This window comes from Ochotona curzoniae, unplaced genomic scaffold (genome assembly GCF_017591425.1).
Source record: "Ochotona curzoniae isolate NIBS_2020 unplaced genomic scaffold, NIBS_Ocur_1.0 scaffold_3835, whole genome shotgun sequence".
Taxonomy (NCBI): domain Eukaryota; kingdom Metazoa; phylum Chordata; class Mammalia; order Lagomorpha; family Ochotonidae; genus Ochotona; species Ochotona curzoniae.
Genome location: NW_024467114.1, coordinates 9,455,875 through 9,573,657, shown reverse-complemented (window position 1 = coordinate 9,573,657; position 117,783 = coordinate 9,455,875). Strand labels below are relative to the sequence as shown.

Below are 117,783 nucleotides of genomic sequence, written 5' to 3'. Positions count from 1 at the left end.
CTACAAGTTGAACCATATTCATTTATGTTAAAAATAGTTTCGCATTAAAATCCAACATTCTCATTTCCCACATTTCTTTAGTTCCCAGCATAAAATCTGTGAAAATCCCCAAAGAACCCAGTATCATTACTAGCATCTGAAATTAATTTGTGAATTTAATAATTATCAGTTTCTCATTATTTAATTTGGATGCTAAATAAGTTGAGATGCTCCACATCTCAAGTCTTGTCTAGCTCATTGATGCCACCGCTATTCAGAAGTGATGCCATTTTGGAAAAACAATGATTTGTTCTGATTACATATTTAGTGCACCCAGAGAAAATTATATTTCTCCAGTGAAAATGTATTTTGGATACTAAAGTAGTTTAAGCCTCCTTTACCGACTGTGAGGGAGGAAGTGGAGAGAAGGTATTTTTCCAATCACAGTGTTACATAGTAATGTTACTATTTTTGTTTACAAACATGAAAAACAGTATTTCAGGCAGCTCTAGTACAAATGTGATAATATATTGCTAATATATTTTAGATGTTATTGTGCTGATAGGGGCTGAAGAAAACAAGAGCTTTTAATAGAATGCACATAGTGCCAAAATGATGTGAAATGCTTAATGCTATATATTATGTATTACATATAAATTAATAGAGTATGTTAAAAGAGTGATGTACATTTGTGTTATTTTTCTAAAGAAATATATTATTCATCTCTTCATCCATGCATCTGTCTCCTTACCATGCCATGCTCGCCTCTGCACTTCCCCCGTGGCCCTGACATGCCATCCTCTCTGCAGTGCTAGAAAATGAGAAATCACATGGAGAATATCATGGTCATGGTCTTTATACCATGGCCCCCCTCAGTCTTCAGGCCATCAACCCAGCAGCCTAGTTCTCATACCCTTCCTAGCACAGAAATCACAACTGCCAATGTATATTTCTTAGGCTATGGAGAGAAGAGGGAAGAAATTCAGCATAAAAAGTACTATATCCTTTTTGCTTTTCATCATTTGGGGACTTGACTTGTTCTGCCCAACATCCCATCAGATCTTACAAACTAATGAGCAGAACACTTCTAACATAGTTTTTGGAGAAGGACTAAACCTGGATAAAAAGGCAACTCATTAAATTTCACTAGAACGTGTAATAGCCACCGTTGGAAAGATTTTCCAAGTTTGGAAAATGTGAAATGCTGAAGGCCAGGATGCGATGAGTGCTGTGAGGAAGCTCTGAAGGGGAACCACAACAACCAGTGCACTCCCCTCATCATGAGGAGAGCATCTCATGGTGCCTCAGGAGGCAAGGGGGTGCTGTCTTAGAAGAGCTCCTCGTCTCCCTGTGTGCTCCACAGAGCACTCCCAGTAAACAGATTACTCCTGGTGGTGCTGAAAAGTAATTTCTTGATATACCATGAAATCTTATCCAAATGGGTAACTCATTTAGAATTGCTAATCCTGACTACAAAGTGACTCAGAAGAGGTCTGTGGGTGTAAAATCAGCATTTTAGTTCCCCATAGGGGTGGGAAGAGGAGGTTGGGAAGGGACATGATCAGAATGCTTATAGAGCCACAACCCTTTTCATGCATTCTTCACTCATCCCTCTTTCATGGATACAACACCATCCACTGCCTATGAAGCAAGTGCTAATCAAGGCCAAGTTTCTTTACACTAATGATTGCTTCTTTCCTGTGTCAGTGGTGTAAGTGCTAAGTGAATCATTCACCTAAAATCCTACCTAGTGGTCATTTGGATTTACTGCTCCACTAGCTGAGTTACCACAGAAGGATATAAAATAACATCAATTATGAAAAGGGGATACCAAAGGCCACGGCTAGGGAAGCAAGCACAGCACAACATGCCATGGACCGTTTTTAAAGAGAGCGTTTACACTTGTTTAAAACTGATTGGACTGAATAGTGTGCAGCAGTGGAGGACTGGACACAAGAGGCAAGTACAGGGACGTGCACATGTGGATGCAGGCAGAGAACTCACACTGGAAAATCAGAGATGGTATTTCTGAAGGTTTCTGTTTTGTGGACATGGAATTAATACCTGCGTAATATCCCAGAATAACAAGCAGTAAGAGAATAAAAAAAAAAACACAACCACCAAAACTAGTTTCCCATAAAAATCACAATCTTTCAGTACATCTTCCTCATGGACTTTTCATTATCTGAAGAAGTGGCTATCAAGTCTCTTGAGTCAGTAATTCATGTCCATTTTCTATTGGCTGAAGTTCAATGCCTTTCACCCAGCCTTCCTAGAACCCCTTCCACTGAGATGCTGACGGCACACCCCCCCCACACACACCTCATTAACCAGAGGCACCCCCTTACAGTGTAGTCTACTTTGTAGAGGAAACCTATTCTTTTAATCCAGAAAAATTGCCTCTGAATAAAATCCTAGCATATTACTGGTTAAGTTTCAAAATTTCAATATATCCAGTTGAGATGCCATTAATGAAAAAGTAAGCCAGGACCTCCACATCTCCATTCAATCCTGCCGGACTAGCTGGTCAAAGCTAACATATGGTCTCTTACACAGGGTCTGTGCACTTGAACATAGACCCAGCCACAAACTCCCCGCATCTCTGCACTGCACACTGGACAGTCAGTCTTTGGACAGCAAGTATTTCTCTGCATGCAGTCTTCTGCGCCGTGGCCATGCTATATGCCATCATCAGGATAAAGAAGTCATGCACTGAATGTAATGGAGAAATCCCTTCCGTAGAAATAAACCAGAAAGGAGAGCTACACACCCAGCACCGAAACACTGCACTCTTGATAACTCCTATTTATCCTCGTTTCAATGATGAGAAAGCTCAGTGGCAGAGAAGCTGAGCCGCTTCCCCACGATGACACAGAAGGAGACTGCGACAGACTTGGGATGCAGACTCCGCACACCTCTGTCCTGGAATTGCCACTTCCACTTGGCCCTAACTCACTGTCCTGCCCGCTTTAGCCCTAGAGGAGACTGGCTGGCTGGTGGCTGAGGGGAGAGGCAGACTGTTCATAACCTGCACCTTTATGGGTCACAACTAATTCACAGCTCAGAGACTTCTTCCCATAGCAGAGCTGCCTGGCTGAGATTTGGATTATCTAGTTTGAAAGGCTGTTAATATCGACATGGTCTATCTTTAGCCAGGTTTTCCACATACACTGGTTTGCGGCTTCTCTGCCTTAGATGTGACATTTGGGGGACAAAACATACTTAAAGAAACATTCCAATGGTCATGTAGCAGATTATTCCTCTATCTGTGGCACTGGCAATGCATGTAGGCACAAGTTCTAGTCCCAGCTGCTCCACTTCCAGTCTGGTTCCATGCTAATGACCTGGGAAAGCTCGAGAGGATGGCCCACTGCTTTGGGTCCCAGCACCCACATGGAAAACTTGGAAGAAACTCCTGGATCCCAGCTTCAGCCCAGCCCAGCTCTAGGCTTCAAAGCCATTTGGATAGTGAACCAGTGGAATTCAATCTCTCTCTCCCTCTCTCTGTCTTTCCCCCTCTATAACTCTCACTTTCAAGAAACATACAAACAAAAACAAAAACAACAAACCTTTTACCAGAAAAAAAAAAAAACCAGCTTTGCAAAAGGGCTGGCATTGTGCATAACACATTAAGCCTCTGCTTGTAATGCCAGCATCCCAAATGGGCACTGAGTCCAAGTCCTGGCTGCTCCATTTCTGATCCAACTCCTAGGTAATGTGCCTGGGAAAGCAACAGAAAATGATCCAAGGGCTTGGGCCCTCACCCACATGGGAGACCCAGCAGAAGCTCCGGCTCCTCATCATTGCAGCCAACTGGGGAATGAACTAACACTTGGAAGATTCTTTCTCTCCTCCTTTCTAACTCTGCAATTTAAACAGATATAAATAAATAAATAAATAAATAAGAGAGAGAGAGGCAGGCAAGGTAAGCAAAGCAAGCAAGCAAGATGAACAAGACAGAATTTTCCATGATTAGTTCTGTCTAATCCAAGCTCTGCCTTCAAGCTAGTGTAAGTAGGCCTGGCCACACTTAGCACTGTGTACACACTGTCTGATTTCAAGTGGTACTGGGACCTTATTAGTTAGGAAGGGAATGATAATGAATATTCATTCACGAGTCAGCTATGTACCTGCTGATGCTGCGAGCTGGAGAGTCCAGAACAAATAGCCTTTAGGACCAAGAGGGCCAGCTCAAATGTCCGGTTCCCTCTCCAGATGAAAGCCTGGGAGAAAGCTACAAAACCAGGGGGACATGTGCATTTCAAGAGTTGGTAATTAATGAAACAAATGGGGAAAACACACAAAGCAGAAAGCCCCAAGTTTCAGGAACACCAGGGTGCATTTGAGGTGGGGAGGAGGTATCTGCCCAACAGGCCAAGGCCACAGACGGTGGACACAGGATGTATCCTGAGCGCTGTCTCCATTACTCTGGCATGTGGTCTGCTGCAGCACCATGCTCTCAGAGCCGGGCTGAAGCTCTACAGGAACAAGAGGTTTATGGAAACTAGCAAGTGTGTGCGAAGCAGCCACCTCACTATTCATTCTTCATTCTCCTTCCACTTCAACCCCAAAGTCCAGGGGATTCCTCAGTACAGTGACTTCGCCTTGCAAGTTTTGTAAGTGTTCAGGATTAGGTTCACCTGGTCCGTTAGCAGTCATGCCAAAAAATCACATGGGACCACTGCTTACGAAAATGCAATAGCTGGTTTAACACAACACATAATATTGGAAATAAGTAACAAGAATATGGACACAGGGCACATGTTGTGGTATAGTGCGACAAACTACTACAGGGGACCCACATTTCATATCAAGATCTTGGCGCCGCTGGTTACCCTTCTCCACTTCAGCTCCCTGTTAATGCCGCCAGAGAGGTAGGACAGCTCACATAACAGACTCCTGCCACCCACAGGGGTGACCCTGTGGAGTTCCTCTCTCCTGGAACATCCTCTCGCCCTGCTTTTGCAGCCATCGGGCTGGTAAAACAGATGAATGGAACATCTATGTCTTGCCCTGTCACTGTTTTCCAAATAAATCAATCTTTTTTTTTTATGAAATAACAGAAGTTAGACAATCCATCTGGAAAAGTCTCCAAGAGAAGTAGGAGAGATTCAAAAGATTAAAAGCAGAAAAGAAAAACCAAGATACAAAGCTACAAGGGTCAATATCTGGAACCCCACCCCCCACACAAGCACAAATAAACTAAGGTGGAGGTCAGATACTTTCAGAAATGTTACCGTCCCGTAGTCTTAGATGTAGGGCATCAAGTAGATTTTACTTGAAACAGTAATAAAGGGAGAAGGAGAGATAGAGAGAGGGTGGTCTTCCATCCTAGTTCACTTCCCAATGGTCACAACAGCTGGACTCAGGCCAGTCCGAAGCTGAGAGCCAGGAGCTTCCAATGGGTCTCCCATGTAGGTGCAGGGGCCCAAGGATTTGAGTCATCCTCCACTGCTTTCCAAAGCCACAAGCAGAGAGCTGCTTATGCAATTAGATTGCAAGTGGAGCAGCTGAGTTAAGACATGGTGCCCGTACGGGATAGAGGCCCCGCAGGTGGAGGATTGGGTGCTATGCCAGTGCATCGGCCCCAATAGTCCTTATAGAATCAACTCGTTCTACTCCCTCAGGAAAAAAAATAACTAGAGAATCTCAACTTGATGGGTTGTACACATGTCCAGAAAAGACCTGCTTGACCCTTGAAATCTGACCAAACAAAACTGTTACAACTACTTCTAGATAATTTTTAAATGTGCTATTTCTCTCCCTCCCCTTCTCTCTCCCCTGCTCTTCCTCCGTGTGTGTGTGTGTGTGTGTGTGTGTGTGTTACAAACCACAAACGACAAAATTCAGGGAATTTAAGGAACTCTGGTTATCCACTGACCACTGAGCTGAGGATATTTCATTGGTTTCAGACAGTCAAGACAACAAAAATTAAACACATCAGTCCAGCAAAGTTGTTTATCAATAACAGAGGCACCAAGTTCTAGGGGGTAGCTCTGAATTATTTAGGCAACATTATCTAAAATGCCAAATTCACCATAAAAAATGCAAGTAAACGAAAATGTGGCTGACAAAGGGGGAATAAAAGCAATCAACGGATGTCCCATCTGAGGTGGCCTTCCTGCTGGCTTTACTAGGCAAACTCTTTAAACACGTTTCTTAAATACATAAAAGGGCACACTGAAAATAAATCTTTAAAAAGGGGGGCACACTAAAAATAAGTCTAAAGGAATGAGGGAGCAGGACCCCAAGACGGCCTCTTACACAACAGATTTGTAGACTTTGCAGAAAGAAAGCTGGAAGAGAGTTGGAGGAAGCACATTCCCAGGGAAAAGTTCAAGAAACTTCTGCAGGGAAACCACTGGATAGAAAAGAAACACCATGGATACATGAACACAGCACTCACCCAGTGCCCAGCGGAAACATCACCTGTGGCTTCAGTGACCAAGTCCGGGGCTGAAGGAGACTGCACCTTGTTGAGCCGGGTGGGGGCAATTGTCACAGTTGGAGTCATGGGTGATATTTTCTGGCCTAGAATCTAGTTGACAGCACAAACTTTGGGCATGGACTGTTGCTAGAGTGGGGTGAGTGTGGTGTCCCCAGACATCTGTGGGGAGGATCACATCTCCTCCCCCTTCCCCAGGGCCCTGACCTGAGAATCCCGGACCAGTAAGGGGTCAATGCCATTCCGAGGTCAGAGCAGGGTGGCAGGGTGTGACAGCTTTTCTGAGCCCATGCCCTGGGCAGCAGTGCCTAACACAGAATCTTTAGGTTCATGGTGACTTTAGATTCAGATTTGAACCAGGGCAGGGCACAGGGAGTCAACAAAACATCATGGGGATGATGTTCCCTCCCCTGACCACTACCAATTGCATGGAGCACTGGACCAGTCAGGATATAACACCAACTAAAGGTCAGAGAAGGTAGACTGCAGCTGTAGAACTCACCAGCATCTACACGTGTGCAAAAGGAAATTTCAAAAGGATAAATCAGTGTACTCCCCAAGAACTTTGAGTCTGTGTTGGTAGCATGGCAGGGTGTACAGGTGTACTCACACCTTCACACTGTTATGGGCTCAGGGACAAATCACTCCTAGGTACCTGGTGCTGGGAACACAGCTGCCCTCCATCGGAGGTTGGACAGCAGTGTTCATGCTCAGGGACCCTCAGCTCTTGGTGGCCGTGGGAGTGCTAAGTGACAAGACCTCAGGAATCTGTGACCGCACGATAGGGCGTCAAGTGTAGCTAGGCCTCTGGACATTTAATGTGTCTGCTATCAAATACTAAGAGATCCCGCTTCCTCGGGGTGTATCATAGCAGGATTTTGTGCTGACATCACAGAGATCCTTGGTGTAGTTTATGTGCTGAAATGGGTGAGGGGTGGAGCCATGGTGGGTTAACCCCAGGTATTGATCACTGTCAAATACAGCAGGTAAGGCGGGGGTTGACCTATCAGAAGGATCACCTCCAGCCCCCAATGACAAACTGGAAGATCTACTAGGCCCAACTTGGATGTCACCCTGGACTCTCACTGCCCATACGTGAGCACTGGCCAGGGTACCCCGGCCTCCACTTGAAGACTCCTGGGGACTTGCACTAAAGGAGAGGTTACTCCACCAAACCACAGAGGTGTCATTTACAAGTAAAAACTATCAGAAGAAAACCAGTGTTTTCATAGATACCTAACAGTAAATGCAGAAAAACAAATACAACAAAACATTATGACTCCTTCAAAGGAACAACTATCCAGTATTAGAATGTAAAGATGAGAGGATCGAGAAAATGCCTAAAAATGAATGGGTGAATGAGAAAAAAAATGATCATAGGGTTACTCAGGACACAGAAACAAGTTGAGAGAAAGAAATCCGTACACGATGCAGATGACAGGTTCTGCAATGAGGTTAAATTCTGAGGCAAAATCAGAAAAATGAAGAATGCAATATATGAAATATAACAGAGTGTAAAACCTCAACAGGCTCGGGGAAGCAGATGAAAAATATCTGAGACAGAAAACCCTGAAATTATCTCAGACTGACAGAAAAAAAAGAGAGAAAATTAGGAATATTAAAAACAGTGTTCAAGAGATTGGGACATTATCAAGTGACCAAACATACATATCTTAGGAATTCCTGAAGATGTGGAAAAACAGAATGTATTAGAAGGCCTGTTCAGTGAAACAGTAGCAGCAAGCTTTCCTGATGTAGAGAAAGAGAACATCCCAATACAGGATGCACATGGAAATCACATCAGAAATGACCACCACAATACATTATAGTCAAGCTTTCAACAGTAACACGCGAATTCTAAAATGCGCATGAGAAATACGGTCAGAGAATCCTGAAGTGGACTAACAGCTCATTTCTCATCAGAAATCCAACAGTCTAGTTGAGAAATGGACAGACATAATCTGAGTCCTGAACAAAATAAACTTACAACCCAGATTATTGTATCCAGCATAGCTCTAACGGAAGATAAAGACCCACCAAAACAAATCCCAAGAACTTATCGCCACCTGCCCACTCCTACAAGTGATGCTTAAGGATGTGCCACATACAGAAACAAAGGAGAGTCAGCATAAGTTTAAAGAAAGAGAAGTGAGTGAGTGTAGAAAAGCTTCCGGGGCAACAATGGCAATGTTCATGGAAAATGACAGGACCAAATCCAATGATAACCCCTAATGCAAAGAGCCCTCTAGTCAAAAGATACGGACTGGCTGAACTGACTAAAAAACAAGACCCATTTACTTGCTACCTACAGGAAACACGTCTCACCAACAAAGACACATAAAGACTGAAAGTGAAAGGATGGAAAAAGATATCCTCTGCCAACAGAAAGGGAAAACAAGCAGGTACAGCCATTCTACCATCAGAGAAAACACATCTTAGCACAAAAAAACTGTTAAGGGAAATGAACAAGGATATTACATAGTGATCAAGGGATCAATTCAGCAAGAAGAAATGGCAATAGTAAGTAAATATCTATGTGCCCATTTGCACAACATCTGACTATTTAAAACAACTGTTAGTGGATCTAAGGGAGGCATCCCTATGAATGAAAATTACAAAATATGAAATAGAAGATGATACCAAAGCATGTCAAAACCTTCCATGTTCCTGGATTGGCAGAATTAATCTTACCAAAATGCCACACACTGCTGAAAGCAATTTACACATTCAATGTGAACTCAGTAAAAATACATACGATGTTCCCAGACCTAGAAAAAACTATGAAAAAATTTGTGTGGAAACACAAAAGATTCCACATGGCTAAAACGATCTACACAACTAACACAAATCATGAGGCACAATACCACACTTTAAGACATTCTATGGGGCAACTGTAACAATGAGGTTGGTACTGGCTCAAAAACAGACCTGAAAAATCTGTAGGACAGAATGAAATCCCAGAAATGAACCCACATATCTGAAGCCAACTAACTTTGACAAGTGAACTGAAATTAATCTAGGGGGAAAGGACAGAATCTTCAACAACTGGTCCTAGGAAAATTGGACATACATGTCTAGAAGTATGAAAAAGACCCATAGCTTACGCAAAAATCAACCCTGAATGGATCAAGGATCTAGATCTATGACCTAATACCATAAATTACTAGAGGAAAATATTGCAGTAGGACACAGCTGTAATCAAAGGCTTCTTGGAAAGGACTCCAGAAGCAAAGGCGACCAAGGCCAAAACAAATGGGATGACAGCAGGCTCCAAAGCTTCTACACTGCAAAGGAAACTGTCAATCAAATAAAGAGGCAGCCAAAAGAATGAGACTAAATACTTGCAAATTCTGCAACTGATAAAGGATTCATATCCTTGATCTATAAATAACAGTTGAGCTGAGAAATGGGCAAAGAATATGAACAGACATTGCTCAAAGGTAAAATTCAAATGACAGACATATAAATGCTCAGGTTCACCAGCACCCAGGGTCATGCAAATAAAAACCACAATGAGGTTTCAGTTCATTCCAGTTAGTGAATCCCAGAACAGTGAGTGCTGGCAAGGTTATAAAGAACAAAGATACCCCGATACACAGTATGGAGATTTCTCAAGTATCTGAAAATACAACTACCACATGGCCCAGCCATCCCACTCTGGGAATTTATTCAAATGAAATGAGATCAGCATGAGGCACCTCTGTAACCCCATATTTCTAGCAGCTCAGTTCACAACAATTAAGATGTGGGATTAACCCAAACACCATCAACAAATGACTCAATAATGAAACACCATGAAATACTACTCAGCCAGAAAAAAAAAAAAAGAATGACATCTTGTCTTTTGCAACTCAATGGATTCCACTGGAAAGCATTATGCTTACTGAAATACATCAGTCCCCCTCAAAGAAAATCGCATGTTTTTCCTGATCTGCAATCATACACACAAAGTATAAAAATGTAATTATCAGGTGTGAAAGCGACATTCGGATACTTGATCATTGTGCACCACCTTTGTTTATAAATTTGAAGAACAGTTTTTTTGTTTTGTTTTTCATTTTTTGTCCCTTGCCACTATTATTTTCTCGTTACCAGGTGTTGTATCTTTACATCAGGGAAAGAAAAGAGGAGGACAGGTGGAAAATGCAGGCAGACGAGTGGGTATCAGGAAGTACCATCACTGGTGGTGTGATACAAGTGAAATGTGTGCACTTTATATAAAAAAGAGGCATAAATTAAGAAGTCCTTTCCCAAACAGAAGGTATGAAAGAATAGTAATAAAAAAACCTAAATACAAATTCTGAAATTGAAAGATACAATAACTAATGGAAAAATCATATCTTAAAAAGAGTCTAAATTGTACAAAAATATAATCAATAGCCCTCAACACGTATCAAGTGAGCCTATTCAGGGTGAAGAATAGAAAGGATGAATAATAAATATCTTCAACAGTTTTCAGAGAAGCTTGCAAGACCAAAGTCCTACATTAAAAATCAAAATTCTAAAACAATCTAACCTCAAACATACATGAAAGAACAGACTTAGGCAGAAGAAATAACACAAATAAAACAGAGAATCAAAACATAAACTCTTAATAAAATTAACGCACTGGTATGGTGGTGCATCAGACTATTTCAAATAGTCATAAGTGGATCTAAAAGAAAATACAGACTCAAACAATGGGGGATTTCAACACTCCACTTTCATCACCAAAGAGACAACAAAGCCAATCTATACAATGGGTCAAGTGCATCTGATTAATACCCACAGCACATGCCCTCCCACAGATACAGAAGACACACTCTTCTCATTAGGTCACGGAACCACTCGCTGATAGATGACATGCAGGCTATTAAGCAGGCCGCAGCAAACTCAACATATAGAAACCATACCATTCATGATTTCTGACCACAAGAGAATGAAGCTTGAACAGAAACGAATGAAGACAACACACCCATATATCAAAACATAAGCAACAGAGCAAAAGCAGGGCTAAAAGGCAAATTCCCAGCAAGAGTGCCTATATCAGGAAATCAGAAAGGCATCGAAGGATCAAGGGCCAAGAATAACAAAAGCCTATCAAACCCACATTTAGGAGAAATGAAAATTACAGAAGCAAAACAAAATTCAAACATAAAATAGTAAGATCAATGAATTGAAGAGCTGCTTTTTTGAAAAGGTAAGAAAATAATCCACCATCGACTCAACGAACCCAAAAAAGGAGCAGGGGAAGAAGACCCACATCAATAAAAATCAGAGATGAAAAGGGAATTATAAGACACCTCACACACACAAAGAATCATGAAGAATTACTGCAAACAGCTACAGGCCAATAAACTAGAGAATCTAGAAGAAATGGATACATTTCTGGACACAGAATCGACTGTGACCGAGTCATGAGGACACTGAAAATGTAAACAGACCAATAACTTGGATAGTTTAAAAGTAATAGACTTTACCAACAAAAAAAAGTCTAGGGCCAGACAGCTTCACTGCTGAATCGTACCAATCCTTTAAAGAACTCATTCCAATTCTTCACCATCTATTCAAAACAACGGATAGGAAAATATTCCTCTCAACTCTTTCTATGAGGTCAATACCACGTTAATTCCCACACCAGAAAAAGAGAAAAACAGCTACAAACCAGTTTCCCTAATGAACAGAGATGCAAAAATCATCCTCCACAAAATATTCACTAATGAATCCAACAGCACATAAGACAAATCATTCACCCAGATTCAGTGAAATTTATCCCTGGTGTGCAAGCATGGTTCAACATACCCAAATCTATAATTCAATAGACCACATTAACAAGATGAAGACTAAAAACCATATGATTATCTCAACAGATGCAGAGAAAGCATTTGATAAAATGCAATCCTTCATGATTAAAAAAAAACTTATTTAAACTGGCTATAGGAGGATCATTTCTCAAAACAATCAAGCTAATATATGAAAAACCCATTGCCAGCCTCATATTGATTGGGGGAGAGCTGGAGGCATTTCCACTAAGATCCAAAGCAGGCAAGGATATCCACTCTCACCATTACTTTCAATATAGCCTGGAAGTTAGAGCGAAAGCTGTTAGGCAAAAGAAAAAACTTAAGGAATACAAATTAGGAAGGAGAAACTCAAGCTGTCCCTGTTTGCAGGATGCACAATTCTCTACACAGGAGAATCAAAAGACTCTACTAAGAGACTTGACACTCCTAAGAGTTTGGCATGCTTGCAGAATATAAAATCAACTCAAAAATCAATGACTTTTGCATAGACAAACAATTCCTTGGCAGACAAAGAACTTGTAAGATCAGCTCCATTCACAAAAGTGGCAAAATTAAAAATAAGATCGTAAATACCTTGTAATAATTTGACAAAGGATATGAAGGCTCTCCATGGTAATAATCAGAAAACACTGTAGAAAGCAACATAAGGCCACACCAAAACAGGAAAAGGTGCTCCATGTTCATGGATTGGGACAATATCGAAATGTCCACACTGCCAAGAGTAATCTGCACACCTAATGAAATGTCAGTCGAAATATCTGCAACATTCTTTTCAGAGCTGGAAAAATGATGCGCTCTATCAATCTGCCTTTCGAATAAAAGGAATCTTCAAAAAAATAGTGAGGGAAGTGATTTCCTACAATTACACCTTTTAAAAACAGTGATTGGTAGAAATTTATCGAAGCATTTCTAATGTAAAAATATATTACTCTATCTCAAATATTTTAATCCAATATGTTGAATAATACTGAACTGCTTATATAATTCAAAAGGACTCAACAGAAACCTATCTCTATTTCCATTTCAGCTTCAGCACATTTCCATTCAGTCCACAATTTCCCACCTCAAATCTCTCTACACCTCTGTCAAACAACGCGAAAGTTATTCCAACTTAAGGACAAGAGCGTTCAGTCATTATCACCGAAATCAGTGGGAATTGTTTCACAGTGAAAATTTCTTCCTAGAGGAAGGATTAGAATCCACATTTTGAAATTTTTGAGACATGACCATCTACATGGCCCAAGAATCAGAGGGTGTGGGCCCGGCGGCTTGGCCTAGCAGCTAAAGTCTTCGCCTTGAATGCCCTGGGATCCCATATGGGAGCCAGTTCTAACACCAGCAGCTCCACTTCCCATCCAGCTCCCTGCTTGTGGCCTGGGAAAGCAGTCGAGGATGGCCAAAAGCTTTGGGACTCTGCACCCATGTGGGAGACCTGGAAGAAGTTCCTGGCCCCTGGTTTCGGTTGTTGCGCTCACTTGGGGAGTGAATCATCGGATGGAAGATCTTCCTCTCTGTCTCTCCTCCTCTCTGTATATCTGACTTTCCAATAAACAAATAAATCTTAAAAAAAAAAAAAAAGAATCAGAGGGTGCTCTTTCTGCTGGGACAAAATTCAGTTCTTCGAAATATAAGCCTATTTTTCATTGGAATCCCCCATATCAAAAAAGACTTAACACTCATCAATAAATATCACATATCTCTTTTATTGTATCAGCATTACCGATTACTTTACAAGATTGTCCTAGTAAATGGCTACTATGTCCAAATGGCAGAAGCTTCTCTAGCAGGAACCAGCTTACACATGGCACACCCAAGGCTTTCCAAGAGATAATCCATCCTTACCATCATCTACGGTTGTCCCGTGTGACCCTCCAACTGAAGGAAGCATTTTCTGAGACTCTTACTGGGTTTTCATTTCTGGACAGGACAGCAATCCTGGATTAAATACTTCCAATTCTTTTTCCGCCATGACACATGGATTTTCTGAAGCCACACACCAGAAGAGGGGAGACTGCATGCAAAACAGTGCATGCCACCTTTTTGTTCAAGAGAGCAGAAAGACAGCATGCCTTGTTCATGGTTCGCTTTGCTGCAGCAACTCTGGCAGTCACAGTGTGTGACATGTGCACTTCTGACAACCTGGCCTCTAGCAGCTGATCCCCAACCCAGCTCGCATCATCCAGGGAAACCATGGAAAAAAGCAAAGCTTTGCTATCCTAAACGCAAACTGTAGAGAACACATTATCACCACAGTGGAACCTAGTCTTCCTAAACTCCTTAGTTTTGGGGGGGTCTTTTTGTTTTTGTTTTTGTTTTTTTAGCAACTTATATTAGAGCGGAGTAGCAAGAAGCTTGTGTCAGACAGTCTCAATTCAGTCTTTAATTATGATTTGGTGGAGTCAACTCCATCCACCTGAACACTGCATTCCGAATCTGTAACATGAGTATCTAGAAATACATACAACTCAAACAATTTGGGGTGGCATGTTTGACACATATAACATGCCAGGCACAGCATCAGACAGTGGACAGTGAACACAGTATTGCTTCCACTCTCTAATTTCACAACAGAAAATCTGAGTTGGAGACATCACTTACAACCTGAGGGATATGAGTAAGACCCAGCAGCAAGCCGACAACTTGGATGATAACAGAGCCAAGAGGTGAATGAATGAATTCACTTCTGGAGAATCACATGCTCTTTCACTTCTTATCCTTTCCTCCAAATTCATTTGCAAACTAGCTCTTGTTCATTGCTGGTAGATGTTTTGCAAAGGTAAATTCGATTTATGGGAACAGCCTGTTAATCTTGGAGAGGCAGACACCAAGATACATGCAGACAGCTCCCATCTTGGGGGTCACATGCCCACAACAGTGGAGGCTGGGCTATTGTGAAGCACAGTTAGGAATTCAGCCAGCTTTGCCCACCTGGATGGCACGAACCCAAGCCATCACTGCTGCCTCCCACTGTCTGCAGCAACAGCAAGCCAGAATCAGGAGCCAGAAGCAGAACTGAAATCCAGGCAATTCCCAAGCATCTCAGTCAGCAACTTAACCACTATGCCCCCAACATGAGTAACCTCATTTGTGGAACCAAAGTATTTGAGATGGTGCCGTTATCACTTCAGTCCAGACTGGTTCCACTTAGTATGTCACAAGCATTCAGCAGATATGACATATTGGGAAAGACACCTGCCTTCACCCTTTACAAAAATCAGCTCTAAATGGATCAAAGATCTAAACTTATGTCCAGAGACCATCAAACTACTCGAGAAAAACGTAAGGAACACCCCACAAGGAACAGAGTAGGCAAAGACTTCTTAGCAAAGACACCAAATGCACAGGCAGTAAAATTTGAAATAAACAAATGGGACTACATCAAACCAAGAAGCTTCTGTACAGTAAGAGAAATGATGAACAAAGTGAGGTGGCAGTAAACAGAATGGGAACAAATCTTTGCACACATTATAAGAGATAGAGGACTAATATCCAGGCTCTATGAAGAGCTCCACAAACTCAAAGATAGCTAAATAAACAGCCCTGCTAAGAAACAGGAAAAGGACATGAACAGATATTTCTCAACAAATGTAATTCAAAATACCAACAGCCACATGAAATAATGCTCAGGTTTCCTAGTTACTACGAAAATGCAAATCAACACCACACTGAGGTTCCACCTAACTCCAGTGAAAAGGTCTACATACAGAAATCAACAAGTATCACATGCTGGCATAGATTGGGGGAAAATTATCTTGATTCACTGTTGGTGGGAATGTAAAGTAGTACAACCACTCAGTGTAGAAAGTGCTCAGACGGGGCCCAACGAGGTAGCTTAGCATACAGGCGCCGGTTCATGTCCCAGTGTCCCCACTTCCCATCCAGTTCCCCACTTGTGGCCTGGGAAGGCAGTTAAGGACAGCCCAAAGCCTTGGGATCCTGCACCTGCATGGGAAACCCAGAGGAGGCTCGAGGCTCCTGGCTCCAGATCAGCTCAACTCCGGCTGTTGCAGGCACTTGAGGGAGTGAAGCACGGGACAGAAGATTTTCCTCTCTGTCTCTCCTTCTCTGTGTGAATCTGACTTTCCAATAAATAAATAAATCTAAAAAAAAAAAAAAAAAGAAAGTGCTCAGACAACTGAAAACTGATCTACCATATGACCCAACCATCCTATCTATTCCTGGGAATGTATCCAAAGGAAATGAACTCTGCATATGAGAAAGCGACCTGCAACCCTACATTTACAGCAGCACAACAGCCAAGACAGCGCGTCAACCCAGATGGCCATCAACAGAGGACTAGACAAGGGAATTGTGATTTATTTGAGCACCTAATAGTTGCTCAGGTTCAGTTAACACTGGAACACAAACAGTAATATGCCAACATCCCATGTAAAACACTGAATAACATGTACCTGGGTCTTCAGAAAGTTCATGGAAAGCATGTGTTCAATGCCGTTTCTTTCTGAACTACCTTCCTATGAATTTCACAAGCTTTTTTTTTTTTTTTTTTTGAGACTGGTTTGTAACATAAAATAACAGCTACAAACACAGAACATCATCTGGCTCAAACTTATCTCTACCATTTAGTAACTGTGAGCCACATTCTCCAATAAGTGTGGATAATTGAGGTCTAATTATGAAATTAGATAATGTCTGATTTCATAGCATTTTGAAAATTAAGTTAGGTAACGTATAAATACCATGACTGATGGGTGGGCAAAAGACAATCAGCTTTTCACTTGCCAAGTTTGTCAGCTGGAAACTGTGGTTGCTAATTTCCCAGCGGGATTAACTCAAAGACCTGCCTCTACTCTCCTTTCAAGGCAATTTTTCTTTACATGAAAAAGCTTGAGATTTCGGTAGCTGCTGAAGATAAACATTATCTCCGCTGGTTATTCCAGGTTGGCAAAACTTTAGCCAAGTGGTGAGAGACACATTATGAAGCTTACTCAAATACCCTCCTGGTGGCCTGGCCATCAGGAGCCCGTTTACATGAGAATTTCCAGTGGTTAGCAATTACCCAAAAATTTCAAAATCAAGATACAATTCACAGCTTTGGGAATGAGCGCTGAAAACTGCATTTAGAGAAACCAGCAGGCAGAAAGCACAACTGTATTACCAACTTTCAAACACCCTCCCTAAAATGCGCCAGGTTTTGTGCCCCCGGCTTTTAAATGCTTTGCCTTTCATCCAACAAGCTAGCCCAGACAATGCCCCGTGTACCAGTGTTTAGTAAATTCAACTTGGCAAACTGTGAGGGGCTTCTAGGGACCAACAAGCTTATATTTCGGCTTACCTTTAGCAGGGTCGTAGTTCCGGATCCAGAGGCTGCAAATGGCGGCGCGGAACAGGAGAGAAACAACAGCAGGCCGAGAAAGCCAAGGAGGGCTGACCCAGCCCACCAGCGCCAGCTAACTTCCGGGGACACGCCCCCAATGGCCTAAGCACTTCCTCCCAGGCCCACTTTCAAATGCTGTAATTAGTAAATCTCCACTCTTGGCCCATCAGCCCTTCGCCTGAGAATTTGGAGTTAAATACATGCATGACTTTGAGGGAGTCATGCAGGAGTGTCACAACGTGAGTCTCACAAACTCACTTACTACTCTGCAAGTATCCTTGGGTTTACAGAGCCCATAGAGGATGGAGACTGGCACTCGCTTCCTCCTTACCAAAGGATGAGTGGCTAGATGGGAGTCACCTGAGAGCCTCGAGGTAGCCCTCAGCCCTTCTTCCTCCCAGCCCAGCACACGCTCTGCAGGCCTGAGTGGAACGAAGCTTCCTAAAGTGAAATCCAGAAGATAAATTGTTCAGGAGAAAACTTACAACCACAAACAGAATCAGACTGTTAGCACGCTCTCCATCTTTGCACCTCCCTCCGGTGCCATTAGTCCAACAGTATTTTGAATAACGCATTCATTTTCATTAGTGTTTCAAAGCATTTCACTTGGCTTTCTTAGAAATAGCAAGCTCCTCACACGTGTTTAGCTTCGGGTGGTATTTAGTTAAATTGTCTAATTACAAAAGCCGGAATAGCTGGCCTCACTTTGCAGCTCTCTTTGCCAAGGGGCCTCTGGAAGGGTTTCTGGATCACCTGGGGAATGTTAAAATCCCAGTTCCTATTCAGCAGGTCGGGGGCGGGGCCTGCTCTCACCAGAAAATCCTCCAAGGACCAACCTGTGTGTCACTTTCCCTAGAGGACAGCTCATCATACAAGAGAACAACAACAACAAAACCATGACAAAGTAGGACCATGCTCCAAGACAGTAGAGCTGTGATGTCTTAAGATGTAACTCTTTTTTCAATCATTCTGCCTTTTAAATAAACAAAATTTTTAAAAATTGAATCCCTCAAGGGAACCAGGAAAACTCAACTTTAATACAATTTTTAAAGAGTATAATTCACAAATCATGTTTTCTTTTTTCTTTTTCTTCCTTTTTTGTTTGTTTTATGAAGAGCAAAGGATTTTCAGCAAAAGAAACAATGACAGGCAAACCTGAGTGGATGGAGGCTGCGGACATGACCCCCGATCTGGAATTTAAACGCCAACCTTCTCCTCTTACTATAGACGCGTAGTTGCTCTTGGTTTCCACATCTGGAATGAGTCACTTTCTGCCTTCACATCTGTCAGAGCACATGAGAAAGCTCACAACAGGTGATCAAACTTTCAAAATGTAAAGTAGATTGCTTTCGTTTTACAGTATTCTATACTGAAATGATAGTTACCCAGTTAACAGAGGTTGATGCACTGATGGATTGAATTCTTCAGGGATTTTTATTTTTCTTCCTTATTTTCTAAATGTATTTTGCAGTGAGCACATATTACTCCTATTTTCTTAAAACATCACTGAAAATTTTAAAAATAACTATGAACCACAGTTTATGAACATTTTCCTCTCCATCCAATGCTAGCAATAAAGTATACATATTATTAACAATATCTTGCCTTGATGGAGACATAGTGCGTTTTTAATGTTTCTTTCCATGAGAACACATGCACTTTCTTCCCATATACTTGACTAAGAATCCTAGCACTGGGCCCAGCACAATGCCATAGTGGCCAAAGTCCTCACCTTGAATATGCCAGGATCCCATATGGGCACCGGTTCTAATCCCAGCAGCCCCGCTTCTCATCCTGCTCCCTGCTTGTGGCCTGGGAAAGCAATAGAGAATGGCTCAAAGCCTTGGAGCCTGCACTCACATGGGATACCCAGAGGAAGCTTCTGACTCCTGGCTTTGGGTTGGCTCAGCTCCAGCCATTGCGGCTGCTTGGGGAGTGAACCATCAGACGGGAGATCTTCCTCTCTGTCTCTCCTCCTCTCTGCATATCTGCCCTTTCAATAAAAACAAATAAATCTTTAGAAAAAAAAAAAAAAGAATCCCAGCACTCTTGCTTCTTAGTTGTGACAACAGTAATGATTTGTTAATGTGAGTTACTGGCTGCTGACTGGAAGGTTCCTAAACACTTCCTAGTCAGGTGTAAATGACAATGCCTGTTCTAGTTGCCAGCATCTGTCCACATTCTTCATCTGTCCACTGCTGTTCTCAGTGCCAGCTCTCTCCAGTGGTCTGAGCCCCTGCCTATGTGGACCCCTGGGCTATCAGCATCAGCTGCCATGCACATGTCCCACTACTTCTCACCAAGACCTAAACAGCATGAGATGGGTCTGAGTACCAACCCGAACTCTGGGTTCTACTAACTTAACATCAGTTCCCTTACCCAGATGCCTGCTGGTTTGCAAATATAGCCAAGGAACTCCCTCCCTCACCTGTCCTTAGGGTGTTTTTGTTACAAGCTCTCAGCCGACTGCATGCCAGCTTGCATGAGTATTCCAAATGGTGCATTTGACTTATTTATTTTAAAACATATATATATTTATATACTTTTGTTATTCATATGCAATTATTTTAAGGTTTATACACACACATAACTTTTTGACAGCATTAGAGGTCTTTCCTTTGTTCACTCTCTAAATACCTACAACAACTGAGACTAGCCCAAGCTAAAGCCAGGAAGTGAGAGCTCCCTGAGTCCCCCCTGTGGAGACAGGAACATCAGTGCTTCAGCCATCGCCTCCCCAAGGCCTCATTCAGGAAGCTGGGATAGGAGACAGAATGTGGACTTGAATCCACAAACCGGCATATGGAGCACAGGTGTTCCAAGCAGTGTGTAAGCACTGAGCCAAATGCCCATGCCCCCCAATACTGAGCACTTTAAAGTCTACCACAGCGAGGGTAGTGTTTACATATATATATAAATATTAGTGAGTGAGTGGTCAATACAGCTGAATACATCTGCACCCCTGCCGGAGTGTTCCAGGGTGCATCCTTAGTAACGGAAATTCCACAAATAAGTTCCTACTTAATCAGCAAACTTACTTCTCAAATCAATAAAATACTACTCCTTCCTCAAACCACTAACTTTTGGCTCCTTATGCCTTCATCCCATTCCCTCCCCCCACCCTTGGGGAGGAGACAAAGAAAGTATAGCAAGGAAAATTACGTTGTTCTCTGCTTTAACATTCCCTAGAAAGTTCTTCAAAGATTTTGCAATGAGTAGAAACTCATAAGACAGCGACAGAAATTCTGTTTTTGCACATGCGTTCAGCTGTTAGTTGTGATATGATATTGTCACCAAAGTGATAGTTAACAGACAGATGCAATTTTTCCTCGCTAGGAGAGCATTGCCATATGTTTCCAGCATTTCCTGACAGATTCAATAAGAAATAAGTCAAAGGAGCTCCACCAAGCCCAGAAGTCTGTTCTCACTTGGTCCAAACTTTCGATACATTTATTAAATTGTTTCCTGAAACCTAAAATCTGAGGGGCAGGAGGAAGACAAGTGGGTCTCTAGTGTCTTTGGCTCCCACATTTTTCTGGACTTTCGCTTCCTGACGCTTTTCTCCTTGCTGATTATTCTCAACCAGAGCAGGAGAAAGAATGAAAGCAGACTTGGGCCATCTGTGCCTGCAGGCCTAAGCATCGCATCACAATGCCCACCTCTTCCTGGAGTTATTTTTCATGTTTGCAAATAATCAGTTCATCAGATAGGTAAAATAAATCCAAGAGGTAGATTTTACAACACAGGTCTGTAGTTCATAACAGTGTCTTTTACTCCTGCAAATGACTGGAAGAGAAACCTCACAAACACTACACAGGGTACACATTTTTAATTAGCTTGGTTTAACCATTCAACAATATGTACATACTTTAAAACATCACGTAGAATGCCTACAGAGATCGCTTCTCGGCCTGTAGAATGCCCACGGATGTACGGTTCTAATTTTTCAACTACAGTAACAAACAACTTTGCTGCTTCTAAGGTAGGGGAAGCCTTCCGATTTCCTACTACTTTTAGAGGAAAAAGAAAGTAAGTCTTAGATTTTTAGATGACTAAATAATCAGCCAAGGCAAATGTGGTTAGGAGGTAGGTGGTCCTAGCCCGCCCTCAGCAAAGGTCAAACACTCAGCAGCATGTGACAGCTACTCGCTCCTTCTAATGGACTTTCCTGCAAGTTAGAGAACAAGACGGAGAACTGGATCCTGACGGTGGATTATGCGCTTAGCAGCAACAGAGCACCAACTGTACCGGAAGTTCTTGAAGTAGTGAGGGTTCTCTCTTCAGAGGACAGAACCCTAACCCTCCAGAGTGACCCCCACTGTGCCTTCTTGGAGTTTTGTAAAACCCCTTTTGTTGGGCACATTTGAGGTTTACAACATGATAAACAGAAGATTTAAATACCCTTTGCAGTCTGCTAATAACTTCAGCTGCATTTCTGCATCCTAGATTTCTCCTAGCTTGAAACTTGGGAAGGCATTCCTCCCTATGTCTTAGCTTCAGTTTTTAAAGTATCATATTACTTATATGTTTTGATATTTTTCAAATTTATTTACTGACTTTATTTGTTTGAGAGACACGTTCTGTTCATTGGTTCACTGCCCAAATGCCCTTAACAGCCGGGGCAGGGTGAAGCCAGGAACCAAAATCTCCATGAAGGCCTAGCATGTGAATGGAAGGGATTCAACTACTTGACCCATCACCTTCTACCTCTTAAAAATGTGCATCGGCAAAAAGCTGCGTCTGAAGTGGAGGCACGAGTTGATCCCAGGCAGCCTGGTATGAGACCCAAGTACCGCGAGCAGGGCTTTAAACCACTGTGCCACAACACATCATCCCTAGTTTAATACTTTGAATACTTTCAAAACAAATACTTCGCTCTTTAAAATTAAAACACATTTTAAGTAGAACAATATTCAAATTCTGCACAAATGCAAATCAAAAACTACTTTTTAAGGAGCAAAATCTTTCAAAATACCCTGTTAGAAACCATCCTGCTCTGGAAGTCCCCCAAGTAAATCAATTTACGTAACACATTCCTGCTTCTTAAAACCAGGACAAAGGGCATTATAATTGGCCTTTCACTTGGATGGAGCAGCAAAACAAAATGTTTTGCAAATTACACGATCTTCCATTTCTTTGTCAGGGGCAAAGTACTCTCAAGAGTACCATATCTAAGACTATTTATTCTAGCCCTAACAGTGTGAATTACAGAAACATAGGTAATTTTACAATCTTTAAGAGATGGTGAAGGAAGTAACACTGTTTTCCAAGAACTCTATGAATTCGAAGAGCGCTATCGTCTTAATAACTTAGGAATAAGAAATCATGTAGGATGGCACATCCCTAAAGAAACAAATCACTGCTTCTGTCAAACACAAAAACAACATAAAGAACGAAGCCCTGCATAGCCAGTTTGCAGAGGAAGACAGGGCAAGGTCACTCCACTTGACATCAAATATCTTACTGAAAGTGAGGAAATGTGCAAGGCTTCATAGCAAGGTTATTCAAACACGAAGCTGTGATGTAATTAGTCCCCTGAAAACATTTGGAGATCATAATGCTGGGGATGCCAAGCATGGTGTTTATCAACACTGAAACAGAACAAAACCATTTTTTTTTTATTTTTTTTTTTATTATTTTTTATTGGAAAGGCGGATATACAGAGAGGAGAGACAGAGAGGAAGATCTTCCATCCGATGATTCACTCCCCAAGTGAGCCGCAACGGGCCGATACTATGCCGATCCGAAGCCAGGAGCCTCTTCCGGGTCTCCCACGCGGGTGCAGGGTCCCAAAGCTTTGGGCCGTCCTCAACTGCTTTCCCAGGCCACAGGCAGGGAGCTGGAAGGGAAGCGGGGCTGCCGGGATTAGAACCGGCGCCCATATGGGATCCCGGGCGTGCAAGGCGAGGACTTAACCACTTGCGCCACCGCGCCGGGCCCGACCATTTTTCATCATGAGAGAAAACATCAAACCAATGTGTGCCTGAAGATATCTGGCAAGAAGGCTTTTCCTGTCTTTCAAAATCTATACAAGTCACAGTCAGGGCCTGGCAAAGAGCAATGCCAACTCCTTTCACTGAAACACTGGCAAACTTACACCCCCAAATAGCAGAATAGTCTATGTCCATTACCAAATGGTACACCAAGTACCATAAAAACAGATGAACTAATTTCCATTACCTTCTCAGGAAAGATACAAGTGGAAAGAAATGTAATTTTTGTGCTTTCCATGCAAGAGTCATGTGTGACAATTAGTTTCACCCTCAACACCCACTGGATAGTGTAAACAGTCCAACTTGACTTCAAGTAAACTGGCACTCCTTCCATGGAAGTTTCAAAGTATTTCTGGGGAAAAGATTAATTAAAAATATCTCATGTTGACATATGTAAATCTTACTTTGTGCCTTTAGGTGATTTGTCTTGATTTGAGATTTCACTAGAATGTTTCTAAATTGATTTACAAGGGAAGATGTGTTGTGGCTTCGCACTTTGTTAATCGAGCACTCTGTTAATGTATGTCTGACATCAGGCATATTATTACCTAGGGATCTTAGATGCAAGTGACAGAAATAGAAATCAGTTTCAGGCAAAGAAAAGAGAGAGGGGGTGGGAGGGGGATGCATTTGGCTCATATAGCTGGAAAGCCCAAAACTGAAATGGTTTACATGTAGTGAGATCTAGAAGTTCAAGGTGTCATCTGGGTTTGGTCTAACTTTCTCCTCCCCCAAGTTTTGTTGTCCTATGTGTTAAACTTTGCTCAAAGATGGACCCTCTGCCATGCATACAGTGCAAAGATACCTTAAGTAACAGAATGATGGACTTAAGAGTGTTAGTGAAAGACTATACTACTGTAATAATATGGGGGAAATCAATGGGATGTAGGAGGTGTGGGGAGGGGTATGGGGAAACCCCAGAGCCCATAGAACTGCATTATAATACTAATACTAATACTAATACAGATGGACACTCTGCCTTTTAATAACCTCAGTCACTCCCACTTCTGTTCCCCATAGTTTCAATTAAAACTCTAAGTCTCATTGACTATGCCTGGATCATGTTTTTTCATCCTTGCCACCAGATGGGCATGTGACAGAAGGGTCTGTGCAGCCCAGTGTATACGGCCCAAGAACGGGAAGGGTCGTTCCCAAAGGTACAGGCGAAAGCTGTGTTGCCAACAGAGGAAAGGACCCCAGGCAAGCAACAGCTAAGAGCATGTCCAACGCAGACAGGACTTTGGACTATACGCAACAACTCCAACTTGCCCAATGAAAGGAGACTATGGGTTTATCAAATCCAAATCACTAGAAGAGTAAGAGAACAGCTGCATTTCAGGAACTCCAACATTGTAGGGACCACCTCTTTCCATGTTGTTGACTGTGTCCCAGCCTCATCATCTCAGGCTGGACTACATGATGACCCACAACCCCTAATGAGGCTTCTCAGTGCCAATCAGGAAAGTGTTCTAAGTGCCCTCTCTGACCTGGATGCAGCCATAGTTACAGCCATAGTTACTGTATCCTAGTGAAGAAACCCGTGCGAATTTCTCTAGGGACTCTCCACAGTGTCCTGATCGTACCAGGAGCTCTCTTCCAACCCAAGGTGTCTTATTTAAGCACAAGTTTTGTAAGTGGATTCAGGCTTTCTCTCTGTAACAAGTCCTAGTTGCTGTTTTTCTTTAGCTGCCAGGGAAACAAGACAAGTTTGTCTGTATTATTTCATTAATATTCTTGTAAATGATGGCTGCTATAGTTCTTTTTCATCATATCTTATTGCTATATGTGTGCATATTTACTAGATTTCTTTATATGTTTCAGAACAATGTTTTAGAATATAACATCAAGAAAGTTTAGATATTTGCAGTTACCTTTAAAATCTTGTTTCCTTGCATCTTTCATCTGACGTTATATAGTTCTTGCTTCCAAATCACTCAAGATAACCATTAACCACACTCCACTTGAGACCACTATAGAATGTGGAAAACAGGGTTGAGTATTACTCCCCCCCTCCCCCTACCCCCACCACACACATTTGCCCGTTTCAGGATGTGTCCACTAGACCTGGTTGATGAGTTAATCCAGGAACTTCACATTTCACATTGGTATTTTTCGCCTATAAACCGATTACAGAAACAGCTGCTCATAGCCAAGAGCAGAAATGAATGACGTGGTCAGTTGAAATTGACTCACCCATTGTTCCCTCTGGCACTAGAAAAATGCGCTGTTTTTCCATGCCTCTCATCCACAATTTTGGTTTTACCCCCAATGGAAACATTTTCCTGTGGCCAACCTAGGGAGAGAAGCTCCTGTCAAAGCAAGGGCCTCTGAAGTCACCAATCTTTTCCACAGATAGCAGATTTCTCTGAAAGGTCAAATGATGGGAAAGTTAATGTACTAGTACCCTCCGCAGGAACCAACCCAAGAACGTTGTGGCGCACAGGGGTATGAGGAAGGGTAGGAGGGAGGGAGAGTGAGAGAGTAGCTGTCTCTAGTGGGCAGGTGGGCAAGTTGGAGACTCCAGGGAGCTGATGATGCCTTGTCAATCTGGGGACAACAGGCTCATGATTCATGGTCAATGTTCCAGTTCAAGTCTGAAGTCAGGAAGAGCAATAACCAGGAGAAGACCTGCTCTTTGTCCTATTTAAGACATTAGGGAGGACAATTTGTTCTACTCAGACTGATTTATGAATTTCATCCAAAAACATCTCATAGAAACATCCTGAATAGTGTCTGACCAAATGTTTGGGCTCCCCATGGCTCAATCCAGTTGACAAGTAAAACCACCCATATACTTTCAAATACTTACATGATATCTTGATTAATTGATGAAGATTACAACACTGAAAACTTTTTGCTTTCTCAACCAAAAACTAATGCTCCATTTAGAAGTTGCATGTTACCAATTTTCCTGTTGTTGTGGTTTGTTTTGTACAATCTGGTACTACCTCATGCAATTTTGGGCAAATGATATTTATTGGGGATATTAGAAGCTGTAGATTCTCTTTAAAATGTGCCCAATATGAAAGAAATGTGGAAATAGTCACTATGACACAATGTATTGAGCTGCCATTTGGTTCAATTCATCCCCTATTGGAAGGTCACCTTCTGACCCTTGTAAATTGTACCCTGGCAAGTAGCACTTGATGGTCCCTGTCATCCATGTGGGAAATCCAAATGGAGTTTCTGGCTCCTGTTTTGGCCTTGCTCAGCCCTGGCTGATGTGTTCAAGAAATGAACTAGTGGATAGGAACATATGAGTTGGTCTTTCATTTATAATGATCCACAACTGAGTTCATCTTAAGTCTCAAACTCTGTACTTGGACTTTAGAGCAACCCTAGAATTAAGAGTTGGAGCTCACTGGGAATAGAATGGAAGTATTTGGCATTGCAAAGTAGACATCAACTGTGGGAATAATGGTGGGATGTTGTGATTTGGATGGGTCCCACAGGCTCACGTCTGGAAGGGCAAGTTCCCAGCTGGCAGTGTTGGGAGATGGTGTTGAGTGTGGGCCTTTGGGATATGGGTGTTAGTGGGAGCTCTTTAGGCCAATTGCCCTCCATTTAGATGAAGCTATTTCTTATGGAAGCTTTCATAATCTTTGTGAGAGAACTCTGTGAAAGCTGGATCTACCTTACATTAAGGTGTCATCTCGTTTTCACGTACTCCTACCAATGCCACTTGCTATGACGTGATGCAGTCAGTAGAACCCTCGTCGGAACTGAGCCAGTGCCAGACCAGACCCTAAAACCCCAAATCTTGTGACCTAAATAATTTTATCTTTATAATTAGACTGCCTTAGGGATTTTATCACTTATATTTTAGGTTCAGGTCAGGGATCAGGTTGAACTAACTTTTGTTTATGTTGTAAATGAAAAACTGATTAACCCATCAACCAGTAGTGTGCATTTACTGGACTGACATATTTTAGAAATATCCAGTCCACAGAAATTAAACCCGAAGGGGTTTGAAGATGTAGCTTGAGTTAGTTGGATAGATGTTGCTTTCCAATAAAAAATATAACAAATCTTAAAAAAAAAAAGTGATGACTGGCAGTTGAATAAGTTATTCAGAAGTTTGTGTGCTTTCTTCCCACTGTTGCAGAGGCTCAGATGCGATCGCACCTTTCCTTCCCCCTTGCCAACCAAGCTCATCAAACACTGCTTTCCTCACGTAGCCTCCCTTTCCTGAAAGGGACGCCTTAAGATTCTCTCTCCTAAAAGAGACCAGCCATCAAGTACTGCGCCCTTGCACCTCCTGCTCTTGTGCAGGACTGCACACGCAACGTGAAGACAAGGTGTCCAGGAGGTGGGTGGCAGTGGGGTGAGTGGTAACCATGGAGCCAGGAGACGCTGTAGAGTCCTCAGAGCCGGCTCCTTTGCTGAAAAGAACAGCACGTTGGTCGCTCCAAGGAAAACCTGAGTATGAGGGCCCAAATGAGGAAGTTCCAGATTCTCCAGTGACATCTGTGGTGCAAAGGTCAGTGAAACTGCTGGAGCCTGAGGCTCTCACCCACTTTCCAGGAACCTCAGAGTTCCCTAGGATTCCTGAATGGTGTGAGTGGGGAGGAGAGCCCCTGAACACATGACCAAAATAAAAGTTCTTATTTAAAAAAAAACTTATTTATTTTACTTAAAACTTATAATTACAGAGATATGAGAGAGAGAGAGAGAGAGAGAGAATTTTTACTGATGTGCTTTCCAAATGCCATGGGCCAGAGCTGGGAGCCAGGATCTTCTCACACATAAGGTGCGGGGACACTACATCTTGGGCCACCCTTTGCTTTCTCAAGCCTTTAGCAGGGAGCTGGGTTGGAAGTGGAGCAGCTGGGACAAGAATCAAACACTAGTGCAAAGCATTAAGATTAGCTTGCTACTCCATGGTGCCACCAAGCCCTCCAAATTCAAATTCTTAACATCTTTGTAGGTGGGAATGCAGATGTATGCAATCTTTAAGCAACACCTTGAAGCAGAATAAACTGCATTTGAAATGCTTTACTAGCTAATAATATGCAGCATCCTCCCATGGTCTTCCTGTCAATCATAGAAATTTGTGGTCAACAAGCTCTTCACATACTGTTTATTTTTTCAGTTGGCTTTTTGCTTCCTAAGTACTTACACTGTCTTTATATAGTCTAGATAGAATTCCTTCACATATGATTTTTTTAAAGATTTATTTATTTATTGGAAAGTCAGATATACAGAGAGGAGGAGAGACAGAGAGGAAGATCTTCCATCCGACGATTCACTCCCCAAGTGAGCGCAACAGCCGAAACCAGGGGCCAGGAACTTCTTCCAGGTCTCCCACATGGATGCAGAGTCCCAAAGCTTTGGGCCGTCCTCGACTGCTTTCCCAGGCCACAAGCAGGGAGCTGGATGGGAAGTGGAGCTGCTGGTATTAGAACCAGCGCTTATATGGGATCCCAGGGAATTTAAGGCGAGGACCTTAGCCGCTAGGCCACGCCACCGGGCCCCACACATGACTTTGTTGTGACTTGTCTTTGAACAATGACTTTCAGGGGGCAGGCCACTGTGGCACAGTGAGTTAAGCTCCTGTCTGGGATTCCCATGTTGCAGTGCTGGTTCAAGTCCATGCTGTCCCCTGCTTCTGATCTAGATCCCTGCTGATGCATCCAGAAAAGCAGCAGATGACAGCTCAACTACTGGCAGCCCTGGCACCTCTGGGGGAGACCTGGGTAGGGTTACTTGCTCCCAGCTTCTGGTTTTTATAAATATTTGGGGAGTGAACCAATGGATGGAGGATCGCTCTTTCTCTCTCACTCTATCTCTCCTTGTCAATTTGTCTTTCAAATAAGTAAATCCTTCTAAAGGTGTTTGCCAAAGAACATCCACTCTTAATTTTTATGTAGTTCAACGTTTTTATGGCTCATGCCTTCTGTGATGAATTTTAGAGATCTTTGAACCCAAATCAAATTCTTTCCTCTGTTTATTTCTAGAAGGGTTAAAGGCTATTTTTAATTAATTATTTATTTATTTTAATCAATAAATTGTCTCTATGCTTTATTGGAAATCGACCACAAACATGTTGCTTTACTTCTGGACTTGCAATTATGTCTTGTGGGTCTATATGTTGGCTTTGACAATACAAAACGGTTGTGATGGCTGCAGCTTTATAACAAATCTTAAAATAAAAGAATGTCAGGGTGGAGTGCAGCCACCCTTGCTCTATTCTCCTTCTTCAAGGGAAGGAATTCGGACTGTAGCTGCTCACCACCTTGACAGCTGCAGCATTCCTGTAGGTATTCCTTACTGAGTAAGTTTCCCTCTGTTTTCTTCTCTGAATGTTTCTATTATGAATGGAGGCTGGAGGGTTGGGGACTGGTGTCATGGCTCAAGGCTAAATCCTTGTCTTGAACCCTCCAGGATCTCCTAGGGGTGCTGGTTCGTGTCCCAGCTACTCCACGTCGCAGCCAGCTTCCTACCTGTGGCCTGGAAAAGCAATAGAGAATGGCCCAAAGCCTTGGAGCCTGCACTCACATGGGAGACGCAGAGGAAGCTTCTGACTCCTGGCTTTGGGTTGGCTCAGCTCCAGCCATTGCAGCCACTTGGGGAGTGAATCGGTGGGTGGAAAATTTTTCTCTTTGACTCTCCTTCTCTCTGTAAATCTGCGTTACTGATAAAAGTAAATAAATCTTAGAGGAAAAAAAGGAACAGAGGCTGGATTTTTTTAAAAAACTGCTTTTCTGTGTCATCTTTTCTCCACTGAATAGATGTTGATAGGATCAAGCAGAAATCATTAGCAGAAAAATAACAAAAATCTATAAATACTTATAAACTAAGCAACACACTTTTAACTAATCTGTAGGACAAAGCAGCAGCCTCAAGTAAAATAAAAACATAAATAGAACCGAATGAAAATAGAAACCCAATAAAATAAGACTTGTGGGAAGAAGCTAAATCAGGACAGGGAAACTTCTAACACTAAATGCTGATATTAGGTAAGAGGGAACACTTCAGATCCATCATGAAAGTGTTCACCAAAAAGCAGGTGACCAAAACTAAAACCACAAAACAATAAAAATGAAAACAGAAAAACAAAATCAAAGAGACAGAGAGCCGGATCTTTGAAAAAGTTGTTAAGATTGACAAACGTCTACCAAGATTAATATCAAAAAGTAGAAAACACACAAATCACCATCTTCGGAAGGCAGCCAGGGGTTTGGGTCCTGCGGGCACCAGAAAGATGGTAGGAGAGCATCAGAAACATCACACACAAGCAGATCACTGGAGCAGCCCTGCACTATTAACAGAATCGGATTTGCAATTAAACATTTAAAAAGAAAAATTTCCAATTCCAGTGGTTTCACATAAGAATTATACCAAATGGTTAGAGAAGAATTAACACCAATTATCTAAAGGGTATCTCCCAGAAAGTGATGAATTACTCAACGAATTTTATGAAGCTTTTATGCAAGAAAGAAAACTACATATTAATATTCTTTGTGAACACAAACACAACAATCCTTTAAATTATGAGTAACGAACAATTTCCTAGTTGATGTGCAAAAAGAATGCTGCACTGGCCAGCAGGGAAAATCCCACAGGGATGGCACTGCACTACTGGCCAGAGGCAGCACAGGCTGGGCTGGCTTCCCAACAGAGCACCCCTCAGGGTTCTTCCCCATCTGCCACACACTGATTTAGCCCATGCCTGTCACCACAATCACCGCTTCGTGGGGCTCCTTTCTCTGATGCACCGAGAAGGAAGGAACAATGAAGTTTTCAACAATTCCTAAGGAGGCAAACACCAAGATGAAGGAAGGGAGTGAAGGTATCACTTCCGGCCCTGAGATACAGTTCTGGTAGTGGAGGAGAGGATCTGAACTGTGTCTGCTCTTTTAATGCTATGAAAGATTACTCCACCATCTCAATTTTAGATGTGGAAACTGAGGCACAAGGGAGGTTATGTAGCTTTCCCATGTTCAGCTTGCACATTGGACTCTGGAGCTGAGCCACTTAAAGGCCATCCTGTATCTTGGCTCCCTCTGACAGACCAGCAAACTTCATAAAATGATCACAGAAAGCTATCACAAACCTATGTCCAGAGGCTAAAAGGAAATTGAGCTGAAGACCACGACTGAAAGGAAACAGAAAAAGAAACAGCTACCAGGGAGGATGGAGGCACGAGGAAGAAGGGGAGGCGCAAGAAGAGGGGAAGACGAAGGCGAAAACCAAGAAAAACAGAATAGGAAGCAGAAAAGGAAGACATTCCAATTAGAAGAGCCAAAGAAAAACAGTAAAATAAATGTAAAACAGCCAATGGAAAAGAGGTAAGAGACTGAACAAAACATTTTAGCTTAGAATGGAAAACGGGACATTCCAGAGTATTTAACCATCCTTGGCCACAAGAAACAAGTCCCTTTCAGTACCATCAAATGCAAGTCAAACATGTCAAGCTCCTCTAACACACTCGAAATGGCCAGTGGAGCTTAGACAACAAAGCTCACCTTGGGCTTTGCCTAAGTTGGTTTGGAAAACAGGTAACCAGCTTTCAACCAGTGAGCTTTGAAGACGAAGGACTTAGGGAGTACACTTGGTACAGCTGAATCTCAGTTCTTGGATATAAACCCATCATAATCTCATTCAGAATTGCATTGCTGACGAACACATCTCAGGGTTAAAACTGCAGTTGGCTGGCCTGCAACAAGCCTTGTCCGAAAGATTAATGGCTCTAAAGAGGAAACCAATGGGTCTCAGTGTACATGTATCCTAAATAACCATCCCATTACCGGAAGCAGCTGCCAGGCAGTGCTTTTGTTTACTCAGGGAAGTTGGGGCTACAGTGCATACACAGTCACGGAGAGGAAAATATCAGTTCTTCACATTCATAAAGGTAGACTACAGGGAATTCTACTCAATAAATGGTGCTCTCTAGAGAATCTTAAGGTAATGAACAATGGTGAGTTATATCCCCACTGAAGCTTCTGGGGGTTTCTATGTTTCCATTCTCTTTGACACCATTCTACCCCATCTACCAACAAACAAGCTAAAATAACAAACCCTTAAAAGTGGTGATGCAAATGTGAACCAAAATATGCCCACTTGCAAACTATGACTTCTGTTCTCCAGGCCACAGGTGAGACTGGGCCCTGAGAAAGAGGCTGCAGAGGGGGTGGCTGGGATGAACAGAAACGCACAGAGGGAGCAACTGAAAGGGGTGGGGGAAGATTCCACAGCGGGGCAGGGTAGCTGAGCTTCACCAAACGTCAGTGCTGTTACAGGACCACGGGTCACTGCCACTCAGCAACCCAAGGGCATTCCCTCCACAGGCTGCAAAGGCTGCAGACTCCGTATGGAGAAAATGGAAAATCCTTCCAGGGACAACTGTCCTACAGCGGAGTCAGGGTTTTCAGCAGGAGCCGGTGTGGCAGCACAAGCAGTCCCATTGTCACATGGACATCCTGGCAGTCTGCAGAAGGCTCGTTTTTAGGACCCCAAAGGAATACATGCAAAGACCCTCGGGCAATCAGCTAGGAAGGGCACAACCGCTTGAACATGGAGACGGCAAAGTAAGCAAGGATGAAAAGAGCTGTCAAGTCCCAGAGCAGAGCCTAGTAAACCACGCATGTGTTGGTAGCTCTCCCGGGCAGGATTGCTGTGCATACCACCTAGAGCCCAGCAAGAGCAAATGAGAGGAAACTAACCATAAAATCCACGTTACAAGAAAGAATTAAGAGCTTCCAATCAATTGAGAAACAAATAAGATTGATTAGTTCTTTATGTACCCACCTGAATGCCCAAGTTTATCTCACGGTTGCTTTCTTCATGTGGCTGCATACAGATATGCCTATAGGCCACATCCAGAGTGGCATCTAACACCACAGCAGATCACAGCGGCAGCATATTTGGATCTTTCTAAGTTTCAAATCGACAGTACATCAGCTGCGAAGTGAGAGGCTGGAAACAGAAACCCACAGACGTTGTCTAGAAGTGCTTCAGGTTATCCTGATTGGCTCTGGACAACCACAGGGACCGCTGCACGCTCCTCCCTGTATTGTTGGCAATCCTCCCTGGCTCCCCTCCATGCCAGTCACCTGACACTGCCAGCGCTTGCCCTTTCCATTAACGTCTCGGCTCCCAAAGCTCAGACAGGAGACCTGTGTCTAATGAAACTGCTCACGGTCCCGGAAGCTGCTGATAAGCACAAAGTGCTGTGTAGCAATCACCGGATCGACACAACACAGGTCTCCAGAAAGAACAAATACCAAACTCCTGAATGGAGGCTGGCAAGAGCGCCTACGAAATGGACTTTCATACTATATACACACACATATAGACCTACACATGTCTTCACGCAGTTACTACAGACCAACGGCCAGGGTCCCGAGGTTCACCAGTGGCTATGCTGATCTTGTGTTACATCTGTGTTTACTATGAATCTGCTATTTGAAAAAGATAAACATATTATCCTACATTTATCAAACACACAATTCTTTCCTAAGTCAGTCAACCAAAATTTTTCAGTCCGAAGAAAAAGTTGAATTCAATGAATAAAGCTTCTATAAAAATATCCCATGTTCTTATAAAAAGAAAAAAAAAGGGGCCTGGCACGGTGGCGCAGTGGTTAAGGTCCTCGCCTTGCACGCCCAGGATCCCATATGGGCGCTGGTTCTAATCCCGGCTGCCCCGCTTCCCTTCCAGCTCCCTGCCTGTGGCCCGGGAAGGCAGTCGAGGACAGCCCAAAGCTTTGGGACCCTGCACCCACGTGGGAGACCCGGAACAGGCTCCTGGCTTTGGATCGGCATGGCATCGGCTGTTGCACTCACTTGGGGAGTGAATCATCGGAGGGAAGATCTTCCTCTCTGTCTCCTCTCTGTATATCCGCCTTTCCAATAAAAAAATAATAAAAAATAAATCTTTAAAAAGAAAAAAAAAGATGGAAGAAAACCCAGCCACCATTTTGTACACTAAGTAGGCACTGAAAAGGTATCCTCAATGAACTTACTTTTCAATGTGGGTTTCAAGGATATAGAATAATTAAAATTAGAACATGCAGCAAAAATTGCAGTAGATTTATGAAATCGAATACCAGGTAAAAATGTCAAATTCAGTCTCACACACAAACTGATCATATTAGAGTATAACATTTATTTAATTCTGTCATTTCTGATCACATTATAACCAAATTAACCGTGACAAATACTCTGACATTTAAAAACAGAAAATACACAGATTTTCCAACTATTTTACTTACATGTACTTTTCAGTCCCCATGCAGTACTCATAATAGGGAAACAGTGTACATCAGCCCTCTCCTGCTCGAAGGACCAAGGCAGAGGGAAACAGTGCAACAAACTCGTTCTCCAAAAACTGCTCAGAGACACAGGAAGCCACTGTTCCTTCAAATTATACATTTGTCGTACATTTTTCTGTAATGTGGAATTGTAATCACATAGCAATAGTTACCATGAGGCAATGATACCACTTCAGGAAGGGATGAGCAAATAAGACCCAAAATTGAAGAGAGGAGACCAGAGCATAGAAAAGTTATCTGAGAACATCTCTCTCTCTCACACACACACACACACACACACGTACACGTGCGCACACACCGAATGCTTTTAAACTTTCCAGTCGGAGAGAACATGCACAATGTTTTCTTAGTAGATCGCTGTAGTAGATCGCACAACAAATTGGCTTCCGTGTCATCTGCGTTGACAGGAGAATAATGCCGGAGGAAAAGGCGCCGTGCTCGTTATCTTTTAGGTCTGTCTATGTCATCTATAGCAGCTAGAAGTTTCTGTCTTGCCTTCTTATTGATATGGGATCCCAGGCAAACGTTCACCAGGTTGGTTAGCTGCTTCGTTGAATACTCCTGCTCAAAAATAAATAGATAGATAAAATAAGAAGATCCAAACTTAGCAAAGCGACAGACAGGGTCACTGAACCAAAAGCAGTGGGAAGCAACAGATGGCTTAAGCACCACAAACCAGGGAGAAATGCCGAAAGACCACATCAGGGACGCAGGGGATAAGCTGCTTGCTGAGCTGCAGCACCAGGGAAGAGTAGAAAGGGCCTAGGGGGATGGCTCAATTGGCTAATCCTCCCATTGTAAGTATCAGGATCTCATATGGGCACAGATTTATGCCTGGCTGCTCCACTTCCGATCCAGCTCCCTGCTTGTGGCCTAGGAAAGCAGTAGGGGACGGCCCAAAGCCTTGGGACCCTGCACCCATGTGGGAGGCCCAGAGGAACTCCCTGGCTCCTCCTGGCTTTGGATCAGGTCAGCTCCAGCTGTTGCAGCCATTTGAGACTGAACCAATGGATGGAAGATCCGCCTCTCTGTTTCTCCTGCTCTTTGCAAATCTGCCTTTCTAATAAAAATATACACGTTTTTTTTTCTATTTTTAAGAAGAATATATAGTTGCAAGAACTAGCAAAAGAAGTCTCCTGTGCCCATGTCTTTTTCTCAATTATTACACACTTTATGCTTGTTTCTTTGATCCTTTTTTAAAGATTTATTTATTTTTATCGGAAAGGCAGATATACAGAGAGGAAGATCCTCCGTCTGACGATTCATTCCCCAAGTGGATGCAATGGCTGGAGCTGAGCCGATCCAAAGCCAGGAGCCTCTTCCCGGTCTCCCACATGGGTGCAGGGTCCCAAAGCTTTGGGCTGTCCTCAACTGCTTTCCCAAGTCACAAGCAGGGAACTGGATGGGAAGTGGGGCTGCTGGTATTAGAACTGGCACCTATATGGGATCCCAGCGCACTCAAGGTGAGGATTTGAGCTGCTAGGGTACTATGCCAGGCCCTATTTCTTAAACTCTACTAAACTTTGTAGCCACTAAGTAACATTAGGACCATGAGTTCATCCAGTTCACATATTCAAAAATTAGTTGTTGGGCTGAGAATAAAAATGGATAGTAGAAATTTTTGCAGCTTAATTTGGTTCTAGAAGTTGAAAAGCAACCACAGAGATAAGGAAAGACACTACACACCCAGAACTAAAGAGAAAAGGGTATCTCTCTTTACTGATGGTAACCCACAAGATGATGCAATTTCAAAATATAAGGGACAGTTCACTCTATAAAACCTCAGCAAACCAATGGATATCAGTTAGTGAAAGCTCTTCAAAGAGAGTAAGCTAACGGATTTCAGTTGGCCACAGAAAAGGAGAAATCCTAAACGGGACATCATTCTGACACCAAATAATAAAGCCGGGAGAGTGTGCCTTTCCTTGTGGCTGCTGGTCCTCTCTCCCCAGCCCCGAGTCCTCAGAGCTTTCCTTACTAAGCGAACTGCAGCACCACTCTGCCATGAAGCCCACCGCTCACGGGGTCACGTGCTGGTGCTCCAACATCACCGGGGCAGAAGGGAAGTTTTTCCCAAGTCTAGCTTACTGCTCAAAAACAAAACAGCAGGCGCATGTCCACTCTGCCCCCAGCAGGTAGTCACACCAAGCCTGGGCTACATGTGACACTCCGGGCTCACGGTCGTTTCATCTTTTCACAACACTGACAGCACAAAGAGCCTGATAAACTACACACAAAACAATCTCCAATTTCCACACCCAGATAAAGCAGAATTCTAGTTAGCTTTTTCTCCACAATGATTATAGCTAGGTAAATGTGAGCACTAGAGTTGTTAACATAGCAAGACTTTGTGATAATTTTAACACTTCCACACTTCCTATTAAATCCATCTTTACATATTATTTATGTAGACAAATGACATAAAAATATTACTGGAAAGCTCTTCACATGAAACATGCTTGGGTGATAAACAAGAATGCATCAAAAAGTTCATGGAAAAATAGAAAAAAACTCAGTGCAAAACATTTGAAATCCATCCATAGTTTATCCTTAAGACTCATTTTCCAGAAACTTTTTAGACACTTCTTTGTTGAGCTGAACTGCACTGAAAACTCAAGTATTCTAAATAACAATAAATCATTCTTTTTCTTCTACTTAGCCATATATCTGCACAAAGAAAACTATTCTGTATTAAAGGTTAAATTTGATGTAAGATATAAGTTAAAGTCTGCCATTTAACTTTAACATTTTCAATCTGCACAATACATGCCAGTATATTTGGGTGTTGCTGTTTCACTTTTGAAAAATACAAGGTTTATGCTAGATAAGAGCCTATTCCCTATGAATCATTCCAGCATTCCTGTTTTCCATCTACAAGTATCCTGATGCTCACCTACTTCAGCCTTTTCCTGTAACACATTGGTGAGAAACACATGGCAAGCGTTCTGACTCTGGCTACGTTTCTATACGATTACTGCACCAACTCAAACAGGCTCAAAGGGACTTCAACAAGACACAGGGCACTGCACACACAATCTAAGCATGTGGTCAAAAAAAACAAGCTCCCATGATTCTTAACTGGATAATATATCAGCTACACAGCTACACACACACAGGTACAAACCCTGCTTCCTGGCTCTCACCCTATGTTCTTTGATCCAGCGTTCCATGTCATTCTCAGTTAGGTAGTAGGCTTTAATGTAGGCTTCCACAAATTCTTTATCAGGAATGGGTCTAATATCTGTTAGCTTCTCAAGCTTCATTAAAAACTGTTGAAAATCCAATTGCATCAAGGCACGACCCTCATTGCTGCACTTTTTGACATTGGCATATCTAAGAAACACAAAAGTAAGTAAACAAAACTGTTAAGTGATGGATGGTCCGATACAAAGGTGTATGCACTTAACCTTTGCTCTGGCTGCTCTTTGGGTAGAAACAAGAGGGTTACAGGGTTACAGGTAAGGGAGCTTACCACCTAGAGTCAGGAGGAGTGGGTTCAGTTGTACCCTGTCACTTCACTCACCTGGTCTTCAACCTCCTCTTTTGCAAAGAGACTGAGTAACTCCAAGATTCTCTGCTGCTGTGCAAACTACAGTCCTCTTCTCTGCACTCAATTGACATTTTGTAAGGTAAATCGGTGTTCCCATTAATCTGACTGCCAAGGGTTATTCATAAAATCCAAAGTGGTCTTAGTGTTATAAAACTGTTCCATACTAGAATTACTCGGCCCTAAAGCAGCTCATGACACTATCCTCCCATGAGTGCCAGACAAATCGCAGAAACGTAGACACATCGTCCTACTAATCCCAACAGTACAATGCTTTATCACTATTAAGCCAGGTCTCATTTCTCCAAGCAACCATACAGACCATGGACAATTCAATCTTATGGCCTGATGATGGAAAGAGCTGCTGTCCCTTAGGAATTATGCAAGAAAACAAAAGCTTAGGTTGTTTAAAGTGACCATGACCAGGTTTCCCTCCCGCCCTGCAAAGTACCTTATACAGAAATCTAACATATGATACTTCCTTTCCTACATTATTGAACACATGTATTGAGAACACTTTTCAGTTCTGACTGGTGACACAGCACCTTTTATGGTTGGTGACACTGCCATGTTTCACCCAGAAATGCTTAGAGGGCACTCACACATCATCTCACTGTGCCACCTCCTAATACATTCTTTTTTAGAACAAATGAAAACTTGGGCCCAGCTCAGTAGCATATCGTGCTAATCCTCTGCTTTCAGTGCCAGCATTCCAAATGAGTGCAGATGTATGTTTTGGATGCTCCACTTCCAATTCAGCTCCTTGTTTATGGCCTAGGGAAGCAGTGGATGGCCTATGTCCTTGGGACCCTGTACCCAGGCAGACCAGAAGTAGCTCCTGGCTCCAGATTGGCTCAGTTCTGGCCATTGTGGTTATTTGGGAAGTGACCCAGCAGATACGGGCTCTCTTCTAAATTTGGCTTTAAAATAGAGAAATGTTAAAACAACTACAACAACAACAAAAAACTAAGAACTAAAGAGAAACTGATAATGATAGTGTGAAAGTTCAAGTGATGTACAATTCTGAGTCACTGCACATAGTCTTTTTGAAATAGCTGTCCGTACTGCCAGCATTCTATAACAGTGGCAGGTTCAAGACCTGGTTCCTCTACTTCCTATCCAGCTCCCTGCAAATGTGGCTGGGAAAGCAGTGGAAGATTTCCCAAATGCCTGGGTCCCTGCCACCTGGCTAAAGCTGCTAGTTCCTTGTTTTGGTCTAACCCAGCCCTAGATGTTGTGGGCAGTTGGGGAGTGAACCAGCAAATGGAAGACCTCTCTGTAACTCCACCTTTCAAATAAATTAATAAATCACTGGGGTAGGAGGAAAGCACTGTTTTTCACTAAATTTTTCTAAATTTTAAATTCAACTGTAACAAAAATTCATATAAAAAACATATTCTATCACATTTTATTACATGAATGAGCCATGTCAGGACAGGTAATCTTTCCATCTCCTTCCCTTGTCTTTGTGTTTGCAGACTCCCACGCTCCCCTGTTGTAGGTTCTGTAGTCAGAATCTAACATTACTGTGCACTGTACTCATCTTACTCTACTGCAGAATACTGGAACTTGCAATTTAGTTTTATTTAAAAAAATTTTTATTTTAGATGATGTTCACACAATTGATCAGGGTGGGAAGGAGCCAGAGTTAGGAAGAAGTGGGTGTGATCATTGTTTCCAAACTTTCTAATTCATCTTCCCATTTCTGTGGGAAGCGGAGAAATACCCAGCTTCCCTACCATCCCAGTACTTGGTGGGGAAGACCACACAATATCAACCCAGGGTCACAATGGCTCATGTTCCAAAGGTTTTGCTCAGGTGGATGTAACAGTTTCAAAATGCTGACAATCTTGCTGCTCTATGGATGAGGAATCCCTTCCAATGTCTACTGGCTGACACCATTGCCTTAGAAGTCTCCAATCACCCAGATATTTGCTGCCATTGCTTGGCTGAGATGTTCTGTTCTCCATTCTCAGCTGTGGTACGAGATGTCCTCTGCAGGGCCCAATGAGCTACCATGCGCATCATGATCTGCCGTCCAGTACTCTACCTTCTACACTGTGGAGGACCAGTTATCCCAGGTGGGCTTATGGACCTGAATCAGGTGACCTGGGCCATGTCGGCCCCCACCCCTGGGGCTCACAGACCTGGCCCCCACCTTACAGGTGGGCTTGGTGACCTGGATCAGGAGACCTAGACCCTTCCAGGCCACCCACCCCTGCGGTTCACAGATCTAGCACCCACCATACAGTGGCCACAGGACTCAGACCACGAGACCCAGGTCCTACTGCACCTCTCTCCCCCAGGGCTCACAGACTCTACCTCCATTATGTAGGTGGGCCCTAGGACTTAGGCCAGAAGACCCAGGGTCAGGCCGGATCCCTTACCCCTGAGGTTCATGGGTTCAGCACCAACCATGCAGGACCGGGACTCATTAGACCTCCCGACCCCAGGGCTCAAGGACCCAGCCCTCACCATGCTGGTGGGCTCAATGACCTGGACCCAGAGACCCAGGCTCCTTAGGGACCCCCACCCCTGGGGCTCATGCATCCAGCATCCAACACACAGCTAAAATGCATTACTGATTTCTTGTCTGTGTTCCATATGTTATAGTCAAAATAAGCACAGAGAGTAAATGGGAAGATGACTGTTAACATATCTATAAGCTCAACACATGGACAATGCATAATGTTCCCAATGAAACAGTAAAGATGATTGTGAATTCTGCCATAAGGGCCATTACAAAGTCAGTTCATACACTTATCTTCCCTACCTGTAACCTGTCACTTAGCATCTAAGCCTAAATTTAAGGAGTCAAAGATTTTTCACTGGTAAAATATAGAAGAGAACTGCACCTATTGAAGAGTATCTATATAAAGATTTAAATGTCATTATATACCTGTGAAATGTTATATTCAATAAATGATACATCACTGATGTTTGATAAATGTTTATGCTGTGTATTTATTCAAAAGGCAAAATTACAGAAAGAGGAAAGACAGAGCAACCTGTCATGTGCTGGGTCACTTTCCAAACGGCTGCGACCATCAGGGCCGGGCCGGGCCGGGCCAAAGGCAGCAGCCAGGAACTTCAGCTCTCCCTCACGGGTGGTGGGAGTCCAAGTCTGTTGGCCTAACTTGTGTTGCTTTCCTGTCTCAGCAGCAGGGACCTGGATTGGAAGTGGAGCAGCCAGGCATCACAGGAGGTGGCTCAATGTGCTGCAGCACAAGGCCATCTCTGATAATCATTATGTTTCACATTACCCTGTCACCTACTAACTGGTTCTATGTCACCTAAAATAGGGAGGAAAGTATAGCTAGTGAGATGCATAATGGAGCTTAAAGTTTCTTTCCTAATGGATTCCAAGTGCATTTGCTATTTAGCAATATCTCTACCTACTGTCCTAACCCCTTAATGATTTGAGTAGAACATCACTGATATAATTTATTATTGAAGAAAGAAACACATAATGCTTTCATAAATAACTTACCCTTCCACAATAGTTCTATTAGCCAGTCGAATACAATGTTCCCAAAGAATATTAGACACTGGCAAGGGTATCCGAACTCTCTTAGAAACTTCGTTCAATCTTCTATTAAACTGTTCAAATTCCTAAGAAGACAAAAATTGTGGCTGCATGTAAATATCATTATAATGTCACAGTGATTCCCGACAAAACTGGTAAAACAAAAGATTTAGAAAGATTCAGAACTGATCCAAGTAAAACAGAAAGAAATAATGCCAAAGATGATTTGGACTTGCTATGATTGTCTTAGAAAAACAGGATTAAATTATGTCAAATGCAGTACACCACATCCCACCTCAAAAGAAGTCTCATTAGCTGATTAAACAATGTTAAGAATGCTCAATGTTCCGATATCTCAGAAGTGCTACGGTTGTCAGCATGCAATAAAAGAGCTAAATAACCTAATTTGCCTTTAAAAATATCTTTGAGAAACCCAGTTTAAAAAAAAAAAAGTTTTAAACTTACAACTCAGAGTTAATCATCTGTAATATACAGCTGTCTGACAAATTCTTTTTGCTAAATATTCTTGAAAGCAAATAAATTAATTACCAAATGACTCCTAAGCCATGTTAACAGCTGCATCCCATGGTTCAAAGGAAAAAAGCAAAAAACATTTTTCACTACCTACAGAAAGACTGAACATTTTTTTTGGTCATTCTGACATAATTGCATTCAAATTCAGAAAATATGTAACTAACGAAGACAACTCTAGCAGTCACAAGAAAGCAGATGGCACACCTTTCAATAAATGTTTCTGGTTTATTTGAACTATTATCTAAAATATGCTCATCTACAACTACTGCTGTTGACCTTTCTTTCGCAAAACAATTCTAAGAACCTTACAAAGGCTTAATGCAATGGTTTCTTTGAGTTTGCTGAGTACAAAAAGCACACAGGGGCCAGCATGATGGCACAACTGGCCAATCCTCCACCTATAAGAGCCAGCATCTCATACAGGCACTGGTTTGTGTACCTGCTGCTCCACTTCCAATCCAGCTCCCTGCCTATGGCCCGGGAAATTAGGAGGGATGCCCGCAAACTGTGGCCCCATGCACCCATCTGAGAGGCCTGGAAGAAGCTCCTGGCTCGACTGGCTTAGCTTTGGCCATAGTGGCCATCTGGGGAGTGATCCAGTGGATGGACATTCTTTCTGTTTCTCTTTTTCTCTTTAACTTTTCTTCTTCTTTCTGTAACTTTGCCTTTCTAATAATAATAAAAGAAATCTTAAAAAGAAAAAGGAATAAAAGCTTAAGAGTATGTGCAGCATTGTCTAGCAATGGGAGAAAAACAATTAGTAAGAGCCTGGCTGGTCAAGTTACAACAGTGATAACCGTATTATCCCTAGCTCTTTCGTGACTTCCTAAGTCACAAGTTTCCTTAGGGTTTTACTTTCGACAGTTCATCGCTTTTAGTTCAGTTTTAAAAAGCAGGCTGTCCGTTTACTAAGCCTTCCTTTTTTTGTTTGTTTAAAGATTTATTTATTTTTATGGGAAAGGTAGACATACAGAGAGAAGGAGAAACAGAGAGAAAGATCTTCTGTCCACTGGTTCACTCTCCAAGTGGCTGCAGTGGCCAGAGCTGAGCCAATCCAAAACCAAGAGCCAGGAGCCTCCTCCAGGTCTCCCATGCAGGTGCAGGGTCCTACAGTTTTGGGCTGTTCTCGACTACTTTCCCAAGCCACAAGCAGGGAGTTGGATGGGAAGTGGAGCATCTGGGACACAAACCGGTGCCCATATGGGATTCTGGCCTGTGCAAGGCGAAGACTTGAGGCACCAGGCTACCACACCAGGCCCTAAGCCTACCTTTAAAAGTCAGAGTTAAGCAAGTACCTGCACTGCACCTGCTGTTTTGCTTCATGGTATTCACGACTGAGTTTGCTATGGTAAACTGCTTTGGATTTCAAGAGGCGCAATTCACTATTTCTCATTAACCTTTTATTTTAAGATAAAGCCATATATTTACTGGATAAAATAACATTCCACTCAGCAATAAATTCAATGTCTAAGAATGCTTACTGTTTAACAGCTAATAAAATCATTTCAATTTACAAAGAACTCGTCTGAGACAGCAAAACAAGCTGCTCTCTTTTGAATATTTCAATGCAGAAAAGCAACGGAAAGGACAAAATGTCACAGATAAACTTGAAGCCTTTAGCTATCTGCTGAAATGGGGTCAGCTTAATAACCTGACAAAGTGGCACTTTATCAAAGTCATGTCTCCTCTAAGGAAAAAGAACTGCAGCAAGCTGACTTCGAGTAGGTGTGCTTGCTGAAGACAGAGATCTTTCTTCTGCTATCTCCCAGAGTGCCACAGTTAGCACCTGCTAAGATCTCAATATCTGTGTTCCCTGAACACACTGGAATCCAGATGCCCAGGGAGATGGTATTAAGAGGGCAGACCCCCAGTGGGTGGGTAGGTCAGGAGGGCAGAGGTGCCGCAGCTGAGGAACTGTACCTGTCTGATCCCGGAGTGAGACTTCGCAGCCTCCAGAAGGGTGCCGAGTAACTACGAGCTGCTTAGAAGCCACCTGGCTGGTATTTTTCATAGCGACCCAAAAGGACTAACATAATAATATACCACAAAACACAGAATCATCTTTTCACAAAAAGATTTTAAAAACAGAGGCTGCTAATATCTATAAATTTACAAACTATCCCAATTGTTCACACTCCAATCAGCAATTTGCACTGAAACTTCTTGGGTGTTCTACAAAGTTCTTCCTTTGATTATCATTCAAAATCAGTATCTTAGAAATTCTGAAGTTGTGACAATAGGGCTTCAAAATGTCCATGAAAAATTCACATTGCCTTTTAACGCCATTTTTCCATGAATTCCTTAATGTTCTGTCACTTACCTCTCAGATCTCATGGAGATTTCTCAACAATGCTTACTGAGTCCTGGGGTAAGGGATGGCCTCACAGTCACAGCCCAGTCCTCCCAAGGATACCCTAACTTCCTAGGAGCTGGCACACAACATCAGCACCACGGATTTCTCTCTTGCTTCCCAGGTGTTCCAGGATATTATTTACTGCCTGGTGTAGGCAGGAAGAATGACTGTGTAAATGCCACTGCAGGCAGGAGGACAAGAAGAGCCCGTTCTTCTTCACTGACAGAAGATGGAAATCAGCTTTTTCCGAAAGCTGCTTCTGTTTCCTGGGATGCTCTTTCCTCACTCAGCTACCCCATTAGCTCACCTCTGTGTCTCCTTCAGGACACTCCTCTGTTCTCACTGTACGCGCTCCTCTCCCACCCACGTGCCTGCACTGTCTGCTTCCTCTTCTGCTGGCCCATCTTGTTTTTCAAAGCACACCCAACACCTGATGCCACAGCTCAGTTTACTGGGCACTGGCGTGTAACTTCCTGGAGAACGTTGGTGCTGAAGTCACGAGAACCCTGCCAGCATCTCTCCTGGTGCATGCCAAGTGACCTACAAATACCTATTCCTGCACGGATGAGGATGGGGTAGGACGAGCTACAACTCCTGCCACGTACTTCGTAAATGCGCATCACTGAGTACAAAAGAGATATTTGTGTGACACACAGAAAAAGTAACGTGACTTCTAGAAAAAACAACTTGGAATCATCAGGGGCTTGGTTTGTTGCTAATGAACATACACATTAAGCTAAAGAAATAATGTGTACCAGAAATATCCCTGGTCATCAGGTCATGGTTCCTGAGACTGCACGATTAGGAAAATAGCCAGAACATTCAACGATCCAGCCATTACTCAAAGGAGGAAATCAGTGATCAAAAAACCAGAAAGTGTACAAAGCATTCTGTCATCTACACAAGAGCACAAAATTCAAAGCAATCCTAGCTCAACTCACAGACTCTGAACAGCACCATTCAGGAAAGCAGCAGTAACTGCAACCTCACTGTGTCGGTCTGCAATGACAAAACACCTGCCGTGCCACTGTGACTGTCGAGAAAGACGCTTCCCAGAGCACTTGCCTTCAGCAATGCATCCACATACATGTTGTGCTGCGACATAATCTCCTTTACGTCCCACTTCACGTTGGCCATGAGCAGCAGCATCTGCTCGTAGTCGATGGCTTTACCAGCTACAATCCAGTAAATGGGTTTGCGTAGTTCACTGGCAGTTGAGACTGTCTGTAATAAATTTCACAGAAGTGAAAATAATTATTTTCTAAGAATACAAAAACACCAAATATTTTGCTCCTGTTTCTATGTCAAATCTGAAAACACAACACTGTGCAAATGGAGTTTTAAATTCTGAATATATTTAACTTGAAAACAAAGGCTTCTCACACATCACCGTGACTCACTGATAAGCCTGGAACAGCAGCATCACTGGCACGTGGGACTGTCAACTCCTCCTCCAGTTCACCTCAGGAGACCACTACCCTTCCCAAGCACTACCCTATCAGCTTTCAAACTGTCTCCAGCTACCTGAAGTCCACGCTCACCCTGCATGAAAACATCACACCCATACTGCTCAATAAGTCTAAACCTCCCAGGAGCTTCCCAGTTTCCTTGGCTGGGAGGGTTTTGACAAGTGATGTTGCTCCTGCTTCTTGCTCACTTCTTCCCTGCTCCAACAAATAGCACACAGGTACTATGCTCTCTCCCACCTTCTATGCCTTTCCCTTGCTCTAGTTAAGGCAAGCACACAAACAAAACCAAAGCATAACAACAGCAACACTGAAGCTGCAGCAGTCCCATCTTGCCACCAGCGGAAATGTCACACAGGGTCTTCTCTGACCTGAGAATAGAACTGCTGGAGAAAGGGCTTTTTGACTGCGGGCATCACAGCATCCAAGTGAGGCTGCAGGAACTCAAACTGCTCAGCCAAGAACACCCTGAGGGGAAAAATAATCCATTGAGATTGTGGACCAGATTTAACACTTCGAAATATTTTCTACTTCAGTAAACTCCCTGTACCACCACCTGATGTGTCCATTAGTAATATCTAGCTGTACGATAATTACTTCTGAGCTTGTCATTGAATGGCAATTGAGGTGAAAGGAGAATGACTTCAAAGCAGATACTCAGGTGACTACACAGTGTAGACTGCTGCTTTGCATGTTGTCTATGGGCAGAGATAACAAAAGATTTTAAAAGAACATAACAAATTTAAATTTGTATGTACATATACATATGTATATGTATATATATGTACATATACATATAATTTAAATTTGTTGTACATTTAATATATTTATATTCATTTAAATATATTCATTTAAATTTGTTATATATATATTTATATCCATTTTAAAGATTCCAGTCAGTTCTACACAATAGACTCTGATGTTCAGACTCAATATCTAACACTTTTCACAAGTTTGCTCTCAACACAGAGCAAAATACAGCTGGGCTGGGACATCCCCGTGTGCTGCAGCTGGAGGGCGCCAGCCCACAGGGTGGGGGCAGTGAGTGGCTGGGGAGCAGGCCTAGGCCACCGTCGACAGATGCACTGCAATTTTTGCACTATTTTTTTTTTATTTTGTGCTAAGCACATACAAATCCTCTAGTCACACTGGACAACATCTGTGTGTAAGAACTTCTCTGCTTTAAATATATGAATAGATTGGGGGATTTCTAAAAGCCAGGAAGCACTCGTGCTGATGTGTGTATCAACCACACTTAATTCTAGAATCACCATTGTGGACAGGAATGCATACAGTAAAATGCAATGCTTTTTCAGTTGTACTTAGGCAAAGACCGACACTCACACTGTGGTGCAACAAGATAAGCTGGGGCCTGCACAGTCAGCATTTCATATCAGAGTGCTAGTTCAAGTCCTGGCTGCTCCATTCTGCTCCAGGTCCTCAATGATGTGCCTGGGAAGGCGGCAGAAGATAACCACAGCCCCCGGATTTCTATTACCTGTGTCGGAGAGCAGGATGGATTCCAGGCTCCTGGCTTCAGCCTGGTACAGCCCCAACTGTTGTGGCTACTTGGGGGAGTAAGTCAGCACATAGAATATCTTACTCTTAGTCTCTCTCTTTTCCTGTCACTTCTTTCAAAAAAAATAAATCTTTCAAAAAAGAAAGGAAAAAATGTGCATGCAATTAAAAAAAAAGTATAATGTTACTAAACATTGAAATGTCAAACATTTTCTTCTTTCCATTTAAATTTCTGAAAATCAAAGACAGTTTGAAAAACCAACTGGTAATCTCTGTTAGGATGTACTTCTCAGAACAGGCAGACATGTACTGTTACAAGTCTAATTATACAGTGTTTACTCTTAGAACCTTCCTTAAATATTTAACAGCAAAACAACTATTTTTTTTTTTAAACAACTTACAGGGATTCTGTGGCCACCACTCTTTCTGCCAGCCCGTACAACGTGTCCCCAGACGTCAAAACCACGAGGTGACTGAGGTGTGGGCTCGGGACCTTCTCCTTTCTTTCCTCTGAGGCTGTGAGAGTGGCAGCAGGGTCGGCTGAAACTTCCTGAAGATGCAACAGACAGACACACATGCCTGAAAAGGCCACTCTAACAGGAAGAAGTCAGCAGGTTCTCATAACGCCAGAATGCAATGAAAACACTCTGAAGCATACAAGGTTTGCATTTAGTTTCCCATTCCATCCACCCCTATGCTCGCTGTTATGCTTTGTTAACTGCTGGAAGTTTCCTTTCTTCAAAAAGTGAAAAGTTCCTGAATAATATCATCCAACCCTAGACATGCCCACCTCCGCATGACCTGAAGTCAACCTGCACCAGAGACTTCTGGGAATCTACCCACATCTCATAGAGACAACAGGGAAGGTGCCCCTCAAGAATTTGCAGAAAAGGCAATGAGACTGTCTCATTTCAAGTTCAACCCTCCATTAGTGTAAGCAGGGTTAGTAGGTAGTGACAGCACAGCTGTCCTGTCTGTGCCTGGAGACGGAGTACAGGGCAGGCCAGGCTGCTCTGCATTGTCCAGGAGACGTCCTGAGACTCCGGGGGGAAGCGCATGCGGCTCCACAGCGCTGGCTGTTACCTGATGCCATGCCCACCAGCAACCAATCACCTCATTCCTGACTCCACAGAAATGCAGACTATGTCACAAACTAGCAGACTGGCACAGCAAGACTTTTGAAAACATGCTCACTCAACTCATCCTTAATGCACAGCAAAGAGCTCTGAGTAAATCAAGACAATTGCTCCTCTCACCCATGAAGGTGGGGAGAAAAAAAAAAAAGAATGAATAAACGACTTGCACTCACTGACATACTGGCATGGGTCTTTCTGAGGTGGAGGCAGTGTCTTAGGCAAGCAGGTGTCAACCGGCTACTTGGAGTAGCTGCTGGAACAGAGTTTCCAATGAACCCAAGTCTTTCAATAAAGACGCAAGCCGTGTGAACAGGCCCTTAGCAAGGCACAAGTGGAGGAGGCCAGAGACTACCAGCCTCTGCATACCACTGGCTTCAACAGTCACTACATCCAACATCAGAAAAATGGATTTAATAGCCGCACTGCAGGGGACTGAGGGTTAGGGCCAGCTGTTCAGGTAGTGACAGCACCACCACACTGTGAAAAGCACAAGTCCATGGTGCCACAGGCCACAGTGACAGGCTCACTTAAGATAGCACCAGTTCAGTTACTTCAGGGAGAAACGTCATGGGAAACACAACCACGCACATTTCCAAAACAATTCGCTTCAACTGGAAGCAGGTACTATAATTGTAGTATACACACAGGTCTTTCAAGTACTGAAATGGCAATGAATTCCATTTATTTACAGAAGAGAAAATTATGAAAGGAAAAAACGTTGATAGGATAAATGCTATGAACATTATGCAAAAACTCATAGTACGAAAGGATTGCTACTTTTAAAAAAAGTTGTCAGAACACACATTAATATCTGCCCCACTTCCTTTGGCAAAAAGTTTGTATGATTCTGACTGAATTGTAGAATGCAGAGATGCAAGTTTCCCAGCTTTACGCCCGTATTACTTTCCCCCTCACTGAAAAGGAAATAACTCTGCTGCAGCAAAAAAAAAAAAAAAAAAAAAAAGGAAAAAAGTTCAGGAGAAATCCCAGTTCACAGAATGCGATGCTGCCTGGAACCACACGGTCACCTGTGCGACTTACGTGTGGCAGTTACGTGGCCCTACACAGGGAGACATCCTGGCGTCACTCGGGAGCCCCTTCTCTCCCCTCTCTCATCCAGTCACACCCAAGCAGACACTTCTTTATGTGTCTGCTCCGTCACGATGCCACTACTCTAACCAGTCCTCAATCCCCCTTTTTCAATAATACTGACTTCTTATTCCTTACTTAAAAGGCCAAAGTGACAAAGAGGAATGGAGAAAGAAAATTCCCCATTTGCCGATTTCACTCCCTGAGCCAGGGCTGCACCAGGCCCAGGTCAGGCCCTGAGACTCACCACCGGGAGTCTCCCTGGATATGCACATCAGGAAGCAGAAGATGTCAGGTCCCAAACCTGGGGACTCTGATATGTCTGCTGGTATCCCATGTGCTGTCTGACACACGGCACTGAACACTTGCCTCACAGGTCTTTCTGAAGTTCATTCTTTCATGATTCGAAAAACTCATCAAACATACATACATATATCTATAATCTGCAGAGAAATAATTTATTTGTGGGGGTCAGCACTCTGGTTCAATGAGCTAATCTCCACCGTACAGCAACAGCATTCCATGTGGGCACTGGTTCATGTCCTAGCTGCTCCACTTCCCATCCTGCTCCCTGGTAATGCTCCTTGGAAAGCACTGGGAGATGGCCCAAAGCCTTGGGACCCTGCACTCACATGGGAGATCTGGAAGAAGCTCAGCTCCAGCCGTGTGGCCATTTGAGGAGTGAACCAGCTGATGGAACAACTTTCTGTCTCTCCTTCTCTCTGTGTAATCTGTCTTTCCACTAAACATAAACACATCTTTAAAAAGAAGTATTTGTGACACTGAAAGTATTTTCGATTTAGATCCTCATTAGTGATTTGGGGGTCTCATTGGCAGGTGGTCCTGGAAGGGGATGGTGGGCACAGGGGATGTGGCAGGAGCTGGAGGAACACGCAGGTGGTCACGTGCACGCAGGGAGGGCTGGCAGCGTTTTCACTCCACCTCCCTCTTTCAGAGCCCGCTGGATTTGTCCCCCACTTCGCAAGGTTTTTACTAGAAGGCCTTCCTTCCACATCTCCCAGTTAACACTGACATTTTAGGCAGAATAAAAATTACAGTAATTATCTGCCTAAAAGCTGATGTTTACCTTTAGGAAAATACACTTGACAAGAACAAGAGAGTCACAAAAATGTCACGCTGACATAAATAAACGGTGTGTACTTAGTGTGTGCTTAGAAAAGCTCCCAACTGGATCGGTCCTGCACGTCACACCAGTTCACGAAATCAAAGGTGTGTCCTTTGGAGACTTCAGGACTTTCTCTTGATGGCTCACATTTTTTAGCCTTTCTTGCAACTAATTTACTGCCACAAAGAAAATTCTTAATTATGGACTTTTTTGGACAAATTTAGAACACATTTTTGTTACCAAGAATTTAAAGTTGGTCAAGAGTCTAAAAGCAAACAAATGGGTCAGCATCACTGAAAATATAACTAAACCTCACTCTGACAGAGCCATCATGGCCTATGCCGGACTGTCTTCCTACTTTCTTCCATTAAACGTCTCACACTGCGCTCTGAAGTATTAAAGCTTCTTGGTTGACACTGAATTTCTATGATAAATTATTTCAGGTGGCAATGATGCTGTTTTACCTTTCAAAGCTTAAACAGAAATAAAAATGACAGAAGAACTATATGGAAAATATAAATCATCAACAATGTGTTTTTTTTTCTTTAAACTTTAATTGACATGTAAAAAAAGATATAAGGAGAAATATCACATTCATTTAGTTGGTGCCACAGTGATTAGGCTATAAATTATTTTAATAGCCAAAGAATGTACTGAACAGTAAGAAATCAATCAATGTTCTCTGACGGAGCAGATGCAAATTAATGAGATGCAGAAAATTTGTATTACAGCTTTGAAAAACCTGAGATTCGGGTCTAGTAAGTGATGAACATATTTTCTGAAACAACAGTCCAACACCCGTTAGCCTGAATAACAACTCAACATGGAGAAGACACAGGAAGCTCGTGTCCAGCGATGACCTGCCTCCGGCCTCCAGACTGTCCAGGCTCCTCCTGGAGGGAAGGAGGAGTGACTGCTTGCAAGGTCTCCTCTGGGCTGAGGGCCAGGGACAAAGGGGCTCTTGAAAACAAAGTATCAGAGAGGATGAATAAAAACATGGCCCTGTCTGTTCATCTGCTGGTTGCAGCTAGCTTCAAAAAAAAAAAAATGCATCTCTAAATTTGAGAGCTACCCCAGTTCAGGAAAAAATGTACGCATGGAAGGCTAGGAAGATGTGAGACACCTTCCCAGCCAGCAGGAGCAGGGCACCGAGCCTCCAAGAATGGCAGCCTTGGCCCTGCTGCTTATTTGGTCCTGCCATTTCATCACACAGCATGTGGCAAAACCTAAAGAGTAAACTCACCAGGCTGTTCAGAAAGTTAGCAGGAAATGTGTATTTAGAAAAAGTGCGTGTGAAAATTCACGAAAGACACCCACTGTGAGACAGCAAGGGGGAACGGTGGGGAGGGGAGGGAGTTTGGGGAGGGGGAAGGGAGACCCAGCGACTATTAAACTGTGTCATTAAATAAAGGGAGAAAAAGTGTACGTGGATTTGAAATAATTTTCCACAAAAAGAGACATCTCTTGATTTCATTTCCACCAACTTTCCAAGGTCTCCTCAGGCTCACACCTTCAGAGTCAGATCCAGAAGTGTCTGCCAGAGGCTGCTAACTGAGTGGAGGACAGATAAACGCCGGAGCGAACGGCTCGAGCGGCAGTGTCAGACTCATCACTCCTGAGTCTGGTTTCAAGAAGTAAGAAAAATCTGTGCTGAAAAGTTAAGACTTGGAGCTTGCAATCTTTTTTAAGATTCATGTTCTCTACTTGAAATACATAGAGAGATGGAGAGATAGAGAGGTCTTCAATCCACTGTTCACTCTGCAGACGGCCCCACCAGCTCCGAGAGCCTGGAACTCCACCAGAGGCTTCCGTGTGGGCTGCAAGGTCCGGGAATGCCAGCCAGCTCCCACTGCTCTATCAGGTGCACTAGCAGGGAGCTGGATCAATAACGGAACATCTGGGACTTAGGGAAGCATTTCGTTCTGGGATGGGCAGCTTAACCTGTTGTGTCACAAAGCTGGCCCCTGGGTTTGATGCTTTTTAAGACTGCTTTCTCTGAGGTTAAGCTTCTGCCTGCAGTGCCAGCATCCCAAATGGGCCCTGGTTTGACTCCAGGGTGTCCCACTTCCACCTGGAAAAGCAGTGGAGGGCAGCCCAAGTGCATGGGCCCCCTCCATCCACAGTCATGTGAGAAATCTGGGTGAAGTTCCTAGATTTGGACTGACCCCAACCCCACTTGTCTCCTTCTCTCTCTGTAACTCTGCCTTTCAACTAAATAAATCTTTAAAGGAAAAAAAAAAAAAAGGATTCAAACAATGAGGGAAATGGAAGCCACTGTTGTATCAGCACATTCTTCTCACTCTATCCAGCCCCGCCCCTCTTCCTGCCTTACAGCATCAGCACCCATCAGTTCCTGACACTACATCATGTGCGCTCTGCTCCAATCAAATGCAGGAAGACAGAAGTTACCTCTTCTGCGAAATGATGACTTCCCAGCTCTGCAATAATGCCTACCACATTATTTTAATAAACATTTCTTAAAAGAACAAACAATTACATTGCTTTATAAGACCTTCAACAACAGAATTATAGAGCTTCTGAAGAAATAGAAAAATGAATGCTAAAAAGACAGAGAAAAAAAGAAGTTAGAGAAACCACAGGCCTAACGCAGAGGCTGAGAAACATACTGACAACAGAAAACATCTTCCGGCTGTGGTGATCACCCCAAGAACTTGCTCCCTTATTTTAAGCACTCACTTTAGCTTCTACAAAGGCCTAAGCAGCTATGTAATCTACCTTGTTAAAACATGCATTTCACAATCAGATACAGTCATGGTTGGGAGTTACTATCACAAACCAAAATGAACCCAGCACTTTCTCCTTGAATAGGAAAGCCACTGATAAAATGGCAGAACCATTCTCAGCAACACAGCTTTTCAACATATACCAGAGTCCCGGTCATGAAAGCCTGCCACACTCGGGGCCAGGCCAGTTCTGCCTCTAGGCCCTGGCTCGACCTCTTTCCTCTCTGTCCCAGGAATCCCATCCTTGACCTTCACAGTCTAGCAGAAGCCATGCTTCTTCCTCTAGTAATTCTCTGACTCCTGTTTTCTATACGAATCCTTCTCCGAATGTGTACTCAAAGCTGCAGTCATTACCGTATTCCTTCAGCTATATGTTCTCTCTGATCAGGTTCGAAACACTCCCCATTTTACTTTCACTGTGCACGTAGTATAACGCTAAGGGTCTAGGCACTCAATACACTACAGAGAGATGACTGGACGGCTACTTTGTGTTTTATATAACCCAAAGGAATAATTGCGATTTATGACTTACCAAATCAATGAGGCTTTCCTGTATTCTGTTTAGAGTCGTTCTCAGTCTGCTGCTACTAAGGCCAAGCCCCGTTGATTCCAACTGAAAACAAGGAAGACATTTCACATCATGTTGGAGACAAACTTGCAAATGCCAAATCCTCACTTTAACTAACATATCCAGTGAGTCTTCACTGATAGTTAACCCCTAGAGTTTCCAAATGGTGTTTAAATATCTCAACACATCATACAAAGAAATCATCTTTGCCTTTAAGAAAAACAAAGGTCCACTTATTCATGTGCATCAACATTGACCAATTTCATAAATGATCAGAACACAGCTAATCAGAATTTCCTTCTTACAAAGTCACTGGTTTCAATTACAACAGTTAAGACGTTAAGATACTAAAGACAAGATACTCTTTTACGTAAAGGTTACTGTATGTTGCTTCCGTAGAAGTACAATAATGTTTTCAGTGTTATTTTTCTTGTACAAATAACAGACGGCCTGAATACTCACTCAAAACCCACAAAATCTTCCATTAGGATAGGTAAACATTTCTCATTACAATTCTACTCACCACAACAAAACCAAAGCAATGATAAACACCCTGCAAGTCTCCACAGAAGAGGATAAATCAGAGTGACCTGACTTAAGGACATGAAAAGTACCCTGTAAACCCCTGCTGGGATGTCTCAACTGATGGGAATCAAGTTAAATTTATAGGTGATCATATTTATATCCAGGCATCTGGAAAACATTAACTACTAAATGCTTCCTAGGTGTCAGTAAATTTAAAACATTACTTGTTTAACAAAAGATAGTCTCAGATATGGCACTGTGGCTTAACAGAGCAAGCCTCCACCTGCAGCGCTAGCATCTCACATTGCCATGGGTTCAAGTTCTGGTTGCTCTACTTTCAATCCAGTTTCCTGCTGATGAACACGGGAAAACAGTGGAAGATGTTCCAAGTGCTTGCACCCCTAGAATCACATGGGAGAGCCAGACAAAGCTCCTGGTTCCTGGCTTTAGACCAGACCAGCTGTGGCTGTGGTGGCCATTTTGGAGAACCAGAGGATCGAATATCTGTTTCTCCTCTCTTTGTAACTGCCTTTCAAAGAAGAATCTTAAAAAGAAAAGGACACTGTTGACACAGTCATAAAAACTCTGTAATTACGGAGGGAAATAAACACACAAGCCCGTGCACACACTGCATGTTCTCCGCTCCTGTGAGACGTGGGGATGAAAGCTGATTCCCATGTCTCAGGAGTCCCAAACTGAAACAGCTGGGAGAGCACACCATGCATGAACTTCACGCACTCCTCGCTTCTTTTTCGTGAAGGTAGTATTCAGACCCAGTGAAGCTCAGCTGCTGGAAGCACAGGGCATGAGGCACGTGGGCAGCTGTAAACCAGCTCACTACCACAAACACAACCCTCCTACAGATGAGCTCGGGCCTTCTGCGTTCCTCCCTGCTCCCCCGTCCTAAACTCCTGGTTTACTTTCTGTCACTACAGCTTTTGTCTTCTCTAAAATTTGATTTAAATACAATCATAGCCTATATTATCTTTTGCTTTTGATTTCCTTAGCATGCTTCTGAAATTCATTCATGCTGTAAGCCTCTTGGCAATCCTCTCTCTTTTTCTTCCTTCCCTCTCTCTTCCACTGCCATTCAATAAAGGTAATAAATTCAAATGGAAAGAAAGAAATGGGATTGAGTCTGTTTATTTTGGTGCAGAATTGTGAAATACAGGCATAGATTTATCATATGTTTCAAAACTCCTCATATGCAAAAGTTTCAAAAATGCACCAAATTAACATTTTTTATTTAATTTTCTGTGAAGCTCTTGAAGGGTGTGCCCTCCTCTAAACTGGGATGTTTAAACACCCAAAATCAATTCCTTGCATCTCTGGGTGCTTTACCACTCAGTCTGTTCGAGGTGAGGCTCTCTTCCTGGTTTTCAGATGCCACTCTCCTGCTGTGTTCTTACCCAGCCTTCATTCTGGTCACATGGCAGCAGATAGTAAGCTCTCTGGAGACCCATCCTCATGACCTCAGTTGATCCTGATTTTGTATCCCAAAAATCTGTCTCCAGATACCATCACATTGAGGTTAGGGCTTTAGCTTGAATTTTAGAACAGTGTGAACTTATGTCCAAATAGATCGGCTAGAATTCAGATGCATTGTTCGTGGAAATGGAAGAAGGTGTGGTCTTGGAAAGGATATCCTTTAGAAAGCAGTGTCACAGTATCCTTTAATGTTAAAGACATTTTATTATATGAACCAAAAATTCCACTTTTAGGTGTGTACTAAAGAGAACTGAAAATAATATATGCCCCAACATACAGCTGAATATTCACAGTGGCATTATTGAAATAACCCAAAACAGAACCCAAAGGTTTACTGACTGGTGGAGAAACAGACTGTGCCACATGCCCCTGTGGACTGTTAGTGATAGAGGCACACAGACTGCCGAGAGGTTTACAGCATGGATGAGTTTCAGAGGCATGCTAAGGAAGTCAGATGCAATGGGTAGGGGAGGCCGAAACCAGGTGCTGGCAACACATTCGGCCTGGCAGATGGCAAGTACCCAACTAAATGACCAGCTACCTCCCAAGTCAGGCACTAGCAGGAAGCTGGGACTGGGAGCAGAACTAAGAACTGCACCTTGGCAATGCGACATGACCGTCTTGAGCATCCCAACGAGCATCTTACTGGCTGTGCCAAATGCTCACCCCTCCACCAATTGTGTAATATCCCTCTACATACAGAAAAATGGAGTCTTTATACATTTATTCTATTAAACTTGCTCATGTTTTCATATTCCTATTGCAGCTACAAGCTAGCATTAGTAAATATAATCATAATAGAAAAAGTCCTTTCTAAAAAAATACAAGAGGAACCAAAAATACTACATTCACACTAGCTTTCCATTGTAATATACAGGTGGACATCAGACTAATAACAGAAACTTGCGCAAGTGATATCTATTTGTTTCAACAATGATTAAATAGTTCTGAGTCTCACAGAATGGAAAACGCTTTATAAAATAAACTACTAAGTTCTTTAAAACACATGCAGCGTATCTTACAATACACATCTGAACATACTCTGCTGGCTTTCTCAGATTCTGCTGCACCCCACGATAAGCAAACCTATCTCAGTATATAATTAGTTGTACAGCTGTCTCCTCAATCCTTCCGTTCCCCCAAAGTTAGAGCAGGCACAGCCCACAAGACAGAGTAGCGCTCATCTGAAGGACTCAAAGATTCGGACAATTAGTTAAAACCCCAGGATGGCTTTCTTCTGTTAAGATTTGTTTAGTAAGTTTTTTGATTCAGAGTGATGGAATAACACATATGTTAGAGTAACAGATCTCAAGCAATAGTTTGTCTCTGAATTTCTTAGCATTCACTCTAAGAAGAATTTATTTTTTCAGAATTAAAAATACAGGAAATTCAAACCCTGTGCTTAAAACTATGTTGTTGATATACTGGTAGTCCCAACAGAAGTATGACTATTTATAAGATACATATAACTATATATCCAAATATACATGTTTTCAAAAAAGTAAGAAATAAGAAAAGTTCACATTATGAAATATTCATGTATCTCAGTAATTTGCTTTTATACAGAAAACTGCCAAACATCTAGGCAAATCCTATAATGAATTCCAATTATCAGACTAGTCAATTGCCTACTATCTTGTTATTCTCCATTAGAAGATAAAAATATAACTCACTAAGGTACAGAAATCATTAATTTGGTGGCAGGCAGATGGTTCAATTAAAAGATTTTCAATTATGTTAAAAAATATTTGTCATTATCTTCTGAATGTATTAGTGACTGCTAAGATCGTCAGCCAATACTTAAAATGTCTTAGTTACTGTGCAGTAATTATATACTGGGCTACATTTAAACAGAGCAACCTGTACACGTCTCACTGCCAAAATATGTCAAGGTTAGAAACAGTTGTCATACTTCTGCCAGAAATCTGAATAAAATACAACGTTTATCACATCAAGGCTTAAAAAGCATAGACAGTCAGGCAGACAGAAAGATGGTATTGCTAATTTTTCATTTAACGTCTGATTATCAATATATTATTTGGCTATCAAATAAAATGAAAAATTCTATTTCACTTTCAAAAATGAAGAAGTTTTAACACAAGCTGATTTTTCTTTCCAAGGGCTGACTTACTGAATCATTCCGACCAAAAAAAGTGTATATTGCATACAAGTAATAATCAAATAGCTGGGACATGAAATGGATAACATCAAAGGCAATTGGCTTAAGGATATTCATCATTTGCATGTATTTCCCTGAAAATAAAAAAGAATAAATAAATAAAATTAGGTGGAAAAATATCATCTGTTATTCTACAAGTACAAAATGATCATAGAAATACAATATTAAAATATCTAAGTGAATTAAATATTTCCTCACTGACATGAGCCAAGCTTCAAGTATTCAGTAGTCCCCTGGGGTTAGTGGCTACTGCTCCAGACAGCACAGATTATCACCAGTTCAGTCAGCTTGGGAAGCTCCCTGGGACCACACAGCTGGGAATGATATCTCCACAATCATGTTCCATTACAACATTTCACTGCTTGTCTAATTTTTAAAGAACTCCGATTCTCTTCTACAAATGACCCTGTACATATAACACAGTTTCTGTTCTAAGAGATTCTATTTAAAACAATTCCTTTAAAAATGTTTAAGTGTAAGAAAGCCAAGCACAGCATCACTGAGAAAAAGTGTTGTTGAAAAAGCAAAACGAAAAGACGACACATGGAAAACACTGTCCACTCCCCTGACTTCTTGCCCCGTGAAATCTTTGCACCAGAGGCCAAGAACATTTCTTGCTCACTACATCAGTCAAGAGTTCACCACATTCAAAGTGCCAAGAACACAACTTCCTCATTCCTTCTGCCAGGAGATGTCAATATTCCAAACCCCTTGTTGTGTTCCAGGGTTGGGGAACCTATTTTCTGCCAAAGGCCACTTACGTATTTGTGACACCTGCCATGGGCCATATAAGATTAGCAACTTAAAAATTAGCCTGCTATAGACTTCCTGAACTTCAAATTCTACCTGCAGTTGCCTTGGTAGGGCTAGAACAGATGCTTTCATGAGCTTCACACAGCCAGGATGTTGAATGTTCCCCCACTCCTACACATCTGAAGGATCAGGATCAGTTAAAAAAAAAAAAAAACAACTCTAGGTTGAAAGACCTAGGCAAGGGTTGGGGGACAGGGAGAGGGAGAAAAAGAAGGGGAGAGAGAGAGAGGGAGGAAGGGAGGGAGAGAGAGAGACACACACACACAATGACAGAGACCAACTTTCCATTTGCTGATACACTCTCCTAACGGCTGCAGTGGACCAGCCTGTGCCAGGTCAAAGCTAGGAGCCCAGAACTCCATCCAGGTCTCCCTGCTCAGCGGCAGAGGCCCAAGTGTTTAGGTCACCTTCTGTTTGCTCACATGTATCAGCAGGGAGTTAGATCAGAAGTGGAGCAGTTGGGACTCAAAAGGCTACTCTGATATGGGAAACTAACTGTGGCAGCTGGTGGCTTGACTCACTGAGTCACAGTGCTACCCAAGTTCTCCTGATATAAGGCAAAGATCCATTTTTTAAAGATAAAGAGATGAACCTAAGACACTGTTTCTTGACGTTCCTTCTGCTTACCAAGAAATTAACCATTGCAGTTCATGTGTGCATTTAATAGAATGAAACGTAACATCTGCCCCTATTCAATTTTTTCAGCCTTGCATTTCTTTTGCCTTGATTCCAATAATTACATGCCTTTTAGAACAACAAGCAAAATTACCAAGCTCCAATCTCTTTCTAACTGGGCATGACAGGACACATACATAATCACTTGGGGTTGACGCTCACTTTCCCACCCCTGCTCTCCCCATCCCCAGCAGGAGCTTTATCCAACCCCTTCACTTCCCTTGACGTGCAGAAGCACACTGGGTCTCCCATTGTGGAGCCTGCCCTAACCCAGGGAAAGCTTTAAGCACCCTAACCTCCTGGGGCTCCCCACTGGGCTGTCCTTTCACAGCTCAGAATGAAGAAACACATGGAACCGAGCTACAGATGAGTAAGAGCTGAAGTGCATCAGGGGTGAAAAGTAAACCCTTGTGGTTCAAAGCCCCTGAGGAATCAGGGCCTTTCTCACTTCAAGATCATCTGAGGCTGGAGAAGAGGGGCACCAAGCCACTGCCAGGGATCTGAATGGTGACTACAGTGAAGAAGAAATAAGCACAGGTTTACACCTTTACCTTCGAACGGCACAACTAAGACAGGCACATACAATTACCGAGACAGACAGACTACCAAGGGGAAGAGCTGTCTACCCATCAGGCAGAGTGGGGCTACGAAACAACCCACGCGGGAGCGGGTACGAGACGACCTCTCAGCACCCTCCCAGCTCATGACACGATGTTGTTAGCTTTCTCAGATCCAAGAAAAGTCAGTGCTTTTGGCAACAATCAGCCACACAACAGCTTTTTAGAACTGGTTGTTTTTCTGTGTGCGACAGAAATGCACACTTTTTATTTTTTCTCTCTCAAACTCACAATTACCTTTCCACATTTCCTCTAAACACAGAAGCACTGAAGCATTCTGTATGTTTGATCCCATTCATCAATGAGATTCAGAAATTGTCTTGATGAACAAAGACCATTTCATCAGAGCCCCTCCGTAAATACATTAAACACAACAGAAAATCACTCTGAATCCTGATTGGCACAGCTGACAATTAACATGAGGACACCACCTTGTAATGTATTTGTCACAGGTACAGATGTGTCTGTGAAATGTAAAGGGTGAATTTAGAATGTCAAAACACATTAAAAAAAAATCACCCTCAAATCTGTGTATTTCAAATGACATTTCTTCACATTACTGACCTATCTGCAAAAAGAACACATCCTATAATCAGAACATTTCGCTTCTAAACCCTGTGTCTGGAAATACAGAAGAATCACTACTCACTCTGCTAGCTAATGGGGAGATTGTGCAGATCCCTGAAACAACTAGTAAGAAAGACACTCTGTCAATGCGAAACGTGTATTATTATCTACATGCACCCCAAACCACCTAAGGCATTTCCAGTGACTTTCAGTCTTTTTTACTATTGCAAGAACAATCAGCAGACACAGGGCCCAGCAAGCAGCTAACTGAAACAGACTAACATCTATCTTGACTTTACACTATTCAGAACAATTAAGACAAGAAGCACCAACAAATAATTTTAAATTCCTTATGAGGGGATGGGCAGCTTCAAGTAAAATACTTGTAGTAACAAAAATAGCCTAAGTGCTATTTTTTAAAACGTTTAAAGATATGAGTACTTACCAACAAGCCTGATTACATTTAATGTTGTATTTGTTAAGATAGGTGCATTCACTTTATTTAGACTGTAATCCGATTTCTTCCTGCTTTTTAGGGTTTCTCGAGAAACACTTCATATAGAAAACAAACAAACAAAAACAAAGAGTTGCTGTTAGGATTATAAAGTAATAAACTAGTAAGTCATTCATTAGCATCTAGCTTTTCTTCACTATCCACTGGAAATCTTTCTGTCAGGTATAAAGAGAACCTTCCTCCTCGGATAATTTGTAGTCCAGAGGGGATATCAGGTAAGCAAGTAAAGAATTAAAGTGATGTAAATGTATTTCTTTTATTCTAAGACAAGTTCAAACATTTTTAAAAGCTGCATTGCTTTAAATGGATTTTCTATAAGGAAATGATGTACCTAGATACAAATGTGCAAAGTTTCCTGATTTTAGAAACACACAAAATAAAATACAATACTTCCCTTACACTCTAAATAAAACATGAGATGACAGAGTTTGAGACTGAGAACGGGTACTGAATTCAAAAGACATGAACACTACCTGACAGGTGAAGGGAACAGAGGACAGCATGTAATAGAACAGACCATGCTCGTAGCACACACAGGTCACAGTGCTAGCCCACAGATGAAGTGAACAGAGGGAAAAGTGACATGAAAAGAACCTAAGGCCAGATCATTGAAAGCCATCAAACAACCTCCTTACCAACTAGAAAATGCCACAATTATATCTGAATATAATAAAATGGTCCAAATTGCTATCTAATCATGGATTGGAAGAAGGCAAGACTGGAATATGAAGCCAAGTACAGATGACAAACTGACAATCTGTCTCAGAAGGCTAGCAGAAACCAGGAAGGGAGTGGTGGGACGCGGGGAGACAGGTAAACTCAAGGAAGAAATCAGTAGTAACAAGGCAGAATCAGTAGTAACTATCAAATGACAGACTTCCGGAAATCATCTTCCTAAACAGATTTTGTTATTAGATGCCGTAACACCAAAAACATCTTAACTTTTCACTGTTGCCTTTTTTCTTAACCTTCCGTGGAAAGGTGAAGAGCTCCTGAAGTGTTAAGTGCCACTCGCTGAGCGGCAGTTACCTCTTCACGGGAGCGTCGCCCGTCTGCTCATCCACGTAGTCCCGCTTGAGCTCCTCAGGAACGTCGCTGTCGCTGTCGTACTCCTGATAGGCACTCTTCTCCTGCTCGTCGGACTCGTACTGAGGGAACACAAGGCACTTACGGCACTGCAGGAGCCACAAAGCACCCAGTTCTACAAGACACTGCTGTTATCCAGTATGGGCTCCAGTTATCCAGTATGGGCTGTTATCCACTATGGGCTCCAGTTTGAGTCCCAACTGCTCCACTTCCCATCCAGCTCCCTGCTCATGGTCTAGGAAAGCAGCACAGGACGGCCCAAAATCCTGAAGCCCTGCATCTGCATGGGAAAGCCGCAGGAAGTTTCTGGTTCCTGGCCTCAGAATGGCCCAGCTCTGGTCATTGCGACCATCTGGGGAGTGAACCAAAGGATGGAAGATCTTTCTCTCTCTCTCTCTCTCCCCCTCTCTGTATATATCTGTCCCTCCAACAAAAAGTAAATACATCTCAAAAAATAGTTTGCTCAGTATAAATACTTTAAATATACCAGTGATAGCTGGTAGTATAATGATGAGTTAACAAAGTTTATGTTAAGACCTTTTAGTTACAGAAGCCGAAATTAAGTATGGCAGGTTTGTTTTATTTTTTATTTCCAGGGTGCGGGGCCAGGGACAGGCAGGCCGCTCAGTCCTTCTAGGCAGCCGCCTTGCACATGGCAGCCAGCACACTGCTCAGCTCTTTGCGTTTCCCCATGAACTTGGCGTGTTTGGTCAGCCGCCCATGGTGCTGCTGTGCCTCGGCTTGCTCACGTTCTTGTCACCTTGCAGCCTTTATTAAGGCTGACAGCCAAGGGGTAACGCACAGCCATGGCTGCCGCTCGCCACCGGAGCCCGAGGAGGAAGTTATGGCAGTATTTTTAAAAATAAATCCTTGCTATATAAAAAGGTCCCAGAACAAAGACACAAAGAAAAGTTCAATGGATTTTTGTCAGAGTTTCCACTTCTGTTTAGATCAAAACTGAAAGTCACAGTGGGTCTCCTGAAAATTACGAAGATCAAAAGGACTCATCAAGTAACGTTCTTGGCCAAATACAGTCATCTCTTGGAACCCATGGAGGATCCAGAATCACAAAACGTGGATGCCGAAATCCCTGACGTAAAGCAGCATCTGCATCCAACAGGAACACGCCTTCCTGTATGCTACAGATCCCCTTTAGGTCATTTACAACACCTAACACAAGGAAATCCTACGTGAATAGTTGTTATATTGATTGTTCAGGGAACAGTGACAAGTGAAAAGGTGTGTTACTTTTTAATACCTATTTGGTGAATTAACAGATGAAGAAACACAAATATTGGCCCTGGTTGGGGGACTATGTGTTATGACAACATCCTATAAATGATCGTAAAGCAAGCATTTCCCTTGTCATAAATATGGGGAAACAGAACAACAAAGTGAAAATAATTTCCCAGGGGCTTCAAAAGACTAATAAACACTAAGTGTCATATTTATAATCTTTTCCACTAGCCCTCAAACCATTTTACTAGCTTATACTCCCTCACTAACATAGATCTTGATCCACTCAAAATGTTGTTAAATTGTGGTGCTTCTAAACCCTAAAAATATCCTTACCAAAGTACGAAGCACAGAGTCACACTCTCAGAGGCTGGGACTTTAGCAATTCACTTAGCTACCCAGGAACAGAAGTGAGAGAAAAAAGAGGACGATCTATTCTCTTACACATCTGTATGGTAAACCATACACTCACTAAAGAAATTACACTTCTACTCAATAAATAATCTGATAAGGACATGCAGAAAATTTAGAGGCAAAACTTACTACTCAAGAGGACAACGTCAACGGGGCATATAATAAAATCATTATGTACACAAGTAATGCCACATGCGCGTCAGTGCAGACGTAGGAAGGCAGGCGGCAGGCAAGCGAATGCATGTGGTAAATTATCTTTGCCCACTGCGTCCAACACGTGTGGTTCACAACACGCTCCAAGAACACGACTTACCCCATTAGAAGCCAGGACGTCCTCTGTTTCGTCATCCCTGTGATTGTCTTGAACTTCAAATGGGTTGCCACCATGGCAGTACTGCTCAAATAAGGTGACTGTTTTTGAAGAAGTTGATGCTGGCTGCTTACTAGGTGAAACTGATGGGGAGCGAGACTGCTCCAGGAATTTAAACTCCTGCACAGTAGAAGAGAACAAGGCAGATACGTCTGAACAACAGTAAAATTCAAGGTTATAAATATTTTCCATTAATAAAGAGTCAGTAGTTTTAAATAAAAGCTTTTTAGGTCATTCATGTTGAAGTCTCACAAGTTGTCTAAAAATAACACCTGGAAAGAGATGTGTAAAAGTTTTCTTAAAGTTACTTAGAATTACATCTATTTGAAACTATTTTTGGCATACTTTAAGGGACCACACAAACATTTTTTAAATAACATGAAATGATTTCTTCCCAAAATTTCAATGTGCAGCAAAAGTCCCTGTTGGATAGTTTCAATCTATGCAGTCCTTCATGAAAACCGTAAGTAAATTAATATCTTGCTTATTCACACAAATACTTACACCACTGAAGATACTTTATATATCAAAAGCAAAGCATGAACTGTATATCTTTTTGTTACACTGATATCTATAATTGACTTTTCTTTCTATGCCAAGAAGCAGACGTCATTAGCCACGGCTGATGCGTCTTCCACTGCAAGGTTGCTATTAATAACATTATATTCCATAATTTCCTAAACAATGAGCAGAATCTCATTTGACTTTCCTGTATGCTAATTTCCTCATCAGTAAAAATGGAAGATCAATCTAGATTTTTCCCAAAGAATGAAGCCTCACACGTTTCCACATGAAGACACTGAGGCCAACTGGAGAGGCCCAGCACTGAAGCCAGTGAGCAGGCAGATGGGGAGCAGGGGGGTCACTTGTAAAGTCCCACTGAGTTACAGCACTCCGTGAATCATTACAGACATGTAATAAACATGCTCTCCTATAGAAAAAAATCACAATTATCTTACACTACATGACATTCTTTAAAAGTGCTTATTAGCTTTTAAAGAACACAGACTTACACTTTAAATGATGTACTTAGCTCCTGTTTGTATTTCAACCACACATGAAACAGATCCGTCACAGTGCTAGAGAATCATGTCTTAACGTTTATAAACAGACTGAACACATGTCAGTCAGAAAAAAAAAAATCTAGTGCCCAAACCACAGGAGCGTAGACGTCACATGGATGCCGAAGCTGTGAAGAGCTTTCCAGGTTACTATTTTAGAGGAAATTAAGACACAACTGAAGGAAAACGTTTTATTGTGTCAGCTAAAAAGTCTCAAAATTACCCTAAGCACACGTGCAAACACCGACAGAACCTGATGGTTCTGTCAAACCGAAAGTCAAATAAAATTGTTTAAACGGATATTCTAAAACTTACAGTTGTGGATAATGCTAAAAGACTATTTTCATTATTTTAATAACTATAAAATTATCTGTTATTTCGATATTTACTTTTTATTTTATGCTATTTTATTAATGCTAAAATTTATAGAATTTGATTAGCACATATTAATCAACATGTTTCTGTGTATTAATATTTCTGAATTAGTAAATCAACAGGATAGAAGCAGAAAAACCAGACAATACCACGAAAAAAGCCTTCCAGAGTAAGAAAGGGCCCCTGGAAAGTCATTCTTTCCAACAGCAAAATCAAACACACCGTGCTTCCTGATGAGGGATCTCCCTGAGCAGGGATCTCCCAGTGCACCCTGCACTTTGACTCTTAGTTTCACAAGGCACAATGTTTCATGCAGGAGCATCATGCTGCAACTCGATTCAATCAAGGGAAAAAAATCAAACCAGGTAAGGACTTATACAAAGACTGCACATTCTACTCACAATTCAAGGAGTCAATCAACAAGTAAAAACCAGTTAAAAACCATTTGTGCAAGTTCATCTTCTATTTCTGGGACATTTTCTCACAATAGAAACATTTATAAATTGCAGTATGGTTAGGAACATATTTGTTCCTTTAAGAAATGACAAATATGCTACAACTAAAGCAGTAGATTCCCTCCTGAATTCAAAAGGAAAAAAAGCATTTTAATTGTGACACATTTCAGAAGTTTCCCTGATGTGCGTAAAGTAGCTTTTTACAGAAACAGGTTTTCACAACCATAAAAGGTTCATTCTTCAGAGGCTGACTTTGAACGACAATAAAGGACGATACAGTATTGCTCCTTAATATTTTTGTAAATGCTGTCACATATTCAGGTTTGTAAAATAAGATGACTACACGATGTCTTTTCTCTTAACAAACACTTACATGAAGTTGTAAGATGCTGAAATTTGACTTAACAGGACAGAGTTCCCAGGTCTCATTCTCCAAGAACATTCTCAGTTCATCAAGTCGTGTTCTTAAAGACAAAGTACATAGTTAAGAAAATTCTGTATGCAAGAATTGAGGAAATATTACAATGCAAATAATCCTAGAATTATGATGATCACAGTAAACACTGAGAACTGAATCAGTAACAGAAAAAATGTATACTCCTGAGAATATCTTATTATTCTTAAAAGTTCTTACAAATATTTACTAACCCTTACATAGTTTCAGCAAATTGCAAAAATAATGAATGTGCAGGAAATGACAGTTCTATTCAGGGACTGACCTAAAACTTTGTCAACTCATGAGTTTAAAATATTCTTAGCTAACCATATATCAACACCAAAACGCAGGGAAAGAATTCACGGGTACAGGAGATCATTACGAAGAAACACTAAGCAGCACAGACCTCAATCACACTTGGTAAGCCACACAGCAGGAAGATCATTCATCCTGGAAGAAAGACTCTGAGCTCAGCATCGATGTTTATGCACCTTTTACAAATTAAATTAGCAGGTAAAACTCACATGTTCTCAACTGATTTCTTCTTTCCTCTAATACTGTCACTCTTAATGTCTATCTTGAGTAAACCAATCCTTCTAGTTGAAAGAAAGTCAGTACCCACCCTCTTTCCAACTACAAACTGCATTACAATGTAACAAAATATAATTTTAACAAATCCACCCATACTCAGTTCACAAAAGGCAGTGAATAGATGTATCTGTGAAAAGCAAGAATTGCCCCAAACTCTAGAGTTAACACAGACTTTAGGTTAACTACAAGTTGTAGAAAATAGAAAGGTACATAAGAATCTCAAAGGTATAGACATTCTAGAACTGAAAAACCTAACGCTTCCAAGTGAAAACCAGGTTAGTAAAACACAAGACTGCATGCAGCAGAAGACACAATCAGTGAACTCCACAAATCCACAGAAAACTTCCAAAGTAAGGCACAAATTGCAGAAAAAGAGAAACAGGAAGGGTCCCAAGAGATATGCATACAATGACGGTGAATGCAAAGAGAACTGAGCCGAAACAGGACCTGAAGAGGCAGTAGGAAAACATGCCCGAGAGTGAATGGGCCTGAGCCTCACATCATATACAAAAATATACTGAAACGCGTCACAGATCTAAGGTTAGAACCAACATTATAAACTCTACAGCTTAATGACAGAAACAAACAAGAAAACAGTGCAATTAAAAAGGGTAAAAACTCCGAACAGCCATTCCTGAAGAAAGGAAGATGTACAAATGGCCAATAAACACAAAAAGATGCTCAAACAGCATTAGCCACCAGGGAACCACGAACAGAGCGCACCAGGACAGCAGCAGGCAGGGACAGACAACTGTTGACCAAGTTCTGTAGAAATGGAGAACTTCTTCCAGCACTGCTGGGAATGTAAAATGGCGCGAGATTGTAGAAGACAGTCCAGCAATTCCTCGCGGCATTGATCAGGAATGAGCAGAGAACCCGGCAATTCTGTTAGCGCCCTGTGACTCTAGCAAGTTACTCACTCCGGGTGACTGAGAAACAAAAGAAATGAATTCTCTCATGGTTCCTGGGGGCCAGAAGTCCAAATCAGCATCAGTGGGTTGAAGTCAAGCTGGTGGCACTTTCTCCAGAACCTTTTCCTGTCTTTTCCCAGCTGCTGCTCAGCAGTGAACTATGCCCACCAAACCCCAATGCCTGCCTCTGGCTTCAACTGTTTTCTCCTCCGTGTGTGGTTTTGCTCTGGATCTTGGCACAATCTCCCTGTGCCATCTTCTCATGCGTGTTGGTATATAGGGAATTGCCCAGTGAATCTAGGGCAATTTTATCACAAAATTCTTACTATCACACCCGTGAACAATTTTTTCCTTCAAATAAGTTAGCTTCTGCAGTCTTCAGGGATTAGAACTGTGTGTGTGTGTGTGTGTATGTACAGTGTGCAGAGGAGGGAGTATATACTTTTCTTCACTGATATACACTCCTAGGAATATATTATGAATGAAGAAAGAAAGCGCAATTTCAAATTCTAATTCATTGGAATCGAATAACAGCAACAACATGAACATCTGCTTGTAAAAAGCAAAAGTTCAGAATAATCAGTGAGGTGATTCAATTTAAATGACAAAACGCACGGACAGGGTTTTACAGAGAGATCTAATTAACACTGGCTCCCTCTCATCCTCACTATTAATAAGTACATTACACAGACTATTATTCCTCCCCACCCTTCTGCACTTCCTAATCCATTTCTGCTCACTCTCTGAGAAGTCAGCAGTGACCATTTTGCTGGGCAATGCGCGTGCGATCTTGGCTTTGAAGCCACCTTCTCAGTATGATGCCCTTTCTTCCCAGAGCCTGTTTACTCCTAAGACAGATGTTTTCAGCACCTCTCACCGAATGCTTCTCTAATAGCTTGCCTGTTCCACATGCAGGTGCGCAGTAGCAGCCAACTTCTTCCAATGAACCCTGCCTTCATAGTGAATCAGTTCTCTATTTAGTTCTAAATCTTCAAGAAAAAAATATTAGTATTTACGATGAATAATGAAAACATCTTACTGTAACTTTTAGTTTCAAAGTCCTTAGTTCTAGAGAGAATTACAGACAACATGCTCAATCCTATTCAAAAGTAATTTTTTCAAGTCAGTTACTTTCATAAGCATTAACCATAGTACTCACATTGCCTCAGGAAGCCTGCTGGTTTATCACGAGGGTTCTTACCTATGATAGTTCTTGAAATAATTGACACTTTGCTTTCTAATAGACTCCTGCAGAACTTCAGACTTGCTACCACAAAATTCTTCTCCAACTTGCATCAACCTAGTAATAAAGGTTTATGTAAATTTCAGTAATATCATTTTTCCCCCATAAAGAAAGCAAATCATGAAAATGTGGATATTTGAAAAAAAATTAAGATCACAAACCTACTATGGTTTACAAGCAACCAAAGGGCAGAACTACTCAAACATGCTGACACACAAATCAGCAGACGCTCAGATTATAGTACACAACTGTGTTAATTTCCACAAAGAATTTAAACATAATTCATTAATTCATGCTTTCTCTTTCACAGTGGAATGAATTAAACTAAAGAATAAGGCAAGATCTCAAACACTACCTGCTGATTATATCCAAAACAAAGATGAAATCATCATATTTGAATATAGACAAGTCAGTTCCAAGCAAGTAGGTTTTCACTTTTAACTGCACATCCTGTAAAATGAATAAACAAAAATATTTGGTGAACTCAAAAAATAAGTCACTCTTTTATATTTGTAGATTATAATGAAGTAGGAATATGTTCTTTCTTAACTGGTAATATTTTGAGTTAAGCCAAAATCAACACCTTTATGGGCAATATAATAGAGAAAATTCCCTATATTTCAGATACTAAATAGTAATGATGACAATAGCCATTGCATTTCCATCCAACATAAAACACACACAAACACACACACACACCCTTAAGAATTATATCCTCACACTGGAAATTAGGACTAAAGTCACTGTTACTCAAGCATGGCTTGGTTGGTCAAAAACCCCAATATAATCAGTTAGAAAGTAACCAAAAGAATCAAAAGACACTTTGCGTGTACTGGTTATATCACAGTGCCTCAGTTTGGACCCAGCTCTGCTCCTGACCCCAGCTTCCTGCTAATGCAGACCCTGCGAGGCAACAATGATGGCTCAAGTCACTGGGCTCCTGTGACCACCACAGAAGGCCTGGATTGAGTTTCTGGCTTTGGACTCCAGCCCTGCTCAGACCATGATACTGCGAGCAAGCATGCAGTGAACCGGCGGGTGGCTGCACTCTCTGAACCTCTGATTCTCAAAACAGCTTTTTAAAGATACCATTTATTTGAAAGGCAGAGCTGCAGAGAGTAAGGGAGAAATGGAAAGGGGCAAAGGGAGAGAGACCAACCATCTGTTAGTTTACTGTCCAAACAGCCACAACAGTTGGGCCTGGACAAGGAGTTCAGAGCTCCAAATGGCCTCCCGTCTGGGTGTGGCTCGAGAACTTGGGCCACCCTCCGCAGCCTTCCAAGGGGCATTAGAACAAGCTGGACTGGAAGCTGAGCAGCAGGGACTGAAACCAGTGCCCAGGATACTAGTGCTCAGGTGGCAGCCTAGTCCAATATAACACCACATGGTCCCTCAAAACGAAACAATTTAGGTTAACATAATGAGAAAGATCACTGAAGTGACATCCCACAGGACATAAAAAAAGGCCAGAGAGCTTTTATGTTTCTTTGTTTTTGTTTTTAAATTGCAGCTATGTTATGTCAGGTAGGTAGGTAGGTGGGTGGATGGAAAGAGGGAGGGGGAAGGGCAAGGAAGAAGAGGGGAGGGAGGGAAGGGTCATCTTAGAATTGCTTCTGTGACCTACATGGAATCTGTTTTGTTTGTATTGTTAGCACACTAACATGAAAACTGAAGAGAAATGTTTTAATTATCATGCATTTACTGTGAACCTGATAATGTAGCATATTGATCAATTCCTTGAACAATAAAACATTTTAAAAATAATTTTATAAAGCCAAACCTGCCATATTCGTGTAAGTCCATGTTCTAACTTCTTTTTTATATAGCCACGATCAAAATTGGTTTCTTCGGTACCCATAGTATTACTCCCTTCTGAAAAGAAGACATAGGGATTTAGGTTTACTTTAATGCATTTTTGCTTTCCAAACAATCTCCATTTGGACTCCCTTATACTTTGAGTCCATGTAAGATACCTTCAGTAATTATAAAACCAAAACAATGGCAAAAAGTAACTATTAAAGTTAACCCCATTTGACCATAGTCTTAGGCTGTGAAATACTAAATACTCTTAAGACCACTCAGTTCACAACTCAGTGAACGGGGGATTCCAGTTTGATTCAGTACTCCAGGCAACAGAAACTACCAATCAAAAGCAAAAAAAACCAAAACAACAACGATAACAAACAAAAAAACTTCACTATGATTAACACAGATAATCTTCCTTAATTTCTTATACATAAAACATGCATTAACTCTGTTGCAAATGGCTTCCCTTGGACAATGTATAAGAGAAAAGGATAAAAAGTTTCTAAAGTGTCTTTATAGGAGACACATGTAGAAAAAAAATCATAAAAGTTGCCAAAACAATGTAAGCTCCATGGAAAATTGCAATTCCAACCGGCCCAGAGATGCCCGAAGTAGCCTGCAGCTGATAAAAATAAAAAATAATGAAAAATGATACTACAAGTGTTTCATTAGGACTATAGAAGTCTCCTAATCTATTTCCTCTAATTGTATTAACAATAGTCAAGGTAAGCACCTTACATTCTGTCTAAACTTTACATCAACCTTGCAGTCAATGTACTACTAACCAACGCTTTTGTTGTTGTTGTTGTTTCTTAAATGACCGTTTCATGAGGTGACTGGAAAACTGAAGAAGGGAACTTTTTCCAGCTCTCACCCCTGATACATTCCACTGAACATCGGAAGCCAGGTTCTTGGAGGAAGTATGTGAGAGTGCAGGGCTGGATAAAAACTGGGCTGTAATGCCAGCTCAGTGTCTACTCTTTCTCTGCTTTTCCTTTTTCCTCTCCTGTTCCTTAGTCTCCCATCCTCAACATTTATAGTGAAAAATCCGGCCATAAAATTCTCTCACTTTTTGCTTCCTGCTTATGAGCTTCTTATAAGATGAAAGTTAATTTACATCTTTTAAACCTCTAAAACTTTATCTTTAATCCCATTTAATCCAACAGATGATCCACTCACAAAGCCACAAAAAATAAGCAATTCAAAAAGGACAAATGGATTGAACAGCTACAGAAAGCAGTGTGCAATATCAAAAACCAAGCAAGACAATTTACTTTGTCCATTATTTAACAAAATATTAACAAATTCCTTTGCTCATATAACTAGATAGGTGAGACAGTTGAAAGACGTCTAGGGGCCACTGCTTGGTATAGCATGTTGGCCTCTGCTTGTGGTGCTCTTCCCCCAATCAAACTCCCTGACAGTAGCCTGGGAAGGCGCCAGTAGATGGCCCAGTGCAGGGAAGATCTCTCTAACTCTGTGTTTGAAATAAAAATAAATGTTTACAATAATTAACTAGGATGCCCAGTAAACACAAAAATTTCTTAAAGACTTGTTCTTTGTTGTTGAGCTGATTATATCATAGCTATTTCTATTTTTTACTCAAAGATATATTTTAAAGCATATTTTGAAATGAAATTCTAAGTCCTGCTGCATTCTCAGGAAGGGAGGTTCTGATTAGCAAGTCTCAGAATCTCGTTTACAAGTACAACTTCCGCATTAGCAAAACACCTCTAGACTGTGAGAAGTCACGTAGCATTAACTTCAAAGTAAATCCTCACTGAGCAGCATCTTATCTAGTTCACAATGAACAATGTTACAGATAAAAATTATTTTTAAAAGCTATTTCTCAACAACTGTTCCCTAAGACCATCGGTGCATACACCTGTGCACTTAGACCAACCGCCCCTTGAAGAGTCCTTCAGCCCAGGTAATCCCCAAAGCCAACGCAGTTTTTATGGTAGCTGGGTTGGATGCACATGTAACCTATGGCCACTGTGATTCCCCAAAACACAACTGCTTTCTTTCTTCCTACTCTATGGACATGCGACATGTTTCTGGTTTGCAAGACATCATGGCCTACCAGCAGCAGCAGTGGTCTCCTCGCCATCGTGTCTCTCATGCCACTCCATAGTCCTGTAATAACTGAGCATGACTTCCCAGAGGGCTTTGCACAGGTCCGCAAGGCACGGGATGTAGCTGTCTGGCGTGACATGCTGAGGAAAAAAAAGGAAAGCCAGCTTTAAAGCACATCACAAACGCATTAAAAAGTGGCTGATATCCATAACGCATAAACTGAAAAACCAACGATTCACTAAGTCAAGAAAAGAACTCAAGCAGATGGTAATAAAAAGCAAAAACAAAAACAAAAACAGTTACAAAAAAGCACAAACTCATCAACTAGATAGCCAAATTAAGTTACTTCTTAACAGGTCATTTTCTCTTTCCTGAGCTCAACTTTGCATAAAACTACATTTATATTATATACATAAATTCAACCTAGGGCCATCTCAACATTTGTCCTGGAAAATAACAGAAAGGCAGAATTAGTTATACTTTTCCCAAAGAAAAAGCATTACCACACAAATAATCGCATTACAATCCATCAATTAATTTCAATTATACTTGTTATCAATTAACAATCCAGAAAATTGAAACTTGGACCCACTCCCTTCTTTTCTCCATGCACCCACTGACTAGCTACATTATTTTTCCATTTATTCCAGAAAAGGTCCTTTATTATGCTATCTGTAAAGCATCTGCTGAAATTTAATGGGTTTGAATGAGACACAAACACAAAAATATACATATAAAATATTTTCAAAAGAACTTGAAATTGCTAGTGATGTTATAGTTGTATTTCTTCTCACTAAACTGGTTCAAATGTGACTACGTGACAGATCTATTAAACCACAGTGCACAGCTAAGTCTCCCAGCAGAACCTACATTTTTTTATCAACAACTATTCATACACACAATCTGATAAGAACGCCAGACCAGAGATGATCCATGCCTACATTTACATTCTAAAGGAGAAACAATTGTTGAAATCACTTGGCATAAACCCACAGATTACAACACACTGCTTAAAGAAAAACGGCAAGCAAATAATGTTTTTGGTGGATTCAATCCCAGATTAAACACTTAAAGACCATGCTGGTTGAAAAGTCAAGTCATTTCACCTTCAGATGGGGCCACTCCCCTCCATATCACGCACCCAACTGGTTTCAGCTTTCCCAGAGACAAGTTCTACTCATGTTTGTGACAACTTTTTACTAAAATTATTTGCAAGCAATATTTTCTAAGACTTTCATGAAAATCACTGTCAATTTCAAATAGAGACTATTATGTCACAGACTTGGGTGAAACAGAGCAAAAGGATCCAAAGAAACTAAGGAAGAGCCAAATAATTACATATCTAGTCAAAAAATACAAGGTCACATATACAAGCATATACAGTATATGCAAGTTTGGCTAGGAGTCTGACCTCCACTTGCTGCTAATTTGTACCCTGGGAGACTTCAAAATGACAGCCCAAGTGACTGGTTCCCGGATGCTACGCAGGGCACCGCCCATCTCCTGGCTCAGCTCAGCTCAGCTCTGACCCTGGCAGCTAACTGGAGAGTCATCCAGCAGATGGCAGCTTGGTCTGTCTCACTGCCTCTCAAATAAATTAAAAAAAAAAAAAAAAGGCAATACCTGATCTTTCTTTAAATAGCAATAAGAAAACACAAAGGTGTTATGGAAAACATTTCTCCTCTATCAGGTATTTTATAATTAGTGTTAAACATGTATATGCACATAAACACATGTGACACATGTGATATAAGTGACCCAACACAGGACTAAGTAAACAGCATTGCTAAACTGTGAAATAAAGCTCTCTTTTAGCACCATTCTCAGGTCTTTTGGTGGCTGTTAAATGGCCTTAATCAAACAGATAATATAAAACCAGCAAAGCATGCACAGTTAGAATAATTATCTTTCAAAGTTGCAAGTGACAAAATGCTGTTATCCTCGGTGCTGTCTGGCATCACAGGAACAGAAGCATTGGAATGCATGAACGCTATCCAGTTAAGATGAGGATCTTGTGGCCAGCCAGGTGCTTCTCTAGCAGTAAATGACCTTTGTTTCTGATGACAGCTGTGTGCCAACTACAATTATCCCCACCCCAAAGTTATCAAGCAGTGTAGATTCTGTTCATAGCTTTAGGAGTTCCTAGATCCGGACAGTAGACAGGCCTTCTCACACCCAAGCCAGTTTCAGTGGAAGAGAAAACTCCTCCATTTCCAGCAACAAGAGTACAGGCTGGTTCACCAAGTGACTCCAGCCCAAAGCATCTGTTCCACAGGTACCAAGAATCCAACCAAACCACTTCCTGAAACACAGAGAAAGCAGGTCAGACAAGCCAGGGCTCCTTTCCCCTACCTCTGCTTGTGCTACTGATGAACACAGATGTTTCCTCTTAACAATAATGACAGAGCAATGGCCTCATGGCAGAGCAGTTACAGCTGCCTGCTGCTAGCTGCCTGTGCTGCCAGCATCCCATATGGGTGCAGGTTCAACATCTGGCTGCTCCGCTTGCAATTCACCTCCCTGCTAATGCCCCTGGAAAAGCAGAAGCTGGCCCAAGTGCTTGGACCCTTGCATCCACGTGGAAATCTGAAAAAAGCTTCTGGCTCCTAGCTCCTGGCTTTGCCATGTTCCAGCTCTGCTCATTGTGGCCATGTGAGGAGTGAACCAGAGGAAAGATCAAACTCTTTCTGTAACTGTCTTTCAAATAAACCTTTTCAAACAATAATTTATGGTTTGCCTTCTCTAGGGAACTTAAGGAACTGTATTGACTCCTTCCACAGTTTACACTGTTCTAACTTCTCTCATTTGATCTCAGGTCATTATTATGTGACCTTACAGATTACAAACTCAAGCCTTCTTTAGCCTTGCTGCCCTGACCCAGCTGCTGACGGACAGAAGCGCCAGGTGGGAAGTGCAGCAGGACACACCTAGGAAGTCAAGTGCTGGGAAGATGCAGAGCAAGGCCTTCTCCCACATCAGCATCTGTGGAACTAACAAGGTTGGTGTGTCAGCTTGCAAAGGAAATAAAATTTCATAGATTCCCAGCCTCGGTGAAATCGTACCATAAAATTCAAAAACTCAAAACAAAAATTTAACAAAAAAAAAAAAAAAGAGAAAATTTCAGACTCTTCAAATTTCTTAACTATGCAAACTGCAAAGAGCAGGGGAAAAGGAAGTCTGGATAGATTTTTTCTATCATTTGATCAAACGACAATTTTAAAAACTATCAACACTACTTTTTGTTTTTCTTTAAATATCTACAAATGAGTATATAAAAGCACATATAAGAAAATTATCCAGGATAACATATTTGTAATAAGCAAAAATCTGACAGCTTAATTATTAAATTAAAACTGAGAAAACACTCAAATAAATAATATACCATGACATGAAAAGCTTCTTTCTTGGACAAAATACTCAAATGTGTTACATTTAGCAAGAAAAGAAAGGCACTGGGCCAGTGGCATGGCTCAACAAGCTAATCCTCCACCTTGTGGCACCGGCTTCCTACATGGGCTCCAGTTTGAGTCCTGGCTGCTCCAATTCAATCCAATGCAGCTCTCTGCTTGTGGCCTGGGGAAGCAGCAGAGGATGACCCAAGTCCTTCAGACCCTACACCTGTCTGGGAGGCCCGGAAGAGGCTCTTGGCTCCTGACTTTGGATCAGCTCAGCTCTGGCTGCTCTGAAGCCATTTGGGCAGTGAACCAGGGGATGGAAATCTTTCTCTCTCTCCTTTTTTGTAAAAATCTGCCTGTTGAATGTAAATAAATCATAAGAAACAAAAAAACGGCAAATAGGACCAGTAAGAAATAATTTCTTCCACTCTTACCTGGTTTAAACAAATACAATTCACAAGCACAGCTGCATACCTGCCTGCCCTGGCACCACTGCCTAGTAGTTCTGATGCAATTTCTTGAAAGCCTGTGATAATTTCTGAAATCACTCATTTTTTAATCAAGAATAGTGTCAGAGAAAAGGAACTACCTTAATATGCAACAAAATTTTCACCTTATGAAGTTAACTCCTTTATTCAAAAGAAATTTCTCCAGGAAACTGTAACTAACATTTGCTATTTATCCCTAAGTCACCAGACCCAAGTCACCTCAACTGATGTTTTATCACAGCTTACACACAAACCAAAACTGGGTGCTGGGTGAACATTAGCGCATGTATTTGCTGTCCTGTGTGAATATTCTCTGACCAATCTGTAACATATTAATAAATTATTGATTCATTATACATGTCACTTAGCAGGATGGTCATGTGCCAGAAGCTTCTTGGGGGGGTAATTCTAACAAGCTTTCGCTCAAAATGAAACAAAGCACCATAGGCTGTTTGCTGTTGGCTCATCTAAATATGCATGATTGTTTCCAAAGGTCACCCTATTTCAAAAAGTGAATGAAATTTAGAAAAAAACTTAACAATATGACAAATACCTGGAGTACAAATTTTTATTCCCAAGATGTTTTTAAGCCAAGCCTGGCTGGCATCTTCATTTCAGACACCCAGGGGACTGTCTTAAGAAGCATCAACACAAAGGCCTCTCCGACCCCAAGAAGCATGCAGTCAGCCAAACCTTAACCATGCATGCACACATGCTGGATTGAACCACACCCACTTAAAATGTGCTAGTTATCACTATTATTTCCTGCTTTAACAGAAAAGTTGAATTTGTAATAAGCTATTTTACCATTTAAATCATCTTCTAGTAAAAGCTACATTAACAGAATCAACAATGAATGTGATTGTTTATTTTTAAAATATATACTATCAAATTATGAATGTGTATGAAAAAGAAATTTCCAATCACTAAAATTTATGAGATGACTATACCTGAAATAGACATTTAAAGATACATGGTTGTATCACACTTAAAACATATAATCATTAAATTTATGAAAACACTCCTATCCCAATCCGACGAGCAGACATCTAACTTCTCACACTGTTAACGTTCCTTTGCAGCCCATGTCTCTGCAGCACATTCCTTGGCTAGATTTAAAGATCCACACTGTTTCCTGGACTGCTCAGTTCTCTCTCTTCCCCACGTTCAGACACTCGGCTGCATCCGGCACAGGTTCAGGCTCAGTTCACCTCCAACACTTGTCCAGCCTGCAGACACCAGCATGCCTGCCCTTCCTCTCGGGCAGCCAGCCCTCGCTGGTCTCCCCTCCCCTAATTCCTGAACGTCTCCGGGCCTGCAGCCCTCAAGTCTTCCTTACTTCCGCTTAGTCCTGCACAATCCTGGAATCCAGCACCATGGTTTTAAACAACAAATAGACATCAACCGCTCTCAAATCTGCACCTCCAGGATCTATCGCCCCAAGTTATTTTCTTTAACTATCTCCTGGGTAAGTCCACTTGACAAACTAAACTCCGACCTCCCCAAGGCAGGCCTGTTCCTTCCCAGACTCCTCTATAAAAGCAAATGGTGCCATGGCTCACAACAGCCGCTGGCTCTCTCTTCCTTACACACTGTATCAACCCATCAATAACACCTCCTTCAAAGACAGAGCCCCAGTCAGTCCATTTCCCACACACTGGGCTCTATTACCCAGAGACCCATGAGCCTTCAGCAATGAAAAGAGAAAACTGGTTATGAAACTGGCTACAAAAAGACTGACAGAAACCTGTGGGCAAAACCTACAAAGAAACTGCTCAGGAACACCCAAAACGCAATCACAGAAGAAAATTCAGGGCCTGAACGACACGATTAAAAGAAGCAATGAGAGGCCAGTGTCCATTTAAAGCAACTAACACGTGCACTCATGGCCACCGTTGCTATCTGTGCGACAGTATTCCAGTTTCTGTAGAAGGAATGATAGAAAAGGCGGAAACATTTGAGAAAGCACTTGTTTTCATTCTAGTAGCATCTTCAAATTGGAAGCATGAAGACAAGGGGAATATAAATTTACAATCCAAGAATGAGATACAGGAACAGGAAGTGAGTGACAACATACTGTGCACAGATCTTTATACTGTAGTTTCTGGAATTTTGTGTCCGTGTTGCCCGCACAGAGTTCCACGTAGCCAAGGACGACTTGGAACACAGTATTGTGAATGGCCTGAGTGAAGTGCATATGAAGTTGATCCATTGCTGTCTATGGGAAGAAAAACACACGGCATAATTTCATTATTAATTACAAAGTAATTTCACTTGCTTATTTAGATGAATCAATTTCAACAGATTGAAAAACACAGGGAATACTCTTTACCTGCAGCTTTACAACTTTATGTAATTCCTGTATTCCCAGGAATGACTGCAGGGCAGACGACCCATATGTAGCCGAGGCACCAGGACGCCGTCTCCCTTTCCCCATGAGCAGCGTGAACCCTGACTGCACTCAATGGCTCTGTACTCACAGGTGACACTCGGCCTGCTCTCTCCCACGGCCAGCACGACCACAGCTCCGGAGCCCCTCTGCCAGCAGACACTCCCCTACCCCGTGGTCCAAGGCACTACACCCCAGGGTCACTGTCTCCGGGAAGCCTGTCTTGCCCATCCTATAAAAATCAGTGCTTCTCACTCCACCCACTTACTCGGATTTCTATTTCCTTGTACCACAAGTATCCACCTAAGGTCACGTTCATTTATTTTGATAATGCTTGCATGCCACTGGAAGGTGTAATACATTAGGGCCTATACACGGGCCCCTCTTCAATGTTCAAAACAGGCATCAACTACTTTTTAAGGAATTCAAGAGCCTTAGGAGAAAAATTAGCAGTTACAATCCTATTTTTGAAGGAATTTAGGAATATCCCTTAGAAATGTCAAGTGTCTCGCATTTTTCCAAGGTACAGCTTAAGAAACAAAAATTAGTAGATATCAGTAAACTCCAAATTTATTTTTTTCAAATTGCAAAAGGCAGAATTTGATAAAGTCTTAAATTTCCTTCTTAGAGACCATTTAAGGGAAGAAAACCTTTACATTCGTGTTTAAGTATTATCTAGACAAATACGTAACTTTGTAATCACAGAAGATAAAACTCACAAGGCATGGTACCTTGTTCAAGTTTGTCAAGGAAGCCTTGGCCAATAAAAGCATTCAAAGTCATGCAACTACGAGAAAATTTATGGGATTTGGTGGATAACAGGTAAATAGAACCCTATGAAAAATCTGGTAAAGGCAGTAGACCTTTTTAATAGACAAATGCACACAAGTTAGATACTATCTTAAGTGAGTCCGATCTATGAGTTCCTGAAGATCCAAACTAAGAAGTTTTGCTTCGTAATCAAGAGCTGAAGTGAAAGAGAATATACACAGTCTGCCAATAAATCATCTTAAAAACACTTTACTTTGGGCCCAGTGTGTTAGCTAATCCTCTGCCTCAAGTGCAGGGATGCCTTATGGGTGCCAGTTCTAGTCCTGACTGCTCCATTTCCTGATCCAGCTCCATGCTCTAACCTGGGTAAGAGATGGTCCAAGCCTTGGGCCCCTGCACCCATGTGGGACACTCAGAAGAAGCTCCGGCCTCCCAGCTTCAGATCAGCCCAGCTCCAGCCATTACAGTCATTTGGGAAATGAACCAGCAGATAGAAAATTTCTCTCTCTCACTCCCTCTCTTTAACTCTTTCAAACCAAAAAATATATACATACGTTTTAAAACAAAAAATAATAAGGGTGTATTAAAAAAAAACAAACACTTTTAGATTTTTACTTGTTGATTTTGAAAGGCAGACAAAGAGACAAAGCTACCTCCCCTCCAAGATTCACTCCTCAAATGCTGCCAAGAGCCAGAGCTAGGCCAGATGGAAGGAAGGGATGAGGAATTCAATCCAGGCCTCCTATGTACGTGGCAAGGCTCGAACACTCGGCCCATCACTCACTGCCATCCAGGGTGCGCATCAGCAAGAAGCAGAGTTGGAAGCAGAGCCAGGCCACGACCCACACACTTGGCTATGGGATGCAAGCATTCCAAGCAGCATCTCACACACTGCGCCAATATCCAGGCCCACATTTTTTAAGATGCATAAAATCATGAAAATAACAAACCTGAAAACATTTCTTAGCTCCAAAAAAAGTTTGTAGTGTTTTAATTACATTGTATATACTCAATGTACACAAACATTACTACCATAAATTCAGTAAAATCATATACTTCACCAAATTAATTATCTCAAGATTATTACATTAATAGTATTCAGATTTAGAATAAATCATCAAGTTCCATACATTCCTGATTCAGAAAAAAAGCAAACATGCTTTTGAAACAGACCTGTGTCTTGCCAAGTAGTCGATAAGCTTGCTGGACCTTGGTATAATGGTTAACATCAAAATTCTTGCAGATTTTAGAAAGCGCCACATCCAACTGTTCCTACAGAATTCAAAGAGGCAACAAGAAGTGATTAAGAAACTTTTCAAGGGAAAGAGACGCAAATATTTCAACCAATCTAGTATCTAAATATATTTGTTATCACACTGGCTTTAGTAGTCAAAAACAAGATTAATTGAAATTAGAAATTGCAATTTCTTAGTAATTACAGTCAAGATTACTGAGGTATCATTTCTATCCCATGAAACTTAGGCCTATTGCTTCCCAGTGAAACAAAGTAAAGAAATCTCATTTTTTACTTTTACTTAACTATGCATCTTCAAATATTAGATAAAACCTTACAACTATATTAACTGACTTCTGGTTATATTGAAACATGGAACACTCTTCTTTATAAAACATTGTTACATAATTCTCAATAAACTTAGAACGAACCTGAAAGTACACACCTCAAGGTTAGGCGTTTCTATCTAAAAGCACTGTCTGTTTATGCAGTTCTGCTTCAATGGTTTCATTTTTACATAACAAAATTCTATAAAAGTATAGAGAAATATATGTTCATAGTAAAAAAATATTGAGCTCTCAGTAGAAAACCAGCATAAAAAATATCCAAGGAATTTTTTACTTAAGGGATTCAATGGAGTTCTTTGTGTGATTACCAAACTGGCATTCCGACCATTAGCAAACAATTACTTGTGATCAAAAGCTACTTTCATGAGTCACTTGAAAGTCTAACCTCACCAAAATAAAAAGCACAAGAAATTGAATAATTCCTATTAAATTAATTAGCACAAAAGCCCTGCATTTGCAAAAGCTACAGTGGTTAGAGATGGACTCTGTGCGTGTGTGCTGGTGGCCAAAGGAGGCCTCCCTCACGCAGCAACATACGTTTTCTCTTCTGGCTTCTAGAATTTTGATGAACTGATATGAGAGGAAACCTTCTGGGATAGTTTTCATCAGCCAATAATTACAGACAAGTAACACGATTCACAAAAAAAAATGTTGGCCATGATGTATTTCAAATGAGGCTAATATGGATGACTGACAATTTTGAGATTTTCCTGGAAACGGTTATTATTATTTTTTTTTATAATCATTGTTTCAAGGTCCCATAACTCCAAAAGTGTTATTGAGCTTCCAAGCTTAACCAATGGACACTCCAAATGGAAAACAATTTGTAGTGATACAGAAACATCAGGAATGATGCCACAGTCAGCTGTGCTCAGAAAACTCGGAAAACTCATTTATGACAAAACTGTTCTTACCTCAATTTGTTCTAGAGTGTCTTGCAGCTTTGAATTCAGTTCACTATTTGAAAACACAGAGAGTTAGATGTGTCGTCTTAAAAAAAAAGACAATCTAGTACAAAATGAAGATGTGACAGCTGAAAAAATAACATTCCAACGCCTACAGGAGGAACAGCAAGATGGGCTACTGATCCTATTGAGAGTCCAGTAAGACACGACCGAGAAATAAAAGCGAAACAGGACTCAGCAGACAGCACTGTCAGCGGCAGCAGGGCACATGAAGCAGGAAACCTTCCAGAACCTATGCACAGGACTAAGAACTAAAGCATGAAAAATTACAACAATTTAAAAAATATAAGTGTAAGCTAATTAAGTTTAAAAATGAAGACTACTTACTATACCTCAGGGGCAAATGATTAGAACACAAAAACTTTCAAATATCATCTTAAAAATACCCAGGAAAATCTTGAAGTATGCATAAGAGTATACAATGTTCTATCTATTTCATCCACTTAAAATTCTAGACAAGCAGCATGTCAGTGACAGAAGCCTGCACGGTTAAAGGGAGTATAGGTAGAAAGCATTTTTAAGATTTTCCTTTAAAAAGATGAATAGGGCCTAGCACGGTAGCACAGTAGCAAAAGCCCTCACCTTGCACACACTGGGATTCCATATGGGCACTGGATCTAATCCCAGTGGCCTTGCTTCCCATCCAGCTCCCTGCCTGTGACCTGGGAACACAATTAAGGACAGCCCAAAAGTTGGGACCCTACACCCACATGGGAGACCTGGAAGAGGCTCTGGGCTCCTGGCTTTGGACTGGCTCAGTTCCAGCCATTGCGGCCACTTAGGGAGTCAATCAATGGACGGAAGATCTTCCTCTCTGTCTCTCTTCCTCTCTGTATATCTGACTTTCCAGTAAAAATAAAAATAAATCTTAAAAAAAAAAAAGATGATTATAGGCTGTCCAAAAAAAAAGAAAAGAATGAATGAATAAGACCTAATGGTATCAAAATACTATCCCAAAAAAGGACATTAAAAAGAATTGAGCAATCTTAGAATTAAATAAAAATCCCCTCTAATCCTTTCATAAATAAAGGATTACTGGATAAAGAAAAGGTGGTACTCAACACAGTAACATGGACCCGTAAAAAGGAACAAAATCCCCAAGTGTGACAACACGGATGAACCTGGAAGAGTCAAGCACCGAAAAGCAAGCACTACATGCAGCATCCAACACTGGCTACCAGAGCAGCCATACCTACGTAGAACAGAACTAAGATAAAACAAAGAAAGGACTGCAATCTTCGCTACCTGGAGTCCCTTAGCTCACAGTATGACCTCCCACACCACCCTAGCTGGGAACCCCAGTCATCTGTAATGTCTCCTCTCTTCATATGGAACCAGGAATCAGATCCTGCTGACTCTAGTCTCAGTATTTCCCATAACTCCCTACAGAGATACGCTCTCAATCCTCTGCCGTAACCCATACATTTTCGTATTTTGTTTGAATCATTTTAACAGCTTCCAATGAAACTCCACATGTAACCCAGAGCTCCTCCTTTTAATTCACCCACCTATTTAGTTGACATTCACCCTCAACCATTGTACAGCATCCTCCAAAACGCTGCAATGGATAGCTTTGAAAATGAGGGATTTAGTCAAAACACTACGGCGACTCGGCAAGTGCCCCCCAGCCCTGCGAGCCTTACCACTTGCACCTGGCAGATTCACATTTATTTACTTGCCTGGTCACAAAGGACTTCTGAGTTTGTAGCTCGTAAGCAAAGCAGAAATAACAACTGTTTTGAAAAACTCTGGCAACTCCCCTTTAAAGCCCTAAGTTAATTTTACATATGAAAACCTTAGAATTTTGACTTGAAAAATTCGCTTCCCATTCATTTCCCAATGCCTGTGTTTCAGTCAGATGGACCACGAGCAGTTCCATAAACGACGCCCAGAATCAGACCCTCCACAGCTACCCACGGTGCTCACTTCATAGAATGAAGACATCCCTGCTTTGTTCTCACTTGCAGAAGTCCACCTGTGTTTCCAATTCCAATTTAAGTCACATCTCTGGGAAGCCTTCTCCTGCTAACTCCTGCTAACTCCTGCTAACTCCTGCCACGAGTTTCACAATCTTGCTTACAGAATCTTGGAACAGAGTAAGAAACACGGGCGGCTTTGTGCCCTCCAGAAGACAGACGGGCTTCTCTCCCAGTCACCCTCTAGGACCAAAGCTGCCCCGACTCCGAGGGGCTCTAGCTGTGAGTCAGGTTTACACTGAGACACAGACAGCCTACTTTAGCCTCCATCCCTTCAGTCTGTGTTCTCGCGTTGCTGCTACAGTAGTGAGCATAGCTGCCTTCCACTCTGCTCTCTCCTTGAAAAATCCAGACTGTACAGATGGAAGAAAAGGAAGGAGACTGTCCTAGAAGAAAAAGATCCACAGTATACTGCGGGTCTGCAGGTGCATCAGCAAGAAACAAACCAAGAGGCAGCACTGAAATCAGCTTTGTCCAAAGTTCACCCAAGGCTGAGGCTAGAAACCCAGACACACACAGGCAAGGACGACTGGCATAATGACGGTATCTGACTAGTACATGTTTCCTTACATAATCTTCTGGCTTTATAGAAAAAAGAAACACTTCTAAAATCATCCATGGGTAGGAGAATTATTTTTTCAGCTTTGTCAATAAGAGGAGCTTCAGTGTTTATGAAATTATAAATTCATGGGTTGCTTTTATTGCTCTTATTTATACTCACATGATTCTATATTTTAAGCACTAAGAGTTAATGAAAACACGGTAATGTGAATCACATGCAGAAGGCAAATCTGTGCATCAAGAATCCTGGTTTCATTTAAAATGCTTTTCAAAATCCACAAGTGCAGACAGACAACAACTTACTGCTAATTTAGAAACACATATATAAAAATTATGCGAATAAGGATTGCGCAGTAACTGCGCAGCTTTTAAGGAAGCCCTTGGCTGTCATTTAGAACAGTGGATTCAAGCCATTCCAGTCAATTAAACAAACTATGTTGAAAGGATCTACTCATAAACATTTTGATAAATAAAAGCCACATTATGCCGGGTCTGAGATGGAAGGCTGAAAGCTTTTCAGAGCTGTCTGCATGCTGAATGAGCGGATTATACAGTTCTATAGAGCATTTTTAACATAACTCCAGATAATGTCCAAGATAATATATCCACAAATAACTAATTAATAACGTTATTTTTAAATACCTCATCTAACACAAGCACATATTCACAAAAATGAGTCCTGGAAGGGTTGTACATAAATCAAAATTTTATACAAATTTCATTATACAAAAAGAAGATAGTCCAGAGCTAATTAACCCCTGAATGAGCGTTTCCTGGTATGTCATTAATGAGCCAAATAACTTAAGGAAAGTGTCTTTACATCTTTGGGGACTAATTTCTAATATAAAGGTGAGCCTGATTTAAAAAACAGCAACAGAACTGCCTTCGCGCATAAGCCATGCTTCATGAATCAACTGTGTGCTTAACACAGTTACCCAAGGAGCACATCTCGGCACATGGATCTGTAAAACTCTAGAACTTTCACTATGAACTGAAGTAAGTGGAAACCTAAGTTTGCTGTCGCTTGGGGAGTGAATCATCAGACAGAAGATCTTCCTCTCTGTCTCTCCTCCTCTCTGTATATCTGACTTTGCAATGAAAATAAATAAATCTTTAAAAAAAAAAAAGAAAAAATTCTAAAAACATAAACATATATAAATATACACACAACGCTCAGGCGACTGATCAATCCTGTCTGCTTTTCTGTGGAAATAATTGTTCTTCCAATCATGTGTACGATCTAGATCATGAGCTCCTTTGTATCCCCGTTTATTAAGAAAGCACAGTTAGGGCCCGGCACAGTAGCCTAGTGGGTAAAGTCCTTGCCTTGCATGTACTGAGATCCCATATGGGCGCCAATTCTAATACTGGCTGCTCCATTTCCCTTCCACTTCCCTGCTTGTCACCTGGAAAGGCAATAGAAGATGGCCCAAAGCCTTGAGAACCCTGCACCCACATGGGAGACCTGGAAGAAGCTCCTGGCTCCTGGCTTCAGATTGGCTCAGCTCTGGCCATTGCAGGCCTGGGGGGGTGAACCAACAGATGAAAGATCTTTTTGTCTCTCCTACTCCCTGTGAATCTGACTTTTCAATAAAAATAAATAAATCTTTACAAAAGCAGAGTTAACTATAACAAAATAGGACAAGAAATATACAAAAAATGTAAGCACTGATAGCAGGTAAGTGAAATGTGTTCACCAGAAACTAAACAAATGCCACTCCACTTTGATTTTCACCTCAAGATCAGAGTTCTTTTCCTTACATCGGTTCTCCAGACGATATCTCAACAACCATGGAGCTGACACTGTGCTAAAGTGGGCTAAGCTAGCGCCCCTGAGGCTGGCATCCACAGGAACACCAGCCTGGGCTGCTCCACACCCCACCCAGCTTCTGTCAGTGCACCTGGGAAGGGATCAGAAGATGGGCCAGGCCCTTGGGTGCTTGCCACCCACACGTGAGACCTAGCCGGGTTGCACACTGCCAGCTTTAGCCTGCCCAGTGCCTTTAAGAGTGCACCAGTGGACAGAAAATCATTGTGTGTGTGTGTGTGTCTCTCCCTCTCTCTGTAACTACGTTCTACACAAATCTTCACATTTAGACATACGTGTGTATATATGTGTATGCTTAAACAATCATGATACACTAGATTTAATTTGGGGAGGCAAATTATTGAAAAAACAGCAGATCTAATTAGAATTGTAAAAGGATATAAATGTAGTAAAATTGACCAAGTAAAAATGAAGTTTGATGAAGACGGAAATGGGAAAAAAGCAGAGGAAGCATACGACATTGCCACCTCTGACTGACAGTATGAAGCAGATGGGGCATCAACTGACAACTTTCCTACAATACTAAGTCAGAAAAAGGTATCCAAACACAACATTTAAAACTGCAATGAAATTTACCTACAGGAAAATTAGTAAGCTGCAGAGTTCTATGGTGGTGGAAAATGAATGGGGGTCGAGAGCCAAAAGAAAAACTTTAAAACAATATTTGCTGGGCCCAGTGCGGTAGCCTAGTGGCTAAAATCCTACCTTTGCACATACCAGGATGCCATATGCATACTGGTTTGTATACTGGCTGCCCCACTTCCCTTCCAGCTCCCTTCCCGTGGCCTGGGAAAGCAGCAGAAGACAGCCCAAGTCTTGGGACCCTGCACCCAAGTGTGAGAGCCAGAAAAAGCTCCTGGCTCCTGGCTCCTGGCTTTGGATTGACACAGCACTGTCCATTGCAGCTGCTTGAGGAGTGAACCAGTGGATGAAAGATCTTTCTCTCTGTGGCTCCTCTCTCTGTATAAATGACTTTCCGATAAAAATGGATAAATCCTTTTTTAAAAAAATTTACTTAAATTTGATTATCTTTTTTGTCATGTGCAGATATTATTTTGTGTTCTTTTTAAATAGTAACACCCAGGGGGATTGGGCAGAGGAAAATATCTTAAATAAAATACAGGGAGTGCAGATGGGATCAAAGTAGCATTATCTCAACAGCCTGGACCAAGCACAGCCAGCTGTCAAGGCCACAGAGCTGGCTAGCAGGGCTGGTGATCCAGCAGCCACACTTAACATCTGAATGTAGCCGGAAGCAGGGTTTCTAAGTCTCGAGAAACAAACCGCAAATTGCCAGAAAGGCAACAGGAAAGGAAAGCTCCCCTCACGTGCCCAATTTGTTGGCAAAGGCTGTGTTCACTTACTGGGTAACCTACAACCAAATGTCCAAGTTCATACTCAGAGTAAAACAAAAACAAAAGGGTACAGTGAAGATTATTATCTGTCTACATTACAGCACAGTCATCAGCACACATCATGCGACACAGAGGCTCTGTGCGTAACAAAGAATGCTGTCGGGTGCCCTCAAGTCATTCCTTTCAAATGAAATTTTAAAAAATAATAACGCAGTTTTGACTTTTAAATATTTCCTTGAAACTAATGTAAATACATTTCAAGGGAAGAGGAAATAGAATGTTTCATTCACAGATACACTTTGACATAAATACATTCTGATTTTTATTCCCAATAAGTTCCAACTATGCGACTCTGTCAATCAATCCAAGAACTGTCAAATAAAGTAAAAATGTTCTCTGTCAGTTATACAAGTGAACAAAACTGGAGTTACAGTAGTTTTTATTAAAAATGCTGAAATACAGCACATCTCAAAGAGATGAAAAAAAAAAGACCCTGAGGAGATACCAGTTTCCTCGCACGTTGAAGAAGTGGGTACATCACGCTACCATCTGGCATTCCGTGTATCGGCCAGACTCACACAAGCGGAAGTGGCAGGCTGAGCGGAGGCCTCCGTAACAGCAGCGCACGGGCAGTCTGTCCGCCTGTGGGATCCCGAGAGAAAAGCTGAGCCATTACACATGTGGAGCCTAGCACAGGCAACTCTCCTTGGGCCGCAGGGTTTCTGCCTTCCACCATGAAAACCTTATTTCTACACAAAGCAATGATGTGACTAACAAAAAAAATAGAACCAAAGCAAAATTAAGAAATAGATAAGCAGGTATTTGAATATATGAACTTGCTTGAAATATATTTAAAAAAAAAATCACAAAGGAATCCAAAAATACTTTAAGCCATGGAGTGGCTGTCTTCCAGTTTAAGACACTGCTAAAGGGAACAGACTGCTGTCTCTCCAGTCATTAGCAGGCATGAACAATAGGTTTACCCTTTAAAAAAACACGAGACTATACAAATTCAGTTAGATATCAAACAACTATTCTATCATTACCAGAGAGTCAGATGATTTCTAACTCCGAGTCACAACAGTCCATGCCAAGGTTAAATCCTGCCTTTGACTGAATTCTGCAAGTCAGATCGATTAAGTGCACTTTCAAATTTACCATTGAATCCTCTGACCAGGCCAGAACACACGCTCCAGAGTGGTTCCAAGACCAGAAGCAAAGCAACAAAAGAAAACAAATGCCCAGCAGAAAGTGCACCTAATTAAGACAAATGAGAACAATACAATGGCCCTCTCCCTCTGGGGAGGGGGTGAGTCCCATCTGTAAAGCCAACCTGCATCCCTCGGCGCACCTGCCACAGCAGCACTTCCACTTTATAAGCAGAATCTAAGTCAAAGCAGAGAGAACAGTGGCTGCCAGAGGCTAGGGAGGAAACAGAAGGGGCACAAGACCTTAGATGCAACAAGTGCGGTTTGTGGTTTTTGTGTATTTGCTTGTTTGCTTTTGAGATCTATTGCGTTGAGGAATGAATGTAGCTAATACGTACTGTTTATTTCAATATTACGGAGAATACATTTCATATGTTCTCATCATAAATACGTGTGAGGGTAGGCGCTTGGCCAAGCGGCTCAGGCACCTTGAGCCTGAGTGGCAGTCTCTGCTGGGGCTCCTGTTTGCAGTTTCCAGCTAATGGGGACCCCTCCCTGCCGAGGAGGCAATGTTGGCTCGATTAACACCCGCCTGTTCCTCACATCCACCTGGCAGACCTGAACTGCATCGCAGCCCCAGCCAGGCAGCCATCAGGGCAAAGAGCCAGCACACCAGAACTCTCTCCTTCCTTTCCCTCGCTCTGTCTCTCTTACATTTATTTGTTCCTCAAATAAACACATTTTTCTTCAAAGAAAAAAAGAGAAATAAAGAATTGAAGGCAATTTCATAAGAAAGATCTGTCATACACTATATTACCTAAAACCATTTTTAATCTAAACTATCATTACTGATCTTTTCAATCTCCAACTTTTTACCCTGGCTGATAACTACAGTCATACCATGTTTATTGTCACTATAAACGTTCATGAAAAGTACTTCATAGACATTCCATGTTAATTTTAAAAGCCCAGATAAAAATTGATTTTAAAGATCTTTCCTATAGCTAATTTTCATCATGTAAGATGTTTACTTTTGCACAGCCAAAACTCAATTTTTAATTAGCAGAAAATATAAAGTTTCAATACTCCACCTGCTCCCTCCACGTCCTATCACCAAGTCCCACACTCCCCACCCCGTTATGATGGATGGTGACCTTTGCCAAGCTAAGCTCTGCGATAATCCCCCAAAGCCTCAGGAATATTGTGTTCTCAATTTCATTTCAACTTTTCACTCCTTCCCATCAATTTTTCAAATATTCAGGTTTCTTTCCTTGAATTCTCTCCTTTACAAAATTTCCTACCTTGAACTCATATAACAAGCAACCTCCCTTAGATCTGTCCCCCAGAATTCAAATATGACTTCACGGTTACTGTAAATATCCAACTGCCATGCATTTTCAGGTCTTATTTTGTGTAGCATCTCTACAACAAAGATTGCCCAGAGTTTAGTACCCACAGCCCCTCATGTTTGGTTTGGCTAATGTTTCCTGTTCCCACGGTAGACCCCAAAGCCCCCCACTATACACTCAACTCCTTCTCTGAGGGCCCTCTTCCCTCGAGACTTCTCTGATGGGTCCTCCTTGACAGTCTGGGATTCTCGGTGCCACGATGTACCCTGCTGGTCACCAGCTGTGTGGCCGCCACTAGGCTGCCCACTCTAGCACAGCGCAGTCATGGAGAGCAAACACTGAGGAAAGACAGAGCTGCTCTCACCCAAGAGGGCAGATGCGTTAGTACTACCTGTTTCCTCAAAACCCACAACACCTTACCAGAAACGCCTAAATACATTCAACATACTAAAACTAATGCTCCATTTAATCAATCTAATAAGAATAAATGACAGTATCAAGCTTTTATTTAGTTAATTTCTTTCAAAATGGACAAAACTGAAGCATCATTAGTATCATGTTATGCATATACTGAACAAATAGAATCTCAATCTGCATGATCCTAGTAGGAAAAAAAAAACATAAAAATGTAAATGGCATCTCTAAGGAGGAAAATTACTTGCCCTTGCCTATTTCCAGCAAAGCACTACATATGACATTACTCCAATGTTAAAAGAAAAAAACAATTGAAACCTGTATTAATATTTTCCTCTTCCATAACCCTTTCATTTTTCAGATCCCACAATTACACTGACACTCCCGTCACTTTATTTAGTTGGCATGTTTATTTGTGACAGATTTCGAGGAACACACACCTGGGGAACAGAGCCTCCCAGGGTACTGCAACAAGCAATTCAAACCTTTCATTTTTAGGCAAACCAAAAATCCAATAAAGCAGTTAGAAATGAAATTGCAATAACACATAAAATACATAATCTCATAAATATTACAAAGTGATTGCTATCTAAGCTAAAATTATACTTAAACTTTCTGAAAGACTCCTTATCACATTGTGGCAAACACACAAACCATCGGATCTTTCATAAGGAAGCTGAGATAACATTCTCAAAATTTGCAGGATGGACACAGTTGAAGGAGAAGAACCACCCAGAAGTATAATGGAGAAGGGACACACTCATTCTTGTCTACTATTCTATAATTTCCTCCATATCAGAAAGACTATGAAGGAAGCGTTTCAACATGATGACATGAGGTCAAAGTGCAGGCTGTGATCTGTTGAAGAACTGCTGCTCTATCAATTTCACCGTACTGCCCTTTTATGTACATGAATGCTGTCAGCACATAGCACTCCACATTAGCTTTAAACCTTCATTTAGCATGGTGTGTTACAGAGCTCCTATATAAACACTGGTCATGGAATCAGCTTTAGGTCCTGACATCAGCTTACCTTATACAACTGTAGTGCTTGAAAGTGCTGGCCGCTTTCTGACATTCCAGGCACAGCTGGATAGCTCCGGGATAGTCTTCCTCCTTGGACCACAACAGAAGCCATCAGCCTGCAAACAGTTTCCTTACAGCCCCTGATAAAAACAAGCCACTGTTCCCACTCTAACTGCAAGTCACAGAACTGGAACATCTTAGTTCTTCTTAACCAAAGATCAGGATACCAATAATAAGTATATAGCAAAACATAAAGAAGCAACTGACTCTAGGCTTAAAGAGTATGCACAGAATAAAACTACACTGAAACCATCCTGCCTCCTTCCCGCGCACTGAGATGGCATGAGCACATCGACCAGAATCACAGCTGCTCTCCAGGGAAGGCCGACCTTCTCTCTCAGGAATGTTTATACACAATGTTCTACAACAGTGCCCATTCGGTCTGTAATCCATATTCAACGGTTCTACCACAAACAAATCCATAAATCACACCAAAGAAATAAATTTAGGGAAAGCAGTGCAGTATTCACTAACAATCTCCCAATATCTTTCTCACACTAACAGTAACTTAATTAACAAATGAACTTCTCGTATGGATGTCTCAAATTCTAAATTAGTAGTTCTCCATTAGAAGCAAGACAACAAGTATTTAAAAAGCCACAGTTTTCCCTAGGTTCCTATCTAAATGCCACAGGTGTAAGGCCAAGCCTGGGGGATGCAGACAGTGACAAAATGCCCACCCAGGGGCCTCGCGTGCGGGGAACTAGACAGACCACGTATCTCGGACAGCCTTATGACTACATTTTGGTGAGTACTGAGAATGTTTCAAGAAGAAAACAGCTGATGCAGAAAATCAATTAATATATGAACTATCAATTACAACCAAAAGCTTACACATTCCTTAACCAGACCTAGCTGCTACAATGCCAAATTCGATTTACTGTCTGAATACACTGCAAAGGACTAAAGTGATCCTTCCAATATTATATTACTACAAAAAAATGTTTTCCCAAACAACCGTGTTTTTCTAAATAAAGTCTATGTTGTGTGAGGAGAAACAGAGTCTTAGCACGTCTAAACACACTCCTTTCCTCACACCGACTGGAGACAACGCCCTCTGAACACGGGCTGTGGCCAGCCTTGTCAACTTACCTCCAGCATCTCGCTCAAGCGTACGTCTGTTCTTTGCTGAAAAAATAAAAACCAAAGGTAAAATCCACTTCACAAACAAAATCAAGTTTCAATTTGTAAAAAGTAGCATATATGTACCAATGTTTTGATCGTCCTCAGAGACTTCAGGAGTCCAATCAACAGCTGACGTTTCCTTTGATTTGCAAGGAGGCCTAGACTGGCTTGAGTGAAACCTTCTTTTGCAATATTCAGGTGTCTGCAAAGGGGAACAGCAAACAGTTAAAACTTCCTAATACAGTAAGATTGCCACCAACACAGAAAAATTTATGCGGAGGCGAACGACCTAGCATATCCTTAGAAGAGGACCACAGTTACCATTTGAAAAACGGCCTCAATTGCTCAGTCTAAACTGACATTATTCAACACACTGGGAATGGATTGACCAATTTGTAAACTATCAGTGATCCACAACAAGAAGAGATCAGAAACTGAAAATAAACATTTAAAAACTTCATATAGGGTTGATTTTGTAGGAAAACAGAGTTAAGCTGCCCCCCAAGTCCCCAACATCCCATGTGGGAGTGCTAGCTCAGGTCCTTGCTGCTCTGCTTCCAATCCAGCTTCCTGCCCACGCACCTAGGAAAGCAGCAGGTCATGGACCACGAGCCTGGGCCCTGCCAACCACGTGAGAGATCCAGAAGGAGCTCCACGCTCCTGGCTTCCGCCTGGCCCAGCCCTGACGCCTGCAGCCACAACAGAGTGTACCAGCAGATCCAAGACTTCTTCTCATCGCTCCCTGTCACTCTGCACTTCCCACAAAGAAACTTAAAAACTTTACACATAAGCTCGTGAAATGATTTCATTATGAAATTAGTAAAAGAACTGGGATTATATGATATGACTTTTTAAAATTTCATAGTCATTTGGTTTTATCTCATTTCTCAAAAATAACAGGCTGTGATAGGTTGGAAAGAAAGAGAATTCAGTCCTTCTCCACAGATAGTTTGGGAAGCACAAGTCTAAACTGTACAAAAGGAACAGCGCCTCTTCACCCATTGTCGATGTGTGGATAGTACCACACACTCCAGGGTGCAATTAAGGAATGGCATTCAAGGAACTACAGATAATGAAAAATCTAGCACTGTGACAGATTTCATAGCAATTCTTGAGCTAACTTTCAGCTTAAAAAACAAAACATCACGAAAAGCAATACCTCCTGCCATTGGTGCAGATGACGGCAGCCAGCTGAAGCCCTGTCTGCAGTGAGGTGACTCTTTCAAGTTCCTATGGAAACAGCAGCCGCAGATTACCCTCTGAAACCTGCTCTTCTCTTTCCCTCACTCACACGGCATGCTAACAAAACCTCAACAGGGTTTTAAAGAAAAGCCTCCTTAGAAAACAGGATAAGCACCAAAAACATCTGAACATTGAAACTGCTAGAGTATTCCTCATACAGTCATTTAAAATGATCATTTTCAGTTGATTTTCATAATGACAAATGACAAAATAGTTCATCAGGACTTCTCAGGAGGAAATGTAAACCCAACCTGTTGTAGACAGGAGTGGATCAATATCAATAATCACACCCGTGTTTTCATGTTTCCACCCAATACCACTTCTCAATATATTCAGGTATATGGCAAACATGATTTCTGTTTGCTAAGAACACCTACATCCGAATTAAAGGACATCTTCTATGGAGGCTCTGATTCAGCCACAGCAATCCCAATTTTGTCATATTTTAAACTGTCCCATAACCATGGTGTCATCGCTATTGTTGATCTATATGTTTGTTACAAAGTCTACTGAAGCTATCCCTCTAACCCTTCTGAAGTTTAGTAAGCCAAAAACAAAACAAAACAAAAAATCACTTTAGCATCATCATAAAAACGATTTCACTTCTGTTTGATAAATTCCCCTAATCAGAGAAAAATGCGCACATGCATATACACATAAAGGACATGCCCAGTTAGTCCATCTGTTACCACGAAACTTAGGATAGAGGAAACAATTAAAACATCTCAACAGATCAAAGTGTAATCCACTCAACTATTTTTAGAATTCTATAATAAAAAAAAAAAATCAACATTGTCCTACCTTCACATAGGCAGGCTGCTTTTCAAGGATTAAATCTGCCACTTTTTTAGAGACCTACAAGAACACGCAACCAAACAAAGGAGGTGAAAGACAAAGTCTCATGCTTTTTTACATTCTGATTTTTTACACAAATATTCTATAGATCTCCCAGTAACTTCTAGGTATGGTCACACACACTTCTCTGGGCTATGAAATTAGCAAATGAACTGGTATGGTAAAGTACCCAGCTCCAAGCCTGGCTCTTAATCAAAGCTCAAAAAGTGGTCATTTCTGCCGGTAACAATACTGAGTGTTACTACCCGATTTAATATGCACCAAAATGTAGACACTTTAATGGTACAGAATTTGAATTTGAAAAGATAAATCTGTCAGGACAAGTCATGTTCGGTCAATTTACGAAGACAGTATTTTTTGAAATAAAGAATTTGCTTATACCCCTGGGCCTTTTGTCCCATAAAAGAAGGTAAGCAGTTTGGTCCTTCTATTTCTGAAAAGTTGAAAACATGTGTTTTGAGGCATAGTACGAAGCCACCTGAGGTTCTGCTGGTCAATCCCAGGTGTGATTTGAAAGTGTGCTGGAGGATGACAATGCCATTGCACTCTCATCCCACAGCGCCAGGGCCTGGCCAGCCACACGGTTCTAAGCCTGACTCCCAGGAGGTCTACAGTGTCGGCTCAGGAAACCTCAGGCCCAGTGGGAACAAGACACTCACTGCACACTGAGAACAGGACTGCATCCAGCCTTTCACCTTTCCTTAATCTGTGCTAAACACCTTCAAAATCATGTCGTTTAATTCCTAGATACACTCATTGCTTTTGTCTAGAAAGAGGGTTTCCATCAAAGTTAAGAAAACCAAACTCTAAGCAGCCTTTAGACTTAATAATGAAACCTCCTTGTTAATCCTAAATATTCTTTCAAGAATCACAAAGATTCCACAGGAATCGCTGACAACACTTAGGATTCCAGGAACAAAACAAGTTCTAAGAGCAAATGTACTAAAGCAACACGCAGGAACACTGCATTACATTTTAACACGTAATACACTTATCACTTGAGTCAAAGTCATGATAAATCTTGGGATTTGTTCAAATGTTAATGGATTAGTTAAAACCATAGAATCTACAGACATCAGCCCCCGTCGGTGTCTCAGCCACGGCTCTGCGGTATACTTACGGCAGCTTGCTGCTTTTTCAGTTTGTCTCTGTACTCCTCTAATTCTTGCAAATTGAGAACAGGAGGGAGTTTCTACAAGCATACATAAAAGAAGAGTAAACATTAAAGCACTCACTTTGATTTCATTCACCCGAACACTCGGGACTAAGGAATCAGAAGGGCGTCCCAGCCACAGCTCTCCATCTTCTCTCACCAAGTCTCCCTCACAAACCTCCAGCTACAAAAGCCTCCACATCTTCATGACCTAACCCTGGTCCATCCCTCAGGCCCCCTTGCCACATCCAGAAAATTCCACTAACACTGGAGCTCTGAGAAGCTAGCAAGAGACACGATTTCTGTGACCTCTGACCTTTTAGACCCTAACCCCAATTCCACTAGCCTGGGACTGTCCCTGCATATGTATGATAAAAGGCAGACAGACTGCCTTGTCTGAAACACTCCACATGGTAATTAAGTTCTGCAATGGCTTGGGACAGGGAGAGTTGTCAGGCTGCATTCTGGATGACATCAGCTCCCAGCAGACAGAAACACAAGCCACAGTGCCCAGCAGCTCCAGGCTCCAGGCACCTGTTAGCCAGAACTTGGGCTGCGTTGGTGGGCACTGCTCACAGGGTAGGTCTGCACACTTTTCACACTTCTGTCTGAAGCCACAGCACTACCCAGCCCTCTCTGAATGTTCTTAAAGCCAGTGTTGCTAACATTATGTCACAGAAGTTCTTGTCACAACTATGCAATTCATTTTCATGATTAATAGTCTCAAAGTTTTCCTAAACATATTCAGATAGAACAAAATTGAAAAGCAAAAACTAAAACAATAAACCCACAGAAGCATTGTCCCACCAGTATCCTAGGCTTGTACTTCAAGCTACATTTTTAAAGATAATTCCACGGCTAGGGCCAACGTAGTGTCTCAACAGGTCAATCCTCCATCTTCCAGCACCAGCATCCAATATGGGCACTGTTCGTGTCTTGGCTGCCCCACTTCTGCTCCAACTCTCTGCTTACAGCCTGGGAAGGCAGTGAATGACAGGTCAGGTCCTTGGGACACTGAATCCTCAGAATGAGCTCCTGGTTACTAGCTTCGGATCAGGCTCAGCTCCGCTTCAGCCACTGCAACCATCTGGGGTGTAAACCAGTGGATGAAAGACCTCTCTCTGTGTCTCTCCTTTTCTCTGTAAGATCTGCCTTTCAAATAAAAAGAAATAAATCTTAAAAATAATCATTGTGGGGGCCGGAGTGGTGGCTTAGAGGCTAGTGGCTCTGCCAGCAGTGCTGCATCCCACAGGGCTGCTGGTTCTAGTCCTGGCTGCTCCACCTTTAATCCAGCTCCCCGTCAGCCTGGCAAAGAAGCGAAGGATGGCCCAAGTCTTTGGGCCCTGCAACCACACGGGAAATCTGAAAGAAGTTCCTGGTTCCCAGCTTGGGCCTTAGCTCGGGCTGTTACAGCCACTGGGGAGGGCATAGTGGATGGAAGATCTTTAACTGTCTCTCCCTCTCTATACATAACTCTGAATTCCAAACTGGAATAAATAAATCACTATACATACATACAGGTCAGCACTATGGCACAGCAAGTAAAGCCACTATCCACAGTGCCAGCATTCCACATGGACACTGGTTCGAATCTCAACTGCAACACTTCAGTGCCAGCTTCCTGCTAATGTACCTAAGAAAAGCAACAGGGGATGGCCCAACTGCTTGGGCCCTGCACCCACATGGGAGGCCCAGAAGAAGTTCTTGGCTCCTGGCTTCAGATCAGCCTAGCTCTGGCCAATTGGGGAGTGAATCAGCACATGGGAGAGCATGCACACTCTTTTTCTGTCTCTAACTTTGCCTTTCAAATACACAAATATACAAAAAACAAGTAAAATAAATAACCAATAAAATCAATAACCAAATCCACACCCTTTGTTTAAAAAAATGAAATTCATCTTTAAAAGGGATTCAAATTTCACAAATGTAGCCACTGAACAAAGTGGGGTCCACACATATCTTTAAAAACTTTCTTACCTCCAGTTCATATTTAACAATATCAAATGAGTCTGAAGAAAAATACACTTGCTCGATGCTGTTAATCAGCTCTTGTTCAGCTTGTGGGTCGCAGGGCTGCTCGCGGAGTTCCCTGAATTCCTCCTTTAAGGACAAAGAAGAAGTCCACGGTTATAGTAGCTCAGTCGTTAATATTCTACTGTCATGGAAGCCATCTGCTTTAACAGTCCCCTCTTCTGGGAACTGCTCTAGCCACAGATCCTAACGAGCTGGCATAAGGAAAGCCCATGCAAACACAGGCACCCAGGCGGCAGCCAGCTGACCCCTGGCAACCTGGCAGCGGTGCACTGCCGAGGTACCACACCTGACCCTGTGACGCCACGTGAATTCCTTCTGCTGTTAGAACCACACTCTGCAGTTCATAAACAGTCCTTGCTAACGATACAGAACGAGGCCTCTTTGGACTTGTACAACCGAAAAGAGTTTCATCAACAAATGCCTTTCCCTGATGTCAGCATATGTGCCTTTACTGTGTCACTGGGAAATGTCAGTAATTTAGCCACGCACTCCCCTGCCACACTGGTTAATCACGGCATTACCATCATCAACAGAGCGTATCAATCATGCAATTTCTTACTTAAATTCACCTCCAGCACATTTTCATGCACCAAAAAATTCCTAAAAGTCATTTTACATTCATAAAATAATTTTCTAAAATATTAACAAATCAGAACTACTGAAGTATACAAAAATTACCTGGTCAATTTAACAACACCTTTTCCCAAGGATCCAGCATTGTGATGAAGCAACTAATTAAAACTAGATAAGGGTTTGTTTTTTTTTTTAATTTTTAAAAGATTTTAAAAATTGCTAAGATTGAAAACTAACAGGTACATGGCCAAACCAAGAATTCAAATAGGCAGCAATGGTGGAGTGTTTTCATCTTAAATGAGCAACGCCAGTAGCAGCTAACCCCTGAAGGCTCAGACTCGGCTTCAGCCGCAGCTCCTGCTCATCCCCAGCAGCCCAGGCGCTCCGCCTAGTTTTCTTTTTCCACTTGGGAAGCATGTATTTCCATACTCTCCTTCATTCTTTCTCTCTCCTCCTTCTCAAAATAATGGTAAAGTAAACATCCCAAGTTACTAAGAATATCAAGAGAACCCATGACGTCACTTACAAACATCTCCCAAGTTCACGGTGATGAATCCATCAATGGAGTGCAGTGCGCAGGGACCGCAGAGGGTGAGTGCAAGTCGCTCCTGGGCAACTGTGCAAGGGACGCCACAGGAAGCACACGGACCCACGGGACTTCAAAGACCTGACATGGGGGACATTACACACTCTAGGGCACAAAACCTGAAAACCTGAACTAAGGAGGCGACAAGCCGAGGAAAGCAAAACCAAGCAACCAAACCAAACCAAAGCAAGCAAGCAGCAGATAAGGTAGAACCGAACCAGAGCAAAGGCCTCCAGCTAACACCGCAGCCTGGCCAAGTGCCCCCTTCCTGTTGGCCATACTGGTAGCGCCCATGTGAAGACGAATCAGAAGTTTTCCCAACAACTGAACTCAGTCCCCAGCACTTGTGGTCACATGACTGCTTCTGCCCCAGGCTTCCCCAGTCTCCTGGCTGCTGGGCACATGGGCACCCAGCACACTGCCCGCTTCCCGAGAACACAGACTCCTGGTTGCTCTGCCTCCATCCTTAGGCTCCATGTGCCAAGCACCCGGGAGGTCAGACTCAGGTATCAGACTCAACAATTCACACTGCAGCTACACTGAAAAAGGAATATGACACAAAAAACAGGGATCGGCTTTGTGTCCTGGCTGCTCCACATCCCACCCAGCTCCCTGATGGCATGCCACACTCAGCAGCTGAGAACGGCCTGGGAGCTTGGATTCCTGGGCCAGCAGAGAGGCCCAGGAGGAGGCTCCTGGCCCCTGCTCCGGCCTGGCACCACCGCGGCCCCCGTGGCAATGGAGAGTGAACCAGTGGATGGAAGACCTCTCTTGGCAACTCCTTCACCTGATTAAATACATGTTTAAGAAAACAAAAGCAAAAACAAAATGACAATACTCTTGTTTTGATAGTCAAAACTTCCCACCAATGCCTAATAAATGCTTTTTCTTCTTACTACAAATAAAAATAAGCACTCAAAGATATGGGCTTATTTATACAGAAGAACTAGGAAAATAAACAGAAATACTAATCTGCATTTCCTAACACATTACTCCATAATTTTGTCATAATCTATAAAGTGATTTCTGAGCAACAGAAAGATACAGTCACACCTAAAACAGAACCAGCTTGCCAAGTCAACAAATGGGGGTGAGCCAAAGGCTGGGTTAAGGAAAAAAAAAAGGTTTCCTATAAAAAAATGAAAAGGCAAAACTGATGTGGAAAACCAGCACTAGGAACTGATACAATATTAAAAATGAACTTTAAAAAAATTATAGTAATAGATATTTAAGCTAAGTTTGGGGAAAAATACTATAGTCTTATTAATTATTAATAAAAATGTTTAAAATCACTTCTTTCCGCCGTAAACGTGGCATCACATAGTCACCCAGTACATGGCTGCAGTGACCTGTAAAGGCTGAAGCTTCAAAAGGAAGCCGAAACTGTAGACTCTCAAGTGCACCACCACCTGCCTGCCAGTGCCAATCAAGCAGAGCTCAATAAACAAAACACGCATCGATGCTGTACAGCAAGAAAGCTGGAAAACAGTTCTGAGTAATGAATTTAATCGCAGGGGGAAGGCAAAGTCCACCCCCCTCAGGCTGCTGAGTAACTACCACCCACTGGGAAACCGTCCGCCATCGCTATCCTGCTCCACAAATCACTTTCTGATTCTCACTGTGCCAAAGTTCCCCAACTGCAGTCAGAGGGGCCACACGATGGCAGGTGCCAACAGAAGGGAGGGCAGGGACACATGGCAATCTCCCCTGGGACAGGAGAAGGAGCAGATCTGGAGGAGTCCAGAACCCCCGGAAGTTCCGAGGAAGGACCCCAGGGTTCCAGACCAAAGCAAAGAAGCAGGTGGCTCCCTGCGGGGAGACTGTAAAATGAAAGGCAGATCTTTACAAAAAAATCTGGAAATCCACCTCTAAATCCCAACCATACTTTTTCTTTCTTCCAACTAAAGCTATCTTAACACAGACCACTGCGCCTGATGCTCTCAGTAAAAGCTGAAGCGGTCCAATTTCCTTAACAGACTAAATCAAGCACGATGAACTGGGAAGGCAGCGGTCCACAAAGGCGGGGCTGGGCGTTTCAGGGGTGGCTTTCTCAGACAGTCCTAACCCATCCCGCCTCCTCTTCCTCCGCTCCGCTACTACAATCATGCATGAGACAAAGCCACATGAACAAGCGCCAGGAACATATGTAACGGAAAATTCCCCAGCGAAACGACAGCTACACCTCAGCTTTGGCCAGGGCTCTCTTCTCAGCACGAGAACTGGGGATTCAGGTCTATAAAACAAATTGGGCTCTAATGCAAGCTGTTATAAAATATTTCTAGTAGTATTTTTATGGTTTCTGAAAAACTGCAACCTTACAATGCAACTTCCCATATAACACTGATTTCCTCAGGGAATGTTTCCAATTTAGGAGAGAAAAAAAGAGAACAAATTTTGCATTTAACCACAACTTTCCCATTATCCAGATTACCACTCTAATTAAAACTATCTAACCCAAGTTCAAGACTTGATTTGAGAACCATCACCGTGGCACCAGGACCACATATCACAGAATCAGTTCAAGTTTAGGCTACTCTCCTTTTTTAAGATTTATTTATCTTTTTCTTTAAAGAGTGAGAAAAAGACAGAACAAAAGGGAGTCAGAACAAGAGAGAGCAAGCAAGAGAGCGCTCTTCCGACCCCTGGCTCAACATTCACATGGCCGCAAAGGCCAGAGGTGGGCCAGTCCTAAGCTGGGAGCTGGGGCTTCTTCTGGGTCTCCCACACGTGTGCAAGGGCCCAAGCAGTTGGGCTAACCCACTGCTGCTTTCCCAGGCCATTATCAGGGAGCTGGAACCTTTGCCCACATGATACGCAGCACTACAGGCAGAGGATTAGCTAGCCATGCCACTGAGGTGGTCCCCAGCTGCTTCACCTCTAGTCCAGTTTCCGGATAATGCCCCTGGGGAGCAGTGGGAGATGACCTAAGAACCTGGGCCCCTGGCCTCCACACAGGAGCCGTGGATGGGCCCTGGTTCCTGGCGTGGGTCTGGTCCATCCCTGCTGCTGCAGCCATCTGGGGAGAAGACCAGCCAAAAGATTTCATCTTCCCATACCTGCCTCTCTGTCCCTCTGTGTTTCAAATAAATACAGCTTAAAATTAACAGAATTTTCATTTCCCCTCACTTTTACAACTATAAAAATACTAACTTGGAAAGCTTAACAGATCTCCCATTATTGATAAACTCAACATACCCCTGAGTTGGGAAAAGTAAGCCTACTTTTCAAACCCACAGAGCAACTTAGAAACTCACAATCTAACGATCGCAGTAACCTTACTTCACGGTCAAGTTTCAACACCTCACACGCAATGCACAGAATTAAAACACAGAGTGCAGATCCGTTCCCCTGTCTGTGATCAGCTTCACAGACAAGAGCTCACACTAGCACCCCAACTATTAACCTGGATGGCAGCATGAATCTTTAATGTGCCTGTCAGGAAGACATTGTGCTCTTGTAAGCCTGAATTGAGGTTTTTCACAATAAATCGTATCAAAGATGTTTCCTACGCGTCGGGATTCTACATCAGTCAACATGAAAAACATACATTCCCAAAACAAAAGCCAGAATCTTATCAAAGCTAATATCACACCAGGGTTAATAGGGAAAAAAACAAAAACAAAAACAAAACTGTGTGCCACCCAAATCAGCACAAAGCTAAAAAGAGTAGCAAAACAGTAAGTTTCCCATATCCTTCCATCAGTGTTATAAAGTCACAACCCACTGAGCCAGAGACAGGTCTGAGCTGCTTTGAAATGAAACAACATTCAAAATCTATTCCGGGCACACAGACACCCGGAATAAGAAACCATATTCCAAATAAGTTCATAATGAAGCACCAGATGTCTGATTATGTGGGAAAATGACACATTTTCCTAAACTCCCAGTAGAACAACAATAATAATCCATCAAAAGTACTCGGTTTATATTTCTGTGCTTTAGATAAACCCCTACAAACGCAATCTAATTTAACCCAAGGCTTTCACTGCCATCTACTGGATTCCTAGTGAGTTGCAACTGCAACAAGTTTAAACAATTCATTGCAAACTCTTAGAACAGGGTATGACAGTTATAGCAAACTTAAGTAACAAAAACAATGCTCTCATCATTTTTGCAATAACAGGATGCTATATATATATGTATTTTGTTTTCAGACAGGTTTTTACTATAAACATATTATTTATTGAAACTTTTTGAGCGACTGAGCTGAAATCACATCAGATAGTACAAATTCCATTTTACTTTGCCGAACATATTCAAAGCAAAGGAAGAGCACCGCTGACCTCAACACTGAGCTGTTTAAGCTGAGAAGCTGACATCTTCTAGCAAGTTCTGAAAAGAACCTTAAATATCTTCTTTCTCCACATACTGTTTTACCTATTAAAATGCGAAATTTCCATTTGACTCCCATTTCCCCCTAAACTGGGGCACAAGCAGGTTCACTGAAATGCAGGCCCTGAGCCAGATGCTGTCCAGTTTCATATTTCTCAATGACAGCAACAGCACAACTCAACACCTGCTGCTTACGGAACACACCTCCACGTCACTGCTCGGTTTCCCTTTCACTTCCCTCTTTTTATTTTCGGGTGGGTCGCACCGCATGACATTTGCAAACACAGGACGAACCATCACCTCCACAAAGAGCCACTTCACAGGGATGTCCGGGTATCTCTCTCCTGCTGGTCCTTTCCACAGGACACTTCTCATGTAACAGGGCCCAAGCTGGCATCTATCTCCTTGAAAACCCCACTGGGAGCTCAACAGGAAAAGAGAAAAAATAAAATGCCATTCTTGAAGAATAGTTTTGTTATTGTTTTTAAATTAACTTTTTGCTTATTAACTTTTTTGAGTGAGGGAGAACTATTAAATGGATTTAACGCTTACAGGGTGCTGAGCCGATCGCTATACAGACTTCACGATATCCTGTGAGTGTTTCTTGTGCAATATGCAGCCATTACTCTTAAAACTCAAGCTTCAAAGTACTTTCTACAAAACACCACCATTGTAAGATATAAAGAGAGAAGAGCTACACTCCTCCATGTGCAATAACCCCTGGCTGTCCCAAGTCTGCCTCAGGTCCTGCTTCCTTCCTGTTCCGGGGACAATCCACAATCCCCAGGCTCACCACCCACCTTCCCCCTCCTTGAATGGAAGTGGCTCCCTGAGGATGGAAGGAAGCTCTGTGTCTTCTCCTGCAGCAGGGCCAGTCCCTGGAGGGCACACTGAGTAAAAACCAGCAGGCAAACTGCCCCCGACCGCGTCCGTGACTTCCATCCATTTTTAAAATTCTCTTCTGCTGCTTACAATTTATTCTGCAAAGCATAAGCTACTTGAAAGGATCATTTTAAAATAAACATTTCAAATTATTTTCCATTTTGTTGAAATGCTTTCAATACTCTTACAAATTTAAATGAATTTTATTTTTTGTAAACATCAAATTTCTAACCATCAAGAACTAGCTGCGATCTTTTTTTTTAATGTGATTGTATAAAAAAAAATAAACCACTTAAATCCCAGGTCTAGTATAGAAACTTGAAGTCAAATCTCAGCTGTGAAAAACACTCAGTATGAAAGCCACACCATGTGGGCATTTCTTCATTTCAGTACTGAAAGCAAACCTGCCCCACATCAAGCTGAACAGGACTTCAAGCTGAACAGGACTTCAAGCTGAAGAGGACTTCAAGGTCCTGAGCCTGCAGCCCTGGCACTCAGACAGGCAGGCAGTGACTCCAGTCCCCACAGCATCTGGGATGCTGCAAACGAGTGCAAGAGATCGACAGGCTTTCACAGTGCAAGGTCAAGTGCAGGCTAACAGTGTTAGGACCTGGGCAGCCAAGCTAACCTGCCTTTTTATCGTGTGCTAGACACATCAGAGTCCCGACCTTATCCTCACCTGAACCGCTGGCTTGTGCTGACCACATGCTTCCAGACTGGCTGAGGCACCAGCTGTCACTAACACACAGCCCAGATCACTGACAGTACCGGGCTGGAAGGCCACGGGGGACACTGTGCAATGAAGTCATAAAGCCACAACCTACCACGAGTGCGAAAGGACCAACCTCAGAGGTTAACGACAACAGAACCTGCCTACGAAGGCATTTGTGTATTTTTTCCAAGAGCCTCAGTCATCAATTAAACACAGATTCTGAAATAATAGCACAATCTAGTTCAAGGCATATTCATAACACATGGCAACCTTTTTTCTTAAGGAAAGAAATTTATCAAGTAGAACACAGGATTATGCTTTATTTCTCAAAAGCTTTATGACATACAATAATCTTCAGTAATTACTATATTCAAAATGTCTCTTCATGGGTTTGCTTAAACCAAGTCATGCAAAAGGCATGGTTACAATTTTACTGCATTTAGGGAAAATGTTTGGGTCTAACATAACACAGGCTAAGCAGTAGAAAAGAAATCTACGTTTGAGGGAACAGCCCTCCAGAAGGCAGGACAGCACCGTCCTAAGCTCTGACCGGCAGGGCCGGGAGTGGCCTCAGACTGCTGACCCCGACAAACAGGGCTTATGTTTCAAGATGCCAGGCCCAGAAAACAAACACAACTCCCTAATGTGATCCCCGCACCTAACATCACCTTCCAAACCACATTTATTCCGTAAATAATAAAGTAAGATGTTAACATGAGCATTGAAGGATTAAAATCTAAAATATCAGGGCCGGTGTTGTTGCACAGCACATCAAGCCACCACCTGACACACCTGCATCCCACATGGGCGCTGGTTCGAGTCCTGTTTCTTCCAGTCCACTTGCTAATGCACCAGGGAAAGCGGTGATAAATGGATCAGACCCTTGGACCCCTAAACCCACATGAGACCCAGCAAACGCTCCTGGCTCCTGGCTTCTGCAGCCTGGCCTAACGCGGACCATTGCACCCTTTCGAGTTTGAACCAGTGCATGGAACATTTCTGCCCCCTCCCATTCTAACTCTGCTTTCCAATGAATAAAATAAAATTTTAAAAGTAATAAAATACCTACAGTTTTAGATTAGCTATCAGCTGCTGATTCAAACACCTCAGTCCAAACATTTATCTTAGTTTCATAGTCTAAAAAACTAGCAGTAAATTCTTTTATCAAATTACACCACATTGTGGCCTAGCGGCTAAAGTCCTCGCCTTGAACTCCCCGGGATCCCGTATGGGCGCCAGTTCTAATCCTGGTGGCCACCCCTTCCTATCCAGCTCCCTGCTTGTTGTCTGGGAAAGCAGTCGAGGATGGCCCAATGCTTTGGGATCCTGCACCCATGTGGGAGACCTGGAGGAAGTTCCTGGCTCCTGGCTCCGGATCGGCACAGCACCAGCCACTGTGGTCACTTGGGGAGTGAATCATCGGACAGAAGATCTTCCTCTCTCTCTCCTCCTCTCTGTATATCTGATTTTGTAATAGAAATAAATAAATCTTTTAAAAAAAAAAACAATTACAGCACATCAATGTGTGTGAGAGAGAGAGAGACTGACAGACAGACAGTCTAGGGTCTGCTTTCAAGCTAAGAATGCGATATTACACTTATCAGCTGTGCCCTTTCTGCTGGGCCCCGGTGACTCGTTGCTTCCCAAGTCTTGACCACAGCATCAGTGTGCCCTATGCCCTGTGCCCACTGCGCTGCGGGATTACCTGGCTTGCCACAGCAAGCACCTGCATGCAAGAATAACGGCTTCTACGAACTGACGGCTGGCAGAGGGAGGTGAAGACTTGGAGTGGAGAGAGGCCTGTGTTCCCCAGGGGAGCCATACCTTTCCAGGGACCCGAAAATTCTCGAGGGCACCGAGGTCGCCGAGGCTCTCCGGGGGGCTCTTCAGACCCTGAAACAGTAACAAGACAAAGTGAGTCTCACCACACTGAAAGGTTAGTGAGGGCCAGAGCACACAGAAGTGGAAGAGACACGACTGTCACAAAGATTTCCTAAAGACAATGATTGTTCAGTAGGTACAATACTATAGTGAACCGATAAGTCACACTTTCAGGTTTTGTTTTTTCAAGATTTCATTTATTTTTATAGGAAAGGCAGATTTACAGAGAAAAGGAGACTTAGATCTTCCATCCACTGGTTCGCTCCCCAAATGACCGCAACAACAAGGGCTGAACCAATCCAAAACCAGGAGCCAGGAGCTTCTTGTGGGTCTCCCACTAAGGTACACGGTCCCAGGCTTTGGGCCACTCGCTGCACTCCCAGGCCATAAGTAGAGAGTCGGATGGGAAGTGGAACACCCAGGACACAAACTGACCCATAGAGAATGCTGGCACTTCTAGGTGGAGGATTAGCCAGTTGAACCATCAAGCCAGACCCACTTTGAGTATTTTCAAAATAAAGCTGCACTACACAGCCCATTCACAATTAGCGGAAGAAGCCTAATTAACCAAAGGAACAGGGACACGCCATTGCTGCTGCCTTGGGACAGCACTGCTTCGTGGACTAGTGTCCTTACCAAAAGAGCTGATCAGAGATGGAGAAACTATGCAAAGGGCGTATTTAGCACAGAACCAGTTCCTTCGCCATACCCGAGTACTTCTCACCCATGTATTCCTCTCACGCAGTACAAATTAAAACATAAATCTCGCCTCCTGCCGCACGCTTTCTGGCACTCTGCATTTTCTAGGTCAAATCGGCCGAAGGACAGGGGAAGCCTTCTGTGCACCAAGCGAAATCAGCACAGAAACAATCCAGCCCGGGACCTGGGGAGGGTGGGAAATTGGGTGGGCCTTCTCCCTTAATACCCCCCCCCTTTAAACATGAAGGAAACAATATGGAAAAAAAATTTAAAAAGAAAAGAAAGAAGCCAGCAATTTCAACATCCTTTGAACGGGACCAAAACAGCCTAGCCAAACCAAAGCCCTGGGGTAGAAGCTAACCTAGTGTTTGGGATCCCACCCCACCCCACCTCCATCCCCGCGTGTGCAGCTCACAGCAGGATGCCTGAATTTGAGTCCTGGCCCCAACTCCTGACTCCGGCTAACCCACCAATGCAGACCTGGGATGCGGCAGACAACGACTCAAGGAACAAGGTTTTCCACACACAGGATCCGAGTCTCCCACTATGTCACCAGCCCAGCCTCGGCAGGTAACTGGGGAGTGCGTCGGGCAGTGGGAGCACTCACCTCTCAAAATCAGACATCCCATGATGTGTGAGCATGTGCGAAACGAATGGACAAGGAATCCTTCCCTGCGGTGCTCCATCATGGAAATGCATGGTCTGCTTGGGCTGACCACTGGGGTCTCAGAGCAGAGCCTATCATTGCACGTTGATCTGTTTCACAACTCTTCCTGACCAAGCCCTCCGCCTCACACTCACCTACTCCACAACTCCCAGTCTCTAAGGAATTCGGCTGTTCCCATGGGAACATGTGAGGGACTGCGAAAAGAAGCTTCCAGTAAAGCTTGCTGAAAAAAAACAAAAACAAAAACAAACAAACAAACAAAAACCAGAAAGGCCTCTGAACTTAGCATGCCCTACAGAAGGGGGAAACAGATGTTATGTGGTCTGAATTTGTCACCGAGTCACAGTGAAGGAACAGTAGTACAGAGGGCAAGGTTGTGTTACACAAATTACAAGGGGGAAAGCAAATCCTCTGACTTGAGTCAAAATCAGGACCACCCCAGAGTATCTTCAGTAAAGTTTGTTACTCTTCCTAAACATCCCCAAAAGCATAGATTTGTGTGACCAATTGAGCAGAAATCGTTGCAGTGAGACAATGTATCCAATTTTGTCTTTCTGACACCAGTGGCTCAAGGGTAAATGTGATCTCTGCTGACACCTCTGACAGTCCTACCTCCAACAAAGAAACTTTCTCCCAAAAGCCTCAGGGAAAGACAAGTCAGAGAGCCCGGGGCCTTGTGAGGAAGCAGAGGAGAGGAGTAACTGCAGGACTGGGCGCTGAGCAGATCACCTGAGTCTCACCTTGACCCTCTGCAGGCTGGGTCTTACTCACGAGGAAAGCCCCAGCCTGCAAGCTTCTCCCAGATCTGGCTTCTTGCCATCAGCAGCCCAACCTCACTTCCTCCCACTGTCTCCGCACTCCCTTGGCTCCCCCTGCATGGGTCCGTGCTGTTCCCCAAATGCACTTCTCTGGGGGGAGGGAGTCCTCTGCACCTGCTACCCTGCCCCCAATGGGTGCGCTCAGTCCCAGACACCCACAGGCCTCACTTCCTTGCCTTGGCAGGTCTGTTGTGCTGTCTTAGGGACAATTTCAAAAACAGCCTCTGTTCCCCTAACAGCAAATGATCCAAAAGCGCCAGCAACCTCCAGATTCCTCGTTCTGTCTGCAGCTAGCACATTCAACACTTCCTCTGCCTCAGCACTGTTCTGTTCCCAGCTGCCTGCCCCACACTCAGAGGAGTGCCTGGCATCTAACACTCAATAACCATTTGTTAACTGAACTGAAAGAACAGAGGCTGGCGGGGTGGAGAAAGGCCACGAGGGATCCCATGGAAACAGCTGTCAAAGGACACATTTGCAAACAAAGACCCCTGGACAACTGAAAGGCCCCAAAGACCAAAAGTCACAGACTTTCCCCACACGAGCTTCATGTATAATATCAGCACATTCTGAAGCATGCTCCTTAAACACTTAACCCAGCATAAAGTGCTATGCCATTAGGCAGCACTGTTTCCAAAGCTCACGGACTCACAAGCTTTAAGCTAATGCTAATGACCCAGGTGAATGGAGACCAAGTATACATTATTATTAGGATGACTTTTTAAAACATATGCAAAACTCCAGCTTTGTACAATCAGTTTGTACACTGTGTAGTTCCAACACTGGCACATACTCTTCAGGGTTTCAGTTTTGCTTACTTTCTTCCTTTGCACCAAGGCAAACATCAAATTCAATGAAAAATTAGCTGAGGTTTAAAGTTTGCCATTTCAAACACAATTTCGTTGAAATACAGAGACACCAATTTTTTACTGACATCAGCAATGTTATGTTTCTCCTCTCCTACTCACTGTCAACAAACAAAATTAGAAATAAAGTCACAAAACAAAGCTGGGGGGAGAGGAGCCAAATGGAGCTACGGTGCAACTGTAACAACTTGGGCCCCAAAGACCTGCAGGCAGGAGCAGCCGACCAGAATGGCCTGTGAAATTCAGACCTTCATTACAAGGAGTTTAGAAGCAGGAAGTAACTCACCAAAGTGTATATTCCTTTCCGATCACACAACACCAAAGACCCCACGGAAGTATCTCCCTCTAGAATAACAAGTAGACAGCCCCTTTTCTGTTCCAGCCTTCCCACTGGCAACATACCCCAAGCACTTCCTTGATTAAACCCACCCCTGCCAAACCCTTCATTTAGGGTTATAACTTTATTGTGTCAAATAAATTCACCATCGTACTAATCCTATGATGGGTTATTATTCCAATTTAAACTTGTGAAAGCAGACACAAATAGTGTTTCACTTGTCAAAAACAAACAAACAAAAAACAAAAAACTGCCACAAGATGGAGCAGGACCCAAATTCCTGCTCAACTAAGTAGCAGCAGGAAGGCCCCAGCCCAAAGCACAACACCAGCATGAACAAACGTGAAAGATCACCAAATGTCGCTGGTCACTCTAAAAAGCTTTATTATTCACAGGATACAGTCCTTCTATTTCCGTTACGTTACCTAAGTGTAATCTGACAGAAGCAAAATAGTCACAGAAGGATCCGTGCACTGTCCAGCATAAACATACAGTTAGTGACCTCAATTATTTCCCGAGGCCTGCTGAGTGTGCAATCTGCATTGCCTTTTAATTACCCACAGACAGCAGGACAACGAAATCGTTCATTACATGACTATCATCCGCATTCTGCAAACTGCTCAAAGAACATTCTTTTCAAACCCTAAATTAGGTTTCTTTAGGTCATTATTTTGTCAGGACAAGGATAACATTTTCCACTGCAGCATTTGCCAAAAGGATTTCACATACATTGCCCTACATCACAGAACGGAACGAAACCAGAGACAGATTAAACCACGATAATTGTGACTGTCATTTTCACATCTGGATGGGCCCTTAAGCTACCCATTCGACTACTTTCACCAAATTCTCGGCTCTTCCCACTCTTTCCGGGCCGCTGCTACCAGGGTCACCTGCTCACAGACGGCAGCCAGCCTGGAGGAGGTGACAGCGCAGGGAGCAGGGCCCGTCCCGGAGAAATGACCAGAGGAGGAGGGGAGGCGCACAGCCTTCACGGCCCACCGTGCTGTGGTCGACAGGACCGTGTCCGGAGGCTCAGGTGAGGCTGCAGGGCATGCCACGGCTGCCCTGCCCCCTTGGCACCTGCCACCACCTACACCTTGGGTCTGTGCCCGCTGCGACCCGGGCACTAAACATCTCGGCTCGTCTGCCAGCAGAGATGAAGGAAGATTCTGCTTCAGCCGCCGCGACTCACCTGACGGGTCATAAGAGACTTGATTTTCTGCATGTCAAAATCGTGAGGCAGCTACTTTGCCCCCGCAAAGACTCACAAATCACACCAAGCCACCAGACAGCGAACCGGGACACAGGGAAGCCATAGTGGATGGTCACGTGGAGCCCTCGACCGGGTCCTTCTTCCTTGCCCTGTGCATGCTGGGAATTGTAGTCTTCCTGTTGCTGTCAGCAGGCGCAAGAAAGGGGAGTCTCACCTGGGTACTACATTTCCCAGCATCAGAACAGCGGCTGCCGCAGGGTCGTGCGCCCTGGGCTTAGGAATCCGGCCGGCCTGAGCGGGTCTAACCTTTGTGACAGGTGCCTGGGATTAGGGGCGCAGGGCCTCTGAGGAGCCGGTCATTAGCCACGCTGACTGCCCGGAGCGGGACGGGGCCCGCGGGAGAAGGAGCGCCGGCCGGAGCGTCAGGAGAACCGGACCGGAATGCGGACGCCCGCCTGGAGGAAAGGCGCCCTGGCCCACGGGAGCGACCCAGCACGCCTGCACACAGGCCGCGGTTCCACCTGTAGTAGTTGAAATTTGGGAGAGTTAATGGGGGGAGTTTGGGCGGTGCTAAATTTTAAAATGACATTAAAATTCAAAATACAAAGACTCGCCAAAAATAACATGTTCTGTTATATCCAGTGAATTTCCATTTTTCTATTGGCCAAATTTCCAGAAGTGAGCTTTTTAATACATACTAAACACTGAAAAGCCAGAAAATGTGAAACATTTGTTTCACTCTGGCACTGTACATTTGAGAATTTTCTTCTTTTAATTTTTTAAAACTTTTATTGGAAAGTCAGATATACAGAGAGGAGAGACAGAGGAAGATCGTTCGATGATTCAGTTTCTTACAAACTGCAGAAAAGAACTCAAAGCTAACAATGCAATACTATGAACAAGCACAGCAAATCAGCGTGGTTCTCTACAAATATTTTCTAATTCAGCATACCCTAACACTACGTAAAATGGTTAAACTTTATATATATGTTCCTTTTCTTTTGCAATATTACAGGGGGAAAAAAGCAAAACAGAAGCTCCCCCCACAAAAAAGACCTTAAAAAGTCTGAAAGCAGCAGTCATTTATCAGAAAGATGACATGAGATGCCCTTAGAACTTGGACTTGTGCGAGCTGTGGTCACAGTATGCCAGTGCAAACTGGCAGACAATGGGGCTTGGAGGGACTTGGGGAAAGAGCAAATTGGAGCAGCAGGTCCCAGGAGTCCTGTAGGCAAGGGGCACAATTCTAATGGTCTAAACAAGAGATGTGCTGCAAATGTACCTTGCAGCTCAATCCCGCTTTAATGAGAAGGCCACATTTAGGAGTGGAGAGATGCGGTCCCCAGCAGGACATGAGCAGGCAGCAGCAGCTGGGGCAGGTGCTGGCGGGGAGTGGAGAGCTGGAGGGGCACTCCGGAGGGAGGAGACCGCCTGTTCATCCAGCTGCCCTGGGGGAGAGAGCCCGGCTGCTGGGAGGGCAGCCACGAAGGAAGCAGCACCCACAGGGGCACGGGCCCATGGCAAGGCCTCCGCTGGCCGCCCGCTCTGCCTCTGTTGGGTGTTGTCCTTGACCCGTCAGCCCTCTGCTTGCCAACAGTTTCCGCCGTAACCACACACATGCCACTCATGAAGGAAGAAGCTGTGTGTTCACCATTCATAAAGCCAGGCTTTTCTGCATAAAGCAAGACCAGCCTTACTTACATGAAAGCAAACGACTGAATTATGTAATTATGACAAAAGACTGAACAAAGTCCCCCCCCCACACACATTTACACACATACCCGCACCACCTGCACAGGAGTGTGTGTGTATCCTAGTGTGGTAAACATACATGCTACCCCAGTGACTCATTAAATTGCTTGCAGTGTAATCAACATGGACATGGATTGTTTTAGGGGAGGCGGATTTCCCATACTAAGTGTAAAGAGAACTAAGGTCATTAAACAGCAATGCCACGTCCTCTTTGTTCCTGGATATTATAAGACAAAACGTTTCCAAGGATCACAGGTGTGATGTAAGCTGTTGATGATGGGAAATTCCTTAGTGATAAAAAACAAAATCTTCAAGTTATTTTTTGCAGAATCTTGAAAAAGTTGACAGCAGTAAGAAGCTAAACATTGCTTGCAGGACAGCCTATGCCAACATTGTGGATTTGATTACTTCAGGAGGTTGAGTTTATAGCTAGCAAACTACCACTAGAGGGCGCGTTGTAACAGCGCTCCCAATAAAAATAACATTTCCCCAAGATCACATGTGTGATTCTTATGGATTTTAACTTACTTATGCAGCATCTACAATCACCTCAGGGCTGGAAAGCAGGGATGTTTTAAAATACAACAAAGGGAGAAAAACCTCATAATTTAAGATAATACCTTAACATGAAAATATATTTATTATATATAAAGCACTTAAAATTGAAGATGTTTTAAAGATTTATTTATTTGAAAGGTAGGCTAAAAGAAAGAAGGAGAAAAAACAAAGAGAGCGGGAAATAAGGAGAGAGACAGAGAGTTTCCAGCTGCTGTTTTACTTCCCAAGCGGCTGCCAGGCCTTAGACTGGCGCAGGCAGAGGCCACGGGCCTGGCATGACGTCTAGGTCTCCCACTTGAGTGGCAGGGTCCAAACACGGGTCGTCTCCTGTTTCCCTGGCGCATTAGCAAGGAGTCAGGAGTGGAGCAGCAGGGACTTAAACAACACCCATATGTGCTGCCAGCATTGCAGGCAGAGGCTTAACTGCCTACAACACAGTGCCATTCCCAGCAAACATTTAATTATGAAAAAGATTGGGGCACAACGCGGTAGCCTAGTGACTAAAGCCCTCCCCTTGCATGCACTGGGCGCATATGGGCGCCGATTCTAATCCTGGCTGCCCCACTTCCCTTCCAGCTTCCTGCTTGTGGCCTTTCCAGTTCAGGACAGTCCAAAGTCTTGGGAACCTGCACCTGCACAGAAGACCTGGAAGAGGCTCCTGGCGCCTGGCTTTGGATTGGCGCAGTCTAGCCGCTGTGGCCACTTGGGTAGTGAACCAGTGGATAGAAAATCTTTTTCTGTCTCTCCTTCTTTCTGTATATCTGCCTTTCCAATATTAATAATAGTAAATTTTTAAATAAAAAGATTGTCTTTTTTCTCTGATATTGCTAAGATTCCAGTGAAATTCATCATGAACCAGCACTAGGTTGGAAATTACCAGAAGAGCTAACCTAGCGAAGGCAAACCGTGATGGAGAGAGAGCTAGACGCCGAGAGGGAGCCCCTACCATCCGTACACCCTGCACGTGCTTTACGCAATCCAATGCTGAAACTGGCCTGCATTTGTTAACTTTACTTATTTATTTGTTCGTTTTATTGAAAAGACACAGAGAAAGAAAAAGAAACAAATAAGAATCTCCTATCTGCAGGTTTACTCTCCCCCCGCCCCGCCTCCAAACTCCCGCAGCAGCTGGAGTTGGGCCAGGGTGAAGCCAGGAGCTGGCAGCCAAATGCAGGGACTCCGACACAGGATGTGGCACAGCACATGGCAAACCCACGTGGCTTCTTTCATGGCTGGGCCAGCTGCTTGTTCCCTCTGAGACTCAGAAGAGCAGAGAGCATTTGGAGTTTGTTTCTCTGGGAACAACTTAACACAAGCACTAGTTAAGCCCTATCTTCAGTGCTAAGGCTCTGTGAGTCACTAGGATTTTTCACTGTATTCAAAGAACCCAAAGGGAAAATAAGCACGCATTAGAGTGAATCACAGTTAGTGAATGAAATCAGTGATAGCACACATTCAAGGTATAAGCACAGCACGTGGTGTAGCGTCGCTCTTCCCGGGCGTGGGGCCATTTTTCATGGTGAGATGATAAAGTGACCCCCAAGAGGACACGCGCTTCCCAGCTCTCACTTTCTTTGCCCAAAGTCCTTGCGAAGACCAGTTGCCTGCCTGGGTACAAAGAGTGTGTCCAAATTTGGGTTCCAAAATAGCTATCGTTGTTTTGGGGCTTGAACAATACTTGAGGGGTACTCTCCTGTCATCATTGAACTGTGGCGGGCCTTGAACCTGATTCATGCAAGCATTTCACTTGATCTGCTGCAGATCTGGTTAAATACTATCTAGATACTTCCCGTGTATGGAATGGAAGTCCAAGACCACGCCCTTCTTGTCAATAAGGGTTAACCTGTAACTTCATAAATCAGGTGGAAGCGCTAGGCAGCCTGCTGCCATGACAATGAAGAGGCCAGGCCAGAACACCGCAGCGCCAACAGCACAGTGGAGGCCGGATCCCTTCAGGCTCACCAGGTCACCTGCCCTGCGCTTCAGTTGTGGACATGTGGTCCCCATGTACAATCTGTTGACACTGGCGTTTCATTATTAGCGTGCGTGATTCAGTCAGCCCGCTTGGTGACACACTATCTGCTTTTCAAAGTATGAAGAATCCAGATTCAATAAAACCATGAAAATCACTTGTAATAGAAAATATTGCATAGAAGAACATATCTGTAAAGAGACTGTGGTGCTGTTTTGATTCTTGGTATAACTTTAACATGATTCTTAGAGAGTTCATTCTAAGAGTACTTGCATTTTTTTAAGAAGTATTCATTTCAAACCAGCAGTATACTTTCTGCATGGTATTAAACTAACCTTTGGTTTCTAAGGAAATTTCAC

At 42.6% G+C, this 117,783-nt stretch overlaps 1 protein-coding gene across 1 annotated transcript; it reads right to left on the bottom strand.

Moving 5' to 3' along the window:
- Positions 1-34,632: 34,632 nt before the first annotated feature.
- VPS50 (VPS50 subunit of EARP/GARPII complex) lies at positions 34,633-113,248 on the bottom strand. Its single transcript, XM_040965151.1, has 28 exons — positions 113,122-113,248; positions 108,483-108,551; positions 99,517-99,639; positions 97,507-97,578; positions 96,333-96,386; positions 95,449-95,519; positions 94,374-94,491; positions 94,257-94,292; positions 93,112-93,194; positions 83,397-83,439; positions 82,075-82,173; positions 79,819-79,959; positions 73,866-73,998; positions 71,757-71,848; positions 70,332-70,426; positions 69,935-70,033; positions 67,169-67,259; positions 64,848-65,024; positions 62,828-62,946; positions 61,730-61,836; positions 58,565-58,686; positions 54,385-54,465; positions 48,159-48,307; positions 46,611-46,707; positions 45,839-45,997; positions 41,851-41,972; positions 37,957-38,146; positions 34,633-35,374 (listed from the first exon to the last, which is right to left on the bottom strand). Exons 1-28 carry the CDS (start codon positions 113,152-113,154, stop codon positions 35,255-35,257), a joined length of 2,895 nt encoding a protein of 964 aa, XP_040821085.1. The 5' UTR covers positions 113,155-113,248; the 3' UTR covers positions 34,633-35,254.
- Between the last annotated feature and the right edge of the window lie 4,535 nt (positions 113,249-117,783).

Coding starts and splice junctions, on each gene's coding strand:
- VPS50 (XM_040965151.1), bottom strand. CDS start 113,154: ATGCAGAAAATCAAGTCTCTTATGACCCGTCAG. Junction 95,520..96,332: donor AGCAGCCTGCCTATGTGAAG/GTAGGACAATGT, acceptor CTGTTTCCATAG/GAACTTGAAAGAGTCACCTC. Junction 35,375..37,956: donor GCTGGATCAAAGAACATAGG/GTGAGAGCCAGG, acceptor ATTTTTGAGCAG/GAGTATTCAACGAAGCAGCT.